Consider the following 144179-nt stretch of genomic DNA (forward strand, 5'->3'; position numbering starts at 1 on the left):
CCGCACTCACTGCACCCGCACTCCCCTGACTGGCCGCACTCACTGTCCCCACACTCCCCTGACTGGCCGCACTCACTGTCCCCACACTCCCCTGACTGGCCGCACTCACTGCCCCCGCACTCCCCTGACTGGCCGCACTCACTGTCCCCGCACTCCCCTGACTGGCCGCACTCACCGCACCCGCACTCCCCTGACTGGCCGCACTCACCGCACCCGCACTCCCCTGACTGGCCGCACTCACTGTCCCCGCACTCCCCTGACTGGCCACACTCACTGCACCCACACTCCCCTGACTGGCCGCACTCACTGCACCGACACTCCCCTGACTGGCCGCACTCACTGCACCCGCACTCCCCTGACTGGCCGCACTCACTGCCCCAGCACTCCCCTGACTGGCCGCACTCACTGTCCCCACACTCCCCTGACTGGCCACACTCACTGCACCCACACTCCCCTGACTGGCCGCACTCACTGCCCCCGCACTCCCCTGACTGGCCACACTCACTGTCCCCACACTCCCCTGACTGGCCGCACTCACTGTCCCCACACTCCCCTGACTGGCCGCACTCACTGCCCCCGCACTCCCCTGACTGGCCACACTCACTGCACCCGCACTCCCCTGACTGGTCACACTCACTGTCCCCACACTCCCCTGACTGGCCACACTCACTGCACCCGCACTCCCCTGACTGGCCACACTCACTGCACCGGCACTCCCCTGACTGGCCACACTCACTGTCCCCACACTCCCCTGACTGGCCGCACTCACTGCCCCCACACTCCCCTGACTGGCCGCACTCACTGCCCCCACACTCCCCTGACTGGCCGCACTCACTGCCCCCGCACTCCCCTGACTGACCGCACTCACTGCCCCCGCACTCCCCTGACTGGCCGCACTCACTGCCCCCACACTCCGCTGACTGGCCGCACTCACCGCACTCCCCTGACTGGCCACACTCACTGCCCCCGCACTCCCCTGACTGGCCGCACTCACTGCCCCCGCACTCCCCTGACTGGCCGCACTCACTGCCCCCACACTCCCCTGACTGGCCGCACTCACTGCCCCCACACTCCCCTGACTGGCCGCACTCACCGCACTCCCCTGACTGGCCGCACTCACTGCACCCGCACTCCCCTGACTGGCCGCACTCACTGCACCCGCACTCCCCTGACTGGCCGCACTCACTGGCCCCGCACTCCCCTGACTGGCCGCACTCACCGCACTCCCCTGACTGGCCGCACTCACTGCACCCGCACTCCCCTGACTGACCGCACTCACTGCCCCCGCACTCCCCTGACTGACCGCACTCACTGCCCCCACACTCCAATGACTGGCCGCACTCACTGCACCCGCACTCCCCTGACTGGCCGCACTCACTGCACCAACACTCCCCTGACTGGCCGCACTCACTGCCCCCACACTCCCGTGACTGACCGCACTCACTGCACCCGCACTCCCCTGACTGGCCACACTCACTGCACCCGCACTCCCCTGACTGGCCACACTCACTGCACCCACACTCCCCTGACTGGCCACACTCACTGCCCCCACACTCCCCTGACTGGCCGCACTCACTGTCCCCGCACTCCCCTGACTGGCCACACTCACTGCACCCACACTCCCCTGACTGGCCGCACTCACCGCACTCCCCTGACTGGCCGCACTCACTGCACCCGCACTCCCCTGACTGGCCGCACTCACCGCACTCCCCTGACTGACCGCACTCACTACACCCGCACTCCCCTGACTGGCCACACTGACCGCACTCCCCTGACTGACCGCACTCACTGCCCCCACACTCCCCTGACTGACCGCACTCACTGCACCAACACTCCCCTGACTGGCCACACTCACTGCCCCCGCACTCCCCTGACTGACCACACTCACTGTCCCCGCACTCCCCTGACTGACCGCACTCACTGCACCCGCACTCCCCTGACTGACCGCACTCACTGCCCCCGCACTCCCCTGACTGGCCGCACTCACTGCACCCGCACTCCCCTGACTGGCCGCACTCACTGCCCCCACACTCCCCTGACTGGCCGCACTCACTGCCCCCGCACTCCCCTGACTGGCCGCACTCACTGCCCCCACACTCCCCTGACTGGCCGCACTCACTGCCCCCACACTCCCCTGACTGGCCGCACTCACTGCCCCCACACTCCCCTGACTGGCCGCACTCACTGCCCCCACACTCCCCTGACTGGCCGCACTCACTGCCCCCACACTCCCCTGACTGGCCGCACTCACTGCCCCCACACTCCCCTGATTGGCCGCACTCACTGTCCCCACACTCCCCTGACTGACCGCACTCACTGCCCCCACACTCCCCTGACTGGCCGCACTCACTGTCCCCACACTCCCCTGACTGACCGCACTCACTGCACCCACACTCCCCTGACTGGCCGCACTCACTGCATCCGCACTCCCCTGACTGGCCGCACTCACTGCCCCCGCACTCCCCTGACTGGCCGCACTCACTGTCCCCACACTCCCCTGACTGGCCGCACTCACTGCATCCGCACTCCCCTGACTGGCCGCACTCACTGTCCCCACACTCCCCTGACTGGCCACACTCACTGCATCCGCACTCCCCTGACTGGCCGCACTCACTGTCCCCACACTCCCCTGACTGGCCACACTCACTGCATCCGCACTCCCCTGACTGGCCGCACTCACTGTCCCCACACTCCCCTGACTGGCCGCACTCACTGTCCCCGCACTCCCCTGACTGGCCGCACTCACTGCCCCCGCACTCCCCTGACTGGCCGCACTCACTGTCCCCACACTCCCCTGACTGGCCGCACTCACTGCCCCCACACTCCCCTGACTGGCCACACTCACTGCACCCACACTCCCCTGACTGGCCGCACTCACTGCATCCGCACTCCCCTGACTGGCCGCACTCACTGTCCCCACACTCCCCTGACTGGCCACACTCACTGTCCCCACACTCCCCTGACTGGCCGCACTCACTGCCCCCGCACTCCCCTGACTGACCGCACTCACTGTCCCCACACTCCCCTGACTGGCCGCACTCACTGCCCCCGCACTCCCCTGACTGGCCGCACTCACTGCCCCCGCACTCCCCTGACTGACCGCACTCACTGTCCCCACACTCCCCTGACTGGCCGCACTCACCGCACCCGCACTCCCCTGACTGGCCGCACTCACTGTCCCCACACTCCCCTGACTGACCGCACTCACTGTCCCCACACTCCCCTGACTGGCCACACTCACTGCCCCCGCACTCCCCTGACTGGCCGCACTCACCGCACCCGCACTCCCCTGACTGGCCGCACTCACCGCACCCGCACTCCCCTGACTGGCCGCACTCACCGCACCCGCACTCCCCTGACTGGCCGCACTCACCGCACCCGCACTCCCCTGACTGGGCGCACTCACTGCCCCCGCACTCCCCTGACTGGCCGCACTCACTGTCCCCACACTCCCCTGACTGGCCGCACTCACCGCACTCCCCTGACTGGCCGCACTCACTGCCCCCACACTCCGCTGACTGGCCGCACTCACCGCACTCCCCTGACTGGCCACACTCACTGCCCCCGCACTCCCCTGACTGGCCACACTCACTGCCCCCACACTCCCCTGACTGGCCGCACTCACTGTCCCCACACTCCCCTGACTGGCCGCACTCACTGCCCCCACACTCCCCTGACTGGCCGCACTCACTGCCCCCGCACTCCCCTGACTGGCCGCACTCACTGCCCCCGCACTCCCCTGACTGGCCGCACTCACTGTCCCCACACTCCCCTGACTGGCCGCACTCACCGCACTCCCCTGACTGGCCGCACTCACTGCCCCCACACTCCAATGACTGGCCGCACTCACCGCACTCCCCTGACTGGCCGCACTCACTGCCCCCACACTCCAATGACTGGCCGCACTCACTGCACCCGCACTCCCCTGACTGGCCGCACTCACTGTCCCCACACTCCCCTGACTGGCCGCACTCACCGCACTCCCCTGACTGGCCGCACTCACTGCCCCCACACTCCAATGACTGGCCGCACTCACCGCACTCCCCTGACTGGCCGCACTCACTGCCCCCACACTCCAATGACTGGCCGCACTCACTGCACCCGCACTCCCCTGACTGGCCGCACTCACTGTCCCCGCACTCCCCTGACTGGCCGCACTCACCGCACTCCCCTGACTGGCCGCACTCACTGCCCCCACACTCCAATGACTGGCCGCACTCACTGCACCCGCACTCCCCTGACTGGCCGCACTCACTGCACCCGCACTCCCCAGACTGGCCGCACTCACTGCACCCACACTCCCCTGACTGGCCACACTCACTGTCCCCGCACTCCCCTGACTGGCCACACTCACTGCACCCACACTCCCCTGACTGGCCGCACTCACCGCACTCCCCTGACTGGCCGCACTCACTGCACCCGCACTCCCCTGACTGGCCGCACTCACCGCACTCCCCTGACTGACCGCACTCACTACACCCGCACTCCCCTGACTGGCCACACTGACCGCACTCCCCTGACTGACCGCACTCACTGCCCCCACACTCCCCTGACTGACCGCACTCACTGCACCAACACTCCCCTGACTGGCCACACTCACTGCCCCCGCACTCCCCTGACTGACCACACTCACTGTCCCCGCACTCCCCTGACTGACCGCACTCACTGCACCCGCACTCCCCTGACTGACCGCACTCACTGCCCCCGCACTCCCCTGACTGGCCGCACTCACTGCACCCGCACTCCCCTGACTGGCCGCACTCACTGCCCCCGCACTCCCCTGACTGACCGCACTCACTGCACCCGCACTCCCCTGACTGACCGCACTCACTGCCCCCGCACTCCCCTGACTGGCCGCACTCACTGCACCCGCACTCCCCTGACTGGCCGCACTCACTGTCCCCGCACTCCCCTGACTGGCCGCACTCACTGTCCCCGCACTCCCCTGACTGGCCGCACTCACCGCACCCGCACTCCCCTGACTGGCCACACTCACTGCACCCACACTCCCCTGACTGGCCACACTCACTGCACTCGCACTCCCCTGACTGGCCACACTCACTGCACCCACACTCCCCTGACTGGCCACACTCACTGCACTCGCACTCCCCTGACTGGCCGCACTCACTGTCCCCACACTCCCCTGACTGGCCGCACTCACTGTCCCCGCACTCCCCTGACTGGCCGCACTCACCGCACCCGCACTCCCCTGACTGGCCGCACTCACCGCACCCGCACTCCCCTGACTGGCCGCACTCACTGCCCCCGCACTCCCCTGACTGGCCGCACTCACTGTCCCCACACTCCCCTGACTGGCCGCACTCACCGCACTCCCCTGACTGGCCGCACTCACTGCCCCCACACTCCGCTGACTGGCCGCACTCACCGCACTCCCCTGACTGGCCACACTCACTGCCCCCGCACTCCCCTGACTGGCCGCACTCACTGCCCCCGCACTCCCCTGACTGGCCGCACTCACTGCCCCCACACTCCCCTGACTGGCCGCACTCACTGTCCCCACACTCCCCTGACTGGCCGCACTCACTGCCCCCACACTCCCCTGACTGGCCGCACTCACTGCCCCCGCACTCCCCTGACTGGCCGCACTCACTGTCCCCACACTCCCCTGACTGGCCGCACTCACCGCACTCCCCTGACTGGCCGCACTCACTGCCCCCACACTCCCCTGACTGGCCGCACTCACTGTCCCCACACTCCCCTGACTGGCCGCACTCACTGCCCCCACACTCCCCTGACTGGCCGCACTCACTGCACCCGCACTCCCCTGACTGACCGCACTCACTGCACCCGCACTCCCCTGACTGGCCGCACTCACTGCACCCGCACTCCCCTGACTGGCCGCACTCACTGCCCCCGCACTCCCCTGACTGGCCGCACTCACTGTCCCCGCACTCCCCTGACTGGCCACACTCACTGTGCCCGCACTCCCCTGGCTGGCCGCACTCACTGTCCCCACACTCCCCTGACTGGCCGCACTCACTGCCCCCGCACTCCCCTGACTGGCCGCACTCACTGTCCCCGCACTCCCCTGACTGGCCGCACTCACCGCACCCGCACTCCGCTGACTGGCCGCACTCACTGTCCCCACACTCCCCTGACTGGCCGCACTCACTGTCCCCACACTCCCCTGACTGGCCGCACTCACCGCACCCGCACTCCCCTGACTGGCCGCACTCACTGCACCCGCACTCCCCTGACTGGCCGCACTCACTGTCCCCACACTCCCCTGACTGGCCGCACTCACTGTCCCCACACTCCCCTGACTGGCCGCACTCACTGCCCCCGCACTCCCCTGACTGGCCACACTCACTGCACCCGCACTCCCCTGACTGGCCGCACTCACTGTCCCCACACTCCCCTGACTGGCCGCACTCACCGCACCCGCACTCCCCTGACTGGCCGCCCTCACTGCCCCCGCACTCCCCTGACTGGCCGCACTCACTGCCCCCGCACTCCCCTGACTGGCCACACTCACTGTCCCCGCACTCCCCTGACTGGCCGCACTCACTGCCCCCGCACTCCCCTGACTGGCCGCACTCACTGTCCCCACACTCCCCTGACTGGCCACACTCACTGCACCCACACTCCCCTGACTGGCCGCACTCACTGCACCCGCACTCCCCTGACTGGTCACACTCACTGTCCCCACACTCCCCTGACTGGCCGCACTCACTGCACCCACACTCCCCTGACTGGCCACACTCACTGCACCCACACTCCCCTGACTGGCCGCACTCACTGCACCCACACTCCCCTGACTGGCCGCACTCACTGCACCCACACTCCCCTGACTGGTCACACTCACTGACCCCGCACTCCCCTGACTGGCCGCACTCACTGCCCCCGCACTCCCCTGACTGGCCACACTCACTGCACCCACACTCCCCTGACTGGCCACACTCACTGCACCCGCACTCCCCTGACTGGCCGCACTCACTGTCCCCGCACTCCCCTGACTGGCCACACTCACTGCACCCACACTCCCCTGACTGGCCACACTCACTGCACCCACACTCCCCTGACTGGCCACACTCACTGCCCCCGCACTCCCCTGACTGGCCACACTCACTGCCCCCGCACTCCGCTGACTGGCCGCACTCACTGCCCCCGCACTCCCCTGACTGGCCGCACTCACCGCACTCCCCTGACTGGCCACACTCACTGCCCCCACACTCCCCTGACTGGCCGCACTCACCGCACTCCCCTGACTGGCCACACTCACTGCACCCACACTCCCCTGACTGGCCACACTCACTGCACCCACACTCCCCTGACTGGCCGCACTCACCGCACTCCCCTGACTGGCCACACTCACTGCCCCCGCACTCCCCTGACTGGCCACACTCACTGCCCCCACACTCCCCTGACTGGCCGCACTCACTGCCCCCGCACTCCCCTGACTGACCGCACTCACTGTCCCCACACTCCCCTGACTGGCCGCACTCACTGCACCCGCACTCCCCTTACTGGCCGCACTCACTGCACCCGCACTCCGCTGACTGGCCGCACTCACTGCCCCCACACTCCCCTGACTGGCCGCACTCACTGCCCCCACACTCCCCTGACTGGCCGCACTCACTGCCCCCGCACTCCCCTGACTGACCGCACTCACTGCCCCCGCACTCCCCTGACTGGCCGCACTCACTGCCCCCACACTCCGCTGACTGGCCGCACTCACCGCACTCCCCTGACTGGCCACACTCACTGCCCCCGCACTCCCCTGACTGGCCGCACTCACTGCCCCCGCACTCCCCTGACTGGCCGCACTCACTGCCCCCACACTCCCCTGACTGGCCGCACTCACTGCCCCCACACTCCCCTGACTGGCCGCACTCACCGCACTCCCCTGACTGGCCGCACTCACTGCACCCGCACTCCCCTGACTGGCCGCACTCACTGCACCCGCACTCCCCTGACTGGCCGCACTCACTGGCCCCGCACTCCCCTGACTGGCCGCACTCACCGCACTCCCCTGACTGGCCACACTCACTGCACCCGCACTCCCCTGACTGACCGCACTCACTGCCCCCGCACTCCCCTGACTGACCGCACTCACTGCCCCCACACTCCAATGACTGGCCGCACTCACTGCACCCGCACTCCCCTGACTGGCCGCACTCACTGCCCCCGCACTCCCCTGACTGGCCGCACTCACTGCACCCGCACTCCCCTGACTGGCCGCACTCACTGCCCCCACACTCCCCTGACTGGGCACACTCACTGTCCCCACACTCCCCTGACTGGCCGCACTCACTGCACCAACACTCCCCTGACTGGCCGCACTCACTGTCCCCGCACTCCCCTGACTGGCCACACTCACTGCACCCGCACTCCCCTGACTGGCCGCACTCACTGCACCCACACTCCCCTGACTGGCCACACTCACTGCCCCCGCACTCCCCCTGACTGGCCACACTCACTGCCCCCGCACTCCGCTGACTGGCCACACTCACTGTCCCCGCACTCCCCTGACTGGCCGCACTCACTGCACCCACACTCCCCTGACTGGCCGCACTCACTGCACCCACACTCCCCTGACTGGCCACACTCACTGCACCCGCACTCCCCTGACTGGCCACACTCACTGCCCCCGCACTCCCCTGACTGGCCGCCCTCACTGCACCCACACTCCCCTGACTGGCCACACTCACTGCCCCCGCACTCCCCTGACTGGCCACACTCACTGCACCCGCACTCCCCTGACTGGCCGCACTCACTGTCCCCACACTCCCCTGACTGACCGCACTCACTGCACCCGCACTCCCCTGACTGGTCACACTCACTGCCCCCGCACTCCGCTGACTGGCCGCACTCACTGTCCCCACACTCCCCTGACTGGCCACACTCACTGCCCCCACACTCCCCTGACTGGCCACACTCACTGCACCCACACTCCCCTGACTGGCCGCACTCACTGTCCCCACACTCCCCTGACTGACCGCACTCACTGCACCCGCACTCCCCTGACTGGTCACACTCACTGCCCCCGCACTCCGCTGACTGGCCGCACTCACTGTCCCCACACTCCCCTGACTGGCCGCACTCACTGTCCCCGCACTCCCCTGACTGGCCGCACTCACTGCACCCACACTCCCCTGACTGGCCGCACTCACTGCACCCACACTCCCCTGACTGGCCGCACTCACTGCACCCACACTCCCCTGACTGGCCGCACTCACTGCACCCACACTCCCCTGACTGGTCACACTCACTGACCCCGCACTCCCCTGACTGGCCGCACTCACTGCCCCCGCACTCCCCTGACTGGCCGCACTCACTGCACCCACACTCCCCTGACTGGTCACACTCACTGACCCCGCACTCCCCTGACTGGCCGCACTCACTGCACCCACACTCCCCTGACTGGTCACACTCACTGACCCCGCACTCCCCTGACTGGCCGCACTCACTGCCCCCGCACTCCCCTGACTGGCCACACTCACTGCACCCACACTCCCCTGACTGGCCACACTCACTGCACCCGCACTCCCCTGACTGGCCGCACTCACTGTCCCCGCACTCCCCTGACTGGCCACACTCACTGCACCCACACTCCCCTGACTGGCCACACTCACTGCACCCACACTCCCCTGACTGGCCACACTCACTGCCCCCGCACTCCCCTGACTGGCCACACTCACTGCCCCCGCACTCCGCTGACTGGCCGCACTCACTGCCCCCGCACTCCCCTGACTGGCCGCACTCACCGCACTCCCCTGACTGGCCACACTCACTGCCCCCACACTCCCCTGACTGGCCGCACTCACCGCACTCCCCTGACTGGCCACACTCACTGCACCCACACTCCCCTGACTGGCCACACTCACTGCACCCACACTCCCCTGACTGGCCGCACTCACCGCACTCCCCTGACTGGCCACACTCACTGCCCCCGCACTCCCCTGACTGGCCACACTCACTGCCCCCACACTCCCCTGACTGGCCGCACTCACTGCCCCCGCACTCCCCTGACTGACCGCACTCACTGTCCCCACACTCCCCTGACTGGCCGCACTCACTGCACCCGCACTCCCCTTACTGGCCGCACTCACTGCACCCGCACTCCGCTGACTGGCCGCACTCACTGCCCCCACACTCCCCTGACTGGCCGCACTCACTGCCCCCACACTCCCCTGACTGGCCGCACTCACTGCCCCCGCACTCCCCTGACTGACCGCACTCACTGCCCCCGCACTCCCCTGACTGGCCGCACTCACTGCCCCCACACTCCGCTGACTGGCCGCACTCACCGCACTCCCCTGACTGGCCACACTCACTGCCCCCGCACTCCCCTGACTGGCCGCACTCACTGCCCCCGCACTCCCCTGACTGGCCGCACTCACTGCCCCCACACTCCCCTGACTGGCCGCACTCACTGCCCCCACACTCCCCTGACTGGCCGCACTCACCGCACTCCCCTGACTGGCCGCACTCACTGCACCCGCACTCCCCTGACTGGCCGCACTCACTGCACCCGCACTCCCCTGACTGGCCGCACTCACTGGCCCCGCACTCCCCTGACTGGCCGCACTCACCGCACTCCCCTGACTGGCCACACTCACTGCACCCGCACTCCCCTGACTGACCGCACTCACTGCCCCCGCACTCCCCTGACTGACCGCACTCACTGCCCCCACACTCCAATGACTGGCCGCACTCACTGCACCCGCACTCCCCTGACTGGCCGCACTCACTGCCCCCGCACTCCCCTGACTGGCCGCACTCACTGCACCCGCACTCCCCTGACTGGCCGCACTCACTGCACCAACACTCCCCTGACTGGCCGCACTCACTGCCCCCACACTCCCCTGACTGACCGCACTCACTGCACCCGCACTCCCCTGACTGGCCGCACTCACTGCCCCCACACTCACTGCACCCGCACTCCCCTGACTGGCCACACTCACTGCACCCACACTCCCCTGACTGGCCACACTCACTGCACCCGCACTCCCCTGACTGGCCGCACTCACTGCACCCACACTCCCCTGACTGGCCACACTCACTGCCCCCACACTCCCCTGACTGGCCGCACTCACTGTCCCCGCACTCCCCTGACTGGCCACACTCACTGCACCCACACTCCCCTGACTGGCCGCACTCACCGCACTCCCCTGACTGGCCGCACTCACTGCACCCGCACTCCCCTGACTGGCCGCACTCACCGCACTCCCCTGACTGACCGCACTCACTACACCCGCACTCCCCTGACTGGCCACACTGACCGCACTCCCCTGACTGACCGCACTCACTGCCCCCACACTCCCCTGACTGACCGCACTCACTGCACCAACACTCCCCTGACTGGCCACACTCACTGCCCCCGCACTCCCCTGACTGACCACACTCACTGTCCCCGCACTCCCCTGACTGACCGCACTCACTGCACCCGCACTCCCCTGACTGACCGCACTCACTGCCCCCGCACTCCCCTGACTGGCCGCACTCACTGCACCCGCACTCCCCTGACTGGCCGCACTCACTGCCCCCACACTCCCCTGACTGGCCGCACTCACTGCCCCCGCACTCCCCTGACTGGCCGCACTCACTGCCCCCACACTCCCCTGACTGGCCGCACTCACTGCCCCCACACTCCCCTGACTGGCCGCACTCACTGCCCCCACACTCCCCTGACTGGCCGCACTCACTGCCCCCACACTCCCCTGACTGGCCGCACTCACTGCCCCCACACTCCCCTGACTGGCCGCACTCACTGCCCCCACACTCCCCTGATTGGCCGCACTCACTGTCCCCACACTCCCCTGACTGACCGCACTCACTGCCCCCACACTCCCCTGACTGGCCGCACTCACTGTCCCCACACTCCCCTGACTGACCGCACTCACTGCACCCACACTCCCCTGACTGGCCACACTCACCGCACCCACACTCCCCTGACTGGCCACACTCACTGTCCCCGCACTCCCCTGACTGGCCGCACTCACTGTCCCCACACTCCCCTGACTGGCCGCACTCACTGCATCCGCACTCCCCTGACTGGCCGCACTCACTGCCCCCGCACTCCCCTGACTGGCCGCACTCACTGTCCCCACACTCCCCTGACTGGCCGCACTCACTGCATCCGCACTCCCCTGACTGGCCGCACTCACTGTCCCCACACTCCCCTGACTGGCCACACTCACTGGATCCGCACTCCCCTGACTGGCCGCACTCACTGCCCCCGCACTCCCCTGACTGGCCACACTCACTGCCCCCGCACTCCCCTGACTGGCCGCACTCACCGCACCCGCACTCCCCTGACTGGCCGCACTCACCGCACCCGCACTCCCCTGACTGGCCGCACTCACCGCACCCGCACTCCCCTGACTGGCCGCACTCACCGCACCCGCACTCCCCTGACTGGCCGCACTCACTGCCCCCGCACTCCCCTGACTGGCCGCACTCACTGTCCCCACACTCCCCTGACTGGCCGCACTCACCGCACTCCCCTGACTGGCCGCACTCACTGCCCCCACACTCCGCTGACTGGCCGCACTCACCGCACTCCCCTGACTGGCCACACTCACTGCCCCCGCACTCCCCTGACTGGCCACACTCACTGCCCCCGCACTCCCCTGACTGGCCGCACTCACTGCACCCGCACTCCCCTGACTGGCCACATTCACTGCACCCGCACTCCCCTGACTGGCCGCACTCACTGCCCCCACACTCCCCTGACTGGCCGCACTCACTGTCCCCACACTCCCCTGACTGGCCGCACTCACTGCCCCCACACTCCCCTGACTGGCCGCACTCACTGCCCCCGCACTCCCCTGACTGGCCGCACTCACTGCCCCCGCACTCCCCTGACTGGCCGCACTCACTGTCCCCACACTCCCCTGACTGGCCGCACTCACCGCACTCCCCTGACTGGCCGCACTCACTGCCCCCACACTCCAATGACTGGCCGCACTCACCGCACTCCCCTGACTGGCCGCACTCACTGCCCCCACACTCCAATGACTGGCCGCACTCACTGCACCCGCACTCCCCTGACTGGCCGCACTCACTGTCCCCACACTCCCCTGACTGGCCGCACTCACCGCACTCCCCTGACTGGCCGCACTCACTGCCCCCACACTCCAATGACTGGCCGCACTCACCGCACTCCCCTGACTGGCCGCACTCACTGCCCCCACACTCCAATGACTGGCCGCACTCACTGCACCCGCACTCCCCTGACTGGCCGCACTCACTGTCCCCGCACTCCCCTGACTGGCCGCACTCACCGCACTCCCCTGACTGGCCGCACTCACTGCCCCCACACTCCAATGACTGGCCGCACTCACTGCACCCGCACTCCCCTGACTGGCCGCACTCACTGCACCCGCACTCCCCAGACTGGCCGCACTCACTGCACCCACACTCCCCTGACTGGCCACACTCACTGTCCCCGCACTCCCCTGACTGGCCACACTCACTGCACCCACACTCCCCTGACTGGCCGCACTCACCGCACTCCCCTGACTGGCCGCACTCACTGCACCCGCACTCCCCTGACTGGCCGCACTCACCGCACTCCCCTGACTGACCGCACTCACTACACCCGCACTCCCCTGACTGGCCACACTGACCGCACTCCCCTGACTGACCGCACTCACTGCCCCCACACTCCCCTGACTGACCGCACTCACTGCACCAACACTCCCCTGACTGGCCGCACTCACTGCACCAACACTCCCCTGACTGGCCGCACTCACTGCACCAACACTCCCCTGACTGGCCGCACTCACTGCACCAACACTCCCCTGACTGACCGCACTCACTGCACCAACACTCCCCTGACTGGCCGCACTCACTGCACCAACACTCCCCTGACTGACCGCACTCACTGCACCAACACTCCCCTGACTGGCCGCACTCACTGCCCCCACACTCCCCTGACTGACCGCACTCACTGCACCAACACTCCCCTGACTGGCCACACTCACTGCCCCCGCACTCCCCTGACTGACCACACTCACTGTCCCCGCACTCCCCTGACTGACCGCACTCACTGCACCCGCACTCCCCTGACTGACCGCACTCACTGCCCCCGCACTCCCCTGACTGGCCGCACTCACTGCACCCGCACTCCCCTGACTGGCCGCACTCACTGCCCCCGCACTCCCCTGACTGACCGCACTCACTGCACCCGCACTCCCCTGACTGACCGCACTCACTGCCCCCGCACTCCCCTGACTGGCCGCACTCACTGCACCCGCACTCCCCTGACTGGCCGCACTCACTGCCCCCGCACTCCCCTGACTGACCGCACTCACTGCACCCGCACTCCCCTGACTGGCCACACTCACTGCACCCACACTCCCCTGACTGACCGCACTCACTGCACCCGCACTCCCCTGACTGGCCACACTCACTGCACCCACACTCCCCTGACTGACCGCACTCACTGCACCCACACTCCCCTGACTGGCCACACTCACTGCACTCGCACTCCCCTGACTGGCCACACTCACTGCCCCCGCACTCCCCTGACTGGCCGCACTCACTGTCCCCGCACTCCCCTGACTGGCCGCACTCACTGTCCCCGCACTCCCCTGACTGGCCGCACTCACCGCACCCGCACTCCCCTGACTGGCCACACTCACTGCACCCACACTCCCCTGACTGGCCACACTCACTGCACTCGCACTCCCCTGACTGGCCACACTCACTGCACCCACACTCCCCTGACTGGCCACACTCACTGCACTCGCACTCCCCTGACTGGCCGCACTCACTGTCCCCACACTCCCCTGACTGGCCGCACTCACTGTCCCCGCACTCCCCTGACTGGCCGCACTCACCGCACCCGCACTCCCCTGACTGGCCGCACTCACCGCACCCGCACTCCCCTGACTGGCCGCACTCACTGCCCCCGCACTCCCCTGACTGGCCGCACTCACTGTCCCCACACTCCCCTGACTGGCCGCACTCACCGCACTCCCCTGACTGGCCGCACTCACTGCCCCCACACTCCGCTGACTGGCCGCACTCACCGCACTCCCCTGACTGGCCACACTCACTGCCCCCGCACTCCCCTGCCTGGCCGCACTCACTGCCCCCGCACTCCCCTGACTGGCCGCACTCACTGCCCCCACACTCCCCTGACTGGCCGCACTCACTGTCCCCACACTCCCCTGACTGGCCGCACTCACTGCCCCCACACTCCCCTGACTGGCCGCACTCACTGCCCCCGCACTCCCCTGACTGGCCGCACTCACTGTCCCCACACTCCCCTGACTGGCCGCACTCACCGCACTCCCCTGACTGGCCGCACTCACTGCCCCCACACTCCCCTGACTGGCCGCACTCACTGTCCCCACACTCCCCTGACTGGCCGCACTCACTGCCCCCACACTCCCCTGACTGGCCGCACTCACTGCACCCGCACTCCCCTGACTGACCGCACTCACTGCACCCGCACTCCCCTGACTGGCCGCACTCACTGCACCCGCACTCCCCTGACTGGCCGCACTCACTGCCCCCGCACTCCCCTGACTGGCCGCACTCACTGTCCCCGCACTCCCCTGACTGGCCACACTCACTGTGCCCGCACTCCCCTGGCTGGCCGCACTCACTGTCCCCACACTCCCCTGACTGGCCGCACTCACTGCCCCCGCACTCCCCTGACTGGCCGCACTCACTGTCCCCGCACTCCCCTGACTGGCCGCACTCACCGCACCCGCACTCCGCTGACTGGCCGCACTCACTGTCCCCACACTCCCCTGACTGGCCGCACTCACTGTCCCCACACTCCCCTGACTGGCCGCACTCACCGCACCCGCACTCCCCTGACTGGCCGCACTCACCGCACCCGCACTCCCCTGACTGGCCGCACTCACTGCACCCGCACTCCCCTGACTGGCCGCACTCACTGTCCCCACACTCCCCTGACTGGCCGCACTCACTGTCCCCACACTCCCCTGACTGGCCGCACTCACTGCCCCCGCACTCCCCTGACTGGCCGCACTCACTGTCCCCGCACTCCCCTGACTGGCCGCACTCACCGCACCCGCACTCCCCTGACTGGCCGCACTCACCGCACCCGCACTCCCCTGACTGGCCGCACTCACTGTCCCCGCACTCCCCTGACTGGCCACACTCACTGCACCCACACTCCCCTGACTGGCCGCACTCACTGCACCGACACTCCCCTGACTGGCCGCACTCACTGCACCCGCACTCCCCTGACTGGCCGCACTCACTGCCCCAGCACTCCCCTGACTGGCCGCACTCACTGTCCCCACACTCCCCTGACTGGCCACACTCACTGCACCCACACTCCCCTGACTGGCCGCACTCACTGCCCCCGCACTCCCCTGACTGGCCACACTCACTGTCCCCACACTCCCCTGACTGGCCGCACTCACTGTCCCCACACTCCCCTGACTGGCCGCACTCACTGTCCCCACACTCCCCTGACTGGCCACACTCACTGCACCCGCACTCCCCTGACTGGCCACACTCACTGCACCGGCACTCCCCTGACTGGCCACACTCACTGTCCCCACACTCCCCTGACTGGCCGCACTCACTGCCCCCACACTCCCCTGACTGGCCGCACTCACTGCCCCCACACTCCCCTGACTGGCCGCACTCACTGCCCCCGCACTCCCCTGACTGACCGCACTCACTGCCCCCGCACTCCCCTGACTGGCCGCACTCACTGCCCCCACACTCCGCTGACTGGCCGCACTCACCGCACTCCCCTGACTGGCCACACTCACTGCCCCCGCACTCCCCTGACTGGCCGCACTCACTGCCCCCGCACTCCCCTGACTGGCCGCACTCACTGCCCCCACACTCCCCTGACTGGCCGCACTCACTGCCCCCACACTCCCCTGACTGGCCGCACTCACCGCACTCCCCTGACTGGCCGCACTCACTGCACCCGCACTCCCCTGACTGGCCGCACTCACTGCACCCGCACTCCCCTGACTGGCCGCACTCACTGGCCCCGCACTCCCCTGACTGGCCGCACTCACCGCACTCCCCTGACTGGCCGCACTCACTGCACCCGCACTCCCCTGACTGACCGCACTCACTGCCCCCGCACTCCCCTGACTGACCGCACTCACTGCCCCCACACTCCAATGACTGGCCGCACTCACTGCACCCGCACTCCCCTGACTGGCCGCACTCACTGCACCAACACTCCCCTGACTGGCCGCACTCACTGCCCCCACACTCCCGTGACTGACCGCACTCACTGCACCCGCACTCCCCTGACTGGCCACACTCACTGCACCCGCACTCCCCTGACTGGCCACACTCACTGCACCCACACTCCCCTGACTGGCCACACTCACTGCCCCCACACTCCCCTGACTGGCCGCACTCACTGTCCCCGCACTCCCCTGACTGGCCACACTCACTGCACCCACACTCCCCTGACTGGCCGCACTCACCGCACTCCCCTGACTGGCCGCACTCACTGCACCCGCACTCCCCTGACTGGCCGCACTCACCGCACTCCCCTGACTGACCGCACTCACTACACCCGCACTCCCCTGACTGGCCACACTGACCGCACTCCCCTGACTGACCGCACTCACTGCCCCCACACTCCCCTGACTGACCGCACTCACTGCACCAACACTCCCCTGACTGGCCACACTCACTGCCCCCGCACTCCCCTGACTGACCACACTCACTGTCCCCGCACTCCCCTGACTGACCGCACTCACTGCACCCGCACTCCCCTGACTGACCGCACTCACTGCCCCCGCACTCCCCTGACTGGCCGCACTCACTGCACCCGCACTCCCCTGACTGGCCGCACTCACTGCCCCCACACTCCCCTGACTGGCCGCACTCACTGCCCCCGCACTCCCCTGACTGGCCGCACTCACTGCCCCCACACTCCCCTGACTGGCCGCACTCACTGCCCCCACACTCCCCTGACTGGCCGCACTCACTGCCCCCACACTCCCCTGACTGGCCGCACTCACTGCCCCCACACTCCCCTGACTGGCCGCACTCACTGCCCCCACACTCCCCTGACTGGCCGCACTCACTGCCCCCACACTCCCCTGATTGGCCGCACTCACTGTCCCCACACTCCCCTGACTGACCGCACTCACTGCCCCCACACTCCCCTGACTGGCCGCACTCACTGTCCCCACACTCCCCTGACTGACCGCACTCACTGCACCCACACTCCCCTGACTGGCCGCACTCACTGCATCCGCACTCCCCTGACTGGCCGCACTCACTGCCCCCGCACTCCCCTGACTGGCCGCACTCACTGTCCCCACACTCCCCTGACTGGCCGCACTCACTGCATCCGCACTCCCCTGACTGGCCGCACTCACTGTCCCCACACTCCCCTGACTGGCCACACTCACTGCATCCGCACTCCCCTGACTGGCCGCACTCACTGTCCCCACACTCCCCTGACTGGCCACACTCACTGCATCCGCACTCCCCTGACTGGCCGCACTCACTGTCCCCACACTCCCCTGACTGGCCGCACTCACTGTCCCCGCACTCCCCTGACTGGCCGCACTCACTGCCCCCGCACTCCCCTGACTGGCCGCACTCACTGTCCCCACACTCCCCTGACTGGCCGCACTCACTGCCCCCACACTCCCCTGACTGGCCACACTCACTGCACCCACACTCCCCTGACTGGCCGCACTCACTGCATCCGCACTCCCCTGACTGGCCGCACTCACTGTCCCCACACTCCCCTGACTGGCCACACTCACTGTCCCCACACTCCCCTGACTGGCCGCACTCACTGCCCCCGCACTCCCCTGACTGACCGCACTCACTGTCCCCACACTCCCCTGACTGGCCGCACTCACTGCCCCCGCACTCCCCTGACTGGCCGCACTCACTGCCCCCGCACTCCCCTGACTGACCGCACTCACTGTCCCCACACTCCCCTGACTGGCCGCACTCACCGCACCCGCACTCCCCTGACTGGCCGCACTCACTGTCCCCACACTCCCCTGACTGACCGCACTCACTGTCCCCACACTCCCCTGACTGGCCACACTCACTGCCCCCGCACTCCCCTGACTGGCCGCACTCACCGCACCCGCACTCCCCTGACTGGCCGCACTCACCGCACCCGCACTCCCCTGACTGGCCGCACTCACCGCACCCGCACTCCCCTGACTGGCCGCACTCACCGCACCCGCACTCCCCTGACTGGGCGCACTCACTGCCCCCGCACTCCCCTGACTGGCCGCACTCACTGTCCCCACACTCCCCTGACTGGCCGCACTCACCGCACTCCCCTGACTGGCCGCACTCACTGCCCCCACACTCCGCTGACTGGCCGCACTCACCGCACTCCCCTGACTGGCCACACTCACTGCCCCCGCACTCCCCTGACTGGCCACACTCACTGCCCCCACACTCCCCTGACTGGCCGCACTCACTGTCCCCACACTCCCCTGACTGGCCGCACTCACTGCCCCCACACTCCCCTGACTGGCCGCACTCACTGCCCCCGCACTCCCCTGACTGGCCGCACTCACTGCCCCCGCACTCCCCTGACTGGCCGCACTCACTGTCCCCACACTCCCCTGACTGGCCGCACTCACCGCACTCCCCTGACTGGCCGCACTCACTGCCCCCACACTCCAATGACTGGCCGCACTCACCGCACTCCCCTGACTGGCCGCACTCACTGCCCCCACACTCCAATGACTGGCCGCACTCACTGCACCCGCACTCCCCTGACTGGCCGCACTCACTGTCCCCACACTCCCCTGACTGGCCGCACTCACCGCACTCCCCTGACTGGCCGCACTCACTGCCCCCACACTCCAATGACTGGCCGCACTCACCGCACTCCCCTGACTGGCCGCACTCACTGCCCCCACACTCCAATGACTGGCCGCACTCACTGCACCCGCACTCCCCTGACTGGCCGCACTCACTGTCCCCGCACTCCCCTGACTGGCCGCACTCACCGCACTCCCCTGACTGGCCGCACTCACTGCCCCCACACTCCAATGACTGGCCGCACTCACTGCACCCGCACTCCCCTGACTGGCCGCACTCACTGCACCCGCACTCCCCAGACTGGCCGCACTCACTGCACCCACACTCCCCTGACTGGCCACACTCACTGTCCCCGCACTCCCCTGACTGGCCACACTCACTGCACCCACACTCCCCTGACTGGCCGCACTCACCGCACTCCCCTGACTGGCCGCACTCACTGCACCCGCACTCCCCTGACTGGCCGCACTCACCGCACTCCCCTGACTGACCGCACTCACTACACCCGCACTCCCCTGACTGGCCACACTGACCGCACTCCCCTGACTGACCGCACTCACTGCCCCCACACTCCCCTGACTGACCGCACTCACTGCACCAACACTCCCCTGACTGGCCACACTCACTGCCCCCGCACTCCCCTGACTGACCACACTCACTGTCCCCGCACTCCCCTGACTGACCGCACTCACTGCACCCGCACTCCCCTGACTGACCGCACTCACTGCCCCCGCACTCCCCTGACTGGCCGCACTCACTGCACCCGCACTCCCCTGACTGGCCGCACTCACTGCCCCCGCACTCCCCTGACTGACCGCACTCACTGCACCCGCACTCCCCTGACTGACCGCACTCACTGCCCCCGCACTCCCCTGACTGGCCGCACTCACTGCACCCGCACTCCCCTGACTGGCCGCACTCACTGTCCCCGCACTCCCCTGACTGGCCGCACTCACTGTCCCCGCACTCCCCTGACTGGCCGCACTCACCGCACCCGCACTCCCCTGACTGGCCACACTCACTGCACCCACACTCCCCTGACTGGCCACACTCACTGCACTCGCACTCCCCTGACTGGCCACACTCACTGCACCCACACTCCCCTGACTGGCCACACTCACTGCACTCGCACTCCCCTGACTGGCCGCACTCACTGTCCCCACACTCCCCTGACTGGCCGCACTCACTGTCCCCGCACTCCCCTGACTGGCCGCACTCACCGCACCCGCACTCCCCTGACTGGCCGCACTCACCGCACCCGCACTCCCCTGACTGGCCGCACTCACTGCCCCCGCACTCCCCTGACTGGCCGCACTCACTGTCCCCACACTCCCCTGACTGGCCGCACTCACCGCACTCCCCTGACTGGCCGCACTCACTGCCCCCACACTCCGCTGACTGGCCGCACTCACCGCACTCCCCTGACTGGCCACACTCACTGCCCCCGCACTCCCCTGACTGGCCGCACTCACTGCCCCCGCACTCCCCTGACTGGCCGCACTCACTGCCCCCACACTCCCCTGACTGGCCGCACTCACTGTCCCCACACTCCCCTGACTGGCCGCACTCACTGCCCCCACACTCCCCTGACTGGCCGCACTCACTGCCCCCGCACTCCCCTGACTGGCCGCACTCACTGTCCCCACACTCCCCTGACTGGCCGCACTCACCGCACTCCCCTGACTGGCCGCACTCACTGCCCCCACACTCCCCTGACTGGCCGCACTCACTGTCCCCACACTCCCCTGACTGGCCGCACTCACTGCCCCCACACTCCCCTGACTGGCCGCACTCACTGCACCCGCACTCCCCTGACTGACCGCACTCACTGCACCCGCACTCCCCTGACTGGCCGCACTCACTGCACCCGCACTCCCCTGACTGGCCGCACTCACTGCCCCCGCACTCCCCTGACTGGCCGCACTCACTGTCCCCGCACTCCCCTGACTGGCCACACTCACTGTGCCCGCACTCCCCTGGCTGGCCGCACTCACTGTCCCCACACTCCCCTGACTGGCCGCACTCACTGCCCCCGCACTCCCCTGACTGGCCGCACTCACTGTCCCCGCACTCCCCTGACTGGCCGCACTCACCGCACCCGCACTCCGCTGACTGGCCGCACTCACTGTCCCCACACTCCCCTGACTGGCCGCACTCACTGTCCCCACACTCCCCTGACTGGCCGCACTCACCGCACCCGCACTCCCCTGACTGGCCGCACTCACTGCACCCGCACTCCCCTGACTGGCCGCACTCACTGTCCCCACACTCCCCTGACTGGCCACACTCGCTGCCCCCGCACTCCCCTGACTGGCCACACTCGCTGCCCCCGCACTCCCCTGACTGGCCGCACTCACTGCCCCCGCACTCCCCTGACTGGCCACACTCACTGCACCCACACTCCCCTGACTGGCCGCACTCACTGTCCCCACACTCCCCTGACTGGCCACACTCACTGCACCCACACTCCCCTGACTGGCCACACTCACTGCCCCCGCACTCCCCTGACTGGCCACACTCACTGCACCCACACTCCCCTGACTGGCCGCACTCACTGTCCCCACACTCCCCTGACTGGCCGCACTCACTGCCCCCACACTCCCCTGACTGGCCGCACTCACTGTCCCCACACTCCCCTGACTGGCCACACTCACTGCCCCCGCACTCCCCTGACTGGCCACACTCACTGCACCCGCACTCCCCAGACTGGCCGCACTCACTGTCCCCGCACTCCCCTGACTGGCCGCACTCACTGCACCGGCACTCCCCTGACTGGCCGCACTCACTGCCCCCGCACTCCCCTGACTGGCCGCACTCACTGCCCCCGCACTCCCCTGACTGGCCGCACTCACTGTCCCCGCACTCCCCTGACTGGCCGCACTCACTGCCCCCACACTCCCCTGACTGGCCGCACTCACTGCCCCCACACTCCCCTGACTGGCCGCACTCACTGCCCCCACACTCCCCTGACTGGTCACACTCACTGTCCCCACACTCCCCTGACTGGCCACACTCACTGTCCCCACACTCCCCTGACTGGCCACACTCACTGCACCCGCACTCCCCTGACTGGCCACACTCACTGTCCCCACACTCCCCTGACTGGCCACACTCACTGCACCCGCACTCCCCTGACTGGCCACACTCACTGTCCCCACACTCCCCTGACTGGCCACACTCACTGCCCCCGCACTCCCCTGACTGGCCGCACTCACTGCACCCACACTCCCCTGACTGGCCGCACTCACTGCACCCACACTCCCCTGACTGGCCGCACTCACTGCCCCCACACTCCCCTGACTGGTCACACTCACTGTCCCCACACTCCCCTGACTGGCCGCACTCACCGCACCCGCACTCCCCTGACTGGCCGCACTCACTGCACCCACACTCCCCTGACTGGCCGCACTCGCTGCCCCCGCACTCCCCTGACTGACCGCATTCACTGCACCCGCACTCCCCTGACTGGCCACACTCGCTGCCCCCGCACTCCCCTGACTGGCCGCATTCACTGCACCCGCACTCCCCTGACTGGCCACACTCACTGCCCCCGCACTCCCCTGACTGGCCGCACTCACTGCACCCGCACTCCCCCTGACTGGCCACACTCACTGCACCCACACTCCCCTGACTGGCCGCACTCACTGCCCCCACACTCCCCTGACTGGCCGCACTCACTGCACCCGCACTCCCCTGACTGGCCGCACTCACTGCCCCCGCACTCCCCTGACTGGCCGCACTCACTGCCCCCACACTCCCCTGACTGGCCGCACTCACTGCACCCGCACTCCCCTGACTGGCCACACTCACTGCACCCGCACTCCCCTGACTGGCCACACTCACTGCCCCCGCACTCCCCTGACTGGTCACACTCACTGCCCCCGCACTCCCCTGACTGGCCACACTCACTGCCCCCGCACTCCCCTGACTGGCCGCACTCACTGCACCCGCACTCCCCTGACTGGCCGCACTCACTGCACCCACACTCCCCTGACTGGTCACACTCACTGACCCCGCACTCCCCTGACTGGCCACACTCACTGCACCCACACTCCCCTGACTGGCCGCACTCACTGCACCCACACTCCCCTGACTGGCCACACTCACTGTCCCCGCACTCCCCTGACTGGCCACACTCACTGCACCCACACTCCCCTGACTGGCCGCACTCACCGCACTCCCCTGACTGGCCGCACTCACTGCACCCGCACTCCCCTGACTGGCCGCACTCACCGCACTCCCCTGACTGACCGCACTCACTACACCCGCACTCCCCTGACTGGCCACACTGACCGCACTCCCCTGACTGACCGCACTCACTGCCCCCACACTCCCCTGACTGACCGCACTCACTGCACCAACACTCCCCTGACTGGCCACACTCACTGCCCCCGCACTCCCCTGACTGACCACACTCACTGTCCCCGCACTCCCCTGACTGACCGCACTCACTGCACCCGCACTCCCCTGACTGACCGCACTCACTGCACCCACACTCCCCCTGACTGGCCGCACTCACTGCACCCGCACTCCCCTGACTGGCCGCACTCACTGCCCCCACACTCCCCTGACTGGCCGCACTCACTGCCCCCGCACTCCCCTGACTGGCCGCACTCACTGCCCCCACACTCCCCTGACTGGCCGCACTCACTGCCCCCACACTCCCCTGACTGGCCGCACTCACTGCCCCCACACTCCCCTGACTGGCCGCACTCACTGTCCCCACACTCCCCTGACTGGCCACACTCACTGCACCCACACTCCCCTGACTGGCCGCACTCACTGCCCCCACACTCCCCTGACTGGCCGCACTCACTGCCCCCACACTCCCCTGACTGGCCGCACTCACTGTCCCCACACTCCCCTGACTGGCCACACTCACTGTCCCCACACTCCCCTGACTGGCCGCACTCACTGTCCCCACACTCCCCTGACTGGCCACACTCACTGCCCCCACACTCCCCTGACTGGCCGCACTCACTGTCCCCACACTCCCCTGACTGGCCGCACTCACCGCACCCGCACTCCCCTGACTGGCCGCACTCACTGTCCCCGCACTCCCCTGACTGGCCACACTCACTGCACCCGCACTCCCCTGACTGGCCGCACTCACTGTCCCCACACTCCCCTGACTGGCCGCACTCACCGCACCCGCACTCCCCTGACTGGCCGCACTCACTGCCCCCGCACTCCCCTGACTGGCCACACTCACTGCCCCCGCACTCACTGTCCCCGCACTCCCCTGACTGGCCGCACTCACTGCCCCCGCACTCCCCTGACTGGCCGCACTCACTGCCCCCGCACTCACTGTCCCCGCACTCCCCTGACTGGCCGCACTCACTGCCCCCGCACTCACTGTCCCCGCACTCCCCTGACTGGCCGCACTCACTGCACCCACACTCCCCTGACTGGCCACACTCACTGCACCCACACTCCCCTGACTGGCCACACTCACTGCACCCACACTCCCCTGACTGGCCACACTCACTGCACCCACACTCCCCTGACTGGCCGCACTCACTGCACCCACACTCCCCTGACTGGCCACACTCACTGCACCCACACTCCCCTGACTGGCCACACTCACTGTCCCCACACTCCCCTGACTGGCCGCACTCACTGCCCCCGCACTCCCCTGACTGGCCGCACTCACTGTCCCCACACTCCCCTGACTGGCCGCACTCACTGCACCCGCACTCACTGTCCCCGCACTCCCCTGACTGGCCGCACTCACCGCACCCGCACTCCCCTGACTGGCCGCACTCACTGCCCCCACACTCCCCTGACTGGTCACACTCACTGCCCCCGCACTCCCCTGACTGGCCACACTCACTGCACCCACACTCCCCTGACTGGCCGCACTCACTGCCCCCGCACTCCCCTGACTGGTCACACTCACTGCCCCCGCACTCCCCTGACTGGTCACACTCACTGCCCCCGCACTCCCCTGACTGGCCACACTCACTGCACCCACACTCCCCTGACTGGCCGCACTCACTGCCCCCGCACTCCCCTGACTGGTCACACTCACTGCCCCCGCACTCCCCTGACTGGCCGCACTCACTGTCCCCACACTCTCCTGACTGGTCACACTCACTGCCCCCGCACTCCCCCTGACTGGCCGCACTCACTGCCCCCACACTCCCCTGACTGGCCACACTCACTGCACCCACACTCCCCTGACTGGCCGCACTCACTGCACCCGCACTCCCCTGACTGGCCACACTCACTGCCCCCGCACTCCCCTGACTGGCCGCACTCACTGCCCCCACACTCCCCTGACTGGCCGCACTCACTGCCCCCGCACTCCCCTGACTGGCCGCACTCACTGCACCCGCACTCCCCTGACTGGCCGCACTCACTGCACCCACACTCCCCTGACTGGCCGCACTCACTGCACCCGCACTCCCCTGACTGGCCACACTCACTGCCCCCGCACTCCCCTGACTGGCCGCACTCACTGCCCCCACACTCCCCTGACTGGCCGCACTCACTGCCCCCGCACTCCCCTGACTGGCCGCACTCACTGCACCCACACTCCCCTGACTGGCCGCACTCACTGCCCCCACACTCCCCTGACTGGCCGCACTCACTGCACCCGCACTCCCCTGACTGGCCGCACTCACTGCACCCGCACTCCCCTGACTGGCCGCACTCACTGCACCCACACTCCCCTGACTGGCCGCACTCACTGCACCCGCACTCCCCTGACTGACCGCACTCACTGCACCCACACTCCCCTGACTGGCCGCACTCACTGCACCCGCACTCCCCTGACTGGCCGCACTCACTGCACCCGCACTCCCCTGACTGGCCGCACTCACTGCCCCCACACTCCCCTGACTGGCCGCACTCACTGCACCCACACTCCCCTGACTGGCCGCACTCACTGCCCCCGCACTCCCCTGACTGGTCACACTCACTGCCCCCACACTCCCCTGACTGGCCGCACTCACTGCCTCCACACTCCCCTGACTGGCCGCACTCACTGCACCCACACTCCCCTGACTGGCCGCACTCACTGCACCCGCACTCCCCTGACTGGCCGCACTCACTGCCCCCGCACTCCCCTGACTGACCGCACTCACTGCCCCCACACTCCCCTGACTGGCCGCACTCACTGCCCCACACTCCCCTGACTGGCCACACTCACTGCCCCCGCACTCCCCTGACTGGCCGCACTCACTGCCCCCACACTCCCCTGACTGGCCGCACTCACTGTCCCCGCACTCCCCTGACTGGCCGCACTCACTGCACCCACACTCCCCTGACTGGCCGCACTCACTGCCCCCACACTCCCCTGACTGGCCACACTCACTGCACCCACACTCCCCTGACTGGCCGCACTCACTGTCCCCACACTCCCCTGACTGGCCGCACTCACTTTCCCCACACTCCCCTGACTGGCCGCACTCACTGCACCCGCACTCCCCTGACTGGCCGCACTCACTGCCCCCACACTCCCCTGACTGGCCGCACTCACTGCACCCGCACTCCCCTGACTGGCCGCACTCACTGCCCCCGCACTCCCCTGACTGGCCGCACTCACTGCCCCCACACTCCCCTGACTGGCCGCACTCACTGCACCCGCACTCCCCTGACTGGCCGCACTCACTCCACCCGCACTCCCCTGACTGGCCGCACTCACTGCCCCCACACTCCCCTGACTGGCCGCACTCACTGCCCCCGCACTCCCCTGACTGGCCGCACTCACTGTCCCCACACTCCCCTGACTGGCCGCACTCACTGCACTCACACTCCCCTGACTGGCCGCACTCACTGCACCCGCACTCCCCTGACTGGCCGCACTCACTGCAGCCGCACTCCCCCTGATAAGCCAGACCTTTGTATAAGCTGCAGGAATGGACGCACAGCCAGTCACGCCACAGCGATGTCTGCGTGGAAACCGGCTCCCAGAGTTTTGGAGGGAGACCAGGAGCACCTGCTGGTTGCTGTGGGGGAGAGGCGTGATCCTCTGTTCCCCGGACAGGGCCCCAACCCAAGGGTTGCATCTGCCACGGCGCTGTGGGAGGAGGTGGTGGAGGCGGTGAATGCCAGGAGCCTGACACCGTGCTCTGGCCGGCAGTGTCGGAAACAAATGTACAACCTTCTGCGAGCAGCAAGGGTGAGTGAGCATCCCTCTTGGAACCGGGCACATGCCTGGCACAGATCTCCAACCCTGCTTCGACACCTGAAGGGCATGCAACAAGTGACCCTTCCCCCAGGAACAGAATCCAACCCCTTCCCCTCACCCCTCAACGAGCACCCTTCAGTGGTGACCGCTTTCCCCGAAACTGTCAGCGCAACGCCCGAGACACAGGCACGCATTGCGCACCGTGCACTGCAATATGTTAATGCTTGCTATCCTCCTTCTGTTCCTACAGGAGAAGAATATCCGCAACACACGGGAGAGGACACAGACTGGTGTGGGTGTGCCTGACCTGCACCAGCTCACCAGCATGGAGGAGGTGCCATTGGATCTGGCAGGGGGTGATGGGCCTTCCCGAATGGTCACTGACAGCCAGGTCGACGTACAGCATGCAAGTGAGCAGAAGCGCACCCTCAACTAAGGTCCTCCTCTAAGTAAGTGCGATGCTGCATGGAATGTTTGCCTCCCTCCCCCGAATGTGCGTCGTTTATTACAGCTCTGGACCCAGAGGAACCCGACCCTTCGGGTGTTGGCGCCGCTGCCCTGCTGCTCTGGAGCAAACTGCCCACGACCCCCTGGACGACATCTCGGAGGGAGGCACTGAGGAATCCTCCGAGGGCAGCACCACTGAAGCGGCACCGGCATTTACCACACAGCCCACCAACACAGGGACTATCACCACGGTGGGTACCTTTAGTGTTGAGGTTTCTGGGTCACGATCTGGTGAGCACATCACGGGCACTGATGCACATCGGGTGGAGGCGGGAACATCCGAGGGCTCGGGCACTCAGAGGTCTGCCGGACGCCAGGATTCAGCTGTCCCCAAGCCAGCTGCTGGGCCTCTGGGTTTGTTCCTCCCAAGGCTGGTGGAGATGCATCAGGAAACCCGGGGAGTTGTGGAAGGGCTGTCAGCAACCATGCTGCGACTGCAAGGCTGTTTAGGGGAGTCAAACAGAGCGCTGGTGCAGGAGGTGGTGCCGATACAGCAAGGGTGGCGACCGCAGTGGAAAGTCTGGCTCAGGGGTCTGTCCTCATGGGTGACAGGGTCCAGGCCCTCCTGGAGACACTAGGGGCCACGGGCGAGTGTGTTTCCGGCATCCAGGAGGCACAGCGTTCCATGGCCAGGGGTGTCGGGGGCATGTGGGAGACACCGCTGGCCATGGCTGGGACTCTCGCTGGCATTCTGGAGACACAGCAGGCCGTGGCTGTGAGCCCCGACAACTTAGCCCAGGCTCAGAGGGCTACTGCTGAGGGGCTCCAGAGCCTGGCTCGCTCACAGAATGCTGTAGCGGAGGGGCTCCAGAGCTTGGCCCAGTCTCAGAGGGCCAGGGCTGAGGGATCACACATCATGGGGCAGGTACATCTAGGCCTCCAGGGCTGGCTGAGCCAGGTGACACCGGAGCTTCTGGAGCTCAGTCCAGCTACACTGGCGGAGTGTCCCCGGGGCCTCTGAGTACCCCAAGGGAGGAGGAAGGGCTCAAGCCCATGCTGGGGCCTTCCACCCAGGAGACCCCAGACATCCAGAGACCTTCTGATTCCCCCCCTTCCTCACAGTGGGGCATCTCAGGGCCAGCGAGATGAACAGGGTGGCACCGAAACAGTGCCATCCACAAAGTCAGCCGGGGCCCTCCAGGTCCCGGCCACCCAGGGAACGTCCGCCAAGGGCATCACAGGCAACAGGGCAATGCATCACAGCTGGACACCCCCATCTCCAATGTGCAATCCTGGGGTAGCACCGAGAAAAAGCAGTAGGCCGCAGAAAGTTAGAAAGTTGCAGTTCACTAGAGGGCACGGGTGAAGGTCAGCATTAGCCAGGGTTTGGGAATCATTTATGTTAAGAGCACAATAAACTGTTAATTGCACATCACGCTGTGACGAATGTGTCTCTGATTCTCTCCCCCCACCCCCCCACAGCTCAGTGTTCCTGACTCCCAAATATTGAGGGTCTATTGAGCCTTGCAGACTCAGCCCGTGCCTGCCCTACCTTCCCCAGCACCCACCAGACCTTCAAAAGGTCTCTGGACGTCCGGGGGTCTCCTGGGTGGAAGGCCCCAGCATGGGTCTGAGCCCTTCCTCCTCCCTTGGGGTACTCAGAGGCCCCGGGTGCAAGTGCCCCACCTCCCCCCCACCACCCGGCCAAAAAAACATGTGTCTCCCACCCTTACAGCTACGAGGGCCAGGGTGGCAGCGTGCATTCGGAGAACAGGTAGGAGTCAGACTTGAGGTGCACCAGGGACAGGATCCCAGTCTGCACAACAGCGAGTCGTCATCATCCCCCAGCCTTCAAACAGGACTTGCAACCATTGCCGGCCCAGGCACATTAATAGGGTCGGATGTTTCTGGGGGATAGGGTGGGGGGATGACAGGAGCAGGGGAAGGGTGATGTGGTGGCTTGAGGGCCCAGGTTGATTTGGAGGGGGAACAGCGGCTGCAGTTGCTCCTGGGGTGTGGTGGGTGTGGGGTGGTTGCAGCCCCCTCACTGCACAGCACCAGCTGGGTGAAGCGGGCTGCAATCAAGGCGTCCCTCGCTGCCCTTCCCTGCCGGACACCTGCCATCGCCACCTGCCGTCTTTCCTCCGACTCTTCATTTGGTGGGACGCCCACCTCACCCCGTCGCCGTTCCTCCTCCTCCTGCTCCAGCTGGTCTCCCCGCTGCTGGGCAATGTTGTGAAGAGCGCAGCAAACAATGATGATGCATGAAGCTCGCACAGGGTGATACTGGAGAGCCGCCCCCCCCCGCCAGAGCGGTCCAAGCAGCGGAGCCGCACCTTCAGCAGGCCGATGCACCACTCAACGATGGAGCAGGTGGCTGCATGAGCCTTGTTGTAGCGGGTCTCCACCTTGGTCTGGGGCCTCTGCACAGGCATCATCAGCCATGACCTTAGTGGGTAACACTTGTCGCCCAGTAGCCATCCCGGGAGCCTGGGCTGGTCTTCAAAGAGCCCAGGGATGTCCGACTGCCAGAGCACAAAGCTGTCATGGACACTCCGTGAGTGGCGTTCATCGACCTGCATAATCTTGAGCCAATGGTCGTAGACAGGCATACAGGGCATCTGAGACCTGCCCCACACATCTGTGCATGGAGGCCTGGGAGATCCCAGCTTGTTCGCCACTGGGAGCCTGGAATGATCCAGAGGCATAGAAATTCTGGGCAGGGCAGTTCATTAATTTCTCTGGGCCTCCCCCTCCTTCACCCCTGCTGCCACCAACATGGCAGCTCCAGATCGAGAAAACCGAGATCCATCTGCACAGCGGTGTTTGGAAAGAGCATAGAATGACGGATTATTATCATTGGCTGCATAGACCCAGCACCACTCCAATCCCTCACTTGGGCCAGAACCCCCACTTGTGGGAGCTGGCAAACCAACACAATCCATGGTGCCATGCGTGGACCGATTAGGGTTGTGTGAGAGATTCCCATCATGACAAATGCTGGCACAGATTATGCCGGTCGGTGTGCAGCCGTGGGCAATGAGCACCCTTGAGCCATTGCTATGTGTGTAACTGCAGCATCTGTTACAGGCATGTATTGCTGGTCCGTGTCACAGGGCAAGGACAGACTGCAAAGCAGCATCAGATGTGTGTCCAGTGACAGCAGATTCCATGCAGTCCATGCTGTACCTGCAAACCCAGTCTGTAGGTGCAGCAGGTGATCAAGAAGGCAAATGGAATGTTGGCCTTTATCGCGAGGGGGATGGAGTATAAAAGCGGGGAGGTCTTGCTGCAATTGTACAAGGTGCTGGTGAGGCCGCAACTAGAGTACTGTGTGCAGTTTTGGTCCCTTTATTTGCGGAAGGATATATTGGCCTTGGAGGGAGTACAGAGAAGGTTCACCAGGTTGATACCAGAGATGAGGGGGTTAGCTCATGAGGAGAGATTGAGTAGATTGGGCCTGTACTTGTTGGAGTTTAGAAGGCTGAGGGGAGATCTTATAGAGACATACAAGATAATGAAGGGGCTAGACAGGGTAGAGGCAGAGAGATTCTTTCCACTTAGAAAGGAAACAAGAACTAGAGGACACAGCCTCAAAATAAGGGGGAGTCAGTTTAGGACAGAGTTGAGGAGGAACTTCTTCTCTCAGAGGGTGGTGAATCTCTGGAATTCTCTGCCCATTGAAGCAGTGGAGGCTTCCTCGTTAAATATGTTTAAGTCACAGGTAGATAGATTTCTGATCAATAAGGAATTTAAGGGTTATGGGGAGCGGGTGGGTAAGTGGAACTAAACCACTATCAGATCAGCCATGATCTTGAAGTAGGCCATTTTCCAAAAGCCATATTTGTATTATCTCATCAATATTCACCTCATTAAACATATTCATTTATTGGACTGATTGGCACCATTCATAACGTGCCCACAATGCAGAGGGGAACACCCGAATGGACATTCGTTTAAATCCCCCTCTGCATAGCTGAGAGACCTTTAATTCAAGTTTGACGGAAGATCCTTATTCTGCCCAGCAACAGCACGAAGCTGTATTTTAAACCGGCCCTTGGCCAGAAGATCGGGATATCTGCGAGTCAAGACCTGGCAGTGGGATATATGGCACAACTGTACTGTAAATAAAATATTATGGGAATAAAATGGCCAAGGCAGGCAAGGAAACTTAATAAACCAGGATAAAAAGAATAAAAGATTAGATTAAATCCCCCTACACACAGCAGGACAAAATGACATTAACACCTAATCTCACAAGCATAGAATACAGACACAAACATCGGAGATCGATTTAGATAAGGGGACACATCGAGAGGATAATGGGAAACACATTAAAACACCGGGGCAAGAACAGGCAGTCCCATTAACATGGACACACACCATACAGATGCAAATTGACAAAGTCTACCAGGGAACTTCCTGACCGGATAGGATACATATTCTTAGTGTTAATCTGTTCCAATCGAAACTGCCCGCCAAATCTTCAGGGCAGCAATTAAAGAGTCCCGCCACTTTTTAGGTATTGTAAAAGTGTATGAGCAAATGTTCCCGCTCGAATTTGGATTCCTATAAATATCCAGAGCGAATGTGTAACTGCTGAGATCATCGTGGCCAAGCCACTGTTTCTGAGCTGGTTACGGGGGTCTCCCTGGGATCACAGTAATTGTACAATAAAGAAAAACACTTTGAACCTTGCCTTGAGACTCGACCACTTGAATGCACTGGTACAAGGGATTTTTCCCTACAACAATCTTATTGAATGGCGGGGCAGGCTCGAGGGGCTAGATGGCCTACTCCTGCTCCTATTTCTTATGTTCTTATGTCTGAACCTCTGCACCTGGGCTGGAGCAGCAGCTGCTTCATCTGGTTAGGCCTCAGTCAGCACATGGTGCACTGCTCCCCCACTCTGGAACATCAGCACTTAGTCGAGTCCCTGACCACACCCCGCAGCAAGACAAGCAAAGTGCTGTGGGAGGAGGGGGAGCGGGAGCCCTCTCACAGAGTGCTTCAGCGCTGCTTGGGGTGGGGTGGGGGAGAGCGGGACTTCCTGACGGAACCTCACCCAGAGAGCTGTGAGGAAATGGAAGCCCCCCCCTCCGCCCCTCCCCACAGATGTCACTTGCCAATGGGCCAAAACCTGAAGGCAGCAGGAGGAAGGCCACCAAGCATCTCCAAGGCCTGCCTGCAACATCCCCCACGCTCTGCTAGCAGCACTTACCTCCTCACGCCAGTTCAAGGTTGCCACGCCAGGTTGCAACTTTTAAATACCTATCCTGATTCGCGCCAAAATTACATCACGCCAAAGAGGTGGGAGATGCAGGCGTGGGTGGAGATTGCCGTGTGGATCCCAATAATGGCGTGTAAAGGTACGTAAACTCATGCTAATCAGCAGCCCGCCAGTTTTCTGTGGGATCCCGGCAGTGCCATTTTTTCTCCGGCTGGGAGATGTGCGCGGGTCGTAAAAAATGTCGGGAAACTCGCAAAATGGCCGACACGCTTATCTCCCGACCCGACAGAAAAGTGGCGCGCGCGGCTGGGAGAATCGCGGCCTTTAGTTTTATACACACACACATTAATTTCACACTCACATTCATTTCAAATGCACATTAATTTCACACTCATTAATCTCACACACATTCACACTAATTTCTCTAACACACACATTAATTTCTCACACACACATGCAGACATAAAGACTTTAAGAAGAGGTTTTCCAGACAGGAAAACAGGCGATAACCCCATAGCTGCATTTCAGAAAAAAATATTTTTTGATCCTCAAGAAACACTCAAAGAAGTCTAACAGTGAGACAGACAATGGTTGGGTTATTCTAAAGGCAGTCTTTAAATTCGAGGCTTAGGTAACAATCAGTCAACTTTGCATGACCATCAATGAATCGGGACTTTAGAGACATTTCCTTATCATTGAGACAAAGGCAGAATCTATGTTTTATATTTTTGATTGTGAATATAAACTAGTTTGTTTGAATATCCTACACATCTTTTTCAAGTGGATTCGAATTTCTCCTTCACTTTTAAATAAATTTGTATTTTGTATTTCTACATCAATAAATTAGTTTATTTTGCACTTACACTGTGCAATATTCCAGATATTACTATAATGTAATCCAAGATTTAAGTTTATAATAAAGTATTATAAAGTAATCATTATAAAAGTTTGTAGTCTCACTGTAAAACTCAAGGATACTCTTCCAGAATTTTCTAATGGTGGATTCTAAGTTCTGAGAGTATTAGACTCTTTAGAGAGTTCTGCTATAATATACCTGTGAAGTATATTTTATTCTGAGATAGCTTTGTTTAGTCTAAATCCTCCTTGGAGAGAGGATGCTTCACTGAAGTGTCGATAGCTCGCATAGCTGGCTTAAGCTCGAACGACAATTTCAAATCTCTTTTAGTTGAGGATTTAAAATGACAGTAAATTTGACTGAATAAATTTCCCTTGCTGGGGGATAGAGATAGCAAAACCCTAACGGATCTGTGTTGGCAATGAGCCATAAACTGGAATCCAATTTCAGTGCATCCAAGGCATATCCTGCTTAGGAAAGAGGAACAGGAGTAGGCCATTCAACCCCTCGAACCTGTTCCACCATTCAACTAGATCATGGTTGATTCTATACCGCAGTGCCATTTTCCTGCACTATCTCCATATCCCTTGATATCTTTAATATCTAGAAATCTATCGATCTCGCTGTTGAATATACTCAACAGCTGCGCATCTGGGATAGAGAATTCCAAAGATTCACCAGCCTCTGAGTGAAGACATTCCTCCTCATCTCAGTCCTAAATGGCCTCTTATTCTCAGACTATATCCCTTGGTTCTAGACCACCTCCAGAGTCCATCATGCAAACCAGCCTCTCATCCATTGACTCTGTCTACACTTCCCGCTGCCTCGGAAAAGCAGCCAGCAAAATTAAGGACCCCACGCATCCCGAACATTCTCTCTTCCACCTTCTTCCATCAAGATAAAGATACAAAAGTCTGAGATCATGTATCAACCGACTCAAGAACAGCTTCTTCCCTGCTGCCATCAGACTTTTGAATGGACCTACCTTGCATTAAGTTGATCTTTCTCTACACCCTAGCTATGACTGTAACACTACAGGAAGGAAAAGGAGGTGGGGTAGCTCTGTTAATTAAAGATAACATCAGGGCGGTAGTGAGAGACGATATAGGCTCGAAGGAGCAAAATGTGGAATCGTTGTGGGTGGAGATAAGGAATAGTAAGGGGAAAAAGTCACTGGTGGGCGTAGTCTATAGGCCCCCAAATAATAACTTTGAGGTGGGTCGGGCTATAAACAAGCAAATAATGGATGCGTGCAAAAACGGAACAGCAATAATCATGGGGGATTTTAACCTGCATATTGATTGGTTGACTCAAGTCGGACGCGGTGGACTTGAGGAAGAGTTCTTAGAATGCTGTCGGGATAGTTTCCTCGAACAGTATGTTACAGAACCTACGAGGGAGCGAGTTATCTTGGATCTGGTCCTGTGTAATGACAGTAAGAAGTCTCACAACACCAGGTTAAAGTCCAACAGGTTTATTTGGTAGCAAATACCATAAGCTTTCGGAGCACAGCTCCTTCGTCAGATGGAGTGGATATCTGTTCTCCAACAGTGCACAGACACAGAAATCAAGTTACAGAATACTAATTAGAATGCAAATCTCTACAGCCAGCCAGGTCTTAAAGATACAGACAATGTGGGTGGAGAGAGCATTCAACACAGGTTAAAGAGATGTGTATTGTCTCCAGACAGAACAGCTGGTGAGATTCTGCAAGATCAGGGGGAAAGCTGTGGGGGTTACTGGTAATGTGACATAAATCCAACATCCCGGTTTAGGCCGTCCTCATGTGTGCGGAACTTGGCTATCAGTTTCTGCTCAGCGACTCTACGCTGTCGTGTGTCGTGAAGGCCGCCTTGGAGAACGCTTACCTGAATACAAGGTGTAATGAGACAGGTAAAATTAATGATCTTCTTGTGAGGGATCCTCTTGGAATGAGTGATCACGATTTGGTTGAATTTCTAATACAAATGGAGGGTGAGAAAGTAGGGTCCCAAACCAGTGTCCTCTGCTTGAACAGAGGGGAGTACAATAGGATGAGGGCGGACTGGGAGTGCAGGCTAGTTGGTAGGACAGCTGAGCAACAGTGGCGGATTTTTAAGGAGATTTTTCTCAGTACTCAGCAAAAATATATTCCTGTGATAAAGAAGGAACGTAAGAAAAGGGATAACCAGCCGTGGATAACTAAGGAAATAAAGGAGAGTATTAAATTAAAAACCGATGCGCACAGAGTGGCCAAAACTAGTGGGGAATTAGAAGATTGGGAAAGCTTTAAGAAACAACAAAGAACTACTAAGAAAGCGATAAAGAAAGGAAAGATAGATTATGAAACTAAACTAGCACAAAATATAAAAACTGATAGTAAAAGTTTTTACAAATATATAAAAAGGAAAAGAGTAGCTAAAGTAAATGTTGGACCCTTAGAAGATGAGAAGGGGGATTTAATAATGGGAAACGAGGAAATGGCCGAGGCCTTAAACTAGTTTTTTGTGTCGGTCTTCACAGTAGAGGACACAAATAGCTTACTGAAAATTGACGGTCATGGGACTGTAGGGGGTGAGGTCCTTAAAACGATTACTATTACTAAAGAGGTGGTGCTTGGTAGGCTAATGGGACTAAAGGTAGACAAGTCCCCGGGCCCGGATGGAATGCATTCCAGGGTGCTGAAAGAAATGGCAGAAGTAATAGCAGATGCGTTGGTTGTAATTTATCAAAATTTGCTGGACTCTGAGGAAGTGCCGTCTGATTGGAAAACAGCTAATGTAACGCCACTGTTTAAAAAAGGAGGTAGACAAAAGGCTGGTAACTACAGACCGGTTAGCTTCACGTCCGTAGTTGGGAAATTGCTGGAATCCATCATTAAAGAAGAAATAGCGGGACACCTGGAAAAAAATGGTTCGATCAAGCAGACGCAGCATGGATTCATGAAGGGAAAGTCGTGTTTGACGAATTTACTGGATTTTTATGAAGATGTAACGAGTGCGGTTGACAGAGGGGAACCAGTGGATGTGGTGTTTTTAGATTTCCAGAAGGCGTTCGATAAAGTGCCTCACAAAAGGTTGTTGCAGAAGATTGGGGTACACGGAGTTGGGGGTAAAGTGTTAGCGTGGATTGAGGATTGGCTATCTAACAGGAAGCAGAGAGTTGGAATAAATGGGTGCTTTTCTGGTTGGCAGTTGGTGACTAGTGGCGTGCCGCAGGGATCGGTGCTGGGGCCTCAACTGTTTACCTTATACATAGACGATCTGGAGGAGGGGACCGAGTGTAGGGTAACAAAGTTTGCGGATGACACAAAGATGAGTGGGAAAGCGAATTGCGTGGAGGATGCGGAAAGTCTGCAGAGAGATTTGGATAGGCTGAGCGAGTGGGCGAGGATCTGAACCTTGCAGTACTCCCATTACCCTTGTTGCACCACTTTTGTGGGGTCACCCAGAAGACTGTAATGATGATGAGGACAATGACAAACTCCTGAAGATTGAATCATGTGACATGCTGGACAATGTGGCACCTGACCATGTGATACTTGACCCCATGTGACATTTGGTCATGTGACTTCTACAGCTAATCATGTGCGCAGGAAGGGCACTGCCGGCTTCTCGTCTTGAGCTCTGCAGTTTGGAGCTTTTACACTGGCTGGAGTCACTGGGGTGTATCCTGGGGATTGAGAGGGTAAACTGTGATAGACCCCACTCTCCCTAAAAACAGGCGTGAAGTCTGTGGCGAGTGATTAGCTTCTGAGACAGGCAGCACACAAACTTTGTGCTACCTGATCAGTTAAATAAGAGTTGTGTTCAGTCCAGCGCTCAAGTCACTGGTGGATGCCTGCACACCTCCACAAGGGCATCAATTTGATTTGATTTGATTGTTTTATTATTGTCACAGGAGAGAGTGCAGAATGTAGTGTTACAGTCAGAGCTAGGGTGTGGAGAAAGATCAACTTAATGTGAGGTAGGTCCATTCAAAAGTCTGATGGCAGCAGGGAAGAAGCTGTTCTTGAGTCAGCTGGAACGTGACCTCAGACTTCTTCCCAATGAAAGAAGGTGGGAGAGAGAATGTCCGGGGTGCTGGCTGCTTTTCCAAGGCAGCAGGAAATGTCGACAGAGTCAATGGATGGGAGGCTGGTTTGCGTGATGGATTGGGCTTCATTCACAACCCTTTGTAGTTTTTGTGGTCTTGGATAGAGCAGGCGACATACCAAGCTGTGATACAACCAGAAAGAATGCTTTCTACGGTGCATCTGTAGACATTGGTGAGAGTCGTAGCCGACATGCCAAATTTCTTTAGCCTCCTCAGAGGCGTTGGTGGGCTTTCTTAATATAAAGTTGGCATTGAGGGACCAGGACAGGTTGTTGGTGATCTGAACACCGAGAAACTTGAAGCTCTCGACCATTTCTGCTTCATCTCCATTGATGTAGCCAGGGGCATGTTCTCCACTACGCTTCCTGAAGTCGATGGCTATCTCCTTCGTTTTACTGACATTGAAGAAGAGATTATCATTGTTGCACCAGTTTCTCTATCTCTTTCCTGTACTCTGTCTTGTCATTGTTTGAGATCCAACCCACTACAGTGGAATCGTCAGCAAACTCGAAAATTGAGTTGAAGGGGAAGGTAGCCATGGGCATGTCAGAACTTATTACCGACTTGGACTTGAATATAGCAAGCATGATCAAGGAGTTTGTAGATGACATTAAAATTGACCATGTGGTTGATAACAAACAAAGAAGGTGTAAATTGCAGGAAGATATCAATGGACCAGTAAAGTGGGCAGAACAGGTGGAAATAGACTTGGGTAAAGGGAACAAAGTGAGAGAATACACAGCAAATGTGTATTGAAGTGTGAGGAACAGAGAGACTTTGGATTGCATATCCAAAGATGCCTGAAGGTAGCTGGACAGATGTATAAATATGGTGAAGAAGTCATTCGAGATATCATTGTGTGATTTCAGGAAGAAATTAGATATAGCGCTTGGGGTAATGAAATCAAGGGATATGGGGCAAAGGGGGGATCAGGATATTGAATTCGATGAGCAGCCTTGATCAAAATGAATGGTGGAGCAGGCGTGAAGTTTCCCTGTTTCTATGTTTGCCTTTGTTAGGTGAGGCACAGACTATAAGAGCTGGGAGGTTATGCTGGAACTGTATAAAATGCTAGTTAGTCTACAGCTGGAACAGTGAGTGCAGTTCTGGTCACCGCACTATAGGAAAGATGTGATTGTCCCAGAGATGGTGCAGAGAAGATTTATGAGGATGCTCACCAACAGGAGAACTTTAATCACGAGGAGAGGTCAGAGGGGCCGGGGGGGGGGGGGGGGGAGGGGGTGGGGGGAGATTGAAATGTATAAAATGATGAGGGGTCTGGATAAAGTGGGTAGGAAGACCCCACGCTCCTTGGTTGAGGGGTCCCTAACCATAACCGCTGGTGGGAAAAGGTCAATAAATCCCACTTGTGTAGACTGAGATGCTCAAAATGGCGGCCGACAGATTCGCGGCGGGGGAGAGATTAAGGGATGTGGATCAAAAGATGGAGTTGAAGCACAGATCAGCCATCATTTAATTGAATATTAGAACTGATTCAAGGCGCTATAATCAGAACAGAATGAGGGTGAGATTTACAGGGGATTTAAGAAGGAAATCTTTTCACCCAGAGGATGGGGAGGGTCTGGAGCTCACTGTCTGAAGTGGGGTAGAGCAGAAGCCCTCATCACATGGACGTGTATTGGAAGTACCAGAACCTACGAGGCTAACTACCAGTATGGATACGATGGACTGAATGGCCTCCTTTTGTACTTGAAATTTCCATGGGTGGGGTTTTCCGTGTTTTCTGCTAACGGAGATGGATTGCCATTGGAATTTTCCAGTCCCGCCGTTGTCTACGGCGTTTTGTGTGTCTCACCTGTCACCTTCCCGCCAGTGGGAAGGGCTGGAAAATCCCACCTGGGTCCACTGAAATGTTCAAGATGGCAGCCGACAGATTCATGTTGGGGGAGGGATTAAGGGTTGTGGGTCAAAAAAATGAAGTACAGATCAGCCATCATGTAATTGAATGGGAGAACAGACTCAAGGGGCTGAATGGCCTCGTGCTGTTTCTATGATGATTTTCCAATCAGCTCTGCTGTACACTGTGTGTGTGGTGCAGAGGTTGGATAGGGGACAAGTTTACAAACTCCTGTTGTCTGATGCAGGATGGGGCGAGTGGGGGAGGGAGGGGGCGGTAAAACCTCCATCAAAGTATCAGTGGTGGAGGCAAAGAGGGCAGGAAGGGGGGGGGATTTGAAAACATGAAATAGAGAATCTCCCAATATAACCGGATGAGAAAGATACACAGCAGCTGAGGCAGTGCTTTCAAGTGTCACGTTAATATTTATTAATTACAAAACATCCATACATTTAGGTCACAAAGTGGTCAGAACTAAAATGATTCTTCATGCTAAATATTCCAATAACAATGCTCCTCCTCAGAAGTGTTTCTTGTAAATCCGGGTGTCCTGGCAGTTTGTAGATTTTATGTACAGTTCCCTATTCAACCTTCACAAACCCAGATTTGATATCAAGCAGACAGAAAGTCTCAGATGGATGGGAACCTTTAGAAAGCAGAGGCATTCGGCCAGAGCTAAACATCTTCCATGTTCAAACTCCGTAAACTGAGCTTTAGGATTCCTCTCAATGAGCAATCGCAGCATTGGAGAAGAATGAGACCGATAGAAAACTCATAAGGGAGGCAGTGGCGTACTGATACTTTCACTGGATTAGTAATCCAGAGACACAGGGTAATGCCCTGGGGATCCGGGTTCGAATCCCACCACGGCAGATGGTGAAATTTGAATTCAATAAAAAAATCAGGAAGTAAAAATCTAATGATGACCATGAAACTATTGTCATAAAAGCCCATCTGGTTCACCAATGTCCTTTAGGGAAGGAAATAGCGTCCTTACCTGGTCTGGTCTACATGTGACTTCAGACCCACAGCAATGTGGGTGATTCTTAAATGGCCAAGCAAGCTACTCAGTTCAAGGGCAATTAAGAGTGGGTAATAGATGCTGGCCCAGAATTTTATAAACTGATAGTTTATCGATGGTGATTGAGGAGAGAGATGTTCTTGTTACTTCTCATAAAAGTGCAAGCATGTTCTTCAGGATCGGTCTATAATTGTATTGTAGAATGGAATTCTTCTCCAATAATTGCACCCCCACCCCAACAAACCTCAAAATAAGACTCCTTTACCAAAACAAGCCTTCCCCTTTGTTCAGTTTGTCCTCACTCTGACAGCACCTCTCCCATTTGTTCCATGAAGGGAAGCCACTCAGACCCTCATACCTGTGTCTTTAAAAGAGCTTCCCAACTAGGCCACTCTACCCTCTACCCTCTATAACGCTGCATGTCAGCGCACAAGCCCCAGGCTTGACCTTCCAGCTGCTGTTTTGATCCAATTCCAAAAAATCTGGGTTGGATACGGAGTGCGGATATCAGGATAAAAAATCTGGGTTGGGGATACAGAGTGCGGATATCAGGGTTAAAAATCTGGGTTGGGGATACGGAGTGCGGATATCAGTTAAAAATCTGGGTTGGATATGGAGTATGGATATCAGAGTTAAAACATGCTCTGATTGTTAAAATGTCCCAGCTCTTCTCATTGTCCGTTAACCCTTTGTGAATCATGGTGGAACATTTTAAAAACACGACACATGGTGCTATTGAACCAATGCTGCAGATTAACCCTCACTTTCCCACTTTATAAGTCTCCCACACTTTGACAGCACCAGTATTCCTGACCCTGTGGCATCCACCACTGAGTTAGGTAAGAACACACAGATTAAAAATCAGAAAGTCCCTGTCTAAGTGCTGTGTTGGACAGGGAAAGGCCACCAGCTGACCTCCACTCTTCCTGCCAAATGTTTAAACATTTTACAGAAAGAGATTAAAGAGGCAGATCCCACGCTCTCCTGCTGGTGGGGCAGCTTCTGATCGGCCCCGCCAGTAACTTAATCACCAATTTTAAGGGGGGAGTGGGGGGGAATTTTATAAATTTATATATTTCAAATATCTCCCCTCAGGGGGCAATGCCAGGGCAGTGCCATGGTTATGACCCTCTCCTTCCCCTGAGGACTGGACTGATCTGTGGGCCTCCAGTGGGTTCTGATTGCCAGGTATACATTGTGGGGGACCTGTCGTGATTCATGTTGGCGTACCCTCAGACCGGTGTGAATGGACAATGTAATGTCAGGGAATAACCAGGTGTAAACACCTGATAATGACATTCAGATTAATGCAAAAGGGCATTTCCTGTTACATCTCTGGTGGAGAGTGGAGACATTTAAGCCGGGAAATCTCCGCAGCATAAAAACTATTTTGGGGCTGCTTCTCAATTCCCCCTCCCCTCTGCCATTCCCGCCCCCTCGAAATGGGGGTGTAAACCCCCCCCCCTCCCCCATAGACAGGAAGGATACAGGCACAGGAAGGGATTGGCTGGGTCTCTCTTCTCCCAGATAAAGGCTGAGGGGAGTTAAAGAGTTTAAAATGATGAATTGTTTTGATAGAAGTGGGCACAGAGAAAATGGACCTGATTTTACCATCAGGTTGCACCTGTTTTCGGGCATGAAAACTTGGTAAAGTCGGGCGTGAAGCAAGTAGCGCGATCCCCGCCCAACCTCCGCAGGGGTTCCCCCTTTACCAATCGCCAAAAATGGCCACGATCGGGACCGTGCCCAAAACGGACGCAACGTCAATTTGCATGCATTTAAATTGACTTGATTGGCTGGACGCCCAACCTCACCGGCATTTCCCCCTTACCACTGCCCGTCCAGATTCACCGCCAAACAGACATGGTCCGCAAAGGTCCGATTCGGGTGCTCCAACTCTGAGGAGGTACGTTCAGAGCAGGGGGGGGGGGGGAGGGGGGGTGGGGGAGGGTGGGAGAGGTGGGTCAGATGGCTCTCTGATTGGGGGGGGGGGGTGGGGGGAGGGGAGGAGGTAGGACAGATCGCTCTCTGGTAGAGGGGGTGGTCCGCTGCCGCTCTGCGTGCAATCAGTGGGGGGAGGGGCGTGTCCGCTGCCACTCTGCGTGCGATTGATGGGGGGAAGGGGGGGCAGGGGGTTGCGATCAGTGGGGGGGGGAGGGAGCAGGGATTGGTCTGGGTAGCAAGGGGTGGGGGGATAAGGGGGTCAGTAATGTTGTGGGGGTCGGGCAATGTCTGTGGGGGCCAGGGGGAGGCAGTATCCGGCCCGGGAGCAATGTGGCAGGGGAGCATTTTTCAATTTTTTTCACTGCGCATGTGCAGTTGAAGGCGCCGATCGGAGCTGCAGCGTTTCGGGTGCATTAAGCCCCACCCACAGGTTTCTGCAGCGCGATTCGGAATCGCTGCTTTTTCTTCAGGCAGAGTGTGTTTGGGGGCGCCTGAGAACGGGTCTAAAAGTCGGATCTGGAATACTCCCAGATTCAGCACTTAGAATCAAAATGGTAAAATCGGGCCCAATGTTTCCTCTTGTGGGGAAGAGCATAACTCGAGGCCACCAATATCAGAAAGTCACTAAAAAATCAAATGGGGAATTCAGAAGTTTCTTTACTCAAAGAGTGGTGAGAACGTGAAACTCGCTCCCGCAGGGAGAGGTTGAAGTATAGGCGCAATTGAGGGGAGATGAAACAAGCATGAGAGAGAAGAGAATAGAGGGTTACAGTGATAGGTTTAGGTGACAAAGGTTGGGAGGAAGCTTAGGTGGAGCACAAACACTGCCATAGACTTGTTGTCATGGTTTCTGTGACGTATTTCCTATGTAATCCTATGTAAATAATAGCAGTGTTATGGGAACATGTCCCACTTGGACATGTATCTCTGACCCCTTGGACACGTATCTCTGACCCACTTGGACACGTATCTCTGCTCCTTCACTGTCTCTCAATCTGGATCACCGAAACAGCACAGAGAATCTGAAGAACACAGGCTGTAGTGTTCAAGGAGATAGTCAATGTCCACCTTCTCAAGGGTAACTAGGGACAGGCCATAAATATTTGCCTTGCTAGTGATGCCCACATTTTGAGGACAAATAAATATTTATAGTTTTTTTTAAAATCAACTCCTTTTAGTGATGAAAAATCAGATTAAAAAAAAAAATCTTTCCCTGAAGCTCCATGGGGGAAAATGATGGCGCAGTGGTAATGTCACTGGACTAGCAATCCAGGAGACCTGGGTTCCAATCCCACCAGGGCACCTTATGGAATTTAAATTCAATACATAAATCTGGAATATAAAACTAGTCTCAGTAATAGTGACTATGAAACCATTATCATAAAAACCCATCTTGTTCACGAAGGAAAGGGAAGGAAATCTGCCATCCTTACCTGGTCTTGCCTAAATGTGACTCCAGAGCCACAGCAATGTGGTTGAATCTTAACTGCCCTCTAAAATGAGTTAGCAAACCACTCAGTTCAAGGACAATTAGGGATGTACAATAAATGCTGATCCAGCCACCGAGGCCCACATCCCATGAAAGAATAAAGAGGCTTTCTGGGATGGTTCCGACTCTTTGAAGTCCTGGCTATTTCCATGGTGCCTTAGTGAACATCACTGTAGCCAAAGCTCTTCAATTGGGGGTGACTCCCCCAGAACCAACCAGGATATTGTACCAACAAGATCAGCAAATCAGGAATGAAGCTGTCGGCTATGACTCAATGGGGAACACTCTTGCCTCCGTGTCAGAAGTATTGGCCGACACTCCATTGCAATACTAAGGGAGCTCTTGCACTATCAAAGCAGCCACCTTCTGGGTGAGACACTAAACCAAGGAACTGTCCTGGATATAAAAGATCTCACAGCAATATAATGCAGAGGAGTTCTCTCGTATTCAACATCGCTGCCAACACAAGATGGCTGCTGATATTGGTGTGCATAGAGAACCAATCACACTGTGTCCAGGGTCTGCCTTTGATTGACTTATCCACGGCCTGTGGCCTTAACTGATTGTGAACTGAAGGCCTCAACGAAATAGTGCGTAAATCATCATTAAAACTTATTAAAATATTGATGAGGGAGTGATCAGATAGCCAAAAGTCATTTTTCAGAACTCCCCACCACCAAGAGATCAGCAAGAATTAGAATACTTCCACAATATTGAATAGTTGGGACAGACTTGGTTCTTAATCTAACTGAAACGTGAAGAGGAGAAACATTGCAGAAAGTGTAAATTACACCTTTAAATGTTGTAGGATACCCCTCACCCACTGCCCCCCTTGCCCCTCACCCCATACCTACTGCCCCCTCATCCCTGACCCCCTTGCAAAGAGTAACAGCAATACCAATCTGAGCTCTGTGTCTCAGCGAGAGACAATCACTTTGTTAAATTATTACCGTTCCACAGTTACACATGAAGCTTGGTGGATTGATGTAACTGGTTACGATTGCTGGGCTGTTGATGTCTCATGTACATTGAAAAGGAAACAAATTAAATTAACTATAATTACCTAACCAAAGATCACATCTTAAAGTGTATAATTACACACAACAGTTCTCAACAATGCAGCATCACTTGCTTCTAAGTCATGAGCATGCTGCACACATGGGAACACGCGGGGGAAAGTTGCTGCGCATACATGGGAACACGCGGGGCGAAGGTGCTGCACACACATGGGAACACACAGGGGGAAGGTGCTGTGCACACAGGAACACGCAGGGGGGAACCGTGTTGCGCACACGGGAACACGCAGGGGGGAACCGTGCTGCGCACACGGGAATACGCAGGGGGGAACCGTGCTGCGCACACGGGAATACGCAGGGAAGGGGAAACTGTGCTGCGCACACGGGAACACGTGGGGGGAAGGTGCTGCACACATGGGAACACGCAGGAGGAAGGTGCTGTGCACACGGGAACACGCAGGAGGAAGGTGCTGTGCACACGGGAACACGCGGGGAGCGGGAAGATGCTGCACACACGGGAACATGCGGGGGGGAAGGGGCTACGCACACAGGAACACGTGGGGGGGGAAGGTGCTGCACACGGGAACATGCAGGGGGGAAAGTGCTGCGCACGCGGGGGGGAAGGTGCTGCGCACGCGGGGGAGAAGGTGCTGCGCCCACGGGAACATGGGGGGGGGGAGGCGCTGCGCAGACAGCTACACGCAGGGAGAAGGCACTGTGCACACAGGAACACGCAGGGAGAAGGCGCTGCGCACACGGGAACACGTGGGGGGAAGGCGCTGCGCACACGGGACTGCAGCTGGTGGTGAGGGAACCAACAAGAGGGAGAAACATATTTGTCCTCATCCACACCAACCTGCCTGCCACAGGTACATCTGTGACCATCACAGGGAGGAGTGACTATCTTCAAATTCATGCTGAGGATACATGTTGGCACTGCCACTCTGATGAATGGGAGAGACTTCAAACTGATCTACCAAAACTGGGCATCCATGAGATGCTGTGGGCCATCAACAGCAGAATTGTACTCCAGCACAATCTGTAACCTCATTGCCCGGCATATCCCCCACTCAGCCATTACCACAGAGCCAGGGGATCACCCCTGGTTCAATGGAGAGTGCAGGAGGGCATGCCAGGAGCAGCAGCAGGCATACCTAAAAATGAGGTGTCAACCTGGTGAGGCTACAAATAAGAATTACTTGCGTGTCAAACAGCATAAGCAGCAAGTCATAGACAGAGCCAAGTGATTCCACAACTAATGGATCAGGTCTAAGCTCTGCAGTCCTGCCACATCCAGCCATGAATGGTAATGGACAATTAAACAACTCACTGGAGGTGGAGGCTCCACAAATATCCCCGTCCTCAATGATGGAAGAGCCCAGGACATCAGTGCAAAAGATAAGACTGAAACATTCACAACCATCTTCAGCCAGAAGTGCCAAGTGAATGATCCATCTTGGTCTCCTCCGGAGGTCCCAGCATCGCAGATGTCAGTCTTCAGCCAATTCAATTCACTCCACGTGATATCAAGAAATGGCTGAAGGCACTGGATACTGCAAAGCCTATGGGTCCTGACGATATTCCAGAAATAATGCTGAAGACTTGTGCTCCAGAACTAGCCGCTCCCCTAGTCAAGCTCTTCCACTGGCATCTACCCAACAGTGTGGAAAATTACCCAGGTATGTCCTGTACGCAAGGAACAGGACAAATCCAACTCAGCCAATTACTGCCCCATCAGCCTACTCTCAATCGCCAGTAAAGGAAGGGGTCATCAATGGTGCTATCAAGCGGTACTTACTTAGCAATAACCTGCTTATGGACTCTCAGTTTGGATTTCGCCAGGATCACTCCCTCAAAAGTTTAAAGTTTATTTATTAGTCACAAGTAAGGCTTACATTAACACTGCAGTGAAGTTACTGTGAAATTCCCCTAGTCACCACACTCCGGTGCCTGTTCGGGTCAATGCACCTAACCAGCACATCTTTCAGAATGTGGGAGGAAACTGGAACACCCGAAGGAAACCCATGCAGATACAGGGAGGACTTGCAAACTCCACACAGACAGTGACCCAAGCCGGGAATTGAACTCAGGTCCCTGGCACTGTGAAGCAGCCGTGCTAACCACTGTGCTACCATGCCGCCCATATTCCTGACCTCATTACAACCTTGATCCAATCATGGAGCTGAATCCCAGACAGTGACTGCCTTTAACATCAAGTGTGGCAACAAAGAACCCGAGCAAAATTGAAGCCTAGAAGAATGGCATCCATGTATTAAAATAATCTAAGGAAGAGATAGCAGAGATATTACTACTCAGATTTAATAATTTGCTATTGAAAGGTATAGTGCCAGGGAACTGGTTGATAGCTGATGGAATCCCTAGATTTACAAATAGGGACAGATCATGTCTGGGAATTGTAAACCAGACCAGCTTATCAGTGTTGGGAAAAATAATGGAATCCTTACTAAAGGTGGGGATAAAAGAACCTCTAGAAATGAGAAATATAATAATGAACAGTAAGCATGGATTGCAAAAAGGAAAATCTTGCTTGACCAACCTTACTGAGTTTTTTGAGAAGGTAACAGAGAGAGAAGGCAATGGTAGATATTTATCTGGATTTTCGAATGGTCTTTGGTCATAATCGACCAATGAATAAATTCAGAGAATGTGGAGTCAGAGAACAAGTGACAGAATGGATTGTTCGCTGACTTAAAAACAAAAAGCAGAGCATGGGAGTAAAGGGTAGTTATTCAGAGTGACAGAAGATGGGAAGTAATGTCCCACAAGGACCAGTGCCGGGGCCACTATTTTCACAATTTACATTGACGATTTAGACTTTGGAATCAAAATGCAATTTATAAATTAGTGGATGACACCAAATTGTGGCAGATAGTCAATACTGAGGAGGAATACATCAAATTACCGGAGGATGTTAATATTGGCAAATGTGAGGTAGTACATTTAACAGGAAGAATCATAGAAACCCTACAGTCCAGAAGGAGGCCATTCAGCCCATCGAGTCTGCACCGACCACAATCCCACCCAGGCCCTATCTCCACATATTTACCCACTAATCCCTCTAACCTACACATCTCAGGACTCCAAGGGGCAATTTTTAACCTGGCCAATCAACCTAACCCGCACATCTTTGGACTGTGGGAGGAAACCGGAGCACCCGGAGGAAACCCACGCAGACACGAGGAGAATGTGCAAACTCCACACAGACAGTGACCCGAGCCGAGAATTGAACCCAGGACCCTGGAGCTGTGAAGCAGCAGTGCTTAACCACTGTGCTACCGTGCCGCCCCATATATATAGGGGGTCACTTATTCCTTGGGAGGCAAAAGTCTTGATGTAGTAGAGGAACAAAGTGATCATAGAGTACAAATCTCTAAATGCTGTGTGACAAGTTAACAAGGCAATTATGAAACAAGCTTTATTTCTAGAATTGAAAACAGGGAAGTTATGCTAAATCTACAAGCATCACACAATGTACTACATGCAGTTCTAGTCTCCATATTACAGAAAGGATATAGAAGAATCGGAGAGGGTGCAGAGAAGATTTACAGGGATGAGTGGGGAAAACATATCAGGAAAAGATTGACAGGCTGGGTCTCTCTTCTCCCAGATAAAGACAGCTGAGGGGGTGGAGCTGATTGAGGAGTTTAAAATGATGAAATGTTTTGATAGAGTGAATATAGAGAGATTATTTCCTCTTGTGGGGAAGAGCATAACTAGATCCCACCAATACCAGTTAGTCACCAAGAAATTCGATAGGGAATTCAGAAGAAACTTCTTCACCCAAAGATTGGTGAGAATGTGGAACTCGCCACCTTAGGGAGAGGTTGAAGTGAATTGTATGATAGAATCCCTACAGTACAGAAGGAGGCCATTCAGCCCATTGAGTCTGTATCGACCACAATCCCACCCAGGTCATATTCCCGTAACCCCATGCACTTACCTACTAATCCCCCTGACAGTAGGGTCGATTTAGCATGGCCAATCCACCTAACCCGCACCTCTTTGTATATCGATGTGTTTAAGGAGAGGTTAGACAACTAGGAATAGATTCTTTTGGTGATAGGATCAGATAACAAAAGATGGGAGGAGGTTCAAGTGACAGAAGTGCCAGGCAATAACATCTCCAACAAGAGAGAATCTAACCAACTCCCCTTGACATTCGATGGCACTACCATCACTGAATACTTCACTATCGATCTCCTGGTGATTACAATTGACCAGAAACTGAACTGGACTGGCCATCTAAATACTGTGGTTACAAGAGCTGGGAATCCTGAGGAGAGTAACTCACCTTCCAATTCCAAAAAGCCTGTCCACCATTTACAAGGCATACGTTCGGTGTGTGATGAAATACTCTTCACTTGTCTGGATGAGTGCAGCTCCAACAACACTCAACACCATCCAGAACAAGGCAGCTTGATGGGCATACCATTCACCACTGACAAACAGTGGCAGCCATGTGTACCATCTACCACATGCACTGCAGGAACTCACCAATGTTTCTTAGGCAGCATCTTCCAAACCCATGACCACTATCTTCTAGAAAGACAAAAGAAACAGATACCTGGGGACATCACCACCTGGAGGTTCCTCTCCAAGTCACTCACCATCCTAACTTGGAAATATATCGCCGTTCCTTCACTGTCCTGGAATTCGCTCCCTAACAGCACTGTGGGTGTACCTACACCTCAGGGACGGCAGAGGTTCAAGGCGGCAGCTCACCTGGAGGAGATGAATATTGGAAATAGATGGGTGGGGGGAGTGCTGAGGAGCTAAGCTGAGAGCAGTTTCAGAGCAAATGGAGGCAGTTCAGAGCCTTCACTGTTATTGCCCAGTGCTGACAAAGGAAAAGGACAATACCATACTCACATCCACCAGGGACAGGGGTTGCAGAATCACCCGTCTCGCCCCTTTGCCCTGCCCAGGGCAGCGACCTCTTCTACCTCTTTTGTCAGGAGTCCTGTGCTGCGCTTTCACCCAGTGTCGATGGTGGGGGGGCTGGGGTGGGGGCACTTCTCCTGCCACTTCACCCTATGTCGTGAGGTGTGGGGGGCTTCTCCTGTCCCTTCGCCCAGTGTCGGGGGTGGGGGGGGGGGCTTTGCCTGCCCTTTCACCCTGTATCAGGGGTGGGGGAGCTTCCCCTTTCCCTTCGCCCTGTAGCGGAGTGATGGGCCTCTGGGGGTGGAGGGTGCGCACCTGCCCCTACACCCTGCCCAAGAAACCACTCCTGCCCCTTCACCCTGCCCAGGGAACCTGTCCTGCCCCTTCACCCTGCCCAGGGGACCTGTCCTGCCCCTTCACCCTGCCCAGGGGACCTGTCCTGCCCCTTTACCCTATTCCCCATCCAAAACTGACCAGGTGACATGGCCAGAGGGCGACACGGATAGGTGATAGGTGACTATAAAATCATCATCGATTGTTGTAAAAAAAACATTTGGTCCCATTAGGGAAGGAAATCAGCCGTCCTTACCCAGTCTGGCCTACATGTGACTCCTTACACAGCCTGGCCTACATGTGACTCCTTACCCAGTCTGGCCTACATGTGACTCCTCACCCAGTCTGGCCTACATGTGACTCCTTACACAGCCTGGCCTACATGTGACTCCTTACCCAGTCTGGCCTACATGTGACTCCTCACCCAGTCTGGCCTACATGTGACTCCTTACCCAGCCTGGCCTACATGTGACTCCTTACCCAGTCTGGCCTACATGTGACTCCTCACCCAGTCTGGCCTACATGTGACTCCTTACCCAGCCTGGCCTACATGTGACTCCTTACCCAGTCTGGCCTACATGTGACTCCAGACCCACAGCAATGTGGTTGACTCTCAAATGGAGCTAGCGAGCCACTCAGTTCAAGGGCAATTAGGAATGGGTAACAAATGCTGATCCATCCCATGGAAGAATTAAAAATAAATCACTCAGCTGTATTCCAAGACAAGAAGATTTTTATGTCACAAGGAAAGCACTTTAGCAATCTGTAGTAGAGTTTATTTTGTGCAAAACACTCTCGAAACCTGCCTTCTGGGTCTTTCCTGACACTCGTCAGGACAACGGACTGCCTCGGCGAAAGATTAAAAATGTTTAGGTCAGTTTGGCAATTCCCGTTGGGAAACTTCCTGGATGTTTTATCACCATGTGCCGCCGACATTCATCCTACACAAAACTCCCGCCCCAGGTCATGTGATCTGTCCGCCCTCACGGTGCCCCCACCCCTGCACCAACTGGATGTCCTCACGATGCCCCCACCCCTGCACCAACTGGACACCCTCACGGTGACCCCACCCCTGCACCAACTGGATGTCCTCACGATGCCCCCACCCCTGCACCAACTGGACACCCTCACGGTGCCCCCACCCCTGCACCAACTGGACACCCTCACGGTGCCCTCACCCCTGCACCAACTGGACACCGTCACGGTGCCCCCACCCCTGCACCAACTGGACGTCCTCACGATGCCCCCACCCCTGCACCAACTGGACACCCTCACGGTGCCCCCACCCCTGCACCAACTGGACGCCCTCACGATGCCCTCACCCCTGCACCAACTGGATGTCCTCACGGTGTCCCCACCCCTGCACCAACTGGACGTCCTCACGGTGCCCCCACTCCTGCACCAACTGGACACCCTCACGGTGCCCCCACCCCTGCACCAACTGGACGCCCTCACGATGCCCCCACCCCTGCACCAACTGGAAAGCAAACAGGCTCTTTGTTAAGCCGTTGGATGATGCCCAACTTGCAAAGGGCTAGTTACTTTTAAAAATCATAAAGGATGGGAAACAACTTGGGGCTGGAACAGAGAAGCACATGGATTTCTACCTCAGAATCACAACAAAATCTGAGCTGGAATTGTCCAACGAATCGGAACTTTTTAAAAGGTTCTTTGAAATCTAAGATCAAAGATGGAATCACAGAATCCCTACAGTGCAGAAGGAGGCCATTAGGCCCATCGAGTTTGCACCAACTATCTGACAGAGCCCACCCCTGTCCTATGCCTACAATCCCACGTATTCACCCCACTAATCCCCCTAACCTACACATCTTGGGACACTAAGGGGCAATTTAGCACGGCCAATCCACCTAACCTGCATACCCTTGGAGTGTGGGAGGAAACCTACGAATATATCATGAATTTACCAAGGAGGCAAATATTAAAATCGGCTGAGTTTTCAAACATGAATTCTTGTTTATTTGTGGGGAAAAAAAAACTTCTCCACTGACTGGTCCATCGGCAATGAGAGTTTGGGCCATCGGAGGGGAGAGTTTATGTCACAGAATCCCTACAGAGCAGAAGGAGGCCATTTGCCCCATCGAGCCTGCACCAACCACAATCCCAGCCAGACCCTATTCCTGGAAGCCCACATATTTACCCTGCTAATCCCCTGACACTAAGGGTCAATTTAGCATGGCCAATCAACCTAACCCGCACATCTTTGGAGTGTGGGAGGAAACCGGAGCACCCGGAGGAAACCCATGCAGACACAGGGAGAATGTGGACTCCACACAATGACCCAAGGCTGGGAATCGAACCCGGGTCCCTGGCACTTGGAGGCAGCGGTGCTAACCACTGTGCCACCGTGCCGCCCCCATGTCATGAAAGGTGAATGAATATGGCCACAATTGGCAACTCTGGATGGATATAAAATATTGCATTTATTGATATGGAAGAATTGGTATCTCATGCGTCAAGAAAAAGAGGCAGAGCTGCAGACCTCATATTCCAGTTTTTAACACTTCAATGTGGAAGAAGTTCTTGCGAGCCCCACTTTGACTGGTTGCAATGTCAGTTCAACAGGAAAAGCTGGTGATTCAAATATCTAGAGCATTCCTTTTTAATAAAACATTGACCACGTCTCACAATAAACTTGCATAATCTACAACTATATAAGACAGCCATGTGTTGCAAACATTACCTTCAATCCTTCACATCATCAAAATTGTTTCTACAAAGACTAAAGATATAAAATACACAAACATACGTACAACAAAATATATATATATATATATATGTTATAATCCATCTTATGATGGTGGGACTAGCTCAGTGGTAAAAACTGGCATGGACAATGGGCCGAAGGGCCCGTTTCCATGCTGTAAACCTCCGTTTAATAATCCACCGATTCATACACCAGAAATGGTAGGGAAGTTTAGTGCAAAAATCTTGGCACTCATCACAAACACCTCTTAAGAATTCTTGCATTCCCCCATATCTTTTTTGTGCTGTTGGTTGACTGGAGAGAGAGACAGCCTAACTGCCTGACGCAGAAATCCACATTGGATCAGCAAAGAAAGTCAGGCTTGGGCCTAAGTGAGCAGGAGGGAGGGAAAAGAAGATGGCGGACTCTGCTGTGAATTGAGTGGGAGTGGGCATCTTGAGGTATCCAGAGAAAGAGACAGGAATAGTGAGAGCTGAAGGGGCATCAAGTCACATTGTCGATTCCAAAGAGTTCTGTTTCAATTTTCATTCCTGGTAAAGTTTCCCAAAACTGTTAGCAGATTATAATAAGTCTCTTTGATGCAAGGTGACTTCACTTGAAGGCGATAACATCCACAGTGGCGATGGATAAATTGAACATTTTTTGCCCCTCATCCTCAGTTTCTCAGATTGACAATGTTTTCCCCCGCTCCACCCCCAAAGATTCCCAAAGAACGGTGCCAATCCTAAAAGACTTTGTTGTTCCAACATGTTTTCACACTTACTTCAAAAACAGAATCAATTCAGAATTTACACCCAGCGTTCTCCAGAATCATTCAGCTCAGTATTTCTCTCTCTGCAGAAATTTTACCCTTTTTTTTTAAGGAACAAGAAATTGATTTAACGCTTGAAAAATCCCATGGGAATTGGAAAGAAAAACATCCTGCTCCGGGAATTTCTGGAAAAGCCAGGAACAGCGTTGGGAAACAAAAGTTCATCAATGAAATTCCCGGAGCCTTTGAGAAGGTCAAAGGCTCTGTAGAAAATCGGCAGCCATTGTTACCGCGGAAACGTGAAGAAAAGCGGGAGGAGCCATTGCTAGTCGACCAAACGGGAGCAGGAGAAACGTAGGCTGTCGTTTCCGTTGAGTTGTGTTTATTTTTAATCCTCCCCTCCCGGCTCATGTGGTTTAAACTGTTGGGGGAAAAAAAAACTGGCCCAAAATTGAGGTCTTCTGGCATTCCAAAGCCTGGAGGCAGTCAAGAGATGTCCAACCCGGGTTCCCAGCAATGGCTATGTGGGGAAAAGGGGATGGGGGGTGGTGAGCAATGATCCTCTCCAGATGTATACAGACTTACACATGGTGCGGAATCCCCTGCTCTCTGTAGCCTGCAGAAACAAAAATCATATATTGAAGGAAGCCAACTTCACGGACCCTTCCCCCCTCCACCATTGTCACTCATTCCCAACTGTTTTAACATAAACCATATTCCATGTCCACACTTATCTAATGTTTCAAACATCTTGCTCCTCCAGTGACTGAAAACAATTATTTTCTTTACTCCTCCCTTCCCATAGCTTCCCACGTCAGGCTCTGGGCCTATCGGTGGTTACTGAAATCCACGGGGAACATTAAAGTAAAAGGTACAGCACAGGAACAGGCCCTTCGACCCATGATGAGTTTTTAAAAATTTTTATTTATTGGTGTCACAAGTAGGCTTACATTAACACTACAATGAAGTTACTGTGAAAATCCCCCAGTCGCCACACTCTGGCACCTGTTCGGGTACACTGAGGGAGAATTTAGCATGGCCAATGCACCTAACCAGCACGTCTTTCGGACTTGGGAGGAAACCGGAACACCCGGAGGAAACCCACGCTGACATGGGGAAAATGTGCAGACTCCGCACAGACAGTGACCCAAGCTGGGAATTGAACCAGGGTCCCTGGCACTGTGAGGCAGCAGTGCTAACCACTGTGCCACCGTGCCGCCCATGTTTGTGCCAAACATGACGCCAAATTAAACTAATCCCGTCTTCCTGCCCTTGGTCCAGATCCCTCCATGCCTTGCACATTCATGCACTCATCTAAAAGCCCATTAAATGCCCCGATCTTATCTGCCTCCACCACCACCCAGAGAAACTCAGCTGGTCATCTGCGGAAAGATTAAGGGAGTTAATGTTCCGAGTCCAGTATGACTTCTCCAGAATGGTTCTGGAGCTGCTGAGTTTATCCAGCACTTTTCTGCTTTTATTTCAGATTTCCAGCATCTGCAGTGTTTTTTTTTACACAGAGTATTAAAGTTCTGGACACAGCACTGGGAAGACATACGAGGCAGATCACCAGTGCTAGAGGGCAGAGTTACGAGGAAAAACTGGGAAAAACATTAAGGGTCGGGGTGGGGGGGGAATATTTTGGTCCCCCTGTACTGTACCTATTGGTGGTGGAAGTGGCCCCACCATTGGGTAACGGTCGGATCTTCTAGTCCGCCAATGTCTACATGGTTTTGCGTGCTCCATATCCTCCACTGCCGGGAACGCGCAGTGCAGAGTCACCATCGGTGGGACCAGAAGGTCCCTCTGGTGGGACCATAGAATCCCTACAGTGCAGAAGGAGGCCATACGGCCCACCGAGTCTGCACCGACCACAATCCCACCCAGGCCCTATCCCCGCTTAGTTACCCTGCTCATCCCTCTAACCTATCACATCCCGGGACACTAAGGGTTAATTTAGCATGTCCAATCCACCTAACCTGCACATCTTTGGACTGTGGGAGGAAACCGCAGCACCCGGAGGAAACCCAAGCAGACACGGGGAGAATGTGCAGATTCCACACAGACAGTGACCCAAGGCGGGAATCAAACCCAGGTCCCTGGCACTATGAGGCAGCAGTGCTAACCACTGTGCCACCGCGCTGCCCGAGGGAAGCACCGGGAGATGTTGGCCTTGAGCTTTTGGGATGATGGTGAAGGTAATGGAAAATCTGATTGGAGAATATTACTTTTCAAATTTAAACTGTGCGAGGAGGAGTAGGTGCCACAGATCCACCCCAGTAAACACAGTCACTTCAGGACTCAGGGAATCTGCTCTCACACACAGAGGGTGTAACTTTAATCTGATTCACACCATCATTCAAACACCACAATGATCCCTGGTGACTGTGGGCACAGGGCGAGGACAGAAGGAGATTGGTGATTGGCAGCTTCCACTTACTGGCTAGGATGACCATGTCCATTCCCCAAAATATACTCATGATCCAGCCCACCATCACCACCGCCGTGAGGATCTGGATGAGGGCGGCAGCCACGTTTATCAGGAAGACGCAGCATTTGTGGCGGTTGGGCAGATCTGTTTCTGCCCCACACAGCACCATGAAGGCTGACAGAAAGGTTCCTGAAAAACAACAACCAGCAAAAAATTAAATGCAAAGTTACCAAAGCCCTTTCCCTTTAATTGTTAAAGGGGTAGTGCATTTTTATATCTGCATGGAAACTACCCCATCACTTGGGCTGCTCTTTTTCTTTAACTATTAAAGGGAAAGTACCTCACAGCCACTGAAGTAGGTTTTCCGATTGAACCACTGTTATCACACAGGAGAATTGCGCCGAATGTTTCTGTGCTGTTAATTCAATGTCAGTGTTTATGTTCCACACAAACCACCTCCAAGTCTCCTTTCATTAACCCTCTCTGCATAGGGCTTCCTCCCATGTACTTGCCTAGTTCAAATACATAGAATCATAAAATCCCTACAGTGCAGAAGGAGGCCATTTAACCCATCAAGTCTGCACCAACTCAGCATCTCACCCTGGCCCACCTCCCACACTATGCCCGTAACCCCATGTATTTACCCCACTATTCCCAATAACCAACACATATTGGGACACTAAGGGGCAATTTAGCATGGCCAATCCACCTAACCTGCATATCTTTGGACTGTGGGAGGAAACCGGGGCACCCGAGGAAACCCACGCAGACACAGGGAGAACGTGCAGACTCCACACAGACAGTGACCCAAGCCGGGAATTGAACCCAGGTCCCTGGCGCTGTGAGGCAGCAGTGCTAACCACTGTGCTACCCTTGTGGTTGTGCATTCCTAATTTTTACCATTCTCAGATAAAAATGTTTCAAATTTCACCATCTGCCGTGGTGGGATTCGAACCCGGATCCCCAGAACATTGCCCTGGGTCAATACCTGACAATACCAAGAGACCACTGCCTCTCTCGAATTCCTGATTGGATTTATTAGAGACTACCTTAAATTGATGGCTCCGAGTTCTGGTCTCCATTGCTAGTGGAAGCATCTTCTCCAGGTCTGTTCAAGCTAAACCTTTCCAAAGTGTTGAATAGACTGTCGGTACTGAAAGTTGACAAGGTACTGGGACCAGATGAGATTCATCCGTCAGAGTTGAGCTCTGATGAACGGTCATCCGGACTCAAAATGTTGGCTCTATTCTCTCTCCATGGGTGCTGTCAGACCTGCAGGGTTTTCCAGCATTTTCTGTTATTGTTTCTAATTCCAGCATCTGCAGCATTTTGCTTTTACAAGAGTAAGGAGGCTATGCTGAACTTAGAGTCATAGAGGTTTACAGCATGGAAACAGGCCCTTCGGCCCAACTTGTCCATGCCGCCTTTTTTTTTAAAACCCCTAAGCTAATCCCGATTGCCCACATTTGGCCCATATCCCTCTATACCCATCTTACCCATGTAACTATCTAAATGTTTTTTAAAAGACAAAATTGTACCCGCCTCTACTACTACCTCTGGCAGCTTGTTCCAGATACTCACCACCCTCTGTGTGAAAAAATTGCCCCTCTGGACACTTTTGTATCTCTCCCCTCTCACCTTAAACCTATACCCTCTGGTTTTAGACTCCCCTACCTTTGGGAAAAGATATTGACTATCTAGCTGATCTGTGCCCCTCATTATTTTATAGACCTCTATAAGGTCACCTCTCAGCCTCCTACGCTCCAGAGAAAAAAGTCCCAGTCTATCCAGCTTCTCCTTATAACTCAATCCATCAAGTCCCGGTCGCATCCTAGTAAATCTAGTCCCTTATGCAAGACACTAGTTATACCTCAGCTAGAATATTGTGTACAGTTCTGAGCGCCACATAATACCAAGGGTGTGAGACATTGGAGAATGTGTAGAAGAGTTTTATAGCAATGGTTCCAGGGATAAGAAACTTCAGTTACGAGGATAGATTGGAGAGGTTGGGACTGTTTTCTTTGGAGAGAAAGTAGCTAAGAGGAGATTGATGATATGAAGATGCCATAAAGATGTTCAAAATCATGAGTGGGCTGGACAGAGTAGATCGGGAGAAAAGCACTGGATAAAAGCAAATTACTGCAGAAGCTGGAATCTGAAACCAAAAGAGAAAACACTGGGAAATCTCAGCAGGTCTGGCAGCATCTGTAAGGAGAGAAAAGAGCTGATGTTTCAAGTCCAGATGACCCTTTGTCAAAGCTAAAAGGCTTAGAAAGTGGGAGATATTTATACTGCAGGGTGAGGGAATGAAAGATGAATCATAGCCAGAAAAAGTTAAAGTTAAAAAGTTAAAGTTTATTTATTAGTCACAAGTAAGGCTTACATCAACACTGCAATGAAGAAACAATATATAACAACAAGAAACAAAGGGCATAGGTTTAAGGTGAGAGGGGAGAGAAACAAAAGGGTCCAGAGGGGCAATTTTTTCACACAGAGGGTGGTGAGTGTCTGGAACAAGCTGCCAGAGGTAGTAGTAGAGGCGGGTACAATTTTGTCTTTTAAAAAGCATTTAGACAGTTACATGGGTAAAATGGGTATAGAGGGATATGGGCCAAATGCGGGCAATTGGGATTAGCTTCGGGGGTTTAAAAAAAGGGCGGCATGGACAAGCTGTAAACCTGTCTGACTCTATCTCAGACACATCCCTTCCTTGACTTTTCTGTCTCCATTTCTGGCAATAAACTATCTACCAATATCCACTACAAGCCCACTCACTCCCACAGCTATCTGGATTACAACTCTTCACACTCTACATCCTGTAAGGACTCCATCCCTTTCTCTCAGCTCCTTCGCCTCCGTCACATTTGTTCCGATGATGCCACTTTCCAAAGTGGTGCTTCTAATATGTGCTCCTTTTTCCTCAACCATGGATTCCCATCTACAGTTGTCGACAGGGCCCTCAACAGTGTGCAGTCCATCTCCCGCGCCACGACCCTCACCCTCTCCCCTCCCTTTGTTCTCACATTTCATCCCACCAGTCTCCACATAAACATAATCCTCCGCCATTTTCGCCAACTCCAGCATGATGCCATCACCAAACACATCTTCCCTTCACTCCCTCTGTCAGCATTCCGCAGAGACCGTTCCCTCCGGGATAACCTAGTCCACTCCTTCACTATACCCAACACCTCTCCCGTCACTCATGGCACCTTCCCATGCAATGGCAGAAGGTGTAACACCTGCCCCTTTACCTCTTCTATGCTCACCATCCAAGGCCCAAAACATTCATTCCAGGTTAAGCAGTGTTTCACTTGCACCTCTTTCAATTTGGTCTATTGCATTTGCTGCTCCCAATGTGGCCTCCTCTATATCGGAGAGAACAAACGTAGACTGGGTGATCACTTTGCTGAGCACCTTCGGTCTGTGCGCAATCAGGACCCTGACCTTCCGGTTTCTTGCCATTTTAACACACGATCCTGCTCCCATGCCCTTATGTCTGTCCTTGGCCTGCTGTAGTGTTCCAGTGAAGCTCAACACAAACTGGAGGAACAGCAGCTCATCTTCTGGCTAGGCACTTTACAGCCTTCCGGTCTCAACATCGAATTCAACAACTTCAGATGATTTGTTCTACCCCATCTTGACGCCTTTGTTTTCATTCTATTTTAATTTTTTACTGTTCTCTACCTTTTATTTCTTTATTGTCTTGCTTCATTTTTCTTCCCTCCCACTCTTTCCCCCTACTTTATCCCCCTTCCCTTACCTTTTCTCTCTCTTTTCTAAATTTTACCTGTGCCCCATCCATTTTCATTCCCCCCCCTTCCCCAACATCTTCATCTGTCACAGCTTCTCCTCTGATTTTAGCTTCTCTGCCGTTTAGCCATTCACACCCTTTCTCTCTGTGGACAGCCATTAACAGTCTTTTCCCCTGGTTTCCAGGGACCCGGGTTCAATTCCCGACGTGGGTCACTGTCTGTGTGACGTTTGCACGTTCTCCCCGTGTCTGCGCGGGTTTCCTCCGGGTGCTCCGGTTTCCTCCCACAGTCTGAAAGACGTGCTGGTTAGGTGCATTGACACGACGAGGCACCGGAGTGTGGCGGCTAGGGGAATTTCACAGTAACTTCATTGCAGTGTTAAGGTAAGCCTCACTTGTGACTAATAAATAAACTTTAACTTTCTCTGGCTATGATTCATCTTTCATTCCCTCATCCTGCAGTATAAATATCTCCCACTTTCCATGCCTTCTAGCTTTAACAAAGGGTCACCTGGACTTGAAATGTCAACTCTTTCCTCTCCTTACAGCTGCTGCCAGACCAGCTGAGATTTTTCAGCATTTTCTCTAGAAAGGGAGAAACTGTTCCTGCTTGCAAAAGGATCGAGAACGAGAAGCACAGATTTGGTGAATCGCAAAAGGAACTAATGTGATTTGAGAAAAAACTTTTACAGAGAGTGGGTGGTTCAGGTCTGGAATGCACTGCCTGGAAGTGTGGTGGAGGCAAGTTGTGGCCAAATGGGCCACATAAAATGGCGATTTGTAAAGCACTCTGGGACAATTGGGCAAGGACTAAAACAGCAGGCTGCAGCCTAAAAGACAGAGATAAACAGGCTGCAACCGAGATGAGTGAATACACAGGATATGGGCTATCTCCAGGACAAAAGAGACTTTCTGGTCAAACTGGGTTGTTTACCAGACATAGGGGCGCTGTAACCCCTTATTTGGGAGGGAGGTGTGAACCCTACGTGCCCCCAGCACCTACAGACATGACCATTGGGGACACACCCAGAAATTGGTGTGGCAGCACCCGATTAGACTTTATCGATCAGGGTGATCAAGTCCTGATCGATTGATTGGCAATGGCCAAAAGGGGCGCGAAACCCAACGGGGTATAAAGGGTGCTGCGCAACCAAGAATCGCTCTCTCTCTGACCCCATGAGCGAGCTACAACACCGGTGACCGTCGCCAGCAACAACCAGCACGAGGAGAGCCACCACACCCGAGAAGGAAGGAAGACCAGAGCCAGAGTGCCAGACCAGACCAAAGGACCAGACTACGCAGAGGACGACCGAGACCAGCGCACAGATAAAGACCAATATCTGCTTGGGTACTTGCCAGTCACGCAAAGCTAAGTCAAGGTCTTGTATTGGACTTGAACTTTAGTATTTTCTGTAAGATAACTTATTGTTAGTTGGGTGGGTGATTATTGATTGTGTGTCTTAAATAAATATTGGTTGTACTAACAAGAAGTCTACTCGCAATTCTTTGTCCATCGTACAAGGGTTAAAACAGACTGTGCAGCAGGCACAACAAAGTTCAATCGAAGCATTCAAGAGGGCATTAGATGTTTATTAGAAAAGAATTTGGGGAGGTGTGGGAAAAAGGCAGGAGATTGACACTAAGTCATAATGCTCATTGAGAGCTGGTGCAGATATGATGGACCAAATGGCCTCCTTCTGCACTGTATCAATTCTGTGATTCTGTATTCTCAAGGATCTCCATTAGTCACCCCTTGGCGTTCTCATTCTGAGGGAAAAGAAACCCGGATCATGGCACATCCTCCATAAATTCAATCTATGTGGGCGTTGCGGGCAAGGTCGGAATTTACTGCCCATTCCCAGTTGCCTTGGGGAAGATTTAATAGAGAAATTCAAAATGAAGAGCTGTTTTGATAAGAACAGAAGATGAGAAACTGTTTCCATTGAGCAGAGGGTCAGTAATGAGTGGACAGAGATTTAAGGATTCAGGAAAATAACCAGGAGTGAGGTGAGATTCTTTGTTTTAAAACACAGTGTGTTATGATATTGAATACACTGTCTGAAAGCGCAGTGTAAGCAGATGTGGTAATAAGTTGAGAGAGAATTAGATAAACATGTGAAAAGGGAAAGCCTACAAGGGCAACAGGGACTAACTAGATGGCTCTTTCAAAAAGAGTCAGCACAAGGACAATGGGCTGAATGGCCTCCTGCTGTTGTATAATTCTCTGCATTCTGAGGAGGGTTAATAAAAAGGAGGGGAAGAGGAGAGAGGTTTAATTCAGGCTTTCCTGATTCATTGCTGTCAGTTTCTCCATTATGGGTCTGAGTGTCACCGCACTGTTTAAAGTTTATTTATTAGTCACAAATAAGCTGTACATTAACACTGCAACGAAGTTACTATGAAATTCCCCTAGTCGCCACATTCCGGCGCCTGTTTGGGTCAATGCACCTAACCGACATGTCTTTCAGACTGTGGGATGAAACCGGAGCACCCGGAGGAAACCCACGCAGACTCTGCACAGACAGAGAGAACCATTTGCTTCCTTTGCAATTCTCCACACTGAGTACTGACTCATGTTTCCCCAGACTGAGCTGTACCAGAACGTAGCTCAGTGGGATAGCAGCACTGAACTGGATATCACACTCTCGGTCACTCACAGGATTCTTCAATATCTCTGCAGACAGACTGAACAAACACAGAACCAAACACCAAACTCAAGGAGCAGTTTTATTCACAGCACAGTGAACGTACAGAACTGTGATCACACTCGTTTCATTCCAGCCAGTACAGCCCATCTTTCCATCATGTAGAAATGTGGTCACAAATCTGGCACAGGAAGCTCCCGCAGCCAATTCTGGCACAGGAAGCTCCCGCAGCCAATCCTGGCACAGGAAGCTCCCGCAGCCAATCCTGGCACAGGAAGCTCCTGCAAATAGCACCGAGATACTCATTTGTTCCATATGGATTATTGCAAACGAAAAACTGCTGCCCGTCAGTCAGCTAGTTTGGTGTTTCGGGGTGGATGTGGGGAAGAGGTGCTGTAATCCACAGAATTGTTACTGCACAGAAGGAGGCCTTTTGGCCCATCGTGTCTGCACTGGCTGTACAAATGAACAATTCACCTGGTGCCATTCTCCCTGCAGCCCTGCACATTGTTTCTTTTCAGATAACAGTCTAATTCCCTTTCCAGTGCCTCGATCAAACCAGCCTCCACCTGGAAGGGAGGATGATTGAGAAAGGGTGTGGGATGGAGGAGTGAACAACGGGGACGGCACGGTGGCACAGTGGTTAACACTGCTACCTCACAGCGCCAGGGACACAGGTTCGATTCCCGACTTGAATCATTGTCTGTGTAGAGTCTGCACGTTCTCCCCGTGTCTGCATGGGTTTCCTCCGGGTGCTCCGGTTTCCTCCCACAGTCCGAAAGACATGCTGGTTGGGTGCATAGGCCATGCTAAAATCTCTCTCAGTGTATCCGAACAGGCGCTGGAGGGTGGTGACTAGGGGATTTCCACAGTAACTTCATTGCAGTGTTAATGTAAGCCTATTTGTGACACTAATAAAAAACTTAAACTAACAAATCCACTCATGTCCTCTCCGCAGTCAGGAATGGTAACCCCCCCCTTCTCTAGCTCACAACGAGACCGGTTAAATCTGCTTCACTGCCATGTATACTTGGACCTATATAATTGTATTTGATTACATAAACAGGACTTTACGAGTGAATAGTGGAGTGTCACAAGGATCAGTGCAAGGCCTCCGCTATTTACAATCTATATTAAATGACTCGGGTGAAGAGACAGAGTAATGTATCAAAGTTTGCTGTGGGGAGGGCGCACTGTGAGGAGATATTGGATTGGATTGGATTGGATTGGATGCCGTTACTTGGATTGGATTGGATTAAGTGAGTGGACAAATTATGGCAGATGAATAATAACACGGGGAAGTGAGAAGTTATTCAATTTGTTTGTAACAATGAAAGTGCAGAGTGTGGTGAACCATCGTTGGTTCACCACTGGGGTTGTTATTGTGTTACTGTTGGGCTAGGGTGTTGTTGTTATGGGGGTTGTACTATGTTGTTGGGTTAGGGTGTTTACCTGTCCTAAGTGTTATCGTGGCACACTCCAGTGGGGTCCCGCCTCCGGTGGCAGGGTATAAGACCCCCTGCTCCGGCAGGACCCCTTCAGTCTGAACGGGTGAATTTGTGTTAGTAGTTTCATTGTTAATGTATTAAAGCCTTCAGTTCTAAAGCCTTGTTTCCGGGTGCTCATTGAGGTGCATCAATTTAATACATTAACTGAGAATATGGAACAGATCCTAAAACCGGATCGTCTGACACTGGACCCACGTGCGGTCGGTGCAGCTAACACGTTCGAACATTGGTGGAAGTGCTTCGAGGACTACCTGGCAGCCTCGGTAGCTATCACTACAGACAGTGATAGACTCCAGGTCCTCCACGCAAGGGTAAGCGACACGATTTACCTAGCCATTCGTGCAGCTTCCACTTACCAGGGTGCCGTCGAGCTCCTAAAGAATAGGTACATTACGCCACCCAACGAGATTCACGCTCGTTATCTCCTCGCTACACGACGTCGGCAGTCGGGCGAGACCATAGAAGACTACGCCAATGAACTCCTGCAGCTTGCCAGGGGTTGTGACTGTAAGGACGTCTCCGCCGAGCAGTACATGCACGACCTCGCCCGAGACGCGTTCGTAGCAGGGGTAGGGTCCTCGTACATCAGACTTAAATTATTAGAAAAGGGGAAACTCAACTTGACCCAGGCAATGGGGATGGCCGTGAGGTTGGAGGCGGCGTCGAAGAGCTTGGCGCTGTACCCCGAGGACCACGTGCAGTCAACGTGGTTGGAGCAAGTTCTGCTCCCTCCTCGCCCCGCGAACCCGCGCTCCCAGATCGATTCGACGACGGCGGCAGCTCCAGGTGGCCAGCGATGCTATTTTTGCGGTGGGGCCAAGCATCCACGGCAACAGTGTCCGGCAAGAACGGCAATCTGCAGCCAGTGCGGTAAAAAAGGCCACTACAGCAAAGTCTGCAGGTCCAAACCTAAAAACGGCAGTGCAGCTTGTAACCCTCCAGAACGGAGACCATCTCTTTCGGCGCTGCAGTACCCATGAGGTCCGACCACGTGCGATCTCAGGACGGCGCCATCGTGGCAGACAGAGGAGGAGGAAGACCACCAGGAGTCGCTGCGCTTGGAGCCCTCGGCCACATGCGATTCATGGGGGCGGCCATCATGGTCCACGACGACTAGGAGCGACCAGCAGGGGTCCTCAGCATCCACATCGGCAGCATGCAGCAGCGACCAGCAGGGGTCCTCAGCATCCACATCGGCAGCATGCAGTGACGCCCAGGGGCCAACGGTGGCGTCGATCTCTCTGGATCAGACCAGGCATTACAGACTGGAACATTCTATGATGGAGGTAAAGGTTAGTGGCAGAACTGTGAATTGTCTGTTTGACAGTGGGAGCACCGAAAGTTTCATACACCCTGAAACTGCTAAAAGGTGTGGACTCCGGGTTCTCCCTGCCAAACAGACAATTTCGGCGGCACGGTAGCACAGTGGTTAGCACTGCTGCTTCACAGCTCCAGGGTCCCGGGTTCGATTCCCGGCTCGGGTCACTGTCTGTGTGGAGTTTGCACATTCTCCTCGTGTCTGCGTGGGTTTCCTCCGGGTGCTCCAGTTTCCTCCCACAGTCCAAAGATGTGCGGGTTAGGTTGATTGGCCAGGTTAAAAATTGCCCCTTAGAGTCCTGAGATGCGTAGGTTAGAGGGATTAGCAAGTAAATATGTGGGGGTGGGATTGTGGTCGGTGCAGACTCGATGGGCCGAATGGCCTCCTTCCGCACTGTAGGATTTCTATGATTTCTAATTTTATAAATTCTTGATTTCTCGAGGAATTAAGGGCTATGGGGAGAGAGCGGGTAAATGGAGTTGAAATCAACCATGATTGAATGGTGGAGTGGACTCGATGGGCCGAATGGCCTTACTTCCGCTCCTATGTCTTATGGTCTTATGTCTTATGGTCTTATAAATTTCCATGGCATCACAGTCCCGGTCTGTACCGATCCAAGGACGATGTATGGTAACTCTTGAGGTACAGGGCACAGTTTACGAGCAATACAGGCTCCTTGTGCTACCTCACCTTTGCGCGCCAATTCTCCTCGGACTAAACTTTATGGCCCACATGAAGAGTGTGATCCTACAGTACGGTGGGCCACTCCCTTCACTGGCAGTAGGGAACCAGCCGCAGCCTCCAAATTGCCCAAAGCGCCCCGCGTGCAATCTATCCACCCTGAAGATCACGACACCATCCCTTTTTAAAAATCTGGTACCTGGCTGCAAGCCCATCGCTACTAAAAGTAGGCGTTACAGCGCTGAGGACCGGATCTTTATTAGATCTGAGGTTCAGCGGCTCCTCAAGGAAGGGATCATACAGGCCAGTGCTAGTCCGTGGAGAGCGCAGGTCGTGGTAGTCAAAAGCGGGAACAAACCTCGGATGGTCATCGACTATAGTCAGACCATTAATAGATACACGCAGCTGGATGCGTATCCTCTCCCGCGCATTTCTGATATGGTCAATCAGATTGCGCAGTACCGAGTGTTTTCTACCATAGACCTTAAGTCCGCCTACCATCAACTCCCCATCCGCCCAGAGGACCGACAATATACGGCTTTTGAGGCGGATGGTCGTCTATACCAATTCCTCAGGGTTCCATTTGGTGTCACCAATGGGGTCTCGGTCTTCCAGCGTGCTATGGACCGAATGGTGGACCAGAACGGGTTGCGGGCTACCTTCCCGTACCTGGATAACGTCACCATCTGCGGCCATGACCAGCAGGACCACGACACGAATCTCCAACACTTTCTACGCACTGCATCTCGCCTGAATCTGACCTATAACAGGGAGAAGTGCGTATTCCGTACGCGTAGGTTAGCCATCCTCGGATACGTGGTGGAAAACGGGGTCATTGGCCCTGATCCAGACCGTATGCGCCCACTCACTGAACTTCCCTTGCCCGCTAGCACGAAAGCACTGAGGAGATGCCTCGGGTTCTTTTCGTATTATGCACAGTGGGTCCCCAACTACGCGGACAAAGCTCGTCCGCTCATTAAGTCCACGACCTTCCCACTTACGCCGGAGGCCCAATTGGCCTTCAAGGTTTTGAAAAGCGACATCTCGAAAGCCACGATGCACGCGGTGGATGAATCCATCCCTTTCCAGGTGGAGAGTGATGCATCGGACTTCGCCCTAGCCGCCACACTAAACCAGGTAGGCAGGCCCGTCGCGTTTTTTTCCCGCACCCTTCAAGGCCCAGAGATTCGGCACTCAGCGGTGGAAAAGGAGGCTCAGGCCATTGTGGAGGCAGTCAGACACTGGCGCCATTACCTGGCAGGTAAGCGGTTCACCCTGATCACGGATCAACGATCCGTGGCGTTTATGTTCAGTAACACGCAGAGGGGCAAGATCAAGAACGATAAGATCTTGCGGTGGAGAATTGAGCTCTCCACCTATAATTACGATATTATGTATCGTCCAGGGAAGCTCAATGAGCCCTCGGATGCCCTCTCGCGCGGAACATGCGCCATCATGCAGGAGGACCGCTTGAAGGCTCTCCACAATGATCTGTGTCATCCTGGAGTCACCAGACTCTACCACTTCATAAAAGCCCGCAACCTACCCTACTCGGTGGAGGAGGTCAGGTCAGTTACTAGAAGTTGTCGGATTTGCGCAGAATGCAAACCACACTTTTATCGACCAGACCGGGCACATTTGGTCAAGGCCACTCGCCCTTTTGAGAGGCTGAGTGTAGATTTTAAGGGCCCCCTTCCCTCAACGGATCGGAATGTCTATTTTCTTAACATAATAGACGAATTTTCCCGGTTTCCGTTTGTTTTCCCCTGTGCGGACACGTCGACTGCCACCGTCATCAAGGCATTCAGTGAGCTTTTTACCCTGTTCGGGTACCCCTGCTATATTCATAGCGACAGGGGCTCGTCGTTCATGAGCAACGACTTGAGGCAATTCCTGCTCTCATTCGGGATTGCCTCTAGTAGAACCACGAGCTACAACCCTAGGGGTAACGGACAGGTGGAAAGGGAGAATGCTACAGTCTGGAAGGCTGTCCTACTGGCACTGAAATCCAAGGGCCTTCCAGTCTCCCGGTGGCAGGAGGTCCTTCCAACTGCGCTCCATTCTATCCGCTCCCTCCTGTGTACGGCAACCAATGCTACTCCCCACGAGAGGATGTTCTCATTCCCTCGGAAGTCGTCCTCGGGGACCTCATTGCCAGCCTGGTTGACGTACCCAGGACCCGTCCTTCTGCGGCGCCATGTGAGGGCTCGCAAGTCCGACCCCTTGGTCGAACCGGTCCAACTCCTCCACGCCAACCCTCAGTATGCCTATGTGGCATATCCTGACGGGCGAGAGGACACTGTCTCCATTAGAGACCTGGCGCCCGCAGGGGACGTAGCAACTCCTGTCGCTCCTATTCCCCCAGTCACAGATCCACTACTCCTCATTACTTCCCCAGACGTGGCGCGGTCAGCACCGGGACCAGTGCATAACACTTTTACTCCCATGTACAGCTTGCCTGAGACTCGGAGATCGGCGCCACCATCATCACCACCACCACCACCACCAAACGTTCCAGGATCCCCTACACCATCGCCTCATCAGGGCCGGCCGGCCCGGGAGTCTTTGAGGGGACAGCCAGATGTTGCTTTGAGAGAGCCACCGCAAGCACCTGCTCCGGTTTCGCAACCGGTGTTGAGAAGATCGCAGCGTCGGTGTGGTCCTCCAGACCGTCTGGACTTGTGAATCCTGTTATTTTTTTTGTCATTGTCTGTTTTCATCCACCCCGCCACCTTTGGTTCCTAAAGGAGGGGTGAATGTGGTGAACCATCGTTGGTTCACCACTGGGGTTGTTATTGTGTTACTGTTGGGCTAGGGTGTTGTTGTTATGGGGGTTGTACTATGTTGTTGGGTTAGGGTGTTTACCTGTCCTAAGTGTTATCGTGGCACACTCCAGTGGGGTCCCGCCTCCGGTGGCAGGGTATAAGACCCCCTGCTCCGGCAGGACCCCTTCAGTCTGAACGGGTGAATTTGTGTTAGTAGTTTCATTGTTAATGTATTAAAGCCTTCAGTTCTAAAGCCTTGTTTCCGGGTGCTCATTGAGGTGCATCACAGAGTGTTTTTAGAAAGGTGTGAAAGTTGTGAATGTCGATGTTGAGAGATGCTCACAGAAGGAACATAAAGTTAGCCTGGAGGTGCAGCAAGTAATTAGTCAGGTAAGTGGCATGTTGACCTTTATTGGAATGGTTCCCAACCTTTTCAGTAACACAGCACATTCCAATGAGACAAACAATTCCGCGGGAATGCTCATAAACGTCACATTTACTTACAGTTACTGTGGTTACTGTCTTACCAGAGAATAAACTTCAAAGCAGATTCACTCGATTGTTGTGTTGGGAATTCTGCCCATGTTTGAAGCTTTACTCGGAGCAGAAAACAAATAAATTGACTTCTTATTTGCTGGATTCCTGGGATGTTGCTGTTTGCAGGTTTTGCAGTGGTGTGCTGTTCACCTTACCACAGGTCTTAGCCAGCTCCCACACGGGAAACGGTTTAGTTATCCTTAACCATGTGTCACACATGCCTATAACCCACCGTCCATTCTCAACAGGACAAAGTATTCCTGAATGGATGTGCTTGCAGTTTAACCACAACTATTTCATTGCAATTCCTGAGCCGCGGATTGTCAACATGACTGAGTCAAGTAAAGTTTCACTGATACCCATGAGGAATTAAACAGGGACAATGTGAAGCAGCTTTTTTTTATAGTATGTGCTTTGCAGTGGGGAGAGGGATGAAGATAAACATGCAATTGCTCCATCATTGTCAGCCTTGTGTTTTACTGCTTTAATTAGTTTCCAGGGTTGAGGAGGGCTGTGCAGACATGTCTCCTGGTAGGAACGCAGCCTGCATGGACTGCCCAGACTGTCTGCACACTCACAACAGGTAGGCCAATTCGTAACTCTGACTAGAATTCATACCATTACCAGCAACACATTATTTAAGAATGAGAAATGAAATTGAAACTAAGCTGGGTTTGTTTGAAATGGGTGAGTGCAAGTTTGGAACGACATTTCCCACTGCAGTTGATGAGGAAAATGGGAGTGCACTTTTGCAAAAGCGAGGGAAAACCTTCTCCCCTGTGAGGCACTCAAGGAACGTGCCAAGAAAAAGAAGAAGTAGCTGGAACGCAAAAGAGAAAATGCCCTGGAAAATCTCAGCAGGTCTGGCAGCATCTGTAAGGAGAGAAAAGAACTGATGTTTTGAGTCCAGATGACCCTTTGTCAAAGCTGGGAAGTTTCTGGAAAGCGGGTGCTTCAGCAGCATTGGGCAGGTCTTCCTGCCCCTTGGAGATTGTATGCCTGCCAATGTGGCATTTACACTGAGCTCACAGCAGCAGTCAGAGCTTTCCCGGGATCCGGCAGTCCACATGGTTTAAAACCTGCAGAAGGCCGCAGCGCACCAGTGTACAACAAGCAGAGCAGCGCACCAGTGTACAGCAAGCGGAGCAGCGCACCAGTGTACAACAAGCAGAGCAGCGCACCAGTGTACAGCAAGCGGAGCAGCGCACCAGTGTACAACAAGCGGAGCAGCGCACCAGTGTACAACAAGCAGAGCAGCGCACCAGTGTACAGCAAGCGGAGCAGCGCACCAGTGTACAACAAGCAGAGCAGCGCACCAGTGTACAGCAAGCGGAGCAGCGCACCAGTGTACAACAAGCAGAGCAGCGCACCAGTGTACAGCAAGCGGAGCAGCGCACCAGTGTACAACAAGCAGAGCAGCGCACCAGTGTACAGCAAGCGGAGCAGCGCACCAGTGTACAGCAAGCGGAGCAGCGCACCAGTGTACAGCAAGCGGAGCAGCGCACCAGTGTACAACAAGCAGAGCAGCGCACCAGTGTACAGCAAGCGGAGCAGCACACCAGTGTACAACAAGCAGTGCAGCACAACAGTGTACAGCAAGCGGAGCAGCGCACCAGTGTACAGCAAGCGGAGCAGCGCACCAGTGTACAGCAAGCAGAGCAGCACACCAGTGTACAACAAGCAGAGCAGCGCACCAGTGTACAGCAAGCGGAGCAGCACACCAGTGTACAACAAGCAGTGCAGCACAACAGTGTACAGCAAGCGGAGCAGCGCACCAGTGTACAGCAAGCGGAGCAGCGCACCAGTGTACAGCAAGCGGAGCAGCGCACCAGTGTACAGCAAGCGGAGCAGCACACCAGTGTACAACAAGCAGTGCAGCACAACAGTGTACAGCAAGCGGAGCAGCAGTTGGGAACCACTGCTTTATTGCAAGGGGATTGGAGTACAAGAGGAAAGAAATCTTGCTATAATCATACAGGGTTTTGGTGAGACCACCTCTGGAGCAATGTGTCTCCACGTTTAGGAAAGGAGATAATCAGATTGAAGATGGTACAGCAAAGGTTCACCAGATTGGTCCCTGAAGTGAGGGGTCCTGGGATAAGAAGCTGAATAAATCGGGCTGAGAAGATTGAGGGGACAATCTCACTGGAACGTACAGAATTCTGAAAAGGCTGACAGGACGGATGCTGAGACTGTTTCCTTGGCTCGGGAATCTAGAACATGGGAATACAGTCTCAGGATGGATGCCGAGAGACTGTTTCCCTGGCTCCGGAATGTGGAACATGGGAATACAGTCTCAGGATGGATGCGGAGAGACTGTTTCCCCTGGCTCGGGAATCTAGAACATGAGAATAGTCTCAGGATGGATGCCGAGATACTGTTTCCCCTGGCTCGGGAATCCAGTCTCAGGATTAGGGGCCAATCATTTAGGTCTGAGGAGGAGAAGAAATTACTTCACTCGATGCGTTATGAATCTTTGGAATTCTCTACCTCAAGGGTTGTGGATGCTACATTGGTGAATAGATTTAAGACTGTGATAGACAGGTTTTTGAGCCTTTTGTGAATTCAGGGATAGATCCAATTCAGGTGGGAGCTATAAAATAAATGGCAGAACCATCAGGAGCATCAACACACAGAGATCTGGGAGTACAGGTCCACTGATCCTTAAAAGTGGCAGCAGAGGTGGAAAAGGTGGTGAAGAAAGCATATGGCAGGTTTGCCTTCATCGGGTGGGGCATCGAGTATAAAAGTTGACAAATTATGTTACAGTTATATAAAACGTTGGTTGGGTCACATTTGGAACACTGTGTCCAATTCTGGTCACCACGCTACCAGAAGGAGGCTTTGGACGGAGTACAGAAAAAGTTTACCAGGATGTTGCCTGGTATGGAGGGTATTAGCTATGAGGAGAGGTTGAATGAACTGGGATTGTTCTCCCTGGAAAGACGGAGGCTGAAGGGTAACCTGATAGAAGTTTATAAAATTATGAGGGGCATGGATAGGATGAACAGTTGGAAGCTTTTTCCCAGGGTGGAAATGACGATTACAACGGGGCACAAGTTCAAGGTAAGGGGGGGGGGGAAAGGTTCAGTGGAGATGTATGGGGGAAAAAACATTTTTACACAGAGGGTGGTGGGGGCCTGGAATGCACTGCCAAGTGAGGCGGTTGAGGCAGATACGTTAGCGATATTTAAGACTTATCTGGATAGGCACATGAACAAACGGGGAATAGAGGGACATAAGCGGTTGGTCTAGATAGGACAATGTGATCGGCACAGACTTGGAGGGCTGAAGGGCCTGTTGCTGTGCTGTACTGTTCTCTTTCTTCTATATGGGAGCAGGTGAGAAAATAGAGTTAGAGCCAAAGATCAGCCATGTTCATACTGAATGGTGGAGCAGATTTGACAGGCAATTTGATCTATTCCTGCTCCTATTTCTTATGTTCAAACATTCTACTTTACACCAAACAGTCTACAGTGACTATTTATTAAGAGCCTACAAACTACAGGGCAGAGAAACCAATACAGAAACTAAAGCAACATCTCCCAATTGAAGCAGGATGATTTCTCTTCCAAAACGCAGTGAGTGGAGAATAGTCGGATGGTGCAAATAGATTACTTCTCCAGAAAATTGCCAATTAGCTCCCGGGAATCAATTGGATTATTCTTCGAGAGGGCTAGCACAAGCTCTGCAGGCCAAATGGCCTGCTTCTGCACTGCATAGTTCTAGCTGGAAATGGTGGTGCCGCTATTTGCAGCCACTACTCGTTGGTGCTTTGGGGCCAAGTTATTGGATATGGAGTGGGAAAGATTGCAAAAGAGGAGATCAGTTAACAATCCGCATGAGACAAGACAAGACAAGGCCGGGGGAGAGAAATGCTCAGTGGTCCTTCAAAAATAGTGGGGAGTGGGGAAATCCTTATGATTTAAACCGGCAGAGAGTGAGGGCACTCGAGCCCCTCCACTAACTCCAGGTGCCTTTACTAAAGGTATCAAAACCAGGAACACTTGGTAATTGAAAAGTTACAATAAAACCACACAGACCAACTGCTACTCTTACAGTTGTTATACATCAGTGAGTCGAACATCTCAGCTCGTACCCTCATTCTTCCCAATTCATATCAATCACTCAGTGAATACCCTCCCCTCTCTAAGCTTCACCTCTCGTATTGAAAGCCGCAGTGCATAGATTCAATCTAACAATTAACCCCCTTTATATACTAACCCCCCCCCCCCCCCGCCCATCCGCAGAACTGTGTCATCCTATTTACATAGGATCATCAGGTGTGGGCCATTCGGCCCATTGAACCTGCCCCACCATTAATGGCAGATCATCCCCTTAGTGCCACTTTCCTGTCATATCCCCATATCCCTTGATATCATTATATCCCTCACCACTCCCACCCTTCCCTGTCCTTTCTTTGACACACTGGATCCCAAAATCTTCTACTCCGATTGCTACCGGCCATCTTGCCAGGCCAGCCAAAATGGCACATCCTCCATTGCAGTGAACATCCTGTCTCTCCTTCATCACCAACACTATATAACTAACTGTGTCCTGTAGCTGGTCACCCAAGCTAAGGTGCCAGAAATGGACACAATACCCCAGCAGAGGCCTAAGCGATGATCCATAGGGAGTTGTGCTTGGAAATCAGTTTGTAAAGCCAGCTGTTAGATAAAAATGCAAAGACTGCTCCCTATATTGGCTGTTACTGTAATTCAGTGAGATGCACATTCCCATGAGGGACAGAGAAGCTGTAGTGGAGTCTAAGGGACACCCACACAGTGGCATTCAGCAGTGAGGAAACTCTGCAAGAGCTGGGTGATCTTGCTTGACAACATGTCTGGCCAATCTCTAACTGTTTTATCATCCACCACTTCAAACAGGCACCAACACACCTGCCTCAAGAACTCTGTTGCCATGGCAATCAGTCAGGACACTGGTGCATTGAAAATATCGTCCCAGGATTAATTCCCATCCACTCAAGCAGGTCTCGGCTCAGCATCATAGCCGAACAACTTCCACCAGTGTTGCACTCCCTCAGTACTGCACAAGAGTATCTGCCTGGATTTTTCTTTATTCGTACCTGCAACATGCCCATCCCTAATTGCCCTTGAACCAAGTGGTTTGTTGGGCCATTTCAGAGGGTAGTTAAGAGACAACCACATCGCTGTGGCTCTGGAGTCACATGTAAGCCAGACTGGATAAGGCCGGCAGATTTCCTTCCCTAAAGGACATTAATGAACCAGAGGGGTTTTTATAACAATCGCTGATAGTTTCAAGGTCACCATTACTGAAAGGAAACCAGGTTGCACGGCACAAGTCCTGGGAGACAACTCTTGGAATGCAATTGAACAGAGCAGTATAATAATGAGTGGGACACGGTATTAACAAGGGGCAGAATTCTCTCCAGGCCACTTACTATCCTGACTTGGAAATATATCACCATTCCTTCACTGTCATTGGGTCAAAATCGTGGAACTCCATCCCTAACAGCACTGTGGGCGTACCTACCCCACAGCAACTGCTGTGGTTCAAGAAGGCAGCTCAAAAGAGGCAAATAGGGATGGGCAATAAATACTGGCCTAGCCAGCAACACCCACATCCCATGAATCAATAAAAAGGAAAAAATACATTTTCAACTACTCGAGACCAGTAGAGATGTCATCCATTGGAGCCAGTCCATCCACAGATCAACTACAATCCATCTCTGATTCTTAAACAATATCTCACAAAACTGTGCAATTTCAATCCCATCTACACCTCCAAAACTGAGACCGGAGCGGCTGTTTTCCCTGATCCAAACAATATAGGGATGACAGTGTGTCAGATCAATATTTACCTCCAATACACAGAGGTCATAGAGCACAAATTGGTTGGTGAAATACGTCAGTGAGAAACAGCAATCACGTAACCATCAGTAACATTCACCGATTGTTACCATCCACACCACCATTCCCTGGTTAATCACTGGTTGTTACTGCAGTAGTTCATTTGCGCACAGCAAGATCCCGCAAACAACCTTCTGGCCAAGTTTTATGTTTCCATTAGTTTGAGGATAAGAGGTAAACCTTTTAGAACTGAGGTGAGGAGAAATTTCTTCACCCAGAGGGTAGTGAATGTGTGGAATTTACCACCAGAGAAAGTAGTCGAGGCCAAAACGTTGTCTGATTTTAAGAAGAAATTAGATTTAGCTCTTGGGGCTATAGGATCAAGGGATATGTGAGGGAGGGGGGGGGGGGCGAGTGGAGAAGGGGAGGATCAGGATTCGTTGATCAGCCATGATCAAAATGAATGGCGGAGCAGGCGCGAACGGCCTCCTTCTGCTTCTAGTTCTTATAAGTCTCTTCAGGCTTACATCATCACCCCAAATCCAAATATCCCTCTAACTCCAGCTTTCAAAGCATCTTCCCTTTGCTCAATCACTGACCCTGCCTCAGGCTCTTGAATTCTGTCCCAAAACCTCTCTGTCTTCCTCTCCTTTTAATTTTTGTTAGGCAAGAGAATTAATATTTTGAGTCGATGGTGCAAAGATAAAAAATAGTCACAAGCTAACTAATGGGGGAAACAGGAGCTTGAGAGACTATAGGGCCGTGATGGGCAACCTAGGTTAATGAGTGGGCCAGGAGTGGCCCTCCTACATCTCAGTGGGCCACAAGTTGGAAATCGGGCTTGTTCACCAATCATAAACCCATGAATAAGATTGAATACACGCTGAATATTTCATAACAATTGTATCACCAAAATGCATCACCATAAATATATGAATAGAATTGTTTTCAACTATGGGGTAAAAACAAAAGAAATATTTATGCTCACTTATTTACTGGCCCAATCTGTCACTTTCTTCACAGGGGCCCCATCTGTCACACAGGAGGTGGTGGCATAGTGGTATTGTCACTGGATTAGTAATTAGTAATCCAGAGATCCAGGGCAAGATCTGGGTCCCTTTTTCACAGCAGATGGTGAAATTTAAATTTAATAAAAATCTGGAATTAAAAGTCTACTGATGACCATGAAACCATTGTCGATTGTCAGAAAACCCCATCTGGTTCACTAATGTCCTTTGGGGAAGGAAATCTGCCGTCCTTACCCAGTCTGGCCTACATGTGACTCCAGAGCCACAGCAATGTGGTTGACTCTCAACTGCCCCCTGAAATAGTTTGGTCATGTTATCACTACAATGTGCTTTGATTGGATCAGAGGGAATCATTGTGTGCATTCAGCAAGCACCTCACTTCACATGCCCTCACTTCAGTAATTCCAGTAGGAAACAAATCTATGTGGACGGAAACCGGGGGAGTCTAGGAACCCCGCGCATGGGTAACGGTCAAAAAAAGTTCTCACGGGCTACACTTGGAACCGTGGTTCTACACTCAGAACTCTGATGAGACACAGGTTTCAAACCGCTTCTATAGGGCCTACTCTTTCCACACCAGGGCTGAAGGCCTTACAACCAAGTTTTAGACCACCCCTCCTAATATTGAGAGGCATCCATATAAACACATTTTTAGTTTAAAAAGTGTGCTCCTTTAAAAGAAAACACTGAAAATACAGACGATTATCAGCATTTTTGGGGTTTGGTGACAGCGTTTTGAAAAAGAGGGACAGAGAGTTGTGTTAGGCTTCACACATCTGGCAGGGCCGGTTTCCCGTGGGAACATCGCTTCCTGGCAGCACAGGTTTCTTGGAGAGTCTCACCCCTGTACTTGGGGTTAAGGAATGTGAAACTGGAAAATCTGCCAACAAGCAGCAACGCATACAGACAGACAATTCCATTTTAGGTTAATTCATGTGATGGCTGGGGCTCATTTTACTGACCACAGCAGATTAAACAAGAGTTTGCTCTCTCTCAGCTATTTACTGAACATTTCCCCCACCCCCGCACTAACCTCTCTTGGGCCTCTCTCCACCTCCTAACTCTCCCTAAGGAGGGGGGGGGGTTGGGAAGAGAGAAAAGGGAAATCTTGCGATTAGATGTCTCTCTCACAACCTCGGGACACCCAATGTCCTTTGCAGACATCGCTGCATTACTGCATTCAAATAATCACGCTGCATGTTAATAGAACCATAGAATCGCTGCAGTGCAGGAGGCCATTCAGCCCATCCAATCTGCACTGACTCTCTGGAACAGCATCTTTCCCAGGCCCTCCTCTGTCCTATTTCTGTAACCCTGTGCATTTGCCATGGCCAATCCACCTTACCTGCCCGTTTTGTAATGGAAGAGTTTGAAGCACCTTAAAGTGTAGCACTATTATAGTGATAACATGACCAAACTATTTCAGGGCGCAGTTGAGAGTCAACCACATTGCTGTGGCTCTGGAGTCACATGTAGGCCAGACCAGGTAAGGACAGCAGATTTCTTTCCCTAAAGGACATTAGTGAACCAGATGGGGTTTTCTGACAATCGACAATGGTTTCATGGTCATCAGTAGATTCTTAATTCCAGATTTTTATTACATTTAAATTTCACCATCTGCTGTGAAAAAGGGACCCAGGTCTTGCCCTGGGTCTCTGGATTACTAATTACTAATCCAGTGACAATACCACTATGCCACCACCTCCTGTGTGACAGATGGGGCCCCTGTGAAGAAAGTGACAGATTGGGCCTGTGACAGATGTACTGGGCCAGAGGGGGCTCTGTGACAGACAGGACCATAGGTGCAGAGTTTTGTTTGAGATATCACCAAGCATTTTTGTGCAAAAATTCAATTCAATTTTCCTGCAAATCTTGCATCCTCCAGGGGTGTGGGCCCACACACACTAACCGGCCTATTCACAGTGTTTGGACAGGCTGTTCGGATCAACACACTAGCACACTCTCAAAATTGTTACAGCGCACAAAGAGACCATTCAGCTTATCATTGCTCATTTGGCGAGCCAATGCAGACATCAGCCTGGTACTATCCCCCTTGCCACTCCAAGTAACCCTCCTTTTTAGACAACAGTCCAAGTCCCTTTTGAATTTCTTGATTGAACCTGCTTCAACCAGGCCAACTGATGCACTCTGGTATATGGGCTCCAATCAAACCCCTCTTAACCTACTTTAATTATCCCTTTCTGCTAACTCCTTTTTCACTGCTTAGACGAAGCTATATCATCTGCCCCCCTCCCCGCCCCCGCCATTCCATGCAGTATTGAATTCCACATTCTCACCACTCTTTGGGTAAAGAGGTTTCTCCCGCATTCCTTATTGGATTTATAAGACCATGAGGCATGGGAACAGAAGTAGGCCGTTCGGCCCATCGAGTCTGCTCTGCCATTCAACGAGATCATAACTGATCTGATGTGATAATCCTCAGCTCCACTTTCCCGCCTTATCCCCATAACCCCTGATTCCTTTATGGATTAAAAATCTGTCTAGCTCAGCCTTGGACATACTTAGTGACCCAGCCTCTAGCCCTCTTTGTAAAGAATTCCTCAGATTCACTACCCTCCGAGAAAATAAATTCCTCCTCGTCTCGGATTTGAATGGGCGACCCCTTACTCTGAGATGATGCCTTCTAGTCCTAGACTCTCTGACAAGGGGAAAACAACCTCTCAGCATCTACCCTGTCAAGCCCGCTGAGAATCCTGTATGTCACAATAAGGTCACTTCTCATTCTTTGAAACTCCAATGAGTACCGACCGAACCTACTCACCTTCTCAAAAGAAAATCCCTCCATACCCAGCATCAACCTAGTGAACCTGCTCTGGACTACTTCTGTGGTAGTGTGGCCCCTTTAAGGGGTGAATGTTTGTGGGTCACATGACCTGCGGCCTAGCAGGAAGAAACGCGTGAACTGTCGCCTATCTGGTGTTAGGCCACAGGTCTTGCTAGGAAGGAACCTTTGGTGTGAGCCCGTGAATCAATGACAATAGATCTGTATCTATACTGAGCTGGTTTGGAAATAGTTTTATCTTTCCTTCAAGCAGAAAGTTATTTACTCATGGTTTGTGGCCCTCAAACATATAACCTCATTAAAAGCTTTACATCTCCAGGAGGCACTGGATACAAAATCCTTTGACCAGTTAATCACTCTAATAAGGGAGCACTACAATCCCCGACCCTCCATTATTACGCAGTGATATAAATTCCACTCAACCATTAGGGACCCAGGGAAGATGGTTTTTCCTTTTGTCATCAGGATTCACCAAACAGCCAACATGGAGTTTAACCTTTGATCATCCTTAAGCGATATGTTACGTGATTGTCTCTCTGTGTTATCAACAGTTTGAATATCCAAAGGAAGCTGCTGCACACAGAAACTAAAATATCCTTGGATAAAGTGGTTGAATCGGCTCAAATGAAAGCGTCAAACAAAAGTGCTTTTGAACTGCAAGGCGTGCAGGGCGAGGTGGTCATAATGTGGCGGGAAACGGAGGCCGCTCGGAGCACCAGCATGGAGGGCCCAGCAGAGCCCAAGAGAAGGAAGAGAAATAGTCAGCCACAAGGGGTTGATGAATGTTATCATTGTGGGGGAGACCATCCCCAAGACAAAGGGAGGGGAGTCTAAAACTAGAGGGCATAGGTTTAAGGTGAGAGGGGAGAGATAGAAAAGGGTCCAGAGGGGCAATTTTTTCACACAGAGGGTGGTGAGTGTCTGGAACAAGCTGCCAAAGGTTGTAGTAGAGGCGGGTACAATTTTGCCTTTTAAAAAGCATTTAGACGTTTACTTGGATAAGATGGGTATAGAGGGATATGGGCTAAATGCGGGCAATTGGGGCTAGCTTAGTGGTTAAAAAAAAGGGCAGAATGGACAAGTTGGGCCGAAGGGCCTGTTTCCATGCTGTAAACCTCTATGACAGATGCAAATGTAAAGAGCTCATTTGTTTCAGATATAACCGGAAGGGGCACATAGCAGCCATTTGCAGAGTCAGACAGACAGTGCCCAAGAGAATAAACAAAAGACTCCAGAGAACAAGATTGAGGAAGAAAAGTTTGAAATGCATAAGCTCAACATTGTAAAGTTAAACAAAACAAATCTCCCTTATAGTTACCGGGTGTCCATCAACTATGGAGGTCAACACAGGCACTTCGCCACACTAATAGGTGAACAAATCTACAAATATTTACAGGAAGGTTTGCAGCCAATGAGGCTCAGCAATATCATGGCAAAGTTGGCAACCTATACAGGGGAGGCACTGAAGATATTGGGCACAATGTCAACACCAACATCTTACCAGCACCAGTCTGCTCAGCCACCCCTGATGGTAGTGAAAGGACAAGAGGCCTACTAGCCTCATGGGGCAGCATGGTGATTTGAATTATTATTGTCACATGTATTAACATACAGTGAAAAGTATTGTTTCTTGTGCGCTATACAGACAAAGCATACCGTTCATAGAGAAGGAAAGGAGAGAGTGCAGAATGTAGTATTACAGTCATAGCTCGGGTGTAGAGAAAGATCAACTTAATGCGGGGTAAGTCCATTCAAAAGTCTGACAGCAGCAGTGAAGAAGCTGTTCTTGAGTTGGTTGGTATGTGACCTCAGACTTTTGTATCTTTTTCCCAACGGAAGGTGGAAGAGAGAATGTCTGGGTGTCTGGACACTTATTAACTATAAGGGAGATTTTAATACATGGTGTTTTGTTTAACTTTACACTCTGTCTGACTCTGGGTGGGGTCCTTAATTATGCTGGCTGCTTTGCCGAGGCAGCAGGAAGAATAGACAGAGTCAATGGATGGGAGGCTGGTTTGTGTGATGGATTGGGCTACATTCACGACCTTTTGTAGTTCCTTGGTTAGCACTGCTGCTTCACAGCGCCAGGGACCCGGGTTCAATTTCCAGCTTGGGTCACTGTCTGCGTGGTGTTTGCACGTTCTCCCTGTGTCTGCGTGAGTTTCCTCCGGGTGTTTCGGTTTCCTCCTACATTCTGAAAAAATGTTAAGTGGATTGGCCATGCTAAATTCTCCCTGAATGTACCCAAACAGGCGCTGAAGTGTGGCAACTAGGGGAATTTCACAGTAACTTCATTGCAGTGTTAATGTAAGCCTACTTGTGACTAATAAATAAACTTTAAGACTAGTTGAAGCAAATCAAGTTGAAATGGGGAGAAATATTCAACATCACACATGGGTTTTCCAGGAGCTGTCATTCACTTATCAAGAAATCTTTCAGAGAGAACTGGGGTGCATAGTGTAAAGGCTAAAATCGATGTGAACCCTGGGTCAAAGTTTAAAAAAATTTGAAGAACCTGGCCTGTCCCTTATGCCCTACATCAAAAGGTTGATGTGGAGTTGAAGCAATTGAAAGACCTAGGGATAATTAAACCTGTAGAATTTGAGTGGGTCGCATCAGTAGTTCAAGTGCTCAAACCAGACCATACAGTGAGGATTTGTGGCGATTACAAGTTGACCATAAACAGGGCTGTTCAAATATATAGATCCTATCCCTAGAATAGAAAACCTTTATGTTAAACTGGCAGGAGGCCTCAAGTACTAAGAAATTGGACTTGAGTCATATGTACCACCAGCTTGAGCTAGAAGACAACGAGAGGAAATGTGTCACCATTAATACACACAGGGACTTATTCCAATATACAAGGAACGCACGCACTATCTTTCGGTGTACTTTGGAAAGCCTAATGCAAGGGATCTGAAGAATGGTTGTGTATCAGGACAATGTCTTAATGGTAAGAAGTTTAACAACACCAGGTTAAAGTCCAACAGGTTTATTTGGTAGCAAAAGCCACACAAGCTTTCGGAGCTCCAAGCCCCTTCTTCAGGTGTTCCCACTCACCTGAAGAAGGGGCTTGGAGCTCCAAAAGCTTGTGTGGCTTTTGCTACCAAATAAACCTGTTGGACTTTAACCTGTTGTTAAACTTCTTACTGTGTTTACCCCAGTCCAACGCCGGCATCTCCACACAATGTCTTAATAACAGGGGTGTCACCCGAGGAGCATAGAGCCAACTTGGAGGAAGTTCTCAAAAGATTCAAAGAAGCTGGTGTCCGTTTGAAAAGAGAAAAATGTACTTTTCAGGCTGATGAGGTCACACTTTTAGGAGTCAGAGTCGATACGAAAGGCTTGCCGCCACTAGAAGAAAAGGTAAAGGTAATAAAAGAGATGTCTGCACTAAAGAACGTAACAAAGTTGAAGTTCTTCTTAGGGATGGTCAACTATAATGGTTGTTTTTTTAACCCAACCCGTTTACCATTTTGGCACCCTTGCACCACCTTCTAAAAAAACATCAACGATGGCAATGGGAAGACTCTCAGAAGAAAGCCTTTGACCAAGTAAAACAGGCCCTACAATAATCTACCTTACTTGTTCATTTTGACCCAGGCAAGCAGATCATAGTGACGTGTGATTCATCTTCTAATGGCATAGGGGCGTATTTTACCATTAAATGGAAGATAGCATGGAGGAGCCTATCGCTTTTGCTTCCAGAACCTTGTCTGATCCCAAAAGGAGGTATCCGCAGATTGTTAAGGAGAGTCTAGCATTTATATTCACTGTCAAGATGTTTCACCAGTACGCGTCTGTCTGCCATTTCATCATCATCTTGGAGCATAAGCTGTTGCTGGGCTATTGCAAAGATAAACCACTAATCGCATCGGCCCAAGTACAAAGATGGGCCTTAATGTTAGCTGCTTACAGCTACACTTTCAACACAGCCCAGGGACACAAGTCTCTAATGCCAATGCTCTAAGTCGGCTCCCACTTCCACAGACAGCATCTTTGCCTCTGGTTCCCCAGGAGATAATCCTTGCTTTAAATTTTCTGGACACTTCCCATTTTGTTTTGAAAATTAAAAGAATGGTTTTGACCAGCTGGCATTTTGACAAATCAAAGCAAGTCTGACTCTATTTAGGGATGAAATCAGCTGGGAAGACGCGGTGCTTTTGTGGGGGAGTTGAGTGATGGTACCATGAGTGATGGTACCACCCCCGGGGACACAGCCACTTCCCCAGGAGTTGAACAGCGCACATCCTGGGCAGACCAAGAGAAGATGCTGGTCAGGAGCTACATTGGGTGGCTAATGAGTTCGAGGGCGAGGTCAACTCTTGCCAACATTGTCAAACGCAGCAGGTCCTTCTGCCCGCAGCAAACTGACAGCCCTGGGAGTGGTCCAGCCACCCTGGGAGTGGTCCAGCCACCCTGGGAGTGGCCCAGCCACCCTGGGAGTGGTCCAGCCACCCTGGGAGTGGCCCAGCCACCCTGGGAGTGGTCCAGCCACCCTGGGAGTGGCCCAGCCACCCTGGGAGTGGCCCAGCCACCCTGGGAGTGGCCCAGCCACCCTTGGAGCAGGCTCCGCCCTGATTTCACTGGCACTTTCATAGGGATGATGTTTTTGATCCTGGCGGGTGCCCACTCAAAGTGACTTGATGCACAAATCGTGCATTCCACGACCTCGTTAACCACTGTAGACAAACTTTAGGAATTTATGGCACACTAGAGCTAATCGTTTCAGAACAAATGGCACCACCTTCACGGCCAAAAACTTTCAGCACTTTGTCAGAATGAACGGCATCCAACATTTACGCATGGCCCCATACTACCCTGCTTCCAGTAGTTGGCAGAGACGGCAGTGCAAATTTTCAAGGCATCAATGAAGAAACGATCTATTAGACCACTGCCCCTTTGATTAGCCAATTTTCAGGGATAACTATGGCCAATATGTTGATGGGCCAATGTCTTGACCTCTTTTTCCTAAATGTTACAAGGTGGGTGGAGACTAAGCAAGCCACACAAGAGGGGTATCATGATTCAGTTCAGGGAGACAGGGCCATAAAATGTGGAAACAGTTGATCACCTCAGGTGATGGGAAGCTGCAGGCCCCACAGCCAGTCAACAGGACTCAGTAATAGAGTCTGGTGTGTCAGCAGCTGAGTCAGCACCAGGAGAGTCTAGTGTTCCCCAGGAAGAATCTCGATTGTCGGCGGAAGCAGAGGAAGAGGGCGCCAGCCCTAGTGCAATGTCGGAATCTCTATTGTAGACTCTGATACCCCCCGGTTTGGAGAATCCAGTTGCGGAATTGTGCTGCTCCGTAAGAGTCCAGAAGTCCTCACAGCGACTGACTTTGTGAACTTTGCCGAATGGCCCCATTTTGAAGATTCTATTTTGACTGCACACATCTTTAAGAGTTTTTTTTGGACGATTGTAAGTGACTTTAGGGGGAGAAATGTGGTAGCTGGGCCTTTTGGGGTCCTTCAAAAAGCAGCACGCAAACTGCCGCCTGGTGTTAGGGCGTGGGCCTTGCCAGGAGGGAGTCTTCGGTGTGAGATTGGAATAGATCTGTATCTATATTGAGTTTGTTTGTAAATAGTTTTATATTTCCTTCAATAAATCACCATTGTGATTCAAGGTTCCTTGTTGAGTTACCTCACGCTACAATAGCTTCCAATGCCAATATATATTTTCATAGCTAAGTTAATCAAAACTGTTCACAGTATTGCAGGTGTGGGGTCTAACTAGTCTTCTATAATTTTAGCAAGACTTCCCCATTTTTATATACCATTCTCTTTGAAACAAAGGTCAATATTCCATTTGCCTTCCCTATTACCTGCTGAACCTGCATGCTAGCTTTTTGTGATTTATGCATGAGAATCCCCAAAGCTTTGTGCAGCAGATTTGAGCAGTCTTTCACCATTTAAATAATATTCAGCTCCTTTATTCTTCATACCAAGTACTTAACTTCACATTTTCTGACATTATATTGCATCTTCCAGTTTTTGCCCACTCACCTAACCTGTCTATATCCCTCTGTACACTCTGTCATCCACACCACTTGCCTTCCCACCTATGTCTGTGTAATCCGCAAACTTGGCAATAGTACATTCACTTCCCTCGTCCAAGTCATTAATAATTATTGTACATAATTGTGGCCCCAGCACTGATCCCTGCAGCACTCCACTACTTACAGGTCCTGTTCACTGCACACTAAATTGACACATCTTCTCTGAATTAATTCTCAAATGTGGGGATGTTGTTGCAAGTTGGCATTTACTGCCCATTCCCTGGAGGGAGATTTAGGAGAGGAATTCTATTTTTCCCATCCATCCATTGATTATGGCTGTCGTTTGTTGCCCGTCTGTAATTTCCCTCGAGAAGGGGGTGGTGAGCCGCCTTCATAAACGGCTGCACCGCATTTGGTGTAGGTACAGCCACAGCGCTGTTAGGGAGAGAGTTCCAGGATTATTCCAGGAGTTCAAAACGGTGAGGCATTTTGATAAGAATAGAAAATGAGAAACTGTTTCCACTGAGCAGAGGGTCGGTAACGAGGGGACGGAGATTTAAAGATTTGGGAAAATAAGAGGAGATTTAGGAGGTGAGAGGAGGAAATTTTTTGTTATAAAACACAGGTGTGTTGTCAGCACAAGGACAATTACGTGCTCCGAGCTCAGTGCGGGAACACTCTTGGGTGGACACTGAAGATACCACGATATGGGAAATAAAAGATTGTTGTTAATCTGTTGGGGTTTGATTTTGACTCCATTATTGTTGAATTAAAGGTATGTTGAAGACTGGGGCTCTGGGACGACCTGTTTTTGAGTCAGGGATGTTGATGCTGTGCTGGAATTTCAGTGAATTGACTCCACAGCACTGGGAACAGCAGGCCTGCCACAGCTGGAGCCTATTTGCAGCTCTATTTTACACAGTTCCTACTGAACGCAGCAGGTACTGAAACCCAGCAAACACATGAATAATAAAGAGCGCTAAAGAATGCTTACGAAAGGGAGTGAATGAGCGAGAGAGAGAGAGAGAATGCGTTCAAAATGTTCAGTCACTCAGTAATTCTTTCGAAGTTCAATCCACATAACATTCTGGAACAATCTCAGCATGCACACAGTCTGACATCATCCCATCGAGAGAAAGAACCTGTATTTCTATAGCGCCTTTCATAGCCTCAAGATATCCTAGAGTGCATTAGTCAATTTGACAGTTTCCAAAGTAACCAATTTGTCTGTTGCTTCAAAAAGAGGGACGTGCTGTTGAAGCTTTTGGTCGTGTACTCATCAGGACAGATGCAAGAATACTAAATTTCAAAGGCAACAATAATTTATACTGCAAAGGGTGCTGATTGGTTGGCAAGTTAGCCCTGATTGGTTGAGACATTGCCATGGCAAACACGCCAGTGAGCTGTTGTGTCCCAGCTTTTATTTAATTTTTTAAAAGGTGCATTTGCCTGGACATGCTCCTCTTGATGATCAGCCATGATCATAATGAAAGATGGAGCAGGCTCAAAGGGCTGAATGGCCTACTCCTGCTTCTAGTTTCTGTTTTTCTATGTTTGCCTGCAGAGGACAACTCCCTGTCTATGAACATACGTAGCTCTCAGCAAGATTCAGGGAGCTACACTGCCAGCCCAAATTCTTGGCACAATCAGGATTGTGCAGCAAGCGCTGTCCAAGCGCAGAATGATTATGTTCGGAGTTTTGCAAGCACGGCCTGGTTAAGTACAGTCAGTATCCTGCCAAAGGGACATGCTGTTTGATATGATCCACAGTTAATTGGGATGTACGGACTGTGTACCTGGCTTCGCACCCGCTCAGAAATTCAAATATCACATTCTGTGGTAGCAGAACATCTTTCTGGCTCGCGACAGCATCTGTTAGTGGAAAATGCCACTCGGTCATCGTGAAATGGAGAGCTTCACCTGTTACTCAAATTTCTTACCCTTCCAGTTTGTGCACAACAAGCTGCCACAATTATCTGTGATAGCGACCTGATATTCTCTTGATGTTGGTTGAGAGATAAATATTGGTCAGAACACCATAGTTAATTCCCCTTCTTTCCTTCAAATCCATATTACATTATCTTACCTTAGAGAGGAGTCAAGGCCGATGTTTATTGGCTCATCCAACGCATGTCCGACAGTGCAGCACTCCCTCAGAACTGGAGTGTCAGCCTAGATTGGCACACCTTCAGCTGAGGGAGAGACTCAAACCTACCATAGCTTCTGACCCCGGGGACGAGTGTATGACCCACAGTTGACATGGGACTCGGGGAAATCAGAAGGACCAAGTTAAAGACTTGAGCACAAAAGCCAGGCTTTAAAGTGTGCCACGGACATTCATCTGCAGGTAGACAGGGTCCCGGTTAATGTCTTATTGAAAAGCAGCATAGAAACCATAGAAACCATAGAAAATTACAGCTCGGAAACAGGCCTTTTGGCCCTTCTTGTCTGTGCCGAACCATTTTATGCCTAGTCCCACTGACCTGCACTTGGACCATATCCCTCCACACCCCTCTCATCCATGAACCCGTCCAAGTTTTTCTTAAATGTTAAAAGTGACCCCGCATTTACCACTTTATCTGGCAGCTCATTCCACACTCCCACCACTCTCTGCGTGAAGAAGCCCCCCCTAATATTCCCTTTAAACTTTTCTCCTTTCACCCTTAACCCATGTCCTCTGGTTTTTTTCTCCCCTAGCCTCAGCGGAAAAAGCCTGCTTGCATTCACTCTATCTATACCCATCAAAATCTTATACACTTCTATCAAATCTCCCCTCAATCTTCTACGCTCCAGGGAATAAAGTCCCAACCTATTCAATCTCTCTCTGTAACTCAGCTTCTCAAGTCCCGGCAACATCCTTGTGAAAGCATCTCTGATAGTACAGCACTCCTTCAGTGCTGCACTGTATCTCCATAATTGGCAATGACATCCACAGAGCAGCTTGTAGACAAAGTGCTCTCCAAAACCACAATAGTTGCGAATCACTTTATTTATCCCTCTGATTCGATGATTCAAGGACTCCGAAAATGTCGATTGATCAAAGTCAACCGTAACTAGTGAGTTTGCACACGACCAGTGGGAGAGGCACTGCAGCCGGAGTGAGATTCAGCCAGAGTGAGGGTATCAGAAATTTGGAGCTGAGTGGAAAGAGGTGCTGTCCTTTGGGAGGAATGGAGAGGCAGATCTGCGAGGGAGATTCAAGGACAAGAGGAAGTAGAAAGAAAATTGAACCGTGACGTCACAGCCAACAGATAAGTGATTGGCAAGTAGTTCTTCTTTTCCTTTTTCTCATTTGTTTTTCTCTTGGCATTGTCGCTGTTGTTGTTACATTAACTTAAGGATTAAGTTATGGCACAAGATCCCAGACCCGTGTCATGCTCCTCCTGTGCAATGTGGGAATTCAGGGACCTGGCTCCTTCACGTGCAGGAAATGTGTCCAACTGCGGCTCCTGTCAGATCACTTGACAGCTCTGGAGCTGCAGATGTATTCACTTTGGAGCATCCGTGATGCTGAGGAATACGTGGATAGCACATTCAGTGAGTTGGTTACACCGCAGATAAAAATTACTGAGGAAGATAGGGAATGGCTGGCCACCAGACAGAGGAAGAGTAGGAAGGCAGTGCAGAGGTCCCCTACGGTCATCTCCCTCCAAAACAGATATACCGCTTTGGATACTGTTAAGGGAGATGGTTCACCAGGGGAAGATGGCAGCAGCCAGGTTCATGGTACCATGGCTGGCTCTGCTGTGCAGGAGGGCAGGAAAGAGTGGCAGAGCTATAGTGATAGGGGTTTAAATTGTAAGGGGAATAGATTGGCATTTCTGCAGACACAAACGAGACTCCAGAATGGTATGTTGCCTCCCTGGTGCAAGGGTCAAGGATGTCTCGGAGCGGCTGCAGGGCTTTTTGGAGGGGGAGGGGGAGGGTGAACAGCCAGCTGTCGTGATGCATATAGGCGCCAACGATATTGGCAAAAGGTGGGATGAAGTCCTACGAGCTGAATTTAGGAAGTTAGGAGTTAAACTAAAAAGTAAGACCTCAGAAGGGAGTAATCTCAGGTTTGCTACCAGTGCCACGTGCTGGTCAGAGTAAGAATGTTAGGATAGCTAAAATGAATAGGTGGCTTGAGGGATGGTGCAAGTGCTGTTGGGGAGGGTTTAAACTAATGTGGCAGGGGGATGGGAACTGGTGCAGGAAGTCAGAGGGAACAGAAAGTGGGAAGAGAAACTAAAGGCAGTAAGGGGAAAAGTGGAACGCAGAGAAACCAAAGACAAAAATCAAAAAGGGCCACATTACATCATAATTCTAAGAGGGCAATAATTGTCAAAAAAACAAGCCTGAAGGCTGTGTCTCAATGCGAGGGCAATTGTAATAAGCTGGATGAATTAGCTGTGCAGATAGTCATTAACGAATATGATGTAATTGGGATCACGGAGACCAAGGGGTAGTAACTCAACACCTAGGAGTATTTAATATTCAGGAAAGACAGATGGAAAGGAAAGGGGATGGATAGCGTTGCTGGTTAAAGCGGAGATTAACGCAATAGTAAGGACGGACATTAGCCTGGACAATGTGGAGTCTGTATGGGTGGAGCTGTGGAACACCAAAGGACAAAAACATTAGCGGGAGTTGTGTACAGAACAGTTTCTTCCCTGCTGTTCTTCAGACTTTTGAATGGACTTACCTCGCACTAAACTGATCTTTCTCTACATCCTAGCTATGACTGTAACACTACATTCTGCACTCTCTCCTTTCCTTCTCTATGCACAGTATGCTTTGTCTGTATAGCACGCAAGAAACAATACTTTTCTCTGTATGCGAATACATGTGACAATAATAAATCAAACCAAAATCAAATCAAAATCAAAGACCACCAAACAGTAGTAGTGAGGTTGGGGAAGGCATCAAGCAGGAAATTAGAGATGCATGCAGTGAGGGTAGAACAGTTATTATGGGTGACTTCAATCTGCATATTCATTGGGCTCACCAAACTGATCATAACGCGATGGAGGAGGATTTCCTGGAATGTATAAAGAACAAAGAACAGTACAGCACAGGAAACAGGCCCTTCGGCCCTCCAAGCCTGTGCCGCTCCTTGGTCCAACTAGACCAATCGTTTGTATCCCTCCATTCCCAGGCTGCTCATGTGACTATCCAGGTAAGTCTTAAACGATGTCAGCGTGCCTGCCTCCACCACCCTACTTGGCAGCGCATTCCAGGCCCCCACCACCCTCTGTGTAAAAAACGTCCCTCTGATGTCTGAGTTATACTTCGCCCCTCTCAGCTTGAGCCCGTGACCCCTCGTGATCGTCACCTCCGACCTGGGAAAAAGCTTCCCACTGTTCACCCTATCTATACCCTTCATAATCTTGTATACCTCTATTAGATCTCCCCTCATTCTCCGTCTTTCCAAGGAGAACAACCCCAGTCTACCCAATCTCTCCTCATAGCTAAGACCCTCCATACCAGGCAACATCCTGGTAAACCTTCTCTGCACTCTCTCCAATGCCTCCATGTCCTTCTGGTAGTGCGGCGACCAGAACTGGACGCAGTACTCCAAATGTGGCCTAACCAGCGTTCTATACAGCTGCATCATCAGACTCCAGCTTTTATACTCTATACCCCGTCCTATAAAGGCAAGCATACCATATGCCTTCTTCGCCACCTTCTCCACCTGTGTTGCCACCTTCAAGGATTTGTGGACTTGCACACCTAGGTCCCTCTGTGTTTCTATACTCCTGATGACTCTGCCATTTATTGTATAACTCCTCCCTAAGGAGGAGGAATGGTTTTCTCGACCAATATGTCAAGGAACTAACTAGAGAGCAGGCATTCCTAGACTGGATATTGTGTAATGAGAGAGCATTAATTAGCAATCTTTTGGTGCAAGATCTTTTGGGGAAGCATGACCATAATATGGTAGAATTCTTCATTAAGATGGAGAGTGAAAAGTCTGAGACTAGGGTCCTGAACTTAAGGAAAACTAACTTTGATGGAATGAGATGTACATTGGCTAAAATAAGCTGGAAAAGGGTACTTAAGGGGTTGAAAGTGGATAAGCAATGGCAGACATTGAAAGAACACATGAATGAACTTCATAGAATAGAATAGAATCCCTACAGTACAGAAAGAGGCCATTCGGCCCATCGAGTCTGCACCGAACACAATCCCACCCAGGCCCTACCTCCGTATCCCTACATATTTACCCACTAATCCCTCTAACCTACGCATCTCAGGACACTAAGGGCAATTTTAGCATGGCCAATCGACCTAACCCGCACATCTTTGGACTGTGGGAGGAAACTGGAGCACCCGGAGGAAACCCACGCAGACATGAGGAGAATGTGCAAACTCCACACAGACAGTGACCCAAGTCGGGAATCGAACCCAGGTTCCTGGAGCTGTGAAGCAATAGTGCTAACCACTGTGCTACCGTGCCGCCCGTACAACTGTACATCCCTGTCTGGCGTAAGAGTAAAACAGGGGGGCAAGGTGGTTCAACCATGGCTAACAAGGGAAATCAGGGATAGTGTCAAAGAGGAGGCATAGAAATTGGCCAGAAAAAGCAGCAAACCTGAGGATTGGGAGAAATTTAAAATCCAGCAGAAGAGGACAAAGAGTTTAACTCACAAGGGGAAAATAGAATATGAGAGTAAGCTTACAGAAAACACAAAAACTGACGCAAAAGCTAGATATGTGAAGAGAAAAAGACTGGTGAAGACAAATGTAGGTCCCTTACAGTTAGAATCAGGTGAATTCATAATGGGCAACGAAGGGATGGCAGACCAGCTGAACAAATACTTCTGTCTTCATGAAGGAGGACACAAATAACCTTCCAGAAATACTAGAACAAGAACAAAGAACAGTACAGCACAGGAAACAGGCCCTTCGGCCCTCCAAGCCTGTGCCGCTCCTTGGTCCAACTAGACCATTCGTTTGTATCCCTCCATTCCCAGGCTGCTCATGTGACTATCCAGGTAAGTCTTAAACGATGCCAGCGTGCCTGCCTCCACCACCCTACTTGGCAGCGCATTCCAGGCCCCCACCACCCTCTGTGTAAAAAACATCCCTCTAATATCTGAGTTATACTTCGCCCCTCTCAGCTTGAGCCTGTGACCCCTCGTGATCGTCACTTCTGATCTGGGAAAAAGCTTCCCACTGTTCACCCTATCTATCCCCTTCATAATCTTGTACACCTCTATTAGATCTCCCCTCATTCTCCATCTTTCCAGGGAGAACAAGCCCAGTTTACCCAAGCTCTCCTCATAGCTAAGACCTTCCATACCAGGCAACATCCTGGTAAACCTTCTCTGCACTCTCTCTAACGCCTCCACGTCCTTCTGGTAGTGCGGCAACCAGAACTGGACGCAGTACTCCAAATGTGGCCTAACCAGCGTTCTATACAGCTGCATCATCAGACTCCAGCTTTTATACTCTATACCCCGTCCTATAAAGGCAAGCATACCATATGCCTTCTTCGCCACCTTCTCCACCTGTGTTGCCACCTTCAAGGATTTGTGGACTTGCACACCTAGGTCCCTCTGTGTTTCTATACTCCTGATGACTCTGCCATTTATTGTATAACTCCTCCCTACATTATTTCTTCCAAAATGCATCACTTCGCATTTATCCGGATTAAACTCCATCTGCCACCTCTCCGCCCAATTTTCCATCCTATCTATATCCTGCTGTATTGCCCGACAATGCTCTTCGCTATCCGCAAGTCCAGCCATCTTCGTGTCATCCGCAAACTTGCTGATTACACCAGTTACTCCTTCTTCCAAATCATTTATATATATCACAAATAGCAGAGGTCCCAGTACAGAGCCCTGCGGAACACCACTGGTCACAGACCTCCAGCCAGAAAAAGACCCTTCGACCACTACCCTCTGTCTCCTATGGCCAAGCCAGTTCTCCACCCATCTAGTCACTTCTCCTTGTATCCCATGAGCCTTAACCTTCTTAACCAACCTGCCATGTGGGACTTTGTCAAATGCCTTACTGAAATCCATATAGACGACATCCACGGCCCTTCGCCAACCGTTTTTGTCACTTCCTCAAATACCTCCACCAAATTTGTAAGGCACGACTTCCCTCTTACAAAACCATGCTGTCTGTCACTAATGAGATTGTTCCATAGAACCATAGAACCATAGAAAATTACAGCTCAGAAACAGGCCTTTTGGCCCTTCTTGTCAGTGCCGACCCATTTTTTGCCTAGTCCCACTGACCTGCACTTGGACCATATCCCTCCACACCCCTCTCATCCAGGGGGCTGAGCACAGACAGAGGTGGAAGTATCTTTCTGAGCGATGAAAGCTGAGTAAATGTTGGTACTGAGATGGATTTGATTATCCCTGTAAATAAATCCCAGGTCACAGGAAGGTATAGCAAGCAATGAGAAAGCAAATGGTACACTGGCTTTACTGCAAAGGGCTTGGAGTGTGTGAAAGAGTTTCAAGAAAGTGTGAATGGGACAGTTTCTGTTCTAAACCTGTGCCAGGGAAAATCTGCCACATTCCTCCATTTCATGTGCCGATCTATCAGAGTTGACATTGACACATGCGCAATGGCCTCGCACTGCCAGCCTTCCAGTTGTTGGCACACAGACCACCCCCCCGCCTCCCCCCACACCATGATCGCTGGCCAGCCCCGTGACCTCTGCAACACTGGCTCTCTGAGCCCCCCCATGGCCTGATCGCTGGCCCCCAGGCCATTCCTGGGCCCAGCCTCGAACCCCCCTCCCTCCCGGCCTGGTCTGATCTCCAACACTCTCCCCCGAATCCCTACCCTCACAGTCCTGACCCCCACTCCTGCAGTCCCGACCCCTCCCAGCAGGCTAACCCCTCCCTCCCCCCCACCCAGTCCACCCTGATCGCTGGCCTCCCTCCTTCCCATATAGACCAGTGAGCCTAACGTCGATACTGGGGAAGTTGCTAGAATTCATTATCAAGGATTTCATAACTCAGCATTTGGAAGGCAGTGGTATAATCAGACAAAGTCAGCATGGATTTACAAAGGGAAAAACATGCTTGACGAATCTATTGGAATTTTTTGAGGATGTAACTGGAAGAGTTGACCGAGGAGAACCAGTGGATGTGGTTTATTTAGACTTTCAGAAGACTTTCGACAAGGTCTCACATAACAGACTATTGTGTAAAGTTAAAGCACATGGGATTGCAGGTAATGTCTTGAGTTGGATAGAAAGCTGGTTAGCAGATAGGAGGCAAAGAGTTGGCATAAATGGGTCTTTTTCTGATTGGCAGTCAGTGATGAGTGGGGTTCCGCAGGGATCTGTGCTAGGACTCTAACTGTTCACATTATATATTAATGATTTGCAATAGGGAACTGATTGGGTTATGGAGAAGAGATGGGAAGGAGGGATTGGGGATAGAAGCACAGAAACATACAAGATAGGAGCAGGTGGAGGCCATAGAACCATAGAAAATTACAGCTCAGAAACAGGCCTTTTGGCCCTTCTTGTCTGTGCCGAACCATTTTATGCCTAGTCCCACTGACCTGCACTTGGACCATATCCCTCCACACCCCTCTCATCCATGAACCCGTCCAAGTTTTTCTTAAATGTTAAAAGTGACCCCGCATTTACCACTTTATCCGGCAGCTCATTCCACACTCCCACCACTCTCTGCGTGAAGAAGCCCCCCCTAATATTCCCTTTAAACTTTTCTCCTTTCACCCTTAACCCATGCCCTCTGGTTTTTTTCTCCCCTAACCTCAGCGGAAAAAGCCTGCTTGCATTCACTCTATCTATACCCATCAAAATCTTATACACCTCTATCAAATCTCCCCTCCAGGGAATAAAGTCCCAACCTATTCAATCTCTCTCTGTAACTCAGCTTCTCAAGTCCCGGCAACATCCTTGTGAACCTTCTCTGCACTCTTTCAACCTTATTTACATCCTTCCTGTAACTAGGTGACCAAAACTGTACACAATACTCCAAATTCGGCCTCACCAATGCCTTATATAACCTTACCATAACACTCCAACTTTTATACTCGATACTCCGATTTATAAAGGCCAATGTACCAAAGGCACTCTTTACCAACCTATCCACCTGTGACGTCACTTTTAGGGAATTCTGTACCTGTATTCCCAGATCCCTCTGTTCAACTGCACTCTTCAGAGTTCTACCATTTTCCGTTCTAAATGCACATGCATCCTGTCTCTAAGAATCCTCTCCAACAACTTCCCTACCACGGACGTCAAGCTCACTGGCCTATAATTTCCCGGGTTATCCCTGCTAGGGCCAGTGAGGCATGGAATAGGGAGATAGTACAATTGAACGCATGGCTAAAGAACTGGTCCAGGAGGGAGGGCTTCATATTCCTGGATCACTGGGAAGTTTTCAAGAGAGGAGGGCACCTGTACAAGAAGGACAGGCCACAACTAAATTGGAAGGGCACGAATATCCTGGCTGAGAGTTTTGCTAGTGCAGTTCGGGTGGGTTTAAACTAATATGGCAGGGGGGTGGGGATCAAAAAATTATGTCTACAAGTGTAGAGGCTGGGGACGAGCTTGGGGCCAGGACAAGGCTGGCAAAGAAGAAGAGCACTCTGGGGGAGGATGACCTCACTGGGCCTGGAGGTCTGGAGTGCATCTACTTCAATGCAAGGAGCATAGCAGGTAAGACAGACGAACTTAGGGCCTTAATGCTTACGAGGAATTTGGGTGTGGTTGCGGTGACAGAGACTTGGTTGAAAGAGGGACAGGACTGGTAACTGAACATTCCAGGGTACAAGTGTTTTAGGCGAGACAGAGGAGGGGCCAAAAGAGGTGGGGGAGTAGCAGTATTAGTTAGAGAGCATATTACAGCGGTGCAGAGGGAGGACAATTCAGAGGGGTCATGTAACGAGTCACTGTGGGTGGAGCTCAGAAACAGGAAGGGCGCAGTCACTATGTTGGGGGTATACTACAGGCCCCCAACAGCCCAAGGGAAGTGAAAGAACGGATATGTCAGGAGATAATGGATAGGTGCAGGAAAAATAGAGTTGTTGTAGTGGGAGACTTCAATTTCCCTGGTATAGACTGGAAAGCGCGTAGGGCTGGGAGTCTGAATGGGGAGGAATTTGTAAAATGCGTACAGGAAGGTTCTTTGGAACAATATGTAGATAGCCCGACTAGAGAGGGGGCTATACTGGACCTAGTACTGGGGAATGAGCCCGGTCAGGTCTTCAAAGTTTCGGTAGGGGAACATGTGGCAAATAGTGACCACAATTCTGTTAGCTTTAGGATAGTGATGGAAAAGGATGAGTTGTGTCCCAAGGGTAAAGTGTTGGATTGGGGGAAGGCTAACTTTAGTGGGATTAGGCAGAAATTGGCAGCTGTTGATTGGGAGAGGCTGTTTGAGGGTAAATCCACATCTGGCATGTGGGAATCTTTTAAGGAACAGTTGTTAGGGCTGCAGGATAGGCATGTGCCTGTAAAAAAGAAGGATAAGAAGGGTAGGATTCGAGAACTGTGGATAACCAGGGAAATTGAGGGATCAGTCAAAAAGAAAAGAGAGGCGTACGTTAGGTCCAGGCAGCTAAAAACGGAGGGAGCTCTGGAGGAATACAAAGTAGGAAAGAACTCAAATGAGGAATTAGAAGGGCAAAAAGGGGTCACGAAATGTCCTTGGCAGACAGGAATAAGGAGAATCCCAAGGCATTTTATTCATACATTAGGAACAAAAGGGTTGTCAGGGGAAAAAATCGGACCTCTCAGGGACAAAAGTGGGGAATTATGCTTAGAGCCCAAAGAAGTAGGGGAGATCCTAAATGAATACTTTGTGTCGGTATTCACAAAGGAGAGGGATGTGTTGACTGGGAGTGTCTCGGAAGGGAGTGTTGACCCGTTAGAGAAAATCTCCATTACAAGGGAGGAAGTGTTAGATTTTTTTAGGGAATATAAAGACTGACAAATCCCCAGGGCCTGATGGAATCTATCCAAGGCTGCTCAGGGAGACGAGAGATGAAATCGCTGGGCCTCTGACGCAAATCTTTGTCTCGTCACTGGACACAGGTGAGGTCCCAGAGGATTGGAGGATAGCTAATGTGGTCCCGTTATTTAAGAAGGGTAGGAAGGATAACCCGAGTAATTATAGGCCGGTGAGCTTGATGTCTCTGGTAGGGAAGTTGTTGGAGAGGATTCTTAGAGATAGGATGTATGCGCATTTAGAAAGGAATAAACTGATTAACGATAGTCAGCATGGTTTTGTGAGAGGGAGGTCATGCCTCACTAACCTGGTGGAGTTTTTTGAAGAAGTGACTAGAATGGTTGATGAGGGAAGGGCCGTGGATGTCGTCTATATGGACTTTAGTAAAGCGTTTGACAAAGTCCCTCATGGTAGGTTGGTGCAAAAGGTTGGATCTCATGGGATAAAGGGGGAGGTGTCTAGATGGGTGGAGAATTGGCTTGGTCACAGAAGACAGAGGGTGGTAGTGGAAGGGTCTTATTCCGGCTGGATGCCTGTGACTAGTGGTGTTCCGCAGGGCTCTGTACTGGGACCTCTGCTGTTTGTGATTTATATAAACGATCAGGAAAAAGGTGTAACTGGGGTGATCAGTAAGTTTGCAGACGACACGAAAATGGCTGGACTTGCAGATAGTGAGGAACATTGTCAGAGGCTACAGAAGGATATAGATAGGCTGGAAATTTGGGCAAAGAAATGGCAGATGGAATTCAATCCAGATAAATGCGAAGTGATGCATTTTGGTAGAACTAACGTAGGGGGGAACTATACGATAAATGGCAGAACCATAAAGGGTGTAGATACGCAGAGGGACCTGGGTGTGCAAGTCCACAGATCCTTGAAGGTGACGTCACAGGTGGAGAAGGTAGTGAATAAGGCATATGGCATGCTTGCCTTTATAGGACGGGGCATAGAGTATAAAAGTTGGGGTCTGATGTTGCAGTTGTATAGAACGTTGGTTCGGCCGCATTTGGAACACTGCGCCCAGTTCTGGTCGCCACACTACCAGAAGGACGTGGAGGCTTTAGAGAGGGTGCAGAGGAGTTTACCAGGATGTTGCCTGGTATGGAAGGGCTTAGTTATGAGGAGAGATTGGGTAAACTGGGGTTGTTCTGACTGGAAAGATGGAGGATGAGGGGTGACCTAATAGAGGTGTATAAAATTATGGAAGGCATAAATAGGGTGAACGGTGGGAAGCTTTTTCCCAGGTTGGTGGTGACCTTCACGAGGGGTCATAGGTTCAAGGTGAGGGGGGAAGGCAGGTTTAACACGGATATCAGAAGGACGTATTTTACACAGAGGGTGGTGGGGGCCTGGAATGCGCTGCCGGGCAAGGTGGTGGAGGCGGACACACTGGGAACGTTTAAGACTTATCTAGATAGCCACATGGACGGAGTGGGAATGGAGGGATACAAAAGAATGGTCTAGTTTGGAGCGGCGCAGGCTTGGCGGGCCGAAGAGCCTGTTCCTGTGTTATATTGTTCTTTGTTCTTTGCTACCCTTCTTAAACAACGGGACCACATTCGCTATCCTCCAAACCTCAGGGACCTCACCTGTGTCCAAAGAAGCAACAAAGATTTCCGTCAGAAGCCCAGCAATTTCATCTCTTGTCTCCCTGAGCAGTCTAGGATAGATGCCATCAGGCCCTGGGGCTTTTGTCAGTTTTAATGTTCCCTAAAAAACCTAACACTTCCTCCCTTGTTATGGAGATTTTCTCTAACGGGTCAACACCTCCCTCCGAGACACTCCTGGTTAACACGTCCCTTTCCTTCATGAATACCGATGCAAAGTATTCATTTAGGATCTCCCCTATTCCCTTGGGTTCTAAGCATAATTCCCCTCCTTTGTCCCTGAGAGGTCCGATTTTCTCCCTGACAACTCTTTTGTTGTCAGGGAGAAAATGTGATTATTTGAATGGTTTAGGAAAACGGGAAGTGCAACATGACCTGGGTGGCATGGTGGAACAGTTATTGAAGGTTGGCATACGGGTACAGCAGGCGGTGAGGGAAGCTAATGGCATGATGGTCAAGAGGATTTGAGTAAAAGAGTAGGGATGTCCAGCTGCAGTTATACAGGGCCTTGATGAGGTCACACCTTGAGTGCCGTGCAGTTTTGGTCTTCCAGTCTGAGGAAGGACATTCTTGCTACTGAGGGAGTCCAGCGAAGTTTTACCAGACTGATTCCCGGAATCTCAGCAAGTCTGACAGCATCTGTGAAGAGAGAATAGAGCCAACGTTGCGAGTCTGGATGACCCTTCGTCAGCTCTGACGTTCAAGATCAGGTTAGGCCACTGGTTTAAAAGGAAAGAGAAATGGAGAGAGAGAGAGAGAGGGGGGCGGAAAGATTGGGGGCACAGGAATGGGAAGGCTGCAGATGCAAAGGGAAAAGGGGATAAAGGAGTATGGGAAGAGTGATGAAGCACAAGGTTCTAGTTTCCCAGTCTCAACCCCCATGAAGAATGATTAACATCGCCAGATAGGGACAGGAGCGACCATCTTCTCACCCACAGCAGTTCTTAGTCCTCCCGATCTCAAATCCCTCCATTTTTCTCTACATCCTTTAATGCGGTCCCTAACCAAGTAAACATTTATTAAACACTTCCTGCCGCCTCGGGCACATTTTGTTTCACATTCTCTCAGCCTTCCTGTGTGAAGACATTTATTTTTAAGTCGCATTTGCTCTCTCCCAGTTTGTTTGGATCCTGAGATTAATTTGGCTGGTTGTTCAGCTGGGGGCTGTCCTCTTGAATACACCAAAGCAGCTGTTAGGGTCAACCGCATTGCTATGGGTCTGGAGTCACACGTAGGGCAAGGGGGAAATTTCCTTTCCTAAATAACAGCAAACCCGGTGGGTTTTTAATGCAATCTGATATCAGTAATGTTGGCCACAAAACTACGAGCAGTGTTTGAGCTGCGTCTATTCCAGATTTATTTAATTAGTTTCACAAATTTCCCCAGCTGTCATAGTGGCACTTGAACTTATGTTAATTAGTTGAGACCTCTGAATTACTAGTCCAGCAACATAACCAATATGTTACAGCTCTCCTATTGAATTCATCCTCAGAGAGTCCCCAAAGAAACTTCCAGAGCTGAGAGTGATGAGAGAGAATGCGAGAAAGCTTTGGGCATTATGGGATGCCTGTCCTGGGAGTTGGGTTATGACAGATTTGGGAGAGAGGTGGGCATCATGGTGCTGTCTCTCCGAAGAGATGGGTTATGGGTGATTTAAGAGAGAGAGTTTAGCATTACGGTCCTGTCTGCCTGGGGAGATGGGTTATGGGTGATTTAAGAGAGAGAGTTTAGCATTACGGTCCTGTCTGCCTGGGGAGATGGGTTATGGGTGATTTAAGAGAGAGAGTTTAGCATTACGGTCCTGTCTGCCTGGGGAGATGGGTTATGACTGAGAGAATTGTACATTACGGTCCTGTTTCTCTGGGGAGCCGAGTTACGAGTGATTTAAGACAGAGTTGGATATTACAGCCCTTCTCCCTGGGGAGCTGGGTTACGGGTGATTTGAGAGGGAGTTAGATATTACAGCCCTTCTCTCTGGGGAACTGGGTTACGGGTGATTTGAGAGGGAGTTAGATATTACAGCCCTTCTCTCTGGGGAACTGGGTTACGGGTGATTTGAGAGGGAGTTAGATATTACAGCCCTTCTCCCTGGGGAGCTGGGTTACGAGTGATTTGAGAGGGAATTGGATATTACAGCCCTTCTCCCTGGGGAGCTGGGTTACGGGTGATTTGAGAGGGAGTTAGATATTACAGCCCTTCTCCCTGGGGAGCTGGGTTACGGGTGATTTGAGAGGGAGTTAGATATTACAGCCCTTCTCTCTGGGGAACTGGGTTACGGGTGATTTGAGAGGGAGTTAGATATTACAGCCCTTCTCCCTGGGGAGCTGGGTTACGGGTGATTTGAGAGGGAGTTAGATATTACAGCCCTTCTCCCTGGGGAGCTGGGTTACGGGTGATTTGAGAGGGAGTTAGATATTACAGCCCTTCTCCCTGGGGAGCTGGGTTACGAGTGATTTGAGAGGGAATTGGATATTACAGCCTTGTCTTTCTGGGGATCTGGGCTACGAGTGATTTGAGACGGAGTTAGAAAATACAACCCTTCTCTCTGGAGAACTGAGCGATTCTGCCTCACAGCCTCCAATGCAGATCTTCTATTTTCTTTGTCCAAATATGGGTAGCTTCAGATTTGTTTCTGAGATGAGGAATTCTAAAAAGCTAACTGTTACAGAAATAAATCTCTTTATATATGGCAGGAGATGGCACATTTAAAGAATAATTTGGAGCTATACAGTCGCCAGGGCAAGGAATGCACTCAGGGTCAACAACTTTACAAACTGCCAGAGACGACATAACGGAGGTTCAACCACAGGATAGCAGATCCAAGCTGATTTCACCACTGCTAACCCAGCTGGGCCTGGTGCCTGTCCCGTTAAACCCTACTGCTCAAACCTGGCGCTTTAAACCCTACTACTCTATCAATCCAGGTGATTTTAGGGAGATATAAACTGCTGGTGGCAGCTCAGCCTCAGAGTCCAGCTGACTTTATCTTCCTTCAAGAACAAGAACAAAAATAAAAAATGTTGGACATCTGTAACAAAGTGCGATACTTACTTTTTGACGCAAGGTGTGCATTACTGGGACACAGATACAGAAGTGAGGTTCCTGGTCTCTAGTGCTTCATCCACCCGAGAGGGTAGATCAGGCCTTGGTTTAACATCACACCCAATGCTGACTATCCACAACATTATCCTGGATGATATATTCAAGTGTCTGCAGCGTGATTTGAACCCTGACTCAGAAGGCTATTAACATTTATATTATAGCTATTGTCAGAAATACTTACCATTCGGGCAGCATCTGCAGAGCGAGAAACTGAATTAACTTCTCAGGTTTGTGACCCATTCAAACAAACGCAGAAACTGAGAGCAAGGGTAGGCCATTCAGCCCTTGGAGCCTGCTCCACCATTCAGTATGACCATGACTGATTCCCTATCTCAATGCTATATTCCTGTTTTCTCCCCATACCGCGTGATGCCATTAAAATCAAAAAAAAAATCTCTTTCATGAATATATTCAGCGATTTGGCCTCCACAGCCTTCTGTGGTAGAGAATTCCACAGGTTCACTACCTTTTGAGTGAAGAAATATTTCCTTACCTCAATCCTAAATGGTCTACCCTGTATCCCGAGACCGTGTCCCCTGGCTCTAGATTCCCCAGCCAGGGGAAACATCTTCCCTGCACCTAGTCTGTCCAGCCCTGTTAGAGTTTTATATGTTTCAATCAGATTTCCTCTCATCTTTCGAAACTCTAGTGAATACAGGCCCAGTCGAACCAATCTCTCCTTATAGTGGGATTAGAAACATAGAAAAACTACAGCACAAACAGGCCCTTCGGCCCACAAGTTGTGCCGAACACATCCCTACCTTCTAGACCTACCTATAACCCTCCAGCCTATTACGCTCCATGTACTCATCCAGGAGTCTCTTAAAAGACCCTATTGAGTTCGCCTCCACCACCACTGACGGCAGCCGATTCCACTCGCCCACCACCCTCTGTGTGAAAAACTTACCCCTAACATCTCCCCTGTACCTACCCCCCAGCACCCTAAACCTGTGTCCTCTCGTAGCAGACATTTCCACCCTGGGAAAAAGCCTCTGAGAGTCCACCCGATCTATGCCTCTCAACATCTTATACACCTCCATTAGGTCTCCTCTCATCCTTCGTCTCTCCAAGGAGAAAAGACCGAGCTCCCTCAGCCTATCCTCATAAGGCATGCCACTCAATCCAGGCAACATCCTTGTAAATCTCCTCTGCACCCTTTCAATCTTTTCCACATCCTTCCTATAGTGAGGCGACCAGAACTGAGCACAGTACTCCAAGTGGGGTCTGACGAGGGCCTTATATAGCTGCATCATTAACCCCGGACTCAATCCCTCGATTGATAAAGGCCAGCACACCATACGCCTTCTTAACCACCTCCTCCACCCGCGGGGCTGATTTTAGAGTCCTATGGACCTGGACCCCAAGGTCCTTCTGATCCTCTGCAGTACTAAGAGTCTTTCCCTTCTTGGGCAGCAGGGCAACACAACCCTGTGCCAGTCTTAAATTGCTGCCCCTTTATTCTGAGACGATGCCCTCTGGTCCTAGACTTTCCCATGAGGGGAAACATCCTCTCAGCATTTACCCTGACAAGCCCCTTAAGAATCCTGTATAAATTGGTGGGACTGTCCTATCAACCTGGTGAACTTCCACTGCACTCCCTATGGCAAGTGTTTCTTTTCATAGATAGGGAGACCATAACTGCATGCAATACTCCAGGTGTGGTCTCACCAAGGTCTTGAACTGAAACATCAACTCTTTTTTTTTCCCCCCACAAATGTTGTCTGATCTGCGAAGTATCTCCAGAATTTTCTGTTCTATTTCAGATTTCCAGCATCCGCAGTATTTTATCTTTAGTATTAAGAACACCATACCAATATCTCTGAAAGATGTATCCCCTATATACACAGGAAGCTGCCATTTGGCCCATTGTGTCCCTGTGCGCACATACACAAATGTATGTGCACACCCACACAATTGAACAACGGAGAAGTCAACCTCCAGGTTACTGCGACCAGCTCTGATCGCCATGTTATAAAAAGGATAGAGGCACCAGGGAAGGTTCACGAGGATTATAGTAGATTGGGAGGTTAGCCAAACCTTATGAGGAAACATTTGAATAGGCTGGGGCTCTTTAAGTCCAAGGTGTGGCCTGATACATGTACGTCACAGCTATAATAGGGCAGGAGTAGAGCAGTTGTTGCCATTTAAGGAATGGAGCAGAACCAGGAGCCATAAATACAAGTCCAAGGGGAAATTGAGCAGAAACTTCTTTATCCGGAGAGAATATGGGTCTTGCTGCTAGTTCAGACACATAGTAAACATGAGGGCTAGGGGAACAGGAAGGTTCTGCTGATCAGGTCTGATCAGGATCAGAGGGGTTTGAGGGGCCCCAATGCCAGCTGGATGGAGCAGTGGGGTTGAATGAGCATATAGTTCAGAAACAGACCAACTTCACTCTATGTACCCTTAGACAAAAGATCGCTCTGATTACTGCTTGGTGAGAAATCACTGTCATCAAATAAATTCCGGAGTCTAGATACTCGCACAGGTAAAGGTGTTTTGGGTTACAGGATAAGCCAAATTTCCCAAAGCTCCCTTGGGCACCTCACTAAACCATCTCCTTGTGCCCCCACGCTGTGCCATGGACACCTCACCACATTATGGCAGGCACGGGTTTAGCATGGCATGGTGCATCATCCATTTTATGTGCAAATCAAACATAAATTCTATTCGGAGAAGTGGCATTGCTATAGCAACAAGTCTTACAGTTCTGTGATGAGTGTGTACATGGTGAAGGATATGAAGGGGCAGTTCTGCTTCACACCTCACTCCAAGAAATCAGTTTAAATCCTCATTACGGCTAAACCACTCCCTTCCCAAAAATTCCTTCCACTTCTCCTCGACACTTCCAATTCTCTCCGCGATTCAGTCCCTCTCTCCCAATAACCTCACTATTGCCGAGGTTATAGGACAATAGGCTATTCAGCCCATCCACCAATGCTAGCTCTTTGTTTCCAGTGTTCCACTCCTTATATTCCTGCAATGTTACACTTTAAATTAAGTACGGGTTCAATCCCTGAATCCTCCCCCAATTTTCTCCCCTTTGCCTTTACCCTTGAAGGTTGTACAAGGATCAACCATCCTCCACAGCTCGCTCTCTGCCCACTTGCCAATAGAGTGAGACTGAACAGTGGTTCATCTATGCCCTTCACTCCACCCCCCCCCCCCACCTATTGTCCGTGCCCCACCCCATCTCCTCTCCATGTCCATCCCAACCTCGCTGCCCTGTGCCCCTCTCCCTATGCTCGACTCACTCCATGATCCTCACCCTCTCCCGACTAATCCCCACACTCCTCACCCTCTTCGTGCCCCCTCCCCCCCTCCCATGTTTGCCATTTATATCAAACTCAAAGAGTAGCATTTTCCACTCGAGTGAATCAAAAAGTCTCTTTGATCTCTCACCCAGAGCGAGTGGTGTCTGAATAATTAACCACAGTGTGTCAACTCTGAACTGTCAGGAGAGAAGGGGGGAAAGAGTGAGAGCGAGAGAGGCAGGGAGATTAGGAAGAGGGAGGGAGTTGGAGGCAGAAAGAAAAGGGGAGGAGAGGGAAAAGCAGAGAGAGACAGTGCCTGCATGTGAATAGCACATCGTCTCCTTGTGTCACTTCTGGTAAAGCGCTGCAAATGGAAATTGTATAAGAAAGCTGTACCAGCAAGAGGAAAATAAATGTGATTGTCCCTTTTAAACATTCTATTTTGTTACTAACTGGGGAGAGAGGAGACAGGTTGAGTACACCTAGTACTACTGTGAATACCTCTTGAAAGAAGGGAATAAGCTCAGTAATGGAGCCAATATATTAAACAGGATAACCTTCTCCTTTCGAACAATGGAAACATTAACAGAGAGACGAGAGAGGAGGGGAAAATCATCTAACTGTCTGAATTAGGGCTGTGGGAGAAAGACTTACACACAGCTCACATTAAATCAACATCGCCGGGATTCTCAAATCAATTGACAGGAGTTATTTGAAAATAAATCACAAAACAGAGTGGATGCGGAGAGTGATAAACAAGAGCAAACAGGCATTGAGTACTTTTGTACAATTCAAATTAGCAAGAGGATAGCAACTTTGTTAAGATACATTCCTAAAAATTCCACCTGTCAAAAATCATAACATCAATCAGGAACACATTAAAGAGAGGAACAGATATAGGTAGGGAAAAATTTTATTCGGGATAAACATATATGTTAGAGATCATATAAAGAGACATATACATGCAAGAGACACACATGAAATAAAACAGAAATGTACATGAGACATAAGTATATCGACACACATATGCAAGAGACATATATACACACACTAAGCATAAAAAAGAAAAATATACATATGAAAGCAAATACATCAGAGTACATAGAGACATATGCATGAGACATTTAAACAAGATATAATGTACACACATATCTAAATAGAGAAGCATATATTGGAGAGGGAGACATCTATTAGAGAGTTAGTTCTGTTATTAGTTTGATGGCCCCTGTCCTGTGGATTTAAAGGGCCCTTACCCAGTCCTGGGATGAAGGTGTTGAGGAAGAGACAGAAGACAGCCAGTGGGAAAGGCATGTAGGGGATGGCTGCCCGCATACAGCTCTTCTTCTCCCGGACCTGGATCACTACCCCTCGGCTGGAGGAGGACAAGCCCGTCACGCTGACCTGCTCCTCCATGTCGCCTGCTCTGGCTGAGGCTGCGGAGCTGTGGCTCTCAGCCCCTCTGTCCGCACTCCGGCTGCGGAAACTAGTGTCAGTGCCAGTGCTAGTGCTGCTGCTGCCGCCGGGTGGAGCGATCCCAGCCGCTTGAATAGGACAGGCTGGGCGCAAACACTCACTTAAAGGGGCAGGCAGAGGGTAAATACACTCTTAAAGGGGCAGGCAGAGGGTAAATACACTCTTAAAGGGGCAGGCAGAGGGTAAATACACTCTTAAAGGGGCAGGCAGAGGGTAAATACACTCTTAAAGGGGCAGGCAGAGGGTAAATACACTCTTAAAGTGGCAGGCAGGGGGTAAATACGCCCTTAAAGGGGCAGGCAGAGGGTAAATACACCCTTAAAGGGGCAGGCAGGGGGTACATACGCCCTTAAAGGGACAGGCAGAGGGTAAATACACCTTAAAGGGCCATCAGAAGGTAAACACATCCTTAAAGGGGCAGGCAGAGAGTAAATACACCCTTAAAGGGGCAGGTAGAGAATAAAAACACCCTTAAAGGGGCAAACAGGGAATAAATACACCCTTAAAGGGGCAAACAGGGAATAAATACACCCTTAAAGGGGCAGACAAAGAATAAAGAAGAATGAACTGAACGTATTATCTCCAAATTTGCAGATGATACAAAGTTGGGTGGGAGGGTGAGCTGTGAGGAGGACGCAGAGATGCTTCAGCGTGATTTGGACAGGCTGAGTGTGTGAGCATCTGCATGGCAGATGCAGTATAATGTGGATAAGTGTGAGGTTATCCACTTTGGTAGCAGTAATAGGAAGACAGCTTATTATTGAATGGGTGCAAATTAGGAGAGGTGGATACTCAACAAGACCTTGAAGTCCTCGTGCATCAGTCGCTGAAAATAAGCGTGTAGGTACAGCAGGCAGTAAAGAAGGCAAATGGTAAGTTGGCCTCATAGCGAGAGGATTTGAGTATAGGGATAGGAATATTTTGCTACAATTACATAGGGCATTGGTGAGGCCACATCTGGAGTATTGTGTGCAGTTTTGGTGTCCTTGTCTGAGGAAGGATATCCTTGCTATAGAGGGAGTACAGCAAAGGTTTACCAGGCTGATTCCTGGGATGGCAGGTCTGTCATATGAGGAGAGACTAAGTCGGTTAGGATTACATTCACTGGAGTTTAGAAGAGTGAGAGGGGATCTCATAGAAACTTATAAAATTCTAACAAGGTTAGACAGGGTAGATTCAGAAAGAATGTTCCCAATGATGGGGGAGTCCAGAACTAGGGGTCATAGTTTGAGGATAAGGGGTAAACCTTTTAGAACTGAGGTGAGGAGAAATTTCTTAACCCAGAGGCTAATGAATGTGTGGAATTCACTACCACAGAATGTAGTTGAGGCCAAAACGTTGTCTGATTTCAAGAAGAAATTAGATATAGCTCTTGGGGCTAAAGGAATCAAGGGATAAGCAGGGGAGGGGGATCAGGATATTGAATTTGATGATCAGCCATGATCAAAATGAATGGTGGAGCAGGCTCGAAGGGCCGAATCTCTATTCCTGATTCTACTATCTATATTTCTAAATACACCCTTAAAGGGACAGGCAGTGGATAAATACATCCTTAGAGGGACAAGCAGACATTTCTCCTCTCCTGCTTTTAGCTACTCCAACCACAAGATCTGCTTTCATTCTATGTCATGCTCAATCGCCTTGTGCCATCTGCACAAATCTAGCAGCATGCAAACATATCCTTAAAGGAGCAGGCAAAAAATAAATGCACCCTTAATGGGGCAGGCAGAAAATAATTGTGCACTTGAAAAGGTAGGCAGCATGGGCATGCTCTCTTAAAGCAACAGGAACCATTCAAATATACTCTTAGAGGGACAGAGTGAATAAATACATCCTTAAAGAGGCAAGCAGTGTGCAACTGGTAAAGGATCGGGCAGTGAATATATGTAACCCTGAAAGGTCAGGAAATTAATAGATGCATGTTAAAAACAAGGCACCCAGATTTTCAAAAGTCAAAGACCAGGACACATTGAATAGCCTGAAAAGCTGAGGCTCCTTGATTGATATGTTGGGCAACCCATGTCAGGAGTATGAGGGGGGGCAGTTGAAGGTAGAAGGTCATGTAATATCAAGTTAAAGCACATGGGATTGCAGGTAATATCTTGAGATGGTCAGAAAGCTGGTTAGCAGATAGGAAGCAAAGAGTTGGCATAAATGGGTCTTTTTCTGATTGCCAGCCCCATGTCTCTGATCATGGATAGCACTGGGCTCTCTGCAGATTATGGCCTGTCTGGCAGTTGGGTGGGCCTTTCTCCCCAATGAGAGTGCTAGCAGTTAGACTGTCATTGCCACTTTAATATCTCACTCTGTGGATTTGGCTGTCTATTTCTCAAATTCCTTGCCTTTAGAAGTTATCATTTTGTGTAGCCCCACTGATCTCTGATCGGTATTCGTATCTCAATTTCTCTAGATGCCCACTAATCTTGTTACTGAGCAAATCTTCCTCTAGATGCCTGCTAATCTTGTTACTGGGCAAATCATATTTCACTATTCTAGATGCTGGCTAAGCTTGTTACTTGTTTGTTACTTCTGTTTTCATCTCAAGTTAACTGTTAACCTCATTAACTTCCAAATTCCTAACAGTTCAAGGCTGGCATAGACAGATTTTTAATCAGTAAGGGAACCGAAGGTTTTGAGGATTATATGGTGGGAAAGTGGAGTTGAGGATTATCACATCGGATCAGTCATGATCCTGTTGAATGGTGTAGTAGACTCGATGGGCTGAATAGCCTACTTCTGCCCCTACGTCTTATGGTCGCAAGTGACCTGAGGCTTTGTCTGTCACATGATCCCAACCTGATCCCACTCTAACTTTACTGTGCAGTGTATAATGGTGAGATCAATCTCCATTTAAAATACTTGTTAAATTTCATTTGTACTCTGGGTTCTAACAAGAGACATTTTTAGCTGGAAGCTGGATTTTAAACTCATGAACATGCCTCCGACACAGTGGGAGATTTTTGTTTGTCCCTGAGCCCACAAGCAGGAAAGCACGCAATCTTTTAATGAGAATTTTGGTTGACCAAACCTGCCTGTCACCTTGCCCAGCATAGCTGTGAAGACAGAAAGCATTAATGAGGCAGGATGAGCACATGCATTCTTCATATCTTAGGAGTAATTGAATGTATCCGCCACGGCTCGGCTAGTTGCGCTCCTGCTTTTGAATCAGAAAGTTGTGGATTGACATCCACTCTAGAGACTTGAGCATAAAGTTCAGCCTGGCACTCCAGAGCAGTACTGAGGGAGTGCTATCCTGTCAGAAGTGCTGTCTTTCATAGTCATAGAGTCAGACAATACAAAACAGGCCCTTCGGTCTATCGAGTCTGCACTGACAAAACTACACTAAGGCCGCAATTATCCAATGTTGCACAACCTGCCACCGCTGCCAGCGGGAATGGAGAATTTGGTGTTCCAGCCAAATCTCCATTCACTGCAGTGGGTCTGGAGAATCCCCGCCACAGACGAGATCAGAGAATTCTGGCCTAAATCCACACAAATCCCACTTTCCAGCATTTGGCCCATAGCCTTGAATATTGTAACATTTCAAGTGCTCATCTATGTACTTTTTAAAGGTTGTGAGGTCTTCTGCCTCTGCTACCTTCCCAGGTAGAGCATTCCAGACTACGACCACTCTCTGGGCGAATGAAATTTTCCTCAGATTCCCTCTAAATCTCCTCCCCCTCACTTTAAAATTATGCCCTCTCATTATTGACCCTTCAACCAAGGTGAATAGCTGCTTTCTACCCACCCTGTCCATGCCCCTCATTATCTTACACGCCTCAATCACGTTCCCCCTCCCCTCAGTCTTCACTGCTCTAAGGAAAACTATCTGAGCCTATCCAGCCTCTCCTCATAGCTCAGATGCATCATCCCAGGCAACATCCTGGTGAATCTCCTCTGTCCCCTCTCCAGCATTTAACTGAGACCCTGTCTGCCAAGTGGGCATAAAAGATCCCTTGGTACAACTTCAAAGAAGAACAGGGGAGTTGTCCTCTGTCCTGTAAAATAACTACACCCCCTCAGTATTGCATTGCTGTTGTGGGATTCTACTGTGCACAAATTAGCTGGGGCATTTTCTGCATTGGGACAGTGACTACACTTCAAAAAAGATACATTAGCTGTGGTCCTGTACTGATGAACGTTTTTTCTTTACAAAAGTACCCTTAATAACTGCAAATTAAAGGGATTTATGGCAAGCAAACTCGATGTTAACAGGGCAGACAGAGATTACATGCACCCTTAAAGGGATCAGGACATTCGAACACATGTTTAAAGAGACAGGCAGCAAGAAAACCTTAATGGGGCAGACAGTGAACAAATGCACTTTTGTAGGGGTATATGTGATGATTGTCCCTTTAAGGGCACAGCAGAGTAAGGGTCACCTGGCCTAGGTGATCAATTGAGACTTAGAGTGGTGAGAAGGCCTCATAGGCAGAGACATTTTGGGAGCTAGTTACGGCCATGTGGCTGCTGTACAATTCTTATTAATAAATATCTTTAGTTGCACTAATGAAGTCTGCGAAAGCGCATCTACAATAAGAAGTCTCACAACACCAGGTTAAAGTCCAACAGGTTTATTTGGTAGCACAAGCCACTAGCTTTCGGAGCGCTGCTCCTTCATCAGGTAAGTGGGAGTTCTGTTCACAAACAGGGCATACAGAGACACAAACTCAATTTACAGAATAATGGTAAAGTGCATCTATACAGGTAGGTAGAAAGTAAATGGACACTTCAGGGGCAGCGAGTGAGGAAGTGCTTGCACTGAGTAAATGCATTCCTAAAGGGGCAGGCTGCATGCAAATAAATCCTGAAAGAGGTAAACAAGGAATAAATGGGGCAGGTAGTGTGTAACCATACCATTAAAGTGGCAGGTAAACGGACTCTTAAAGGGGAAGGCAGCAAATAAATGCCCCCTTAAAATGAATAAATACACCATCAATTAGGGAGGTTGTAAGTAAATGCGCCCTTAAAGGGATGGAATCAAGCAACCATCCCCTTAAAGAGCCAGACAGTGAACAATGCACATTTGAAGGAGTGGACAGGGAGCAAAGATGCCTTGAATGGGATGAGGCACCGGCAATGAGAAAAATCCCCCAATTTATTTTGCACACAAGCTCTGGAGCAGTGTATTAAAAGAAAGTGAACCAGCGACAACCAACCTACACTGGTAGTGTGGGATGTGATTAACGGCCTCCTTGTTGAGGAGGTTAGCTGTTAATTGAATGTCGGTGAGCTAATGAGGCCTTTGTGACTGTGGGGTCCTGTTACATAATTTCTCTCCAAGAACAGTACTTGTGGTGTAATCAGAGCCACATCAGTTGGGCTGTGGTTAGCACAGGTTCATCTCCACAGGGTGACTCATTGTGTTTAACGGGAGCACCAATTAAATGTTATTATTTATAAAATTTGCTTCCCTGATGAGTTTCATCCTTTTGTTATTAGCTTTCTGTATTTCTCTTTATCTATCTACCTCTCTCGATATATCTTTTTATCCAGCAACCGCATCCAAATATTTATTTATATTTCATTTCATACAAGAGCATGAGGATTCTATTTCATTAATGTTTTTCCTTCAACCAGTGTCACTAAAATCAATTATAATGTAGTTGTCACATTGTGATTTTTGGGAGTTTGCATTGTGCAAATTAGATGCTGGGTGTCCGACATTGCTGCAGTGACTAAACTTCAAATATCTTTCTGCTGCTGTGGAGTGCTTTAAACATCCTGAGGTTTGCAATAGGTGCTAAATAAATCCAAATTCTTTCTTTCCATTCATTTCCTTCTTCTGTCGGGGAAAAGATACAAAAGTCTGAGGTCACGTACCAACCGACTCAAGAACAGCTTCTTCCCTGCTGCCACCAGACTATTTGAATGGACCTACCATATACCAAGCTGATCTTTCTCTACACTCTCGCTATGATTATAACAATATATTCTGCACTCTCTCCTTTCCTTCCCCCCTATGTACTCTATGCATGGTATGCTTTGTCTGTACAGTGTGCAAGAAACAATACTTATCACTGTTTACTGATATATGTGACAATAATAAATCAAATCATGTGTGCATAAATAAAATAGATATTAACATATAAACCATCTGAACCCCATGATTAGATTCCAGTCTGTAATCACTCCCAGATATCCATTATTCTATATATAAACCATCTGAACCCCTCGGTTAGATTCCAGTCTGTAATCACTCCCAGGTACCTATTATTCTATATATAAACAATTGCAGCAAAACATCCCTATCCCTATACTCAAATCCTCTCGCTATGAAGGCCAACATACCATTTGCCTTCTTTACTGCCTGCTGTACTTGTGCGCTTACTTTCAGCGACTGAAAGCATCTCTGCATCCTCCTCACAGCTCACCCTCCCACTCAACTTTGTATCATCTGCAAATTTGGAGATAATACATTCAGTTCCCTCTTCCAAATCATTAATCTATAATGTGAACAGTTGGGGTCCTAGCACAGATCCCTACAGAATCCCACTAGTCACTGACTGCCAATCAAAAAAAGACCCATTTATGCTAACTCTTTGCTTCCTATCTGCTAACTAGCTTTCTATCCATCTCAAGAAATTACCTGCAATCCCATGTAATTTAATTTTACATAGTAGTCTGTTATGTGAGACCTTGTCGAAAGCCTTCTGAAAGTCTAAATAAGCCACATTCACTGGTTCTCCACGGTCAACTCTACAAGTTAAAGAATTCCAGTAGATTCATCAAGCATGTTGGGATTTGGTTAAAGTTGATTGAGTTTGAATTGTACCATGTATATTATGGTGGCACAGTTGGGGGCAGCATGGTGGCACAGTGGGTAGCACTGCTGCCTCACAGCACCAGGGACCCGGGTTCAATTCCGGCCTCGGGTGACTGTCTGTGTGGAGTTTGCGCATTCCTCTGGGTGCTCCCGTTTCCTCCCACAGTCCAAAGATGTGCGGGTTAGGTTCATTGGCCATGATAAATTGCTCCTTAGTGTCAGGTGGATTAGGAGGGTAAACATGTGGGGTTAAGGGGATAGGACCTGGGAGGGATTGTTGTCGGTGCAGGCTCGATGGGCCAACTGGCCTCCTCCTGCATTTTAGGGATTCTATGATTATTGATTCAGACCGTTGAAGTTCTTGAGTGTTACTGTTAACTGCTGGCTTGCTGCTATCCTCAAGGAATATGTTTGAAACTTGGCTGCATTTTCAAAGGGCATAAGAGATAAGCAAAGCTCAAAAAAGACAGCTGTCTTCTCAAACCTGTTAAAGGTGACACCAGCAACCTGCTCTGCCCAAGACTGCAAGAACCTACAAAATGCTGTGAATGTAGCCCACTCCATCATGCAAACCAGGCTCCCATCCAGTGACTCCGTCTATACTTCCCACTGCCTCAGAAAAGCAGCCAGCACAATCAAGGACCCCACGGACCCCAGACATTCTCTCTTCCACTGTCTTCCATTGGTAAAAAGATAAAAAAAGTATCACGTACCAACCGACTCAAGAACAGCTTCTTCCCTGCTGTTATCAGACTTTTGAATGGACCTACCATATACCAAGCTGATCTTTCTCCACACCCTAGCTATGACTGTAACACTATCTTCTGCACCTCTCCTTCCCTTCTCCTCTATGTACTCTATGAATGGTATGCTTTGTCTGTATAGCACGCAAGAAACAATACTTTTCACTGTATCCCAATACATGTGACAATGGTAAATCAAATCAAACTGAAAAGCATATCATTTTAGAAAGATTTCTAGAAGACACGAGAAGACATAATTCATAGACCTTGTCAGTGAAGTTTTAACCCCAGTCTTGCAGAAGGAGGATTTGATTGGATTACTCTACAGAGAGCTAGCATGGAATCAATGGGCTGAAGGATCTCCTTCAGTGCCATAATGACCCTATGATCAACTTTGTTTCTGAGCTCTGCGATCAGATTGCAAACGTCTTTATTCATGTAACCTTTGAGTCTTAATATCGACAAGTTTGGTTTGTGGCATTTGCCAGGTTTGATCATGTGAATTCTGACCACCTGACATCCAGTTCACGTGGCATCTGAACATGTGACATTTGACCATATGACCAAGTGACATCTGGAAAGGCTGTTGCATCCATTGTCTAAAGCTTGGGTCCACTGATGTTGAGAATTATTTGCTCATGGGTTCACAGCAGCTGCTGTTATGTGAGAGATTTGGAACATTGGGAAGCCTATCCCCAAAAGCGGTAAAACAGGGATGGGGAAAAGGGGAAAACAGAAGCTAGGTGGAGTTGGGTGGTGGTGGGGATTTGCAAAGTGTGAAATCAGATGTGGGAGGAACATTGATTCCACCAGTAACTGGCTGAAATGATATCAATAACTATCAGTAGTCGCACTCAGATTCCCTTCAAAATTAACTGCGTCACTGTATCTCACTGAGAATATATTTGCAAACTGTCATAATCACTGTAAAGCCTAAATATCCTAACTGTAGCTAGCTCACCAAATGGCTCACCACCATAGGGATGAGCAATAAAGGCAGACAGCCCTGAAAGAGCACAAGGTGCAGTCCAGCTCCCCAGTTGCTGTTACCTTTGACAGGCCCCATCTCTATCCCTGATTCCTTGGGCTCTGTGTTGGCCTCAACCGAACTCTGAACCTTGGTCAGACCCAAACTGCTGTTGCCTGGGAGATTTGTGCCCCACTGCAGGAGGGTTGGATACCTGGGAGTGATTACAGACTGTATCATGCCAAACCGAGAACAAACTAAGCATGCAATATCCCAGATAGGAGCTGTAGTGACATAGAGAAACATCCTGCAGCTCTTTAATCTAATGGATATCTGTATGAGGTACACCATGGAACAAGCCATAATAGATTATCACTAATAAATATATTTTCTCACTGGTTTGCCCAGGACACTTAAAGAGATTGTCAAACTCCTCTTGCAGTTAATCCTTGGAAATGAATTTAATGAAGAGGCACAGCGTTAGAGGTGGCCAGCAGCAGAGAAGTGAGACAGTCCCGAGGGATCGCAGGTGTTTGTTCTGTCTGCAGTTTATTGCATGATAGTTAGTTAGTCCTGATTACTGCAATTCATCCCAGTGAGCACAATGTCATGGTCTGAAGATAAATGACAGGCCAGCTATTTGCTGCAGACATCTAATGTGCAAAATGTTCACACGCAATTAGCTTGATTCTCAGGATTTAACACGATCACAGAACATAGCAGACAGTCCAAAACATCAATAAATAAACCGTGTATAGGACTGGAAAGTAATTTTGAGATTCAAATGGTTTATATATAGGATAATAGATATCTGGGAATGATTACAGACTGGAATCTAATCCAGGGGTTCAGATGGTTTATATATAGAATAATGGATATCTGGGAGTGATTACAGACTGGAATCTAATCCAGGGGTTCAGATGGTTTATATATAGAATAATAGATATCTGGGAATGATTACAGACAGGAATCTAATCGAGGGATTCAGATGTTTATATATAGAATAACGGATACCTGGGAGTGATTACAAACTGGAATCTAATCGAGGGGTTCAGATGGTTTATATATAGAATAACGGATACCTGGGAGTGATTACAGACTGGAATCTAATCGAGGGGTTCAGATGGTTTAGATATAGAATAATGGATACCTGGGAGTGATTACAGACTGGAATCTAATCGAGGGGTTCAGATGGTTTATATATAGAATAATGGATACCTGGGAGTGATTGCAGTCTGGAATCTAATCCAGGGGTTCAGATGGTTTATATATAGAATAATGGATACCTGGGAGTGATTACAGACTGGAATTTAATCCAGGGGTTCAGATGGTTTATATATAGAATAATGGATACCTGGGAGTGATTACAGACTGGAATTTAATCCAGGGGTTCAGATGGTTTATATATAGAATAATGGATACCTGGGAGTGATTACAGACTGGAATCTAATCGAGGGGTTCAGATGGCTTATATATAGAATAATGGATACCTGGGAGTGATTACAGACTGGAATCTAATCGAGGGGTTCAGATGGTTTATATATAGAATAATGGATACCTGGGAGTGATTACAGACTGGAATTTAATCCAGGGGTTCAGATGGTTTATATATAGAATAATGGATACCTGGGAGTGATTACAGACTGGAATCTAATCCAGGGGTTCAGATGGTTTATATATAGAATAATGGATACCTGGGAGTGATTACAGACTGGAATTTAATCCAGGGGTTCAGATGGTTTATATATAGAATAATGGATACCTGGGAGTGATTACAGACTGAAATCTAATCCAGGGGTTCAGATGGTTTATATATAGAATAATGGATACCTGGGAGTGATTACAGACTGGAATTTAATTGAGAGGTTCTTAAGCATAATGATGTAGAGTCATAGGGCCCGATGTTACCATCAAGTTGCGGCCGTTTTCGGGCGCGAAAACATGGTAAAGTCGGGCGTGAGGCGAGTACCACGATCCGCGCCCGCCTCCGTGCTGATTCCCCCTTTACCGATGGCTGTAAATGGCAGCGATTGGGATCACGCCCGAAACGGGCGCGATAGCTATTTAAATGCATTTGAATGCATTTAAACTGAATTAATGGGCTGGACGCCCAACTTTACCTGCATTTCTCTCTTTACCACTGCGTTCGCCTGTCCAGATTTGACGCGAAACATACATGGTCTGCAAAGATCCAATTCGGGAGCTCCAGCTTCTGAGGAGGTAAGTTCAGAGCTTCCGGCAGCTCTCTGATTCGGATCAGTGGTGGCGGGGGAGGGGGGAGGTGGTCAGATGTCTCTCTGGTGGGTGAAGGGAGGCGGGTAAGATGATTCTCTGGTGGGTGGGCAGAGGAGGGGGCAGGGTGTCAGGGGGCAGGGGGGTCCGCTGCTACTCTGTATACGATCGGTGGGGTGGGGGGGAAGGCAGTGTCCACTGCCACTCTTCTTGCAATCGGTTTGGGGGGAAAGGGGGGGTCCGCTGTCATTCTGCTTGCGATCAGTGGGGGGGAGGGGGGGTGGTCTGCTGCCTCTCTGCGTGCGATCGGTGCGGGGGGGGAGGGGGCTGCGATCAGTTTGGGTAGCAGGGGGATGGGGGGATAAGCGGGACAGTTATGTTGTGGGGGTGGGGCAATGTCTGTGGGGACCAGGGGGGAGGCCTTATCCAGCCCAGGAGCGATATGGCAGGGGAGCATTTTTCTTTTTTTTTCTGCGCATGCGCTGATCAGAGCTGCCGGGATTTGGGCGCGTTAAGCCCCACGCACAGGCTTGTGCAGCGTGATTCGGAATCACTGATTTTTTTCAGGCAGAGTGCGTATGGGACGCCTGAGAACAGGTCTAAAAGTCAGATGTGAAACACTACCAGATTCAAGTCCGACCAGCACTTAGAATCAAAATGGTAAAATCAGGCCCATAGAGTCATTATGCCCAGAAAAGGCCCTTTGGCCCATTGAGTCTAAACCGATAATAACTACCACTAAAGTCAAGCTAATCCCTTTTTCCAGCACTTATCCCATATCCTTGAATTGTGTGATATTTCAAGTGTACTCATCCAAATGTTGATTAAAGGTTGTAAGGTTCCTGGCCTCCACCACCTTCCCAGGGAGTGCATTCCAATTTCCTACCACCCTCTAAGTGATTTTTTTTCTCAAATCCCCTCTGAATCTCCTGTCCCTCAACTTAACCTCATGATTGACCCCTCAACCAAAGGGAACAGCTGCTTCCTATTCACCCTGTCCGTACCCCTCAATATTATACACCTCAATTTACAAACATCCACTCCCTCCACCACCGATGCTCAGTAGCAGCAGTGTGTACTGTCTACAAGATGCACTGCAGCAATTCACCAAAGATCCTTAGACAGCATCTTCCAAACCCACGACCACTTCCATCTAGAAGGACAAGGGCAGCAGATGAATGGGAACACCACCATAAGAACATAAGAACATAAGAAATAGGAGCAGGAGTAGGCCATCTAGCCCCTCGAGCCTGCCCCGCCATTCAATAAGATCATGGCTGATCTGACGTGGATCAGTACCACTTACCCGCCTGATCCCCATAACCCTTAATTCCCTTACCGCTCAGGAATCCATCCATCCGCGCTTTAAACATATTCAGCGAGATAGCCTCCACCACCTCAGTGGGCAGAGAATTCCAGAGATTCACCACCCTCTGCGAGAAGAAGTTCCTCCTCAACTCTGTCTTAAACCGACCCCCCTTTATTTTGAGGCTGTGTCCTCTAGTTTTAACTTCCTTACTAAGTGGAAAGAATCTCTCCGCCTCCACCCTATCCAGCCCCCGCATTATCTTATAAGTCTCCATAAGATCCCCCCTCATCCTTCTAAACTCCAACGAGTACAAACCCAATCTCCTCAGCCTCTCCTCATAATCCAAACCCCTCATCTCCGGTATCAACCTGGTGAACCTTCTCTGCACTCCCTCCAATGCCAATATATCCTTCCTCATATAAGGGGACCAATACTGCACACAGTATTCCAGCTGCGGCCTCACCAATGCCCTGTACAGGTGCATCAAGACATCCCTGCTTTTATATTCTATCCCCCTCGCAATATAGGCCAACATCCCATTTGCCTTCTTGATCACCTGTTGTACCTGCAGACTGGGCTTTTGCGTCTCATGCACAAGGACCCCCAGGTCCCTTTGCACGGTAGCATGTTTTAATTGCACGGTAGCATGTTTTAATTATCCATCTGCAAGTTCCCCTCCAAGCCACTCACTGTCCTGACTTGGAAATATATCATGGTGTGGAGATGCCTGCGTTGGACTGGGGTAAGCAAAGTAAGAAGTCTCACAACACCAGGTTAAAGTCCAACAGGTTTCTTTGGTAGCATAAGCCACAAGCTTTCAGAGCGCTGCTCCTTCATCAGGTGAGTGAAGAGTTCTGTTCACAAACAGGGCATATAAAGACACAAACTCAATTTACAAAATAATGGTTGGAATGCGAGTCTTTACAGGTAATCAAGTCTTAAAGGTACAGACAATGTGAGTGGAGAGAGGGTTAAGCACAGGTTAAAGAGATGTGTATTGTCTCCAGACAGGACAGTTAGTGAGGATTTTGCAAGCCCAGGCAAGTTGTGGGGGTTACAGATAATGTGACATGAACCCAAGATCCTGGTTGAGGCCGTCCTCATGTGTGCGGAAGTTGGCTATCAGTTTCTGCTCAGCGATTCTGCGTTGTCGTGTGTTGTGAAGGCCATTTCGGAGAACGCTTACCCGAAGATCAGAGGCTGAATGCCCGTGACGGCTGAAGTGTTCCCCAACAGGAAGAGAACACTCTTGCCTGGTGATTATCGAGCGGTGTTCATTCATCCGTTGTCGTAACGTCTGCAGGAAAGGATATCCCGAGGCATGGTACATTGGGGAGACCATGCAGACGCTACGACAACGGATGAATAAACACCGCTCGACAGGATAAGGGGTAAACCATTTACAGCCTAGATGAGGAAAATTTTCTTCACTCGCAGGGTAGTGAACCTGTGGAATTCTCTCCCACAAAAAGGTTGTGGAGACCAAATCACAATGTACTCAAGAAAGAAATGTTAGATTTTAATGGCATCAGGGGTATGGGGAGGAAGTGGATATATGGCACTGTGTGAGAGGATCAGTCCCAATCACATTGAATGGCGGAGGAAGCTCAATAGGCTGAATGGCCTACTTCTGTTCCAAGTTTCTATGTTTTCACACTGCCATCAGTAGGATATTAGTGTATAAATGGGCTGCCACGTTTCCTACATTACATCAGTGTCCACACTTCAAAAATACTTGAAGGTGCTTTGAGATGACATGGGGAAGTGAAAGGTGCTATATAAATGTAATTCTTTCCTACATCAAGAGACATACCCTGTGACAGGAACGCAGCAGAATTCACTGCAGATGAGACTGATCACTGGTCTTTGATGGGCTTTTCTTTGAACAGATTTATCTTGCTGTGTTATAAATTCTCATCCAAATGTTCAATTCATCACAGCTGCGTGCAGAAACAGTCAAGTTTTTAGAAGGGAAAAAGATAGAGGGAATCTGAAAGTAAAAAATTAAATAGCAGGTTTGTCTCTAAAGACAAGGACTGGCGTTCATGGAAAGTTGCCAATGCTTCAGGGCTTTTCCCGGAGCCTCGAAGGAATGGAAGGTTATAATTATAATCGAAGATTATAATATGCTGCTGCATGCAACAATGGGAGAAAAATTAATGAAGCTTCTAGGTAGAAATGTAGACACTGATGTAATGTAGGAAACGTGGCAGCCCATTTATACACTAATATCCCACTGATGGTAATGTGAAAACATAGAAACTTGGAACAGAAGTAGGCCATTCATCCCTTTGAGCCTCCTCTGCCATTCAATGTGATTGGGACTGATCCTCCCACACAATGCCATATACCCACTTCCTCCCCATACCCGCGATGCCATTAAAATCTAAAATCTCTTTCTTGAATGCATTCGGTGATTTGGCCTCCACAGCCTTTTTGTGGTAGATTTATTTTCATTTTCTTCAAACAATTCAGTTAATCACTTATGGAAAGATTGAAAATGAGGAGAAAATGGACTGTTGGACCGGGGCAAGGTGGTTGGAAGTTAGGTGGTGATAGCTCCAGGAAGCAGCTATTGTTGGCACCCTTATAATTAGAACAAAGAACAAAGAAAATTACAGCACAGGAACAGGCCCTTCGGCCCTCCAAGCCTGCACCGACCATGCTACCCGACTTAACTAAAACCCCCTGCCCTTCCAGGGACCAAATCCCTCTATTCCCATCCTATTCATGTATTTGTCAAGATGCCCCTTAAAAGCCACTACCATATCCGCTTCCACTACCTACCCTGGCAGCGACTTCCAGGCACCCACTACTCTCTGTGTAAAAAATCTGCCTCATAGATCTCCTTTAAAACTATATATGAGTTTCCTAAGTCACAAGAAACACATCAGAGTTCTGATCAGTCTGGATGGCTGACTGATAGGCTTGACAGGCCGAATAACTTAATCCTGTTCTCCAAACTCCATGGCCTGGGCCTCGACACCTCCCTCTGCGACTGGATCCTGAACTTCCTAACTCATAGACCACAATCAGTCAGGATAGACAACAACACCTCCTCCACAATCATCCTCAACACCGGTGCCTCACAAGGCTGTGTTCTCAGCCCCGTACTATACTCCTTGTACACCTATGACTGTGCGGCCAAATTCCCCTCCAATTCGATTTTCAAGTTTGCTGACGGCACCACCGTAGTGGGTCAGATCTCAAACAATGATGAGACAGAGTACAGGAATGAGATAGAGAATCTGGTGAACTGGTGCAGCAACAATAACCTCTCCCTCAATGTCAACAAAATGAAGGAGATTGTCATCGACTTCAGGAAGCGTAAAGGAGAACATGTCCCTGTCTACATCAATGGGGATGAAGTAGAAAGGGTCGAGAGCTTCAAGGTTTTAGGTGTCCAGATCACCAACAACCTGTCCTGGTCTCCCCATGCCGACACTATAGTTAAGAAAGCCCACCAATGCCTCTACTTTCTCAGAAGACTGAGGAAATTTGGCATGTCAGCTACGACTCTCACCAACTTTTACAGATGCACGATAGAAAGCATTCTTTCTGGTTGTATCACAGCTTGGTATGGCTCCTGCTCTGCCCAAGACCGCAAGAAACTACAAAAGGTCGTGAATGTAGCCCAATCCATCAAGCAAACCAGCCTCCCATCCATTGACTCTGTCTACACTTCCCGCTGCGTCGGCATAATTAAGGACCCCACGCACCCCAGACATTCTCTCTTCCACCTTCTTCCTTCGGGAAAAAGATACAAAAGTCTGAGGTCACGTACCAACCGACTCAAGAACAGCTTCTTCCCTGCTGCTGTCAGACTTTTGAATGGACTTACCTTGCATTAAGTTGATCTTTCTCTGCACCCTAGCTATGACTGTAACACTACATTCTGCACTCTCTTGTTTCCTTCTCTATGAACGGTATGCTTTGTCTGTATAGCGTGCAAGAAACAATACTTTTCACTGTATGTTAATACATATGACAATAATAAATCAAATCAAATCAAATCAACTCAAATGTTCCAATTGTAGAGGCACATTGGATACTCATTTTCCATATTATAAGGTGCAGAGGCCTGAAGCTTGAGGCCTACTACTGATACAAGGCAAAGGTTAAGCTCAGAGTGACCTAGGAACCTGGTGCTGGGTGAGCAATACTGTGCTGTGAAGTAAGGCTGGTGCTCACTGAGTCAGAGGTGACAACTTGAAGGAATGGTTTTAATTTATTAAAGTAAACTCCTTTTAAAATAAGGCTATCAGGTGAATTGTAAATATTTGCCCTTGATAAGAGTGTCATTTCTTAGAAGATTTCTTATAATTATCTAATACCTTATAATTATCTAATAAATAACCTTTACCTTGGGTTGATTTATTGTATAAGACACAAGGCATCAATCACTCATAAGGGATTGGGTAAAGATTATTAAGACTGGGCACATGAGGACACTTATACACAGCTATAAAGATTGAAGATATCAGAGCTGTGTGTGTGCGCTCTGCTCAAAACAAAAGTGAAACTAAGACTGGATCACATGATACACTTTTATTCTAGTGATGTCATGCTGATATACCTTAAAGGCATGTTACATGGGACTTCTTAATTAGTGATTGTAGATGAGGAAAGATAGGAGGATGTTTGGGTGGAGTATAAACGCTGGCATGTGCTGGTGGGTCAAATGGCCTATATTTTTCTGTATTGTACCATATGTCCGATGTAAGGAATTGAAGACTAATGTTCAAGACACTGTTGCACATAACCCCAGGAGAAAAGTAACAGTGGCACTGAAGAAAAAAGTATCTTTTCCAATAAGAAAATAGAGTTGGTCATTTAGTCCTCTGAGTCTGCTCCACCGTTCATTATAATCTTGGCTGATCATCCAACTCCACAGCCTGGATCCCACCTCCCCCCCCCCCCCCCCCCCCATCCTTTGATCTCCTTCGGCCAAAAGCTATATCTAACTGCCTCTTGAACATAGTGTTGTGGCCTCAACTGCTTTCTGTGATAGGGAATTGAATTTCCCCACCGTCTCCCCACTCACTGTTTCCAATCTCCCCACTGCCTCCCCACTCACTGTTTCCAATTTCCCCACTGTCTCCCCACTCACTGTTTCCAATCTCCCCACTGTCTCCCCACTCGCTGTTTCCAGTCTCCCCACTGTCTCCCCACTCAGTGTTTCCAATCTCCCCACTGCCTCACCACTCGCTGTTTCCAATTTCCCCACTGTCTCCCCACTCACTGTTTCCAATCTCCCCACTGTCTCCCCACTCACTGTTTCCAGTCTCCCCACTGTCTCCCCACTCACTGTTTCCAATCTCCCCACTGCCTCCCCACTCGCTGTTTCCAATTTCCCCACCATCTCCCCACTCGCTGTTTCCAGTCTCCCCACTGTCTCCCCACTGACTGTTTCCAGTCTACCCACTGTCTCCCCACTCGCTGTTTCCAGTCTCCCCACTGTCTCCCCACTCGCTGTTTCCAGTCTCCCCACTGTCTCCCCACTCGCTGTTTCCAGTCTCCCCACTGTCTCCCCACTGACTGTTTCCAGTCTACCCACTGTCTCCCCACTCGCTGTTTCCAGTCTCCCCACTGTCTCCCCACTCGCTGTTTCCAGTCTCCCCACTGTCTCCCCACTCGCTGTTTCCAGTCTCCCCACTGTCTCCCCACTCGCTGTTTCCAGTCTCCCCACTGTCTCCCCACTCACTGTTTCCAGTCTCCCCACTGCCTCCCCACTCGCTGTTTCCAATTTCCCCACTATCTCCCACTCACTGTTTCCAATCTCCCCACTGTCTCCCCACACACTGTTTCCAGTCTCCCCACTGTCTCCCCACTCGCTGTTTCCAGTCTCCCCACTGTCTCCCCACTCACTGTTTCCAGTCTCCCCACTGCCTCCCCACTCGCTGTTTCCAATTTCCCCACTATCTCCCACTCACTGTTTCCAGTCTCCCCACTGTCTCCCCACTCACTGTTTCCAATTTCCCCACTGTCTCCCCACTCGCTGTTTCCAGTCTCCCCACTGTCTCCCCACTCGCTGTTTCCAGTCTCCCCAGTGTCTCCCCACTCGCTGTTTCCAGTCTCCCCACTGTCTCCCCACTCGCTGTTTCCAGTCTCCCCACTGCCTCCCCACTCGCTGTTTCCAGTCTCCCCACTGCCTCCCCACTCACTGTTTCCAATTTCCCCACTCGCTGTTTCCAGTCTCCCCACTGTCTCCCCACTCACTGTTTCCAATTTCCCCACTGTCTCCCCACTCGCTGTTTCCCGTCTCCCCACTGTCTCCCCACTCACTGTTTCCAGTCTCCCCACTGTCTCCCCACTCACTGTTTCCAATCTCCCCACTGCCTCCCCACTCACTGTTTCCAGTCTCCCCACTGCCTCCCCACTCACTGTTTCCAGTCTCCCCACTGTCTCCCCGCTCACTGTTTCCAATTTCCCCACTGTCTCCCCACTCACTGTTTCCAATTTCCCCACTGTCTCCCCACTCGCTGTTTCCAGTCTCCCCACTGTCTCCCCACTCACTGTTTCCAGTCTCCCCACTGTCTCCCCACTCACTGTTTCCAGTCTCCCCACTGCCTCCCCACTCGCTGTTTCCAATTTCCCCACTGTCTCCCACTCACTGTTTCCAATCTCCCCACTGCCTCCCCACTCACTGTTTCCAGTCTCCCTACTGCCTCCCCACTCACTGTTTCCAATCTCCCCACTGTCTCCCCACTCGCTGTTTCCAGTCTCCCCACTGTCTCCCCACTCGCTGTTTCTAGTCTCCCCACTGCCTCCCCACTCGCTGTTTCCAATTTCCCCACTGTTTCCCCACTCGCTGTTTCCAATTTCCCCACTGCCTCCCCACTCGCTGTTTCCAATTTCCCCACTGTCTCCCCACTCACTGTTTCCAATTTCCCCACTGCCTCCCCACTCGCTGTTTCCAATTTCCCCACTGCCTCCCCACTCACTGTTTCCAATCTCCCCACTGTCTCCCCACTCACTGTTTCCAATCTCCCCACTGCCTCCCCACTCGCTGTTTCCAATTTCCCCACTGCCTCCCCACTCCCTGTTTCCAGTCTCCCCACTGCCTCCCCACTCGCTGTTTCCAATCTCCCCACTGTCTCCCCACTCACTGTTTCCAATCTCCCCACTGTCTCCCCATTCACTGTTTCCAATCTCCCCACTGTCTCCCCACTCGCTGTTTCCAGTCTCCCCACTGTTTCCCCACTCGCTGTTTCCAATTTCCCCACTGTCTCCTCACTCGCTGTTTTCTATCTCCTGGCTGCCCCTCCACTCAATATTGGATGCTGGGATGGAGGCTGACAATAATCATCCAATCCAGGAATGAAGATTCTCTTCCGGTTGAGTGTGTGTGACAGTCGCTACCACACGAAGCAGTTGAGGCCACAACACCGTATGCTCAAGAAGCATTTAGGTCTAGTTCTTGGGTGAAGGAGATCAAAGGATATGGGGCAGTGGAGGGGGAGGTGCGATCGGGTTGTTGAGTTGGGTGATCAGCTATGTGAATAAGGTGGGTTGCCATGGAGATTGACGTGTCAGGCACCAATGGGAGGCACATGTGATGGCATGAAAGCTCCAGCGATGAGTCCAAACAGATTTTACAATCCGATAGCATGATCCTGAGTAGCAGTGTGACCACCCCACACCTATTTTAAAGCACTGCTGGAGGTGGAGGGGTTGTTAATTTTAAGAATGGTGGGCCGTTCCTGATTTGTTGCTGTCATACCCATGCTGTTGAACTCTATACCCAAAAGGCAACTTTCAGCCCTTTAGGGCCATTCACAGCCTGGTGTTCCGACACTGAGGGGGAGGGTGAGGTTACCTTGTACACCGGTGGGTTGTCAAAGCGATGGTGTATATATTCAGGATGGAGCCTTGAAAATTGTGGAAGAAACCTCAATGTCAGTTAAGTGATTGAGTTGAGTTTTGTTGTAAAGGGGGGGCTGTGATGGGAGTAGGAGGGACTCATTTGGGATTGGCCTCGGTTCTCATAAGTTCATAAGATATAGGAGCAGAATTAGGCCATTCAGCCCATTGAATCCACTCTGCCATTCAATCATGGCTGGCTCTTGATCAACTCATGGTCTCCTTTATACACTGCAGCATACAGCAGGCTGACAGCTCACTGCTCTGGGAAGGAGGAAGAATAATATTCTTAAGCAGGGGCACAGTAAAATGATCCAGCTAAAAGAACAGACAACAATATCTTGCTTACTGTGCCTTCAATACAGTGAATTAAATATCCCAAGGTGCTTCAAAGAAGTTATCAAACAACATTGAACCACATGAGGAGATATTGCAGGGCAGATGAGCAGGATGTTGGTCAGTGTTATGACATGGCATCATCAAGAGACCTCAGACTTTGTTAGGAACAAGTGAACCCTGGTACAATCCAATCCACTGTTGATTCTTTTCTCTGTTAAGTATCCTACTCTACAATGCATGGAGGTACCGTCAATGCAATACAACAGTCTTCCATCTTGACAATTCTTGTGCAATCTCAGTTTGTCGCTTGTGAAATAAATGGTTGTGTTCCTCTATTTCTGGCAATTAGATCATGTGATGAAATTTATTCTCTTCCTAGCATTTCTATTTGGTATGTTTTCCATCAATCGTGTTATCAAATTGGTTCTTGTGCTTTTCTATCAGTGTAACCATTTCAGCAATCTTATTTTTGCATGTAATCTCAGTTTCCTCCTCTGCCTGAATTGCTGCTTTGTCTTGTTCCCTCTAGCACATCTCCTTCAGCTGAGTGGTTTACCAATCTCTTCATTTTGTCTTCCATATCAACCAATCTTCTGCTTAGACCTAAGTTGTTCTTTATTCCAATGCATCCGCTTCCTCCTCCGCCACTGAGTTTCCTGCACTTTGTCCTCACCAGTGGTAGTTTGGTCTGAGTCTATTCCAGCTCCATCTCCCTCAATTGGTTTTCAAAGTAACTCCTTTTCTTTATCTTGATGGTCATCTGAAGTATCCTTAGATGGACTGACAATTTTAAGCGTTCCTCTTTGTTAAAAGAGTTCTTTGCAGTGAATGTGGTCTTCAACACATTTCCAAATTTGTTCCAACTCAGCTTTATTTTACATTTCCTCATTAAGTTGTCCTTCCTTTTGACTTCATTATGTCAACTTTTGCAACTCTATTTTTTAGTTAGCTGTCAGTCATTTCACCTTGTTTTTTTTGTCTTCTCCAGAGCTTTAATTCTTTTTTTTCATACATTTGTGGGACTTGGGCATCGCTGGCTGGCCAGCATTTATTGTCCATCCCTTTTTGGTGATTCCTCCTAATGTTCAATAGCTCCTAGTTTCTGAAACTTCTGACTCTCATTCTCAGCAGGCACTAGTTTTACTCTTAATCCATTTGTCTCATGTAAACGTTGCTTAATCCATTCAGTTTATCGGTTTCTGAGGTTTTTTTTAAGGCGAGTCAATCATTCTTTTCTAAGAAGATTTGATAATGATCTTTCCCTCCTCGTGCTTTACTCACAGGTAGGCTGTGCCATCTAATTGATGCCATCCTCATCGCCAATTTGTTATGTTGTGGCATTCTGGTATCATCAAGGGACTTCAACTTTGTTAGGAAAGAAAAGGCTTGTGTTGCCAAGTGAAACCTGGTACAGGAGTTTGCAGCTCTAGGCTGACCAGAGTAGAGTTCCAGTCTTTATGATGTTAACTACATGACTGCGAGATGATTCTGCCCGAGAGAGGCCTCCACCCTCTGGAGTGATCACTCACTCTCAGTTTTCATTGGTCCCTTAAATCAGGTGACCCACTTCTACTGTACTGTCTTAAAGAGATAGAACCACATACCCAACAGTCAGCGATAGGTTTTAATGAAGTATAAAGATGCAGAGTGTACGAGGAGAATACCTGAGAATTGAGCCTACGCAGCTGAAGACAGGGCAGCAGTAGTTGAGCAATTAAAATGGAGGAATGCTCAAGAGGCCAAGGAGCGTGCACCCTCCCCCTCAACCATTGATGTTAGGGGGTTATCGGGAGGGCATCTCACCAGCCTGGTAGTGCCAAGAGGAAACTCTGCGCACGCAGCTCCTTGCCCTCTTCTAATCAATCCCACCGGATTCCCACCCCAACCACGGTAGGAGAGGCAACCCTTGAGCAACGTCCAGGGACCACCTGAACTAATCCAGGTGAATAGTAACCCTAAAGATACAATTCAGTGGCCTAGAAATAAATGGTGCAGCCAGGAGTGGTTCAGGATGGTTAGACCCCTGTGCTATTCCAGGAGTGGTTCAGGATGGTTAGACCCCTGTGCTATTCCAGGAGTGGTTCAGGATGGTTAGACCCCTGTGCTATTCCAGGTGTGGTTCAGGATGGTTAGACCCCTGTGCTATTCCAGGAGTGGTTCAGGATGGTTAGACCCCAGTGCTATTCCAGGAGTGGTTCAGGATGGTTAGACCCCTGTGCTATTCCAGGAGTGGTTCAGGATGGTTAGACCCCTGTGCTATTCTGACTTGCTTGAAAGTGGCCCAAGCTGTTCTTCATTCAATTCCCCCCTCCTTAAACTAATCCCAATGCACAGAAGTACAAATGTACAGAAGACTATGTCAGGCCATCTGTTGTTATTGGAACCAGTGTCAAATTTAGTGTTGACTGCCAGAGCTGATTACATTCCTGCTGCTCACCCCTATTCCATCTAACACGCCAGACTGCATCAGAGCAATAATTCCAAAACCAGTCCTGTCAATCTTCCCAAAGGCACAGTACGGTAATTATCTCAGCGTCAGCTGTGACTCAGTGGGTAGCACTCTCGCCTCCGAGGCAGAGGGTCGTGGGTTCATTCACCATTTTAAGGACTTGAACAAAAAAACAAGCTGCATGAGGTCAGTGACCAAAGTCTCAGTCGGTGAGATAGGCTTATGAGTGTCTTAAAGGATGAGAGGGAGGTATGAGGAGAATGTTCCAGAACTTGGTGCTATGAAAGCATGGCCACCAATGGTGGAGCGATTAAGATTGGGGATGTGCAAGAGGTCAGAATTGCAGGAGTGGAGATATTTCAGAGGCATGTAGGTCTAGAGGAGATTGCAGAGATAGGGAGGGATGTGGGACTGAAGGAGATTACAGAGATAGGGAGGGATGTGGGGCTGAAGGAGATTACAGAGATAGGGAGGGATGTGGGGATTGGAGGAGATTACAGAGATAGGGAGGGATGTGGGGCTGGGGGAGATTACAGAGATAGGGAGGGATGTGAGGATTGGAGGAGATTACAGAGATAGGGAGGGATGTGGGGCTGGGGGAGATTACAGAGATAGGGAGGGATGTGGGGATTGGAGGAGATTACAGAGATAGGGAGGGATGTGGGGATTGGAGGAGATTACAGAGATAGGGAGGGATGTGGGGCTGGGGGAGATTACAGAGATAGGGAGGGATGTGGGGCTGGAGGACATTACAGAGATAGGGAGGGATGTGGGGCTGGAGGAGATTACAGAGATAGGGAGGGATGTGGGGCTGGAGGAGATTACAGAGATAGGGAGGGATGTGGGGCTGGAGGACATTACAGAGATAGGGAGGGATGTGGGGCTGGAGGACATTACAGAGATAGGGAGGGATGTGGGGCTGGAGGAGATTACAGAGATAGGGAGGGGTGTGGGTCTGGAGGAGATTACAGAGATAGGGAGGGAGGTGGGACTGGAGGAGATTACAGAGATAGGGATGGATGTGGGTCTGGAGGAGATTACAGAGATAGGCAGGGATGTGGGGCTGGAGGAGATTACAGAGATAGGGAGGGAGGTGGGACTGGAGGAGATTACAGAGATAGGCAGGGATGTAGGGCTGGAGGAAGTTACAGAGATAGGGATGGATGTGGGGTTGGAGGAGATTTAAGGTTAGCCGTGGTAAATGTGTGGGGTTGCAGAGATAGGGTGGGGGAGAGGGCCTGGGTAAAAAATTCTGCCAGAGAGAGACAGTGCAGACTCGATGGGCCAAATACCCTCCTTCTGTACTGTAGTGACTCTATGATTCTCTGATAAATCAGCTGTGAACTCTTTGAATGGCAGTACAGGTGCGAGGGGCTAAATGGCCCGCTCCTGTTTCTATGTTCCTATGCTACTATTTTCCAATGGCATTACCATGCCGTAGTGGTATTGTCACTTGAGTCGTAAACCAGCGACCCAGGGTATTACTCTGGGGCCCAGGCTCAAATCACACCACAACAGATAGTGAATTTGAATTAATAAAAACCTGGAATTAAAAGTCTTATGATGATCATGAAACTATTGTCGATTTTTGTATAAACCATTTGGTTACTAATATCCTTTGGGGAAGGGAACCCGCCATCCTTATCTGGTCTGGCCTGCATGTGATTTCAAAGCAATGAGTGGAATTTTACCGGATCGCCCCATCCCTTGATGGACGCAGTGAGCCGGTAAAATCACTCGAGAGCCGAGAAATCAGGATCTCGCCCAATTTTTCGGCTTTCCTGATTTTATGAGAGCTGGATTTCAGGTGAGGACAACCTCTTGTCGGAAATGGGCAAGAGGCTGAATAAATTATTTAAATATGTTGAAATTCTGATTTGAATGTGTTTAATGAGCCTGGCGCTCAATCATCCGGGCTCACTTATCTTTATGGCCTCGCCTGGAGAGGTTCTCTCTGGCGAGGAAAACACCTGCTCCCCGTGAACAGGGGACAATCCTGTTTGTCTTGCCAATGGAACCAGAGGCCATTGAGGCTGCCTGGGGAGGCCGAGGGCATGGGGGCTGCCCCTTGGGCAGTGCCAGCCTGGCAGCTTGGCAGTGCCATCCTGGCACCTTGGCACTTCCCACTGCCAAGATGCCCAGCAGGGATCTTGGCACTACCCACTGGGCAGTGCTGGGAACTGGGCTTATGGGTGGTGGGGGTCTTTGTGGTGTGGGGCCTATGGGGACGAGGCATGAAGGGGCAACCCAATCGGAGTGGGGGGGGGGCCACTGCACACTCTGCAATGGGATCGGATCAGGGGTGGAAAGAGGGCCCATTGCTTCTGTGCAACTGCATTCGGATCGGTGGAGGGAGGGTGCCCAATCTGTCTGGGGGGCAGTGGGGGGTGGGGGCTAGATGCCCATGCGCTGTGGAGCTTCTGATCGGTTGCGGGCCCCTGCAATTGTGGGGTGCAGAGTGGGGGTGGGGGCGGGGTTGGTTAAGGTTGCCTGCAATAGCAGGGGCCTGATATCTCTCTCTGTCTGTCACACTCGTGCAACTGCTGTTGAGCATGTGCAGCATAAGAGGTCTTCACATGCGTAGTAGCTCACTCTACAGGCTGGCTGGCGAATTAAGCCCAGTCCACTGCCTGCAGCAGCTAGAAACAGTCTGCACCATTTATTTCAGTGACTAAGTGCATAAGATCGGGTGTGAAAACTCACCCAAAAAACAGATCAGGAACTCTCCCATTTTCACACTAGCTAGACACTTAGAATCAATCTCCTAAAATTCCGCCCAATGTGTTTCGGTCTTAATCTCATAAAATTCCGCCCAATGTATTTGGGGTCTTAACTACACTCAGGGATGGGCAATAAATGCAATGCCCACATCCTATGAATTAATAAAGAAAAGCTGAATTTCTCTTCTCTCTCTCTATGGTAAAACGCTACCCTTCCTGCCTTGTGTCTCTCTGCAGGACCAACAAACAAACTCTTACTACATTCAAATGATAGGTCACCAGGGCAAGCTGTGGATGCTGAGGGATGGAAGTATTGACCATAATCTTCCAATCCTCCTCGATACAGGGGTGGTGCTGGAAGAATTGTCTGATCCTTGTTCAAAAAAAGTCTGTGTGAGGATGAACCCAGCTGCTTAGTTTAACCTCAGTGGTGGAAATACTTTTAGAATCTGGGACTGAATAATTCAGGAAAACTTGCACAGATTTGTTAAAGACAAACCTTATTTAACGAACATGATTGAGTTTTTATTTTGATTAGGTAACAGGGATGAGGGTAATGAATTTGGTGTAGTGCATATGGACTACCGAAATGCATGTGATAAATTGGTTCACATCAGGTTGGTGAGCAAAGTTAGATCTCATGGAATAAAGGGGCAGTGATAGCTGGCGGAGTGACAGGTAACAGAGATAATTGGTTGTTTCTTGGACTGGAGGAAGGTAGGTTGCCCAGGCGTTGGTACTAGGAACATTGCTATTCTTGATATGTATTAATGACTTGGGTATTCAGGGCACATATTCAAAATTTGCAGGTGACACAAAACTTTGAAGCATAGTAAGCTGTGAATAGAGTAGTACAGAACTTGAGAAGGACATGTTGGGGGAATGGACAGACAAGTGGCAGATGAAATTTAATGCAGAGAAATGTGAAGTTTGATAGCAGAATGAGGAGAGGCAATATAAGATAAAGGGTACAAGGGTGCAGAAGCAAAAGGGACTGGGGTATCTGTGCAGGACAGCTGGAGAAAGTGGATAATAAAGTATACGGGATCCTGGGCTTTTAAAATCGAAGTGTCGAGTAAAAGATCACGGAATTCGTGATGGAGCTTTATAACTGGTTCAGTTTTAACTTGAATATTGTGTAAAATTCTGGGCATCCACATTGTAGAAACAATTTGAAAGGCTTAACAAGAGGGCAGAAAAGATTAAGAGAATGGTTCCATGGATGAGGAACCTCAGTCACGATGATGGTTTGGAGCAGTTGGGGTTGTTCTCCTGAGACAAGAGCAAGTTGAGAGGAGATTTGATAGAAATATTTAAAATCAGGAGGGATCGGGTCAGAGTAGGGAAGGAGAAACTGTCTCCGTTGGCAGAAATGTTGAGAATCAGAGGACACCAATTTAAAGTGATTGGCAATGGTGACAAAAAGAAAGTCAGTGTGGACTCGATGGGCTGAATGGCCTCCTTTGTGCTGTTAACCATTCTATAACTCTATTCAATATATATTTTGTGAGAAAATCACACTTTACAATGGGCACGAATGATTCCCAAACTGGGAAAGAAGCGTTCTAAAAAAAGAAACAAATATAATTATTTGCATGTCAAATGACAGAGTATAATTACAGCATAATGAAGATGTGTCCCTGAGTGTGTAGCTGATGGCTGCCTGATAGATTGTGTACAGTCCTACAATTAATGATGAGGTTTGATTGGCAGGCTGGGGGTGTCACAGCATGGTCCCATTCCAGTTTGCTGCCAGGGGATTGTTGAAGGGATCTCTCTGTTACATCATGGGAGCAGGAGTGTGCTATTCAGCTGAGCGAGGTTTCTCTGCTGTCTCTGTTCGCTGGAGGTTCATCTTTTTAAACCCCACTTCCCCTCTGGAAGTTTTACATCTGTCAGTGTTTTGCACGGGGTGTCCTGCAGGCTACACATTTGTGGGTACGAATCAGCACAATTCAGACTTTCCGCCACTGTGTGTGTCTTCCTGCCATATCACATGGTCTGCACAGTCCCCACACCGACTGAGACTGTGGGCAGTTTGCAGAGGAGAGGCTGGAGAGGTGTTTTCCAGACCAGGATCTTGGTCTATCCCTTATCATACCCGGAATGGTCACCCAGAAAACAGGAAGAGGCCATTCGACCATTCAATCAGATCATGGCTGAAATAAAAACAGAGAACGTTCGAAAAACTCAGCAGGTCTGACAGCGTTTGTGGAGGGAGAAAAACGGAGTTAACGTATGACTCTTCTTCACCCAGGGCGGCAGTGGTGTAGTCGTATTGTCACTGGACTAGTAGTCTAGAGATCCAGGACTATGGTCTGGGGACCCGGGTTCGAATCCCACAATGGCAGATAGTGAAAATTGAATTCAATAACAATCTTGAATAAAGAGTCTGATGATGTCCATGAAACCATCATTGTTGTAAAAAAAAACATTTGGTTCACTAATGTTCCTTAGGGAAGGAAATCTTCCCTCCTTACCTAGTATGCTGTATATGTGACTCTGAAATGGCTGCCACTCAATTCAAGGCAATTAGGGATGCAATGACTGCTGACTCAGCCAGCGACGCCCACATCCCGTGAACAAATAAAAAGTCAATTATTGACCACCTAGGGACCTCACCTCACTCGTGCTGGTATTAACCCAATGACAGGTGGGCCTGTGGCTATGCAGGATTCATGACAGGTAAAACTGTGTGGGTTGCTTGTTACCTCCAGTGGGGGATGGGGAGGGAATCGATTGGAGGACAGACCCATTAAGAGCCAAACACCCTCCTTGCCCGTGCTGCTGACACCCACACACCTCTCTCCCCGCAACCCATACTTCCCGAGACCTCCCCCTTCCACCCCTGCACTGTGTAATGACTTTAACAAGGCCCACGATGTGGACCTCTTAGAATACGAGCTCCCTGATTAAGGCAGTAATGGCTTGTCCAATCAGGGAGCCCTGCATATGTACATAATGTGGCGTGTCAGGGTTACTGTCACCCCAGGTTTATACTCTGTATGAGGAAGTGTTGATTACTATGTAAATAAATATAAGCTTGGTGAAGGGACACCGGCCTTGGAGGAGTTATTTCAATGGCAACGAGGTAAAGCACAACCCTGAAGGAATTCGCTCACTATAGTTGGTCTAAGTTAGGCTAAGTCATTCATATGCATCATGCCTTTATTTGGAAAACAAGACTCCTTCGGCTCTGCCATCGAGTATTGGGCCCAATATGTGGACACAGGTGTTACTTTTTCAGGTAAATGACATCATGGCAGATGAAGAACAACAGGTAATTCTCCTGACTGCCTGTGGTGAGCAAAGAACAAAAAACAGTGCAGTACAGGAACAGGCCCTTCGGCCCACCAAGTCTGTGTCGACACAAGTGCCTCTCTACTATAATATTTTCTTGCCTCTATGTGGTCCATATCCCTCTATTCCTTGCCTATTCATGTATCTATCCAGATGCCTCTTGAATGTTGTGATAGAATCTGCTTCCATCACCTCCTCTGGCAGCGCGTTCTAGGCATTCACCACCCTCTGTGTGAAAAGTTGCCCCTTACATCTCTTTTAAACTTTCCCCCCTCTCACTTTCATCCTATGCCCCTGAGTAATTAAGCCTTCGACCCTGGGAAAAAGACTCTGACTATCCACTCTATCCAAGCCTGTCGTAATCTTGTAAACCTCTATCAGGTCCCCCCTCCCCATCCTCCAACACTCCAATGAAAACAATTCAAGTTTGTTCAACCTTTTTCATAGTCCATATCCTCCAAACCAGGCAATATCCTGGTAAGTCTCTTCTGCACCTTTTCCAATGCACCAACATCCTTCCAGTAATGTGGCGACCAGAATTGTACACAATACTCCAAATGCGGCCGAACCAAAGTCTAATACAGTTGCAACATTATTTTCCAATTCCTATACTCAACGCCCCGACCAAAGAAGGCCAGCATGCCATACGTCTTCTTGGCCACCTTGTCCACCTGAATTGCCATCTTCAGGAAGCTATGAATCTGCACACCTAGATCCCTCTGTATGCTAATATTTCTCAGGGCTCTACCAGTTACTGCATACTTTCCTTCTGCAGTAGACCTTCCAAATCGCATCAGCTCACATTTGTCCGGGTTAAATTCCATCTGCCATCTTTCGGCCCAGCTCTCCAGCTGATTTATATCCTGCTGTATCCTCTGACAATCCTCCTCACTATCCGCTACTCCCCCAATTTTTGTATCATCTGCAAATTTACTAATCAGACCACCTACATTTTTCTCCAAATCATTTATATAAATTACAAACAACAGAGGCCCCAGCACTGATCCTTGTGGAACACCGCTTGTCACAGAGCTCCAGTTAGAAAAGTACCCTTCCACTGATACTCTCTGCTTTATATGCCCAAGCCAGTTTTATATCCATCTTACCAGCTCACCTCAGATCCCATATAACTTCACCTTCTGTATCAACCATGAGGAGCCTTAGCAAAATCTATGTACACAACATCTATTGCCCTACTCTGGTCAATGTTTCTTCTTACTTACCTCAAAGAACTCAATCAACTTTGTGAGACACAACCTCCCCTTCACAAAACCATGTTGCCTATCGCTAATACTATTCTCTTCCAGATGTGAGTACGTCCTGTCCCTAAGAATCTTCTCCAATAATTTCTTCACCACTGATGTAAGGTTCACACGCCTGTAATTTCCGGATTGTCTCTTCTGCCCTTCTTAGTAGTCTGACAACACCAGGTTAAAGTCCAACAGGTTTATTTGGAATCACGAGCTTTCGGAGCGCTGCTCCTTCATCAGGTGAGTGGAGGTTAGTTCACAAACACGGCAATACATAAGCAAAGACACAATTGCAAGCTAATTACAGATTGGAATGTGAAGAATGGGTGGAATGCGAGTCTTTACAGGTAATCAAGTCTTTACAGGTACGAACAGTGTGCGTGGAGAGAGGGATAATCACAAATTGAAGAGGTGTGAATTGTCTCAAGCCAGGACAGTTAATAGGATTTTGCAAACCCAGGCAGAATATGGGGGTTACAAGTAGTGTGACATGAACCCAAGATCCCGGTTGAGGCCATCCTCATGAGAGCGGAATTTGGCTATCAGTTTCTGGTCAGCGATTCTGCGTTGTCATGTGTCTTGAAGGCCGCTTTGGAAAATACTTACCCTAAGATCGGAAGCAACACCCCCCACATCTTTTGTCACCCTCTCAATCTCGCTTGAAGCATCTAAATCCTGGAATGCTAAGCTGCCAGTCCTGCCCTTCTTTCATCCAAATCTCCGTAATTGTCACAACATTATAGTTTCACGTACTAATCCAAGCTTCATCCGCTTTACCTGTCATACTCCTTGTGTTAAAGCAAACACACCTCAGACCATCTATCCTGTTATGTTTTGTACACTCTCCCTGTGTTTTATTTCTCTTAGCCTGACTGGATCTTTTCACTGAGTTCTCCACAGTCTCTGTACTCTTTGGCCCTTTTTGATTTTTGTCTTTGGCTTAGAGTCATAGAGGTTTACAGCATGGAAATAGGCCCTTTGGCCCAACTTGTCCATGCCACCCTTTTTTTTTTAAAACCCCTAAGCTAATCCCAATTGCCCACATTTGGCCAGTATCCCCCTATGCCCATCGTACCCATGTAACTATCTAAATGCTTTTTAAAAGACAAAATTAAACCCGCCTCTACTACTACCTCTGGCAGCTTGTTCCAGACACTCACCACCCTCTGTGTGAAAAAATTGCCCCTCTGGACACTTTTGTATCTTTCCCCTCTCACCTTAAACCTATGCCCTCTAGTTTTAGACTCCCCAATCTTTGGGAAAAGATATTGACTATCTAGCTGATCTGTGTCCCTCATTACTTTATAGACCTCTATAAGATCACCCCTCAGCTTCCTACGCTCCAGAGAAAAAAGTCCCAATCTATCCAGCCTCTCCTTATAACTCAATCCATCAGGTCCCGGTAACATCCTAGTAAATCTTTTCTGCACTCTTTCTAGTTTAATAATATCCTTCTATAATAGTGACCAGAACTGCACACAGTATTCCAAGTGTGGCCTTACCAATGTATTGTACAACTTCAACAAGACATTCCAACTCCTGTATTCAATGTTCTGACCGATGGAACCAAGCATGCCGAATGCCTTCTTCACCACCCTGTCCACCTGTGACTCCACTTTCAAGGAGCTATGAACATGTACCCCGAGACCTCTTTGTTCTGTAACTCTCCCCAACGCCCTACCATTAACTGAGTAAGTCCTGCCCTGGTTCAATCTACCAAAATGCAGCACCTTGCATATGACTAAATTAAACTCCATCTGCCATTCGTCAGCCCACTGGCCCAATTGATCAAGATCCCGCTGCAATTGGAGATAACTTTCTTCACCAATCTTAGTGTCATCTGCAAACTTACTAACCATGCCTCGTATATTCTCATCCAAATCATTAATATAAATGACAAATAACAGTGGACCCAGCACTGGTCCCTGAGGCACACCGCTGGTCACAGGCCTCCAGTTTGAAAAACAACTCTCTACAACCACCCTCTGGCTTCTGTCAAGAAGCCAATTTTGTATCCATTTAGATACCTCACCCTGGATCCCGTGAGATTTAACTTTATGCAGCAATCTACCTACCAAGCTTCTCTGCTTTTCACTTCTCCCCTTACTGCCTTTTGTTTCTGTTCCCTCTGACTGCCTGCATCGCTTCCCATCCCCCTGACACGTTAGTTTAAACCCTCCCCAACAGCACTAGCAAACATTCTCCCTAGGCCATTGGTTCTAGCCCTAGCCAGATGCAGACTGTCCAATCTGTACTGGTCTCACCTCCCCCAGAATTGGTTCCAATGTCCCAGGAATTTGAATCCCTCCCTCTTGCACCATCCCTCAAGCCACGTATTCATCTTAGCTATCCTGACATTCCTACTCTGACTGGCATATGGCATTGGTAGCATTTCTGAGATTACTACCTTTGAGGTCCTACTTTTTATTCAGCTTGTAGGACTTCATCCCGTTTTTTACCTATATCATTAATGCCTATATGCACCATAACAGCTGGCTGTTCACCCTCCCCCTCCTGAATGCCCTGCAGCAGCTCCGAGACATCCTTGACCCTTGCACCAGGGAGCAATATACCATCCTCACGTCTCGTTTGCATCCACAGAAAAGCCTGCCTATTCCCTTTCCAATTTCAGTGTTTGCTGCCATTCAGAGTTTAACTTTCCCTGAGGTATCGGAAACTAAAACCTTTCAAGAATTGACTGAACTATTTAGAGAATACTACGACCCCAAGCCACCACTAATCCTGAGACGTTATCATTTTTACCCGGCAATCCGAGAGCCAGGGGAATCTGCAGTCAGCAGCACCTAGAGGAGGCTGTGACCAGCAGTGTGCCTCAGGGATCGGTGCTGGGTCCACTGTTATTTGTCATTTATATTAATTCTGACATCCAATTTTCACTGAGTAAGTTTTACAGATAGGACCGATGCTGGGAATGGGGTGAAATTGGATTCTAGGGGCCCATGACACATGCACACACTTCTAATGCAAACTGTGCCAACCAGCAGCTGAATGTCAGACTGGTGAGGGCACACACCTGATGTTTCCAGAGATCAACAGGCTTTAGCCTGCAATCTTATCTTAAACTTGCACAGCTGAACACATGTTTAACATGCATGACTAAGGGAGAGGAATAAGGGTGGATGAAATAAGGGGCTGGAAACAGGAGGAGTACATCTCCCTGGCATTGTGAGCACATTTTCACCACATGCAGCAGTTCAAGAAAACCTGTCGTATAAGGGTCTGGCACATATAGGGTTAATGTGAGACTGCAGAACAATATCAGCCACAGTGTGATGTAAAGAGTTGACGCTGGAAGGAGCCAGTGTGAGGATAGTACCCAAACCTGGCATTACCTTGGATGTGTATATGGTTATGTGTTGTTAATAAAAGATTTATGTTGAACAGTACAGACCTCTTATAGAGACACCAAACAGCTTTATAACATGGTGGTGGCTTGTGTAAAAGCCCAAAACCTCATAGAAAATTCAGAGAAAAGCTAAAATGCTGGAAAATTGAGAAAGAAATTCACCAAAAAGCAATAAGAATATAAGAACTAGGATCAGGGGTAAGCAATTTAGCCCCTCAAGCCTGCTCCACCATTCAGTAAATTCACGGCTGATCTCATTTTCACCTTTCTCCCTGCTCCCCACAACCCTTCAGCCCATGACTAATTAAAAATCTCAATCTATCTCCTCGTTAAATTTGTTTAGTGTTTCAGCGTCTGCTGCACTCTGGGGTAGAGAATTCCACAGATTCATGACCCTTTGAGTGAAGTAATTTCTCCTCATTTCTGGTTTAAATCTGCCACCCATTAGCCTAAAACTATGGCCTCTCGTTGTACAATGTCCAACAAGGAGAAACATCTGCTCTACATTTACTCTGTCAATTTCCTTTAGCATCTTATATACCTCAATTAGATCTCATCTCATTCTTCTAAACTCTAGTGAGTATAAGCCTAAACTGATCGATCTCTCTTCATAAGACAAGTCCTTCATCCTTGGAATTAATCTAATGAACCTTCTCTGAACCGCCTCTAATGCACTCTCAAGTAAGGGGACCAAAACTGTGCGCAGTACTCCAGATGCGGTCTGACCAATACCCTATACAGTTGCAACAGCGCGTCCCTATTTTTATACTCTATCCAATTAGTAATGAATGCCAAAATTCCATTTGCCTTCCTTATTACCTGCTTCACCTGCATCTTAACTTTCTGTGATTCATACCTGAGCACACCCAGATCCCTCTGCACTGAAGCCTTTTTGAAGTTTCTCTCCACTTAAATAATAAATTGCCTTTTTATTCTTTTGACCAAAATGGATAACCACACATTTATCCATGTTAAATTCCATCTGTCAAATTTTGGCCCTCTCACCTAACCCATCGATATCCAATTCTAAATTTCTTATTTCCTCATTGCAACTTGCCTTCCCACCTATTTCAGCATCATCCTCAAATTTGGCTCTCCTACTTTCTACACCTGCATCCAAATCATTAATGTGGATTGTAAATTGCTGTGGCCCGAGGACCGAATTCTGTGGCACACCACGAGGTATAGTTTGCCAACTAGAAGAAGACACATTTATCTGACACTCTGGTTTCTGTCAGTTATCCAATCCTCTATCCAAGCTAATATACTACCCCTAACCCTGTGGGATCTTACCATGTCTGTTAACCTTAATGTTCCATTACTATTTCCTTACTAATTAATCCCAAAAGCAGGCATTAAATTAATTGGTCTGTACTTTCCTACTTTCTGCTTTTCTCCCTTTTTGAACAGAGGCACTACATTAGCCTTTTCCCAATCCACTGGAACCTTTTCAGAATTCAGAGAACTTTGGAACATTATAACCAATGCTTCCACTATCCACTACCTCTGCTGCCACTTCCTTTAAAACCGTAAGATGTAGCCCATCAGGGCCTGGTCCAAAAAGAAAATCCAACTGCAAAGAAAAAACTGCCAACAAAAAGCTCAAAGGAAGCTTTGGAAGCTGAAGGTAGAAATTTAAAATGCCTTTCTGCGACAGAAGACTACAGTACATGCCCTTTGGAAGTCCAGCTTCGAATCCCAGAGCACAGAGCTAGCAGACCTAGAAAGAGTGAGCTAAATTTTTGAACATTTCAGGCTACAGCAAATCCTGAGAAATCTTAACAACTTTCAGAGTCAAAAGTGAAATTTGAAGAAAGCTATCAATAAAAACCCAAGCCCCGAGTCAATGCCCTAACATGTGTGTCCAAGCTTGCTCCAAAAAAAACCCATTCTAAATAATTAATTAAGTATTGTCGATAAAGCACATTTTGTCAAAGCTTTGTGGAATTTATCACAAAAGAGCGTGGAGAGCCTCAGAAACAATTATCAGAAGTATAATTGCAGATAGGATAACGCAGTGAAATTATGCTCTGCTAAAGAAAATCTGATCAGTGTAGAGAAGCAACTTTCACCAATGAAAGATGAGTTTGCAAAGGAACAAGAACTGATGAGAAGTCTGGAATGTCAGTCACAGGAATTGAAACATTTGAAAGAGGATTTCAAACGAATAAATAATAACCTTGTAGAAACAAATACAACAAAGGTAGATCTTCGATTAAAACTTGATGAGCTTCAAGCATAAGCATTGCCTTGAAGCGGAGAAAGAATTGAAGATGAATCAGAGCAATTGCTTCGATGCAGAATTAATTAACAAAACTCATTAACTTCCTGAACTTTAGTCCAATCTGAACAATATGAGTGTTGAGCAAAAGCAATGTGAAAAAACAACTCCAGAATTTGATAAGAGAAATGCTACAAAACAGATTGTTGATCTAATGAGTGAATTGAGAGTCCAGGGAACAGTCAGTGACCATGGAAGAAAGATTTTGAACAGAACTGAATGCTCAGCTGGTGTTATTAAACTTTTATAAAAGTTTATACTGGCGCTGGAGGGATGCAGAGGAGATTCACTAGGTTGATTCCAGAGTTGAGAGGGTTGGCTTATGAGGAGAGACTGAGTAGACTGGGGCTATACTCATTGGGATTCAGAAGAATGAGGGGAGATCTTATAGAAACATATAAGATTATGAAGGGAATAGATAAGATAGAAGCAGGGAAGTTGTTTCCACTGGCAGGTGAAACTAGAACTAGGGCGTGGCCTCAAAATAAGGGGAAGCAGATTTAGGACTGAGTTGAGGAGGAACTTCTTCACACAAAGGGTTGTGAATCTGTGGAATTCCTTGCCCAGTGAAGCAGTTGAGGCTACCTCATTGAATGTTTTTAAGGCAAGGATAGATAATTTTTTGAACAGTAAAGGAATTAAGGGTTATGGTGAGTGGGTGGGTAAGTGGCACTGAGTCCACAAAAAGATCAGCCATGATCTTATTGAATGGCGGAGCAGGCTCGAGGGGCCAGATGGCCTACTCCTGCTCCTAGTTCTTATGGTCTTATGTTCACAGATATCTGAAACAAAAACAACTCAGCTTACCTGGGTAGTCGCTGAGCTGAATGAAAAATATTCATAAACTCGAGAAACAACTGGAAAAGAAGAAACTTACTAAGAAATTTGAGTCAAATTATGAAACAAGTGGGAAGTAGGAATCAATTTTTTGAAACATAAACCTCCACATACATCTCCACGACCCACATGGTGACGGAAATGTGAAAGAAATGACAAGGAGATGAATACATCTATACAATGAATGCAAGTTGGAATAGCAGCCACCGACCAGTGCGACAGACAAAATTATCAGATGTGGTTCAATACAAAGGAATGGAAGAAAAGGATGAAAACATACCCAGATGCCAGAACCTACAGGCAGAACCAGCAGCGACAGAGCCCACCCTCCTCTGACAGTATTGTGAATGCAATAGGGAAGACCTCCAAACCCCCTGACCTTTGAATTCAAGGATTTGAAGGGGGGACATGGGGTGTTAATAATATATTAATGACAATGTAAATGTATGATAGTAATAATAATGTGAAACATAATGTAAAGTATCATTTAAAATACACTGGGGGGTGGGGTGTAAAGGTCTGGCATATATAGGGTTAATATGGGACTAGAGACCATTATTGC

The 144179-nt window shown here is 51.0% G+C and overlaps 1 protein-coding gene across 1 annotated transcript; it reads right to left on the reverse strand.

The window, feature by feature from the left end:
- Positions 1-53470: 53470 nt before the first annotated feature.
- stum (stum, mechanosensory transduction mediator homolog) lies at positions 53471-107231 on the reverse strand. Its single transcript, XM_078212195.1, has 3 exons — positions 106975-107231; positions 56967-57146; positions 53471-55142 (listed from the first exon to the last, which is right to left on the reverse strand). Exons 1-3 carry the CDS (start codon positions 107132-107134, stop codon positions 55108-55110), a joined length of 375 nt encoding a protein of 124 aa, XP_078068321.1. The 5' UTR covers positions 107135-107231; the 3' UTR covers positions 53471-55107.
- Between the last annotated feature and the right edge of the window lie 36948 nt (positions 107232-144179).

The sequence above is a fragment of the Mustelus asterias genome, chromosome 5 (genome assembly GCF_964213995.1).
Source record: "Mustelus asterias chromosome 5, sMusAst1.hap1.1, whole genome shotgun sequence".
Classification (NCBI taxonomy): Eukaryota; Metazoa; Chordata; class Chondrichthyes; order Carcharhiniformes; family Triakidae; genus Mustelus; species Mustelus asterias.

What these genes read in the sequence shown, in the direction of transcription:
- stum (XM_078212195.1), bottom strand. Translation starts at nt 107,134, where the DNA reads ATGGAGGAGCAGGTCAGCGTGACGGGCTTGTCCTCCTCCAGCCGAGGG. An exon ending in CACCTTCATCCCAGGACTGG is followed by an intron (nt 57,147 to 106,974) that starts GTAAGGGCCCTT and finishes GTTGTTTTTCAG; the next exon opens with GAACCTTTCTGTCAGCCTTC. An exon ending in GGACATGGTCATCCTAGCCA is followed by an intron (nt 55,143 to 56,966) that starts GTAAGTGGAAGC and finishes TTGTTTCTGCAG; the next exon opens with GCTACAGAGAGCAGGGGATT.